Raw genomic sequence first — 113204 nt, forward strand, 5'->3', positions numbered from 1 at the left:
TGCTGGTGGCCTGCGGCTCCGACCCGCGGGGCGTGCGGAAGTGATGCGGGGGGGGGGGGGGGGAGGGCCGTGACACGTGGACCTCCGACGGAAGGAGAACGGGGATGTGGGCGGCGCGGGGACCGCGGTCCTGAAACCTTGGGTGAGACACGGGTCTGGTGAGGGAGACCGCGCAGGGGTCCCCCGGTGTCCTCCGCGGCGGCAGAGACGCGAAGCAGGTGCTCCCGGGGCTGAGCTACACGGGGCCACGGTAATGGGCTGTGTGTGGCCGCGGCTGTGTCCCGCGGTAGCCGCGGTCGTGACTCCACACGGTTACCTGAGGGCCACGCGAGCAAGTCAACTTGGTAACAGTAGAGTCCTCGACCTGCCGAAAGCCCTCGGCGCCTTTGACCAGAGACCCGCTCCCGATGAGCCGTTCAGTCAGGCCCGGCTTCCTGGATCCCGACTGTTCTGTGTCCTCAGCACCCCGGGCGGCCCAGGAAGGCAGTTTTACCCTCGCGGTCCTTGATGGGACAAAGTAGTTTCAGGCTGGAGTGACTGCTCAAGGGGTTCCCTGTAATCAGCACTGGTGTTTTTTTTATTTTTAAGGGGACGTTAGGTCTGATAGGATTTATTTATTTTTAATGTTTGGGAGAGACAGAGCAGAAGCAGGAGAGAGGCAGAGAGAGGGAGACACAGAACCCGAAGCAGGCTCCAGGCTCCGAGCTGTCGGCACAGAGCCCACGGTGGGGCTCGAACCCACAGACATTGAGATCATGCCCTGAGCCGAAGTCAGACGTTAACCCACGGAGCCCCCCAGGCGCCCCGGTCATAACTGACGTCTTCAAAAGATTTGTGTTTCAGAATTCACGTTTTTTTCTGTAAGGGAACCTGCTATGTTTTCCGGTATTTATAGTTCGGGTGTCTTTCCCCCCTTAGAAAACCGGTCCCAACCCAGGGTGGAGCTAAGTGCATCCTGGTGGTTAAGCCTTTCACAGAAACCCAAGCGAACAGTTGCGGTGCCGGGCCCGGGGGTGGGCTGCCCTCTGCCTGCAGCGGAGAGCCGTGCACACGAGCTCGGCTCACCGGCCCGACCACGCCGGTCCACCCGGTGGCGTGTGCACGCGCGCTCTGGCCTTCGAGGCCTGTCCCTGCAGGATGCCGGCCGGTGGATTCGAGGTGGCGGTTCTGCCTTGCTGCACTTGGGGTGTCGCCCCGCCGACGTCCCAGAGCCCAAGGACCGTCCCCTGAGGGAGAGGACACCCTCCCGCCAAGTCTGCTAGCCCTCACGCTGCAGCCCGCCCCCACCGCCTCCTCCCCACATCGAGTGTCGCCGTTGAGGCTTTTGTCTCGGGAGTGGCTTCTCTTGCACCTGCCAGGTTCGTCCCGTTAACACTCCGGCATCACCCACGTTCCTGAGGGGCTTCTGTTCCCAAGGCCCCTTCCCTTAAATTCTGTGTCAATTCCCAAAAGGTTAGAGTTTGCACATTTTCTTAAGGAATGGTATTTCCACCATTTGCAGGCAAGACCTTCAAATGGCAGGTTTAGGGAGGTCTGCCGATTAACCGCACCCCACGGTTTGCCCTTTTTCCTGGCTGAGGACCAGTCTCTAAAGTGGGTAATCTGGGGGCATCTGGGTGGCTCCGTCGGTAAAGCGTCTGACTCTTGGTTTCGGCTCAGGTCATGATCTCACGGTTCCTGGGATCGAGCCCCACGTGGGGCTCTGTGCTGACGGTGCAGAGCCTGCTTGGGATTCTCTCCCTCTCTGCCCTTCCCCTGCCCATGCTGTCTCTCTCCCTCTCTGTCCCCCACCCCCCCACACACACACACTCTCAAATAAATAAACTTTAAAAAAAAAGTGATGGGGCGCCTGGGTAGCTCAGCTGCTTAAGTGTCTGACTTCGGCTGAGGTCATGATCTCCCAGTTCGTGGGTTCGAGCTCCGCGTCGGGCTCTGTGCGGACAGCTCGGAGCCCGGAGCCTGCTTCGGGTTCTGTGTCTCCCTCTCTGTGCCCCTCCCCCACTCATGCTCTGTCTCTCTCAAAACTAAACATGAAAAAAAATTAATAATAATAAAAACGGACTCCTGTCCGTTGGTATCTATAAATGTTTAGGTAGGTCTGTCTGTAACCCCGGATTCCTCACCTCCTAGCTCAATGCATTTTCAACTCAGGACCTTTGGAGAACCAGTGACAGGTTCCATGTGGGGAAACGGAGGCAGGACTCCAGGTGTACTCCTGGGGGTCCCCTGAGCCATGGCCCCGGTCTGGCCCTTTAACCAAGTCTTTCTCCCTCATTGACCAAAAAGATGACTCGAGCCATTCAGAATCCCTGAACTCTTTTGGTACCTACATCTTCGAGTTGTTTGTTCAAGATTTTATTAAAAAAAAAAAAAAAAAGATTTTAAGTTGCCTCTACACCCAACGTGAGGCTCGAACTCCCAACCCTGAGGTCAAAAGTCTGACGCTCCACCGACACAGCCAGCCGGGCGCCTCCTTTGAGTTGTTTTGAGAATGGGTGTGCTGATCCCTGCGAAAGATTCGGTGTGGTTCCTGACCCCGATGCGCCCTCGGTGCGTCTCCGCCGTTACCGTGAAATCCCAGCCCAGGTCTGGCCGCGGCGTGAGTCCACTCGAGAAGCTCCGGAGGGAAGAGGGGAAGCCGGGGACCAGGACAAAGACACCAGCCCTTGTGCTTCGTAGGGGGGACTTGGACAGTCTCGGGAGGAAGAGCCCAAGGCTGTGAAGGGGCCACGGGCGCCCCTTCCATCCGTCACGAAGCCTCGCCGTGACCCCGGCCTTCCCGCTCCGCGTGGCCGCGACCCCGGCCTTCCCGCTCCGCGTGGCGTCGTCCCCGGCTGCCTCCCCGCATCCACCTTGACTGACGGGACCGGTCCCCGCCACTGGCCTCACCAGGCCGGCCCCGCTTCCAGGAGGCAGGCCCTGCCAGGGCTCAGAATAGCCCAGCCGCGGCCTCAGCAGATGGCCGGGCTAATTTTAGCCGTGTGGTGCTCACCCAGGGACCCGGCCGGGCTTTGGAGATTTGAATAAGCCGGTGCGCCGCTTTGCTCTGCAGCCGGCAGCAAAGCTTTGAGTTGTTGTGACCCGCGTGTCCGCCCAGCACTTTCCCGGCATCCCAGAAAGACGCTCTTTACGGGATTCTGTCTGCTCTGAGCCAACAAGAGCCCGAACTACAGAGCCAGCGGGCAGGGAGGCCCGTGGGGCGCTGGGGACGAGCCTGGAGCCCGAGCGCCGGTGGGGGCGCGGGGGTGGGAAGCAGGGTCCTGCCTCGCTGTGCCCGCTAACAGGCAGGCGGCGGGGTCCTCGGTGTCCTGGGCGCGCGGGCTCTCTCGGCAAAAGGAAAGAAGAAAGCCGATTCTCTAGACCCCCCACCCCCTACCCCCGGTTCCTTCTCTGGGCCACATCTGGCCGATGGGCTGCGTTTTCCGGCCACGGAAGGACCGACCAGGAAGAAATCGGCCACAGGTGGCAGCAAGGACCCGGTGACAACCTAGTGCGGAGTCGGCAGCTGTGGAAACCGAGGCTCAAGGAAGTAGCAGACTCTGCCCGCGGTCCCCACGCAGGTCAGAACGGAGCTGTTTTGGGGCGCCTGCGGGGGCTCAGTCGGTTAAGCGTCCGGCTCTTGATTTCGGCTCAGGTCACGATCCCACGGTTCGTGGGTTCGAGGCCCGCGTTAGCACGGAGGCTGAGATCGTCTCTCTCCCTCTCCACCCCTCCCCCTGCCCAAAATAAGTAAATGTAAAAAAAAAGAATTGAGCTGGATTTTCCAGCGTGATGTTCCTCATGAGTCCCCTTCGGACCGCCCCCCGCCCCCCTCCCCCCCCACCTCCCAGAGGGTGAAGAGCCAGCCCCGTGTGGCCCGGAGGCCTGCGTCGCAGCTGCCTCGGCCCCTCTCTCTGCCGATGACTAGCCCCTGGAGGACGGTGAGGACAGAGCCAATGGCAGGAGAGTGAGGAGCCCGGGATCCGGTCCGCGGCCTCCTCTGCTGGGTCCATAACTCCTAGAAGGTGGGGTTCTAATTCGGCTCTGTTCTCTGGGCTTTCCCTTCACGCTGGCCACGCGGCCGACAGCAGGGAAGGAGACAGTCGCCCCCTCGTCGTTCTCTTTCTCCCGGAAAAAAAGGGAAAAAAGAGACTTTTCTCTGTTGGTCCCCGGGGACTGATAGGCCAGGTCGGGCCACACGCCAGAGCCCCAGCCGCAAGGGAGGTGGATGTGGGGTGTCGGGCATCAGCAGCCTGTTTGGGCCGAGGCGGGCCCCTCCAGCAAGGACCGAGGCGGCGCACGGGGGCAGAGTGGGCGCAGAGGCGTGGGTTCGGACACACGTCCTCTGGGACGTTCGAAACCACGGCTGCAGAGCATCTCGAAGACATTCTGTGATTTTTTGCGAAGATGGAAACCACGGAGACAGAGCCCGCGCCCGGAACGGTTCAAGTGGCGGTACTCGGGCTAATCTCGCAGCCACCGTCCGGCTTCGGTGACGCTGCCCAGGTCGCTCCTGGGACAACTGAGCTCTTATTTTCCTCTTGATGTTTTGCCGTGAACTCGCCCCGAGGATGGCCCGTCCTCCCCTGCGTGTCTGGAGTGGGAAACCTTTGCCTGAGCAGTTCCCGGGTCCCGGCTGTCATACTGGTGGTGATTCGGTGCCACCGCGGTGCCCAGGACACCAGGGACAGTGTGACGGGCCGTGACAGGCGGTGAAGACCCCGGGGTGGGGCCGGCGGCCCTCTGCGGGCAGGGCGGGTGGTCCCGGCAGGGACTGGGCTCCGGGCAGCTGGCTTGTGGCCATGACTGAGGGAACGCATGCGACACCCGCCAAGCTAACACTTCACCCAGCACATCTTATCTTCATCCTGTCCAACAAGCACAGCACGTGATCAACACCATTTCGTTTTCTCCCGCTGCCCTTTGAAAGTTGTTCGGTGGGTGGGGGCGCCTGGCTGGTCGGTCGGTGGGGCGTGCGTCTCTTCGTCTCGGGGGTGTCAGTTCAAGCCCCGTGTTGGGTGTAGAGATTACTTAAAAATAAAACATTTTCTTTAAAGCTTATTTATTTTGAGAGAGAGAAACAGAGAGAGAGAGAGAGAATGGGTGAGGGGCAGAGAGAGAGGGAGACACAGAATCCGAAGCAGGTTCCAGGCTCCAAGCTGTCAGCCCAGAGCCCGACGTGGGGCTCGAACCCATGAACCGCGAGATCATGACCTGAGCCGAAGTGGGACACTTAACTGACTGAGCCACCCAGGCGCCCCAAAACATTTAAAAAAAATAGGGGCGCCTGGGTTAAGCATCCCACTTTGGCTCAAGTCATGACATCACAGTTCGTGAGTTTGAGCCCCGTGTTGGGCTCTGTGCTGACAGCTAGGAGCCTGGAACCTGCTTCGCATTCTGTGTCTCCCTCTCTCTGCCCCTCCCCTGCTCATGTTCTGTCTCTGTCTCTCCCAAAAATAAACATTAAAAAAAATTGGGGGCAGGGAGCGCCAGGGTGGCTCAGTCAGTTGAGCATCCGACTTCAGCTCAGGTCACGATCTCATGGTCTGTGAGTTCGAGCCCTGTGTCGGGCTCTGGGCTGAGAGCTAAGAGCCTGGAACCTGCTTCTGATTCTGTGTCTCCCTCTCTGTCCGCCCCTCCCCTGCTCATGCCCTGTCTCTCCCTCTGTCAAAAATAAACATTAAAAAAAAATTTTTTTTAAATAAATAAATATGGGGTGTCTGGTTGGCTCAGTCAGTAGAGCATGTAACTTGACCTCAGGGTTGTGAGTTCAAGCCCCATTTGGGGCATGGAACCTACTTATAAAATAGAATAAGATAACATAAAAAATTAAAATAGTTCAGCAAGGGAACCTTTCTCCTGCCCCCGGAAGAAAAGTCTGGGTCTCTTTCCTTCCATAAAAGACAAATGGCCTTTCACACCCCACGATGACCCTGAGATTCAAACACAGTTTCGGCTTCTCCCCAGGCACTGACCCCTGACCTGGCGGGAGGTTCTCAGAGGCCTGGGACTCTTCTCAGACTGTTTCCCCTGCACACGTGCTGTGTTTTGAGGTCTCCCTCCTAACTTCAATCTTAACACCCCATTGCACACCATTTCATTCCACCCTCGCTCCAACCCTGTGACGTAGACATTACTGTCCACGGTCTCCAGGTGGGAAACTGAGACACAGCTGAGTCACTTGCCAAAGGCCGCACAGTCACGTACACGACGGGGCTAAGTTCCGGACATGCCTTTCATTGCCCGAACCCTACAGACCGTGCTGGACGGGCGGACCAAGCGACAACCCCCGTCACCTACCCCGGCAGCCGATGAAAGTTGGGTTCAGTCTTTTGTACAAAGGAAGGATTATCGCACCTCCGAGCAATCTTCTGGGGGTTGGGGGGTGGAAATGCTCTGTATCTTGGTTGTGGTATCAGAGTCACTGAGTTGCTCATTTTAAGTAGATGCTTTTGGGGGTGCCTGTGTGGCTCAGTCGGTTGAGCGTCCGACTTCGGCAAGAGGTCATGCCTCTGAATGGAGCGAGCTCCGGGTTTGCCCTCTTCTGACCTCCTCGTAGCCTGAAGGGTGGGGGGCCCGACCCGGTGACCCCCAGGGGTGAGACTGTGGTCCCCGCCACACTGCCTGGACCTGGCTGGTCCAGCCGGGAGCCCGGACAGCATGCCAACCCCCGTGTCCCCCTTCTTCTTCATCTGTAAAGTGGGGTTCAAGGCACCTGTTCATGGAGCTCTTCCAAGGACTGGTGGGTGTTTTTCCTCTCCAGTTTTCGCGAGTTAGTAGGTGCGAAGGACTTAGATCGGTGCCCGGTACGCAGTTACTGGCGTGGGGCCACGGCAGCCAGACCCACGTGGCTTCGGAAAGTCTCCCCGACACCCGGTCATCACGGAGCCCTTCCGGCCCCCCACGTACCCCTCTCGGCGGCCTCCGTCCGTGTCAAACGTTTCAACCATTACACATGCTCATCAGACCGTCTGCATGTATTAACTTTATTACAATTGGAATTAGATGTAGAATTAGTTCAATACTGCGTCTTAGGTTTCCAAAAATCTGTGTGGTACAGCGCGATGCAATTCTGTGGGAAAAACATTTAACTGTACGTGCCTAGAAGAGAAAAAAAAAAAAAAGATCAAGAAGAAAACCCCCCCAAAATGTAAAAACGTCCCTCTCCGGCTGGTGGACTGACGGGGGATTTTTAATCTTTGGGGTTTTTCAGGGTTTTTCACAACAAGGCTTTCGATTCAGGTCATAGAAACAAATGAATGTTTTGATTTTTTTTTTTTTAAGCTTATTCATTTGTGAGAGACAGTGAGTGAACGGGGGAGGGGCAGAGAGAGAGAGGGAGACCCAGAATCCGAAGCGGGCTCCAGGCTCCGAGCTGTCAGCGCGGAGCCCGACGCGGGGCTCGAACTCCCAGACCGCGAGATCACGACCTGAGCCGAAGTCGGACGCTCCACCGACTGAGCCCCCCAGGCGCCCCAACAATGAATGTTTTTAACATGGTTGGGGAGTCTCTGTGTTCCGGCCACGCTCTCCTCGCCCCTGCACTCGGTCCCCGGTATCCCAGTCTCTCCTGAGTTTTCCCCAAGGCAGGCCTGAGACAGAAGACACTGGCGGGGGCAGAGGGCACCACGGTGGCTCCCTGCTGGGGCCTCCTTCACCTGCCGCCCCCCCCCCCCACCGGGGCCCATTAGCACCTGCGGGGCTTCATCCCCAAGAGGCTCCTGGCCCTTAGTCCCAGAACGCTGCCTGACAGAGGGCTGTGGCCTCGGTGCCCGAGACAACTCCTTCCAGGCCTTGCGCCCGGGCACCGCCCGCTGGAGAGACGTTTTTCTGCACTTCCAAAGCACCGTCGTCTTTTCCGACTGGGAGGTTGGGTTTTACAGAGGGAAAGGCCCACCTGGTCGAGGGTGGACCCCGAGGCGGGGGAATCAGTGAGCTCTCTGGCTGATGGAGAATAAGGGACAGCGCAAGAGGGGCGAGTCCCCACTGTGAGACCTGGACAAGCTCCAGGAGCTGAGGCAACGTCCCCCAGATGGGCCCTGAGTGCTGACGCTTACCGGCTCGCATGACGAAAATGCTCGAAATGAAAAAGCGTCGATTTGTTTGTCCTTAATAGGGGCGAGAAGGAGCGAAGCAGGGGTGTCCGGGCCCCCTCCTCCGCTCCCCGAGGGGTGGAGGTGTGGAGGCCCCCGGGGAGGGGCGGAGCCTGCGCCCAGCCTGGCCAAGGGTGTGCTGGGCCTGGGCAGTGGGAAGTCCAGAACGGAGTCCCCAGCAGGGTCCCCTTCACCTTAGAAGTCCCCGTCCTGAGTGACCCCCGAAAAGGTGGATTGAAACCCAGGACGTCGCCCGTGAGGGTGCAGTGAACCCACCGGCCCCTGGGTGCCCCCGCAGGGTGACGCATGGGGCACAGAGGGAGCAGTGGCTGAGCCTGAACGTTCTCTCCACACCCCCTGCCGGTGCCCAACGGGACTGAGGGGCGGCACGGGGTCAACCCGGCACCTCTTCCGGGCCAGGACAGACGCCCGGACCCAGTTTGGTTGGGTTTGATTTTGAATGTTTATTTACTTATTTTGACAGAATCCCAAGCAGGCTCTGTGCTGACTGACGCGGGGCTCGAACTCAGGAACCGTGAGATCATGACCTGAGCCGAAATGGAGAGCCGGATGCTTCGACTGAGCCGCTCGGGCCCCGGGCCCCAGTTTTTAAACACCTTGGCTCCGTTGATATTCTGCCCCAGGTGCTCAGCTGAGGCATTTCAAGGGCAAGGAACCACCTGTCTTAAGAGTTTTCCCCCCTCGATCTATGGAGCCACCGTACTGAGAAAGCCATTTTACATCCTGAAGCCTGTAAGCACTTCCTTCTCCGTTTCGAAGAGAAAATCATTTCGAGAAATGATTTCAGGGGTGCCTGGCTGGCTCCGTCGGTGGAGCATGGGACTCTTGATCTTGGGGTTGCGAGTTCAAGCCCCACATTGGGTGTGGAGATGACTTAAAGATAAAATCTTAAAAAAAAGAAAAAGAAGAGGAAGAAGAAGAAAGAAAAGAAAAATGATTTTATAGAAAATCTTTAAAAAGACCTAAGTCAAATGTTTAAATATATATAGCCCGTTCTTTGTTATTCCAAGAAACCCTCTCGGAACCACCATCTTGGAAAGAGCTCGTATTTAATGGAAAGCAAATAAATTAAGGGACTGAAATGAAATAAGGCTTCTCAACCTTGACACTATGAACATTTGGGGCTGGATAATTTTTGTAACGGAGCGGGGGCCGTTAACAGCATTCCTGGCCTCCACTCACTGACGCCAAGGGCATACGTACACTGCCTTTGGTGACGGTCACAAATGTCCCCTGGGGGGACAAAGCCACTGCATCAGATGACTGCAGCCGCGGTCAAAGCCTCAACTTCCCTGTGAATCAAATCATGAGCCACAATCACCCAGTTAAGCTGCTTCAGAATCCCTGACCCACAGAAACGGTGAACTCATAGACTCTACACAACACGTAAAATATATAATACACACTTGATACAATGTATAACGTGCATAAAGTTCTTGGGGGTGTTTATTGTGCTGCCATAAATAATCAACTCAGCGGGCACATGAGCTGTTCAGAGGAAAAGAAGTGTCCTCACGTTTCTTCAGGAGGCACCTGACCCCAAACCGTTTAAGAACCCCGATCTGGGCCAGCCTCCCTGCCAGTGTAAAAATCCTTTGCACAACACGCCTGAGCACTGGTCAGCCTCGCCGTGCTTGAATAGTCCACTGCCTCGTAAGGTCACTCCGTTCACCGTTAAAAAAAAAGCGGCTGTACTGAACCGAGCCAAAGTCTGCTGCCTGAGCTCCCGGCCCCGAGGCTGACCAGTTTTTTTCAGGTTTCCTTACCAGTTCCTGGAGCCCTATCAAAACTTAGCTTCTCTGTGCCCTCCTCCCCCTCTCTCTCTTCTCCCTCCCCCCCACCCCAATCCCTACTCACCTGTCGATCTGCCCTTCCTGGACTGTTTCCTTCAAGGCCCCTTTAGTGTCCGTTGAAATCCAACAGGATACTTCCCTTGGCTCCTTTGAAACAGGTCCGGCCCCACTACTTCCAAAGCCGGCCACCGTGGCTCAGAAACAAAACAGACGCAGAAGGACAAACCACAGGGCAACGAACCTCTTCCCAGAACGCGCGCGACCAGGTGGACGCGGGATTTTCATTGCCCGAGAGCTCGTGCAGTAGGAGGTGCCTGCTGGCGCTCATTGGCTCAGGTGGCACGGCCCGGCCCACTCTCATTGGCTCACCGCACGGCCCGCTCTCATTGGCTCAGGTGGCACCGCTCAGCCCGCTCTCATTGGCTCACCTCACGGCCCGCTCTCATTGGCTCAGGTGGCACCGCTCAGCCCGCTCTCATTGGCTCACCGTGCCCGCCTGGTGGGCACTCTCAGAGCAGGGGAAGGAAGGTTAGGACAAAAATACTGTGCAAGTTTGGGGGATGGGGCTGTGATTTAAAAGAAAAACGTTTCTTTTTTTTTTTTTTTTAACATTTATTTATTATTGAGAGACAGAGACACAGAGCGCGAGCAGGGGAGGGGTAGAGACAGGGGGAGACACAGAATCTGAAGTAGGATCTAGGTTCTGAGCTGTCAGCACAGAGCCGGACGCGGGACTGGAACTCACGAACTGCAAGATCATGACCTGAGCCGAAGTCGGTCACTTAACCAACTGAGCCACCCAGGCGCCCCAAGAAAAATGTTTGTAAAGACAAGTGACTTTACAATGAGTTAGTGCTATGCGGGACGGCATCATCTAAGAGTGTGCACATACACTCTCCTACTTAGAAACTGACCAAATTAAAAGCATTTGTCTCTCCCAAAAAGCCATAACAAGGTATTCTTTTTTTAAGTGTTTGTTTTGTATTTATTTGTTTATTTTTGAGAGAGAGAGAGAGAGAGAGAGAGAGAATCTGAAGCAGGCTCCAGGCTCCGAGCTGTCAGCACAGAGCCCGACATGGGTTTGGAACTCGGGAACCATGAGATCATGACCTGAGCTGAAGTGGGACGCTTAACCGACTGAGCCACCCAGGCGCCCCGATGTTTATTTTTGAGAAAGAGAGAGGCTGAGAGCAGGAGGGGGGGGGGGGGGCAGAGGATCCGGAGCAGGGTCTGCAGTGACAGCAGTGAGCTCGATGTGGGGCTCTAACTCATGAATCATGAGATCGTGACCTGAGCCAAAGTCAGATGCTCAACCTGCTGAGCCATGCAGGTGCCCCCATAACAATTACTTGCAGATGCCTCGTGCTCTTTGGCCACCTCTGATAAACTTGATAAACCATCAAAAACAGTGGGTATGCCTGCCTGTGTGTTTCTCCATTGCAGACTGAGATCCCAGCAGTCAGGACCCATGTTCTGTTTATCTTTATTCTTCGGGCCTCCATGTACGGTTAATGAGTTTGTACACCGCACAAGGGGGATGCCCAGCCAGGGGGATGAATGAGGGCTGAAATCCAGCCTGCTCTTTCCTAATCAAGCTCCACGACTTGGGGTTGTGTCTACCCAGAGGAGTGTACTTCTTCTATTTTATCTGACCTATAAGTTCTCCTCATTCCCCAATAGTGCTCTGTGACTCCTCATCTCCTGAACATCGTGGGATCCCAATAAATGTTTGCTGAAACAGGGAATAAATCAAGGAAAGAATCAATGGACGGGGCATCTGGGTGGCTCTGTCGGTTAAGCGTCTGACTTCGGCTCAGGTCGCTATCTCGAAGTTCATGAGCGCATTGGGCTCGCTTCTGTCAGCATAGAGACCGCTTCAGATCCTCTGTCCCCCCCCCATCTCTCCCCCTTCCCCACTTGCCCTCTGTTTCTAAAAAATAAACATTAAAGAAGAAGAAGAAGAAGAAGAAGAAGAAGAAGAAGAAGAAGAAGAAGAAGAAGAAGAAGGAGAAAATACAACATGAGAACAGAGGAGGAGAGGGGAATAAAAAGCCAGAGTTAGTGGCAGCCCGGGTGGCTCAGCTGGTGGAGCATGAGACTCCTGATCTCGGGGTCATGTGTTCAAGCCCCACGTTGTGCATAGAGCTTACTTTAAAGAAATTAAATTTTTTTTAATTTAAAAAATAGCCAGGGTGCCTGGCTGGCAGTGGAGCATGCAACTTTTTTTTTTTTCTTAATCTTTATTTATTTTGAGAGAGAGACAGAGTGTGAGCAGGGGAGAAACTGAGGGGAGGAAGACACAGAATCAGAAGCAGGCTCCAGGCCCCGAGCTGTCAGCAGAGAGCCCGACGAGGGGTTCGAACTCCTGAACTGTGAGTTCATGACCTGAGCCAAAGTCGGACGCTTAACCCACTGAGCCACCCAGGCGCCCTGAGCATTCGACTCTTGATCGCATTCAGGGTTGTGAGTTCGAGCCCCGTGTTGGGTGTAGAGATCACTTACAAATAAAATCTTTAAAAAAAAAAAAAAAAAAAGCCAAGAACTAAATATAGACAAAAATCCATACGCCTCGTTGGGGGAAGAAATTATGCTTTAGAAGAGGAATTCGAATAATGCAGGAAGAAATGAATAACTTTGAGAGGACAAAAATGCTGGTGGTCAACGGAGATGCAACGTGGTTCCTGGACACAGAGGCCCAGGGGAAGGATTAGAGCCAAAAGGCTAAGGTCATAGGAGGAAGACAAGTTCCAGGGCCGGGGGTGGGAGCCAGGGAATGCACAAATAGTTATTAAATACCCATGTGTTTGCTCATGCGTGTGACACCATAAAGCCAAGAACGCTTGCAACCAAAGAACCAGGTAGGTCTCCTCTCTGGAAGTGCTCTGGAGAGCACTCTGTCCTGCACATAAGATCCATGCAATAAATATGGGTGGGATCAAGCAGGGCCAATACATGATCAAGGAGCCAACACAGCATGAGTGGGGCCAGGGCAGAGAGGGGGACAGAATCCGAAGCAGCTCCAGGCTCCGAGCCATCAGCACAGAGCCCAGTGCGCGGCTCGAACCCACGAACCAAGAGATCGTGATCTGAGCTGAAGTCGGGTGCTCAATCGACTGAGCCACCCAGGAGCCCCTTAGTATTATTTTTTTAAATGTTTATTTATTTTTTAGAGAGAGAGAGAGAGACATAGCAGGAGCGGGGGAGGGGCAGAGGGAGAGGGAGACCCAGAATCTGAAGCAGGCTCCAGGCTCCGAGCTGTCAGCACACAGCCCAACGTGGGGCTCGAACTCATGGGCTGCGAGATCATGACCTGAGCCGAAATTGGATGCTCAACCGACTGAGCCACTCAGGTGCCCCTATATTTTCAAATTAATCAACAAGCACCATGAAGAAGCTTTACTAGAAGAGAGACTTTGCAAAGCTTGTGCTCGTTCTGTTGACAGACTGGAGCCACTCCAGCCACTCTGGGACGAGGAACACAAGTTTACTGGCTGTGCGATCCTAGAAAGTTTCATAAACTCTTGGTACATTAGTAAAATGAGGGATAATAACAGCGCTGCTCTCGATGGGTTATACGAATTAAGCGAGAAAAGTGTAGGTAGCGTTAGCTAGTGACTAATGCGTAGCGGGTAATCTATAAATGGTAACGGCTGGTGATTATATAAATGCAAAATAACCATTTCCACAGGCGTGCAGATAGTCTAAGGCTTAAAATCAAATGGGCCAGAAAAGAAGGAAACAAAATAACCAACCACCACCAAATAACAACGAAATAACCAAAGCGAGCTACTAGTAACATTTTGGTACATTTCTTTCTGGTCTGCTTTTTTTTTTTTTTTTTTTAATGTTTATTTTTTTATTTTGAGAGAGACCGAAAGAGCGCACGCATGCACGAGTAGGGGAGGAGCAGACAGAGGGACAGAGGATCTGAAGCGGGCTCCGTGCTGACAGCACAGAGCCCGACGTGAGGCTCGAACTCATGAACCGTGAGATCATGGTCTGAGCCAAAGTTGGCTGCTCAACCAACTGAGCCACCCAGGCGCTCCAGTTAGCAGTTTTTATGTTTCTTTTTAATTTTTTTTAATGTTTATTTATTTTTGAGAGAGACAGACAGACAGACTGCAAGAGGGGAGGGGCAGAGAGAGAGGGAGACCCAGAATCCGAAGCAGGCTCCAGGCTCCGAGCTGTCAGCACGGAGCCCGACGCGGGGCTCGAACCCATGGACCGTGAGATCACGACCTGAGCCGAAGTCGGGCGCTTACGCGGGCGCCCCTCTGGAAGGAATTCCTTAAAATCCACCCTTGATTCATTCGACAATATATTTGGAGGTCTGTCCACGTACAGTCTCTCAGCTCTCTCTGTCGTCTAGCCCTTCAGTCCTGCGGAAACGCCCGTGTTGTTGGGGACTGAAGTGACCGTCTGCTCGGGCACTGTTCCTCTCCACCCTGTTCTGTGATCTGCAGGCCCGTGGGCACCGTCTGATTCACCTTTGCTCTCTCGGCTCCAAGCAAGTACCTGGCGTCGGGGCGGGACCCAGGACGTGCTGGCCGAATGCGTGACCGAGCGGGGATGCGGGTCTCAAAGACCAAGGAGATCATTTTTAACACCATTCGGCCAGCCTTGTTCTGAAGTGGACAGCTTCTCTCTTCTATTTTTGCTTGCGCACACACAGCAAAACTGACTCATGCCCAGATGATGCCATTCATCTCTACATGACCTTGGCTCATTTCCCCCAGAGGGACGTTCTGGGCGCTAGACAGGTGCACACTAGGGATCAGATGGCCTGGTTAGGCATCCTAGGCCAGCACTTACGGCCCATGCCCTTTCATACCTCTTTGCCTTATACCGGAGTCCACATCCCACCTGCAGGGCCTAGAGAAGCCCCCTTTTCAGTTTCGACTCCAGCATCACCCCCTCCGAAGCCTTTCCCGACCCTAACTACGCCCCCGACCCCACGCGGTGGGCATTGCGTCCTGTGTTTGCACATTCCGTTTGCTCCTGTCCCGCTCACTGGATGGGAAGCTTCCAGCAGACACGGCCTTTTCTGTCCTCCGTGCCTTGTACTTAGGACGTGCGTCATAAATGTGCCTTGAATGAAAACGGATGTGATCTGGGGCAAGTTACTCTCCTTTTCTGGGCCTCAGCTCATCCAGCTACAAAGTGGTGATGATGACACGTGGGATGTGAGTGTCCTCCCTGAAAATGTATATTCGCTCATACAACATGAGGGCTTCTTTATGTCGTGCCCGCATCATCCAGATCCAAAAATCACTGTCTTCCCTTCAGCCGTATTTCCTGAGGGGATAAGCGTATCAGGCAATCACCCAGAACCGATGAGGCCACCCAGGAGTCCCGCACGTTGGGTGATACCATCAGCCGGTCACTTAGAGCACGTGAGACGCTCTAAGTATCTTACGTTTCTATTTTCCATTTCAATCCAACCAAGTAGGTTGAATTATAACCATCATTTAATACAAGGAAATGAGGCCTAGAGAGGCAAAGTCACCTGTCCGAGGTGTGGGAGTCGGTTACACTGAGGGCCCTCAATGAACCGTGCGTCCCAGGATGTACTCCCCTCGTCCGGCATCTGAGCTGACCCGTGGCTCGCCTTAACGAAGAGGATGTGGGCAGAAGTGACGCTGGGCCAGTCCCAGCCTCCCGGTAGCTTCTGCTGTTGTGTTCTTGGAAGCACTGAGGCACCAGTAAGAAACCTGGCACTTCTGGGGAGCCTGGCGAGGGGGCTCCGTTGGTTAAGCGTCAGACTTCGGCTCAGGTCATCCTCTCACGGTTCGCGAGTTCGAGCCCCGCGTCGGGTTCTGTGCTGACAGCTCGGAGCCTGGAGCCTGCCTCGGATTCTGTGTCCGCCTCTCTCTCTGCCCCTCCCCGGCTCCCACTCTGTCTCCCTCTTGTTCTCTCTCTCAAAAACAAACATTAAAAAAAGAATCTTTTTTTTCAAAGAAATCTGCCGCCTGCTGGAGAGGCCAGTGTGGAGACTACCAGGAGGGGGAGAGGCCCTGAGCCTGAGCCTGCCTGGAAAGAGGGTGGGGGGTCTCATAATTCGATAATCGAATGTACTGCAACATGATTTTACTTAACTCTACTAGAAACATCGGCCAGAGAGCCTCAGCTCTGAATTACAAGAAAACCCAGACGTAGGATCCTCATTCTACTACATCAGTGAGCTGAGGACCACCCAGCGCCCCTGCTGATGTGACAGCAGGTGTATCTACCTGGGGGGCAGCGAATAACGGATACGGTCAGTGTTTACTCAGGAAGAACAGAATTATCCAAAAGCCAAGTGGAGACCTGACACATTCCGGGAAAGGTGATCTCAACAGAAACAAAGTCATGTTTACTAGAGTTGTCTTTTTTTGTTTTGCTCACTGATCGAGGGTGTCCTTGCACGCCGGGGACACACACGTGGCCTGAAGGGATAGTCCTTCTGGGTTAGAATCCAAAAGCCACTGGGTTGAGCCGTCCAGTCCTTCCGGTTTGGAAGCTGTGGTGACAAGAAACCCCTCCTTGGGTCGCTGTGGTCTCGTGGGCCCCCCTCGTGGATGTCCCCCGATTCCTGTAGAAAATTCTGGACAAAGACAGTGTGTTCGTGTGTGTGGAGGGAGTAGGTCTCTCCACTTTCCCTCCCTGTGGGATAACCTATCATAACGTCTTCATGGTCTGTTACACGAGGTACCTGGTGGAAGAGATTGCGTTATTCCACGTTATTCCTTCCAGGAAGTGTTTTTCCTTAGTCCGGGCTCCATGTCACAGACTGAGAAACAGAGACCTTCATAAGTCCCCTGGGGTCCACTGAGCATAGTCGTTAGAAGTCGTGTCTCAGAAACACGGCAAACACCATGTGGTTCCTTCTGGGTACGATTTGGGGGAAGGGGACACAGGAGAGGGGGCAGGGGGCTGGTCTGCGTGCTGGGATGTGGGCCCGCTGTCTTACCTGTGTGGCCTCACGCAGAGCTCACTTCAGCCCTGGGAAATGGCTTTAATGATCCCTTCTCTGTTTTGTTTCATTTTGTTTGAACCAAACAACACTCGGGGTGCCTGAGGGGCTCTGTCGGTTGAGGGTCCGACTCTTGATTTCGGCTCAGGTCACGATCTTGCGGTTTGTGAGTTCGAGCCCCCTATCGGGCTCTCTGCTGTCAGCACAGAACCCGCTTTGGATCCTCTGTCCCTCTCTCTCTCCGGCCCCCTCCCCCACTCATTCTCAATCAAAAATAAATAAATAAATTTAATATAAATATATGGAGTCGTGTAATATGTGGTCTTTTGTGACTGCCTTCTTTCACTTAGCATGTTTTTAAGGTTCAGCTATGTTGTAGTATGTACTAGTACTGAATTTCTGAATAATATTCATTATATGGACATAGCTTTTAAAAATAGCTTTTATTATAAAATAAGAATTTCACTGTAGAAAAGTGATACAGATATAAAGAAAATAAAATCACCCATAATTCCACCATCCAGGGATAACCACCAGTGGATACCTGTTGTTCTAGATTTTAGTTTATGCATATATATTTGTAAATGGAATCACACTGCATGCACTGTTTCTGCAACACGGTTTTTTTTTTTATTATTGTAAAGTGTGCATAATCTACACTTTACCATTGTAACCTTTTTTTAATTTGTTTTTTAAAAATGCTTATTTATTTACTTTTGAGAGACAGAGCATAAGCAAGGGGGACGGGGCAGAGAGAGAGAGAGAGAGAGAGAGAGAGGGAGAGAGGCACAGAATCTGAAACAGGCTCCAGGCTCTGAGCTGTGAGCACAGAGTCCGACATGGGGCTCAAACCCACAAACTGTGAGATCGTGACCGGAGCCAAAGTTGGACACTTAACCGACTAAGCCACCCGACTAAGCCAGCCCCAAGATTTAATTTTTTTAATGTTTATGTATTTATTTGTGAGAGGGGGGGAGGGGCGGGGGGGGGGGGGGGAGAGAATCCCAAGCAGGCTCTGTGCCATCAGCACAGAGCCCGACATGGGGCTCGAACTCACGAACTGTGAGATCAAGACCTGAACCGAAACCAAGAGCCGGACGCTTAATCGACTGAGCCACCCGGGCGCCCATAAAAGATTTTGAGTAATCTCTATGCCGAACGTGGGGTTCGAACTCACAACCCCCGAGACCAAGAGTCGCACACTCCACGGACAGAGCCCCCTCTTGAACCACTTTTAGGTGCACGGCTCAGTGGCGTTCTGCACATTCACACTGCCCTGCGACCGTCACCACCGCCATCCACCTCCAGAACTTTCTCATCATTCCAAACTGACACTCAGTACCCGCTGCACGCCAACCCCGATTCCTCCCTCCCCCTGGCAACCACTGTTCTCCCTCCTGTCTCTGTGAACGTGTCGACTCTAGGTACTTCGTAGAAGGAAATCCTCCAATATTTGTCTTTTTCGCAACCGGCTGATTTTACGCAGCAGGATGCCTTCAAAGTTCATCCCCGTGGTAGCACGCGTGAGAACTTCTCTGCTTGTGGAGATCGATATTCCATTTTGTGTCCACACCACGTTGTTTATCCACTCGCCATCGACGGACCGTTGGCTCGCTTCTGCCTCTGGACTACTGTCTTGACTACTGTGAACAGAGCCGCTACGAACACGGCGTACAAGTACCTCCGGTCTTTTGGGGGTACGCCCAGACGTGGAACTGCAGGATCATACGGAAATTGTGTGCGTAATCTTTTAAGGAACGACCACAGAGGCCGCCCCATTGTACATTCCCCTCCGCCGCGGACAGGAGTTCGAATTTCTCCACGACTTTGCCAGCACTTTTTATCTTTTTGGTCCTAGTCACCTGGTGGGTGTGGAGGGGTATCTCATTGTGATTTTGACTCGCATTTCCCCAATGACTATGAAGTTGAGCATCTTTTCATGTGCTTATTGGCCTGTTATATCTCTTTTTGGATCCTTTGCCAGTTGGGAATTGGGTTGTCATTTTATTATCAAGCTGTAAGGCTTCTTTATACATAGTTTGGATGTACGATTTGCAATTATTATCTGCCACTCTGAGGATTGTCTTTTTGTATTCTTGATCCTGCCTTTTTTTAAGTTTTTATTTATTTATTGGGGGGGAGAGAGGGGCAGAGAGAGAAGGCGAGAGACAGAATCCCAAGCAGGTTCTGCACTGTCAGAGCAGAGCCCAATGTGGGGCTCGACCCCAGGAATCACGAGACCATGACCTGAGCCGCAATCAAGAGTCGGACGCTCGGGGCGCCTGGGTGGCGCAGTCGGTTAAGCGTCCGACTTCAGCCAGGTCACGATCTCGCGGTCCGTGAGTTCGAGCCCCGCGTCAGGCTCCGGGCTGATGGCTCGGAGCCTGGAGCCTGTTTCCGATTCTGTGTCTCCCTCTCTCTCTCTGCCCCTCCCCCGTTCATGCTCTGTCTCTCTCTGTCCCAAAAATAAATAAAAAACGTTGAAAAAAAAAAAAATTAAAAAAAAAAAAAAAAAAAGAGTCGGACGCTCAACTCACTGAGCCCCTCCGGTGCCCCGCGATAGTGCCCTCTGAAGCATACAAGTTTACACAGCAATCACTCGGTGTTTGATAAATGGGTGATGGGACTGGAAAGAACCAAACCCGGTATGTCTAAAATGTAGCTCTATTGATTTTTCTTGTCTTGTATTTTTACCCAGAGTTTTTGATGAGTTTAGTGTCCTTGTCCGAATGTTAGCTTTTCTGTTTCTAATGGAGGCAATGACAGCCTTGTGATGGGTGTGTTACCGTCACACCCCAGAGGGAGAAACCGAGGCAGGGAGAGAGTGGACCAGACTCCTGATTCCCTCACCTGGATGTTGTCCTTGAGCAACTTTCCAGCTTGTTGGGAAAACTGAGCAAGCCGATGACTACAAACTCTCTTTCATAAATATCCAATACAGAAGCTCACTGAAAATAATAGTTTAGTGCCTTGCTTGTGGTCACGCAGCTCATACGGGTAGATCTGGGACTGGGATACAGCTTCAGGCTTCAGAGTATGAGGAGACTCATTTATGGCTTTTGTTTAAAATGCAGATTATGGGGCGCCTGGGTGGCTCAGTTGGTTGAGCTTCCGACTTCGGCTCAGGTCATGATCCCACGGTCTATGAGTTCGAGCCCTGCGTCGGGCTCTGTGCTGACGGCTCGGAGCCTGGAGCCTGCTTCGGATTCTGGGTCTCCCTCTCTCTCTGAACCTCCCCCGTTCGTGCTGTCTCTCTCTGTCTCAAAAATAAATAAACATTAAAAAAAAATTTAAAAAAATGCAGATTATCAGCTCTATATAGAAAACCTGAAAGACTCCACCAAAAAACTTCTGGAACTGATAAATGAATTGAGTAAAATCGCAGGATACAAAATCAATGTGCAGAAATCGGTTGCATTTCTATACACCGATAATGAAGCAGCAGGAAGAGAAAATAAGGAAACAATCCCACTTACAACTGCACCAAAAAGAATAAGATACCTAGGAATAAACCTAACCAAAGAGGGGAAAGACCTGTACTCTGAAAACTAAAATACGGATATGTCTCGGGGCGCCTGGGGGGCTCAGTCGGTTGAGCGTCCGACTTCCGCTCAGGTCCTGATCTCACGGCTCGTGAGTTCGAGCCCCATGTTGGGGGGGGCTCTGCCCCTAACCCACTCGCATTCTGTCTCTGTCTCTCTCAAAAGTAAATACACATTAAAAAAATTTTTTTAAATAAATAAAATACGGATATGTCTTTATTGAAAACACAAAGAAATAGACTCTCCATGCTCATGGAAGAACAAATATTGTTTTTAAAATTTTTTTTCAACGTTTTTTATTTATTTTTGGGACAGAGAGAGACAGAGCATGAATGGGGGAGGGGCAGAGAGAGAGGGAGACACAGAATTGGAAACAGGCTCCAGGCGCCGAGCCATCAGCCCAGAGCCTGACGCGGGGCTCGAACTCACGGACCGCGAGATCGTGACCTGGCTGAAGTCGGACGCTTAACCGACTGCGCCACCCAGGTGCCCCAAATATTGTTAAAATGTCTATATGTCCCAAAGCAATCTACACATTTCATGCTATCACCAAAATACCAGCAGCATTTTTCACAGAGCTAGAACTAACAATCCTGAACCTTGTATGGAACCACAAAGGCCAAAGTAATGTAGGAAAAGAAGAGCAAAGCTGGAGGCATCACGATTTCGGACTTCGAGCTGTGTTACAAAGCTGTAGTCATCGAAACTGTATGGTACCGATACAAAAACAGACACATGGAACAGGACAGAAAACCCAGAAGTAGACCCACAACTATATGGTCAACTAATCTTCGACAGAGCAGAAAAGAATATTCAGTGGGAAAAAGACCGACTCTTCAGAAAATGGTTCTGGGAAAACTGGACAGCGACACACAGAAGAATGGATCTGGGCCAGTTTCTTACCCCACATACAAAAATAAATTCACAATGGACTGAAGACCTAAATGTGAGACCCGAAACCATAACATCCTATCAGAGAACACAGGCAGTAATGTCTGTAGCAACGTTTTTCTAGATGTTTCCTGAAGCAACAGAAATAAAAGCAAAAATAAGCTATGGGACTACGTCAAAATAAAGAGCTTCTGCACAGCGAAGGAAACAACAAAACTGAAAGGCAGCCTAGGGAATGGGAGAGGATATTTGCAAATGACATTCGAGATAAAGTATATTCACATACACACACCATGGAATATTATTCAGCCATAAATAAAGAATGAAGACTTACCATTTGCGATAACGTGGATGGAGCTAGAGTGTATTATGCTGAACAAGTCAGAGAAAAAAAAATACCATATGCTTTCACTCATTTGTGCAATTTAAGAAACAAAACAAACAGGAAGAGACAAACCAAGAAATAGACTCTTAACTACGGAGAACATACTACTGGTCACCAGAGGGGAGGTGGTGGGGGATGGGGGAGATAGGACATGGGGATTAAGGAGGGCACTTGTTGTGATGAGCACTGGGTGATGCGGTACGTCTGAAACTATGTAACACTGTATGTTCGCTATACTGGAATTTTAAAAAATGATAGTAAATAAAGTTTGAAAAACAAGAACTGGGGCGCCTGGGTGGCTCAGTCGGTTAAGCGTCGGACTTTGGCTCAGGTCCCGATCTCCAGGCTCGCGAGTTCGAGCCCCCTGTCGGGTTCTGTCCTGACAACCTAGAGCCTGCTTCGGATTCTGTGTCTCTGTCTCTCTCTGCCCCTTCCCCACTCTCGCGCTCCCTCTCAAAAATAAATTTAAAAATAAACATTAAAAAAATTAAAAAACAAAAACCAAACTGCAGATTATCAGAGGCAGGGCCTCAAATTACTTAAACAGCAGCCTTGCTTTGGTCCAATGATACTTTGACCACAGGTTTACTTTCCCAAAGGTGGTTTCCCTCACTCCTCTACCTGCCTGCTCTTCCCTTCCCAGATCTGACCTCTTAAACTCCTCTCCACACTGACATGACTTTGACAATAGGGATGCACGCCTTTCGACTTCTTAGAGGGCCCATCAGAACGTGTCTAAGAAGGCACAGGAGGGGTTAAATCAGTGACCTAAGGATTATTTTCTAAAACTGAGTTTTTCACCCTGTCTGCTCACACTCTGCCCCCTTCCTCCCCCCCTGCAAGCCGGCAACACCCGGTTTCCAAGGCACAGGCTGGTGGTGATACTCAAGCAAAGTGGCAGCGACAGCTAACATTGGAGTCAAAATGTGTCACCAACTACGAGAATGCCTTTATCTACCAGCTCATTTAACCCGCAAAGCAACCTTGTTATTATCTGCACTTGTCAGGGGCGAGTGTGACTGCACAGAGATTTAAGGTAAGAAACAAACCAGCCGGGGATTATACAACTAGCAGCCGGAACCCCAAGCAGGTTTTCAGGGCTCCGGAGCCCATCCTCTGAACCTCTAGCGGGACTCGTGCAGGCAGGCATCTCTCCCCTCTTTGGCCGGCCTGCCCCACGGAGCGTTTCACCACCACCACCGCCCCCCCTCCCCCCCCCCCCCCCCCCCCCGCCCCAACGAGACTGGACTGGTTTCCAAGACTGTCACCTTGTCACAGGGCCATCCATCGCCCCCATTTTTGTTCTTCAACACAAATGCAAGCATGTCACCCCTATCTTTGCCAAGCCGACTCCCCCATTGCCCCAGTGCAAGTCCGAGGGCTTCCTCGGCCCGGCCTCCGAGCGCTGATCCGGCCTCACCTGTCTACCACGCCTCCGCTTCTAGTTCCTGGAAGTCACCCGTGTCGTCTTTCCATTACCCCTTCTGCCCACCCCTCCCCCACCCCCACGACCCCCGGAGGGAAAGGATCGGGGCTCGTTAACATCTGTTAAATGCGCTGTGCACCGGCCACGGTGGCGTATCGCTGGACCGTGAAACGTGTCCCCCAGCGGGACGGGCTCTCCTCATCGGTGTCCCGGGCACACTCCCGGGCAGGGGCCCCGCCACCCTGCCGCGTCGCCGCCGCCGCCGCCGCCGCCGCCGCCTCGGGTCGCCGGGCCGGCGATGCCCTCCGCGCTCGCCGCGCGGTGTCGCGGCGAGCAGAGCAGCCGCCCTGCGGCGGCGGCGGCGGCGGCGGCGGCGGCCCGAGCGCCCAACGTGGCCACCCGGCCGGGGCTGTCCCGCGGGTCCCCGCCGCCACCCCGCGGGCCCCTCGGGCCCGCCTGCCCCGCCGCGCCCCCCTCCGTCCGCAGCAGCGCCCGCGGCGGGGGCCCCGGGAGGGCCGGGCGGGACGCGGCCGCTTCCCCGCGCGCCCCGGCGCCGGGCCGGGCCGCGGCCGCCTCCCCCGCCTCCCGCCCCCCCCCTCCTCCCCAGGCCCGCGCCCGCTCGGCCGCACCCCTCCCCGGCCCGCCTCAGCCGGCCGCGCCGCGGGCAGCGAGCGCCGCATTCGAACCTCCCTCGCAAAGACAGTCTCCGCCCCACAATGCACCGCGGCGGGCAGCCTTTGAAAAAGCGGCGCGGCTCGTTCAAGATGGCGGAGCTCGACCAGTTGCCTGACGAGAGTGAGTAGCGCCTCCGAGCGCGCCCCTGCCTCCCGCCGGCCGCCCGCCCCCCCCGCCCCGGGCCGCGCCGGCCGGGGCGGGCGGCCGTGCCCTCCGCCGGGCAGGCGGGGCCGGCTGCCGGCCCCGGCGCGCTCCCCCAGGGCTCCCGCCGCCGTGTTGCCGCCGCGTCGCCGCCTTTGTTATGGTGCCTGTGTGTGTGGGTTTCTGGGGTGGTGTGAGCGCCGGGGCCGGAAACCGAAAGCCCGCGGGCGGCGGCGCGCGCCGGCCGGGGCGGGGGGTGGGGGCGGGGGCCGCCGCCCCCGGGCCGCACGCGGGCCCCGGGCCGGGTGGGGGAGGAGCGGCCCCGGGCCGCGGGGGGCCGTCCTCGCCGCCCGCCCCGCTCGCCCGGCGGGGTTATGTAACTCGCCCGGCCGCGGCCGCGAGGGCCCGGGGCCGGGGAGGGGGCCGCCCCGGCCGGGCCGGGCGTCCTGTCGCGGCTCCTGCCTCTGCGGGCGCCGGGGATCCCCCCCCCCACCCCCCAGCTGTCCGCTCCCCCCCCCTCCCCCCGCCTCCTCCTCCGGCGTGTCCACCCCTGGAAGTGTTTCCGTGTCACAGCGCTGGCCCCTTCCCCCGGGACCACAGGTGGCCGTGGACCTTCCCGGGGGCGGGGGGGGCGGGGAGGACCCGGGCCGCCCCCACCCCGCACACTTCCCCGTGCGCGCGCGTGCCCTCCTCCACGGCCGAGAGCATCGCGGCGCGCACCGCCCGTGCCCTTCCTGGCTCGCCTCCCTCCGCCCCCGTGACCCGGGTGGTGCTCGCCCGCGGCCAGCGCCGGAGGGCGCCAGGCCCCTGCTCGGGGCCCCGTGGGACGCGAGGTGGGAATCCGCAGCGCCGTCGTCCGAAGTCGGGGCGGGGGGGGGGGAGGCGGACGCCGGAGTTGGTCGCAGAAGGGCCCCCGCTCCCCGTCCGGTGCGTGCGTGCCCGCCCGTCGGTCGCGAGGGTCCCGGCGGAACGGAAGCGGGTCCCCGTCGCCGTGCGCTCCCGCCGGGCGCGCGGGACACGTGGACGCTTGTCCCAGGAGGCCGGCGCGCAGCCTCCTCCGTGCCCTTCGTGGGGGTCGCGGCCTCCGACCGCGTCGCGGAGTTAGGAAAGTTCGAGTTGCCCAACTGGCGGAAAGTTGTGTGGGCAGAGTCGGAGTCGTGGGTTTGTTGTGGGCCCAGAACCGAGTGCCCCGCGGGATCGTCGGGGTGCTGGCCCCCGCCACGGGGGGCCGGGGAGCCCTCACGTGGGGCTGGAGTGACTGGGGAGCGGGGTTTTCAGTGTTAACGTTTGCTAGTTGCAGCAGGTGGTCAGGTGTGGCTGCCCCCCCCCCCCCCCCCCCCCCGCATTGGACGTGGCGCAAGGGTAGACCTACCCTGAGCGTTGTTTCCGGTTTGGAGAGGACAGGGATTGTGGCGACGGACGTCCCCAGGTGAGGGTGGGCCTGCACGCCACGTGCCGGCCACCCGGGAGTCCTTGCTCTCTTGGGGACGGCGGTGGTCAGCGCGTGTCAGGAGTCACCACCACCGGACCTGTGATTTTGAAGGCCGGTCCTTCGGTTGACATGAGATGAGGGGTGTTTGAAGCCGCTTTCTTGTAACTGTCATTTGGAATATTTGCTCGTCACCGTTAAGTATTTATTGAGGACCTACTAGGATTCTCGGTAGAGACTTGGGGGCCGTAGGTACCAGGATTCAAACGCCAGCGACGCTCTCAGACTGCGTCACCATCGTTGGTGTCACGTTGTGACCTCTCCGGGTCGCAGGGGTGCACACGGGCCGTGCACCTGTGTGCGTGCAGGGACGTCTTGTTTAGCGAGACCACAGCTTGCTGCAAGCAGGGACTGCTGCCCTCAGTCACACGCGGTGCCACGTGTCAGGTGGATGTGAACACTTGATTTATGTTGAATTGACGCGCTACTAACGAACCTGGAGAAGATTCGTGGGAAGTGATTTTCAGTCTGATGCTGGAAGTAGCAGGTTTCTTTGCCAATTTGAGTCGAAGGGACTGGCCAATGCATTAGCCAGGAGCCAGTGTAACGTTACCAATAATGAAAGCTGCCATACGAGTACTTGCTGTGACCCAGATGCTCCTTAAGTGCTTTTTGGTTGACGGAAGTCCTCTCGCCAGTTCCTGTGTACGAGGAAACCCAGGCCTCTCCTTGCAGCCGCTGCATATCTCACATCTGCTGTCGGATGTGAAATCCTCAACTTCAGGGGTTCAGGACCGACCTCATAGTCCCCCCCCCCCCCCCCCAGGACGAAGTCCTCCCAGTAGTTCCTGCCTTTAATGAACAGCTCCCCCCAGCGCTCATGAAAACTTGGGCACTTGTGTCTTCCACCTCCCGTGACAAGGACCTGACCACGTCTTGTAACTTTCACCTTCTCCCCATCACCCGACACGCCCGTGCACCAATCCCTTCGGCCTCCCATTAACCCACTGCCCGCCCCTACCCTGCAACCTCCAAGGGGTCAGAGCAGTCCTTCTAGAGGGCATGTGTCATCCTGCTGCTGCTGGGGACACTATCACAGCCAAGGGGGCCTTTGGACTCTGGCCACGCCCACCTCTCCAGCTTTGTTTGGTACCACTCTTCTTCTCCTACTGTCCCTTTTTTTTTTAAAGTTTATTTATTTTGAGAAAGAGAACGGATGGGAGAGGGGCAGAGAGAGAGAATCCCAAGCAGGCTCTGAACTGCCAGCTCGGAGCCCGGCTCAGGGCTTGAACCCGCGAACTGTGAGATCATGATCTGAGCCAAAATCAGGAGTCGGATGTTTAACCGACTGAGTCACCCAGGAGCCCCTCATCCTGTCCCTTTGAGCTAAATTTGACCTTTTTCAGTCCCTGTACTCACCAGGCTTTCTTTTTTTTGCAAGGCCTTTGCACACGCTCTTCTCACCATCTGGAATGTTCTTCCTTTCCCTCGCTTGCAGTTGATGTCTGTTTATCCTTTACATCCTTTACCCCCAAGCTTCTTTAGAAAGTTATTTTCCATCCTCCCGGACAAGGTGACACCTTCTTATGAAACCTTTTTATCCGGTCTTGTAACTTCTTGCTGGCAGTGGTCACAGCTGTGGCTTTGCGTCTGTCCGTGAGATTGGTTGGAAGCCCCCTGGAGAAGGCACCGGCTCTGGTTTTCTTCCTGCTTGCCTTTCCTGTTCATGCTTGACACCTGCCTTACTTCTCTGACCCTTTCCCATGACCTGCTCCCTGAGCACAATGGCCTTTGCCCTGCTGCTCCTTGAATGCTCTAAACGCTCTATCTCAGGGTTTTTGTACCTGGTATTTCTTCTGCCCAGACCCAGTGCTTTGACCTCCTGCTCCCTCAAGACTAGTCCTTTTTAGATATTAGCTCCTCAGAGAAGACTTCCCTCAGCACCCTATGTGAAGTACCCCCCCCACACACACACACACACAAGGTGAGATCACTTCGTTTGGTTCCTTTATGACAACTGCACGTATCATTATCATTTCCTGTACTTGTTTATTGTGTGTCTCTTCCCACTAGACTGTAAGCGTGCTGAGAGCAGAGGCTCTGTCTCTTCCGGCAGCTGATCCCAGCCCCTGGAATGGTGCTGCAGGAGGCATTCGGTGAATACTTTGTTGAATGAACGAACGAACGAACATATTCAGCACATATACACACGTACAGCCCGTGTCCTAACTTCTGTGCACCAGCCTGTGAAATCCATGTGCTTAGCCTAGAAGTTTTTTTTTTTTCTAATTGATCAAAGTAATACTAATGATAAGCACGATATAAAAATTAGCCATGTGCTATGGGCACTGTTCTCTGAGCACTTTCACATACGGTAACTCGTTTAATCCCTGTTTCACAAATGAAGAATCAGCAGCACAGAGAAATTAAGTAAATTGCTTAAGGTAACACAGCAAAAAAGTGGCAGAACCAAGATTCAAATATAGCTAGTCTCGATGTGTGCCCTTAACCATTATGCTATGTGGCCCCTCGAAAAAGAAAAAAAAGGCTAAAAGGGGTAGGTCAGAATCCCTAGGACAGAGTCTTACCTTCACGGAGCAGGAATGGATACCCTTGAGGCTCGCACCTCTTCCTTCAGATCTCTGCTCAGATATCACCTAACAGAGCAGCTAACTGATCACGAGCACCTCATGGAAACAGTCTTCCCGCTCCCACCCCCTGCCCACGTTCCTGATATCCTGCCCCCCCCCCCCCCCCGTCCCCACCCAGTGCTTATCACCACTCGATGTATCTGTTCATCTCCCCTCCTTAGATGTGAAGTGCATGACAGTGGGGCCTTTGGCTCTTCTGCGTTGCTGTTGAAGCCCCAGTGCCTGGAGCAGGGACCGGGGGTGCAGTCAGCACTCTGCGTATTCGCCGGGGGAGTGAATGCTCACTGCTCTTTCCAAAACCAACCAGATTCTCTTGGCAGCCAGGTGGATACGTGCCCTGTCCGCCAGCTGCTTCCCCGTCATGTTGTGCTGCGTGAGGCTTTTTAGCTAGACTTTATGGCCTTGCTCCCTCACTTCTCCCCCATGCTTCTACTTCCGCCGTCATTAAACCCGGCTGCTGCTTGGAGGCTGTTAAGGTGTCCTGTTACCCACCCGTTCTCCACATCGAGGCAAGAGAGTCGAGTGAGAGCAAGAGTGGCTTTGGTGTTGATGGCTCGTCTGTTTCTACAAGCCTCTCTCATCCTGCCTGCGGACGAAAAGTCAGCTGAAGTTCGGGATCTGAGCTGCGTGAGAACGTTTCGTAGCCAGAACTGCCGTACCTTATCCGTGGCTTTTCATTTCAAGTCTGTTGTCCATTCGTACGAGTTGTGAATCATGGCTGCTTCTTTCTGTTAAACAACAAGGAGAATGACTCTGCCTTCTCTGATTTTTTACCTAGTTCATAGTCCTCTTTCTTACTTTATCCCCCGAGATCATCCTGTATTTGTTTTTGTGTTTTAGGAAATGCCCTAACGGATTGGCTCCTTAAAGATGTTTATACACATTTTGAACATGCCATTTAAAATTTTGTCTTTTCTCAGTGCAGGTAAATGACCAAACTTTTGAATAACTTAACTGCTGCCTGATTGTAGATTATATTCCATCAAACATAAATGGATGTCACAGTAACTGAGATGAGAAGTAGCTGGTTCTAAAATAAAACAGACTTACGGGCGCCTGGGTGGCTCAGTTGGTTAAGCATCCGACTTCAGCTCAGGTCACGATCTCACGGTCTGTGAGTTCGAGCCCCGTGTCTGCCTCTGTGCTGACAGCTCAGAGCCTGGAGCCTGCTTTGGATTCTGTGGCTCCCTCTCTCTCTGTCCCTCCCCCACTCATGCTCTGTCTCTCTCTCTCTCTCAAAAATAAATAACCATTAAAAATTTTTTTTTTAATGAAACAGACTTAAAAATGAGGAATGATGTGTAATAATTTGACTATGACTATAGTAACAGAAAAAAAGGTGTTCTCAACAGTTTTGTTTTTGTTTTTAAAGTTAAAAGAGGGAGTTTTTGGTCATCCGGAATTCTGTGAACAGTTTCTCTTCTGGAGCAGAGAAAGGGTTTTCCTGTTGATTTTTCAACATTGAGATAAAATTGATACTTAACATTGTGTTAGTTTCAGGAGTGCAACATCATGACTTGATACATGTGAAGTGATCATCTCACAGTGGGTTAGTCAACATCCATCACCACCCGTGGTTACGCTTTTTTCTCCTACCACCAGCACTTTTCAGATCTGCTTTCTTAGCAGCGTTCATGTTGCTGTGCTGTGCATCACATCTCCAGCGTTTATTTCCCTTATAGCCGGAAGTTAGTGCCTTTTTGATACTTCTGCCCATTTTGCCCACACCCCCAGCCCTCGCTTTTGGCAGCCACCAAACCGTTCTCTGTGTCTGTGAGTTCGGGTGTGACTTTTTGTTTGTTTTTAATTTTTTTAATGTTTGTTTATTTTTGAGAGGGGGGAGGGGCAGAGAGAGAGGGAGACACAGAATCCGAAGCAGGCTCCAGGCTCCGAGCTGTCGGCACAGAGCCTGATGGGGGCTCGAAATCACGAACCCAGAGATCGTGATCTGAACCGAAGTCAGACACTCAACTGAGCCACCCAGGTGCCCCTATTATTTTGCAAGTGACCTGGACTTCTTTGCAGTATACGTATCCAGTTCTGATACCTTTCAATGTAGCACGCTCCCTGCCTCATCAACATGTACTTCCCTGTGGTTTCTCTGCTTCCGCTCGCCCCCAGCGCCCGCAGGACAGCGACCAGAGCCTGGAGGCCGGCTGTTTAGAGGGGGGCTGAGGGTTCCCGGCGACAGAGCCCCTCGGACCTTTATTAACAACAGATTCTGGGTGTGTGAGGAGCCTCCGGGTTATTCAAATACACACGAAGGCGTGTTTTCGTCAGAGAGCCCTCCAGCTGTGTGCCAGCCCCTCTGGGCTGCTCTGACTCCAGCTGGGGAGTCCTGAAGGGTGCACACACCTGCATTCTAGACTCCCAGGGGACCCCCTGCCTGATTGACAGTCCCGCTGGATCCTTTTCACCTTCTCTTTTCTCCACTCCGCTGCCACTGCTGATCTTTGCTTCAGTAAATGGCCGTGTTCCTTTCTCTTTTCCTTCTCCAGCACCAGGACACTTCTGGGTGAGGATCCCAAATCCCTCTGTGCCGACGCTTCCCTGCCTTCCCTCCCCCAACTCTCACAACTTCCACAGGACTCCCGATAGCTCTCTCTAGCTTGTCCTTACTTTGCCTGAATTCTGGCCTGCAGCTGGGATGGCCCGCTGGTTCTTTCTTTCTATTTTTTTAATGTGTGTTTATTTTCGAGAGAGAGGAGTGCAAACGGAGGAGGGACAGAGAGGGAGGGAGGGGGGAAGAGAGAGAATCCCAAGCAGGCTCTGAGCTGTCAGCGCAAAGCCCGCTGCGGGGCTCCATCCCAGGAACCGTGAGATCACGACCTGAGCTGAAATTGAGTCAGACGCTTACCCGACTGAGCCCCCCAGGTGCCCCAGCTCTGGTTACCTCTGATTGCACACCCCCCTGCGACTTCAGTCTCTACACCCCTAAAACCAGATGGGCCACTGTCACCCTGTAGCCAAGTTCTGTTTCTCTCATGTCGATTCTGAAATGACACTGATTTGTTTTCCTTGCAGGCTCTTCAGCAAAAGCCCTTGTCAGTTTAAAAGGTAAGATCATAGCGCGATCCTTCAGGTATGGCGTTAAGGTGGAAATTTAATTCGTTAAATTAATGGGGATACGATGTTTCTCTTTTCTTTCTAAATTAGGCTTCATTCTAACTTTTAAGTATTGGTTTTCACTGATGAAATTTTAAATTCATAGACTGTTATAGGAGAATTGGTCCTTGGTTGTTGGAAATTACTAAGAAATTTTTTCCCCTGGGGTGCCCGGCTGGCTCAGTCGGTAGAGCATGCGACTCTTGATCTCAGGGTTGTGAGTTTGAGCCCCACAGTGGGTGTAGAGATTACTTATGAATAATAAAATCTTAAAAAGACATAGAAAAATTTTCTCTAGAATTATTGATTAAATAACTTTTTTTATAATTTGCAGGTAATCGCTACCCCCAATGTGGGGCCCAAACTTATGACCCCCCAGATCAGGAATCACACACTCTACCGACTGAGCCAGCCAGGTGCCCCAAACCCCAAGAACTTTTTAACTAACCATTGCAGACATCATAGTAGAGTGAAAGCATTTTTTAATTAAGGCTTTTAAAAAATGCTTATTTATTTTTGAGAGAGAGAGAGAGCACAAGTGGGGTAGGGTCAGGGAGAGGGAGAGAGAGAATCCAAAGCAGGCTCTGAGCTGTCAGCACAAAGCCTGACACGGGGCTCGAACCCACGAACTGTGAGATCATGACCCCAGCCAAAGTCGGATGCTCAACGCATTGAGCCACCCAGGCACCCCTAGAGTGAAAGCATTTTATTGAACAACTGTGCTCAGCTGTATTTTTGCATGAGTTCATTTTTTAGGAATCTTGCCTTAAAAGTAATAACGTAAGTCTCTTGAAATAAAAGAATGATAGTACTTTTCTCGGAAGAAAAGTTGTACATGTTCCTTGGTCTTGCTCTTTCTTTCTGCACGTACACTGGCCACCCCTCTTACTGTAGTTTGTTTTGAGATTTTGCTTGAGCAGGATTCTGCTGGGTAAGTAAATCCTGAACCGGGCTACGCTCAGAGTACTTGTAGTACTTGTTCAGTACTTTTAGTTTTTAGAGCTACTGTGTTGTGTGTTGTGTCGGTGATTTTCCACATTAAGTCCCGGCTTGAGAACGCTTGTGTCTATGACTACCCTGATGTGTTTGCCTGACAGGGTCAGCCCCACTCTGCCTTTTTTGTGCTTCTTAAAATGTACACCTGAAAAAAGTATTCCGTTATTCTTTTCCTCCCAATATTAAAACCATTTCGCTTTCAAAAAGCACATGTACAAGTGATATATTTCTTACAGAAAACGGTTAGAAAATGCTGATGAGCACCTAGAAGGAAATAAAAATAACTGTCTTGTGTGTATTCATCCTAGTTTTCTGTGTCTTTATATAAACATATCCTTTTTATAAAAATTGAACTCGCTCTCTTTATTTTCATAATATCTCTAATCAGTTACCTGATCGGATTGTTTCCGGTTGCAGATAGCTCTGAAGACATTTCTTTGAATCAAGGAAAACAGAAACACCCACACGTTTTATTTTTGTATATCCAGGGTTTCACATATCGAAGCAGGAAACGTTTAGAAATATACTCTAAATTCAAAGTCAGAAGCTTTTTCCATTTTTCCACTGCCTGTTTTCAATCAGATTGTGCTTCTTATTCTTAGCAAATTAGAATGAAGGAATTACTAAAACACAAAGAAAGAAACCACACATATTTTAATAGGAGAATTTAATACTTTCAAGATTCAGTGCCTTGTCCAATTATGTAGCGCTTGACAAAAAAAAATACGGAAGAGATTTTTCATTTGTAATAAACCAAAATTACTATGCTCAGTATATTTTTTCCATATTGGTAAATATTTCAGATATATTGCTGTTAATAAAAAGGCAATGTTTGTAGTATAAAATCCTTTGAACTTAAATCTTATTAGTAATAATTACTTATTACAGAGGGAAGCTTATCTAACACACGGAATGAAAAGTACAGCTCTTTACAAAAAACACCTGTTTGGAAAGGCAGGAACACGGGGTCTACTGTGGAAATGGTAAGGAATTAGTGTTTCTTACTCTTTAGAATATGATAGCTAAATTGTCTGTATTATTGTCATGTGCAGATTCTTACAGGACAGCAAGAGTTTCCCAAGGTTTTCCCCATCTCCAGGCATTTGAGTCTTTAAGTGTCATTGAGTAGTATACGATCATACTCCATCAGTAGCCTTTGATAATCTGGTCATCAGGCATTTGTTAAGCAATTGCAGTTTCTTTAGTAGGCAAGACGAAAAACAAACAAACAAAAAACCACACACACCAACCTCTGATCACTCCAAATCATACTTTATTTAGAATACAGAAAATTTCACATGCTCCCTGCAAAAAGATATAGAAGTAAGTGGTAAGATCTCAAAATCTCACGTAGGTCAAGGGTAAGTACAGGTATGATAGAAGGGACTTCCTGCCAGGGCTATGGAGTGTTAAGACTCTCGGTGGGTTTAATTTCAAGGCCCGGCACCTCTAGCCTTGACTCTGTTGGATGCTGGCCATATGCTGTGAACCCTCTGTGCCTGCCTCCCTTCCAGCTGGGCGGGAGACCGTGTCCAGTGCTGGGACAAGGATTTGAAACAGGATGTGGGTACGATTGGGATATTACTTCTGTTGTCCTTCTCTGTTGCTGAGGCCTCCGAACCCAGGGTGGACTGTAAAATTGTTCGTATTACTGACCCTTAAGCGTATGATGTCTTTTGGGCACTTAAGCCAGTTAGTTCTGGTTCTGTGGTCTAGTTCGGTTCTCCGGGCACTTATCAGATACCCGAGATAGGAATCTTGTGCTTTTGTTCACAAATGGAAATTCGGGTAACAGTTCTCGACAGAGTGTCTAGTATGTTATTACACGTTTCAGTTGAGTCTCTCGCGTGATCTAGTAACTTTGTCCAGCCCAGCCCTGTGCGGCGGACGCCGTATGAAACACCCCCTGCTGTCAATCTGAGCACCGACACGACGAGGTCTGGAATTGTCAGAGCTTACTTTCCTCTTGCACGTTCAAGGCTTCTAAGGCCACTTGGGTTCCAATTTTACTCATCAGCTAGGTGTTTGAATTGTAAACAGATTGCATCAGTATGCACGTCACTGCTTTGTAAATCTAAGATCAGTCACGTCTGACTTTGAGCGCTTGGTATCACCGACACTCCATCCTTCCAGCCTCAGCTGGATCACCCAGGTACAGGATTAGATTTTGGAAGAAAAATGAGAAGTGTTCGGTCTTTTTATTAAAGAAACAAATTTCTATCCTAGCCTTTCAGAAACTCAAAGCGAAGTCGACTCTTTTCTGACGAAGACGACAGACAAATAAATACCAGGTCCCCTAAAAGAAACCAGAGAGTGGCGATGGTCCCGCAGGTACGTGTGTCACAAGCATTTTGTTCACGGGAAGGGAGGCGAGCAAGTGCTCACGTGATCAGGTTTATTTTTATTATTCTGTTACGTCTCAAGTAACAAGTTCTTCTTCTTAAGTCAGCGCTCTAACTCGGCTCCTGTATTAGTGACCTAGAAAGGCCATTATTTTATTGGTGGACTTTTTCCCAGCGTAGAAAGCCAGACCTGTCTCACAAATGCACACTTGCAAGCATGGAGAGGAGAGTGGACTGAAAACAAGTAGGATTTGGTAATAGGGTGTCAGTTCGGAGTTTTGTAAGGAAATGAGGGGAGAAAACATTTTACTTAATGACTGGAAAGTGTGTTTTGTGTGTGTGTGTGTTTAAACATTTATTTTTGAGAGAGAGAGCACTCACAGGCAAAGGGCAGAGAGAGAGAATCCCAAGCAGGCTCCGCGCTGTCAGCCCAGAGCCTGATGTGGGGCTCAATCTCACGAACCATGAGCTCATGACCTGAGCTGAAACCAAGAGTCAGGTGATGAACCGACTGAGCCACCCAGGCACCCCAAAAAGTTCAGTTTTTGAAGTATGATGTGCTATCCCGAATTGGATTCTGGGACAGGAAAAGGACATTAGTGGAAAAGTCTGTAGTTTAGTTAATACTGTTGTGCCACTACTAATGTCTTAGTTTTGACAAACCATGGTTATGGAAGGTGTTAACATTAGGGAGAGCTGGGTGAGGGGCATATCTTTGCAACTTTTCTGTAAATTTACAATTTTTCCAATCGTTAATTTTTACCTCTACCCGTTCCCTAGGTCTGCTTCCCTCAGTAACTAGTGACTGCTGTAATGAGTTTGATTATCCTTTTAGGTCTTTATAGGGCTTTTCTAAAACTTTAAATAGGTGTTCACAGAAAATATGTGGTATTCTTTAATGTTTCTGGTTTTAAAATTCTATTTGTAGTATTATTTTCATGATAATATACGCATCATTCTGTAATTTAGTTTTTCATTTAAAAGTCTGTTTTGGGGGTGCGTAGGTGATTCAGTCAGTAAAGCATCTGACATTGGCTCAGTTCATGCTCTCGTGGTTCGCGAGTTCAAGCCCCTGCATCGGCTTGCTGATGTCAGCACAGAGCCTGCTTTGGATCCTCTGACCCCCTCTCTCTTTGCCCCTCGCCGACTTGCGTGTGCTCCCTCTCTCTCTCTTTCTCTCTGAAAAATAAACAAACGTTTAAAAAAAAAATCGGGGCACCTGGGTGGCTCAGTTGGTTAAGCATCTGACTTTGGCTCAGGTCGTGATCTCACCATCCCTGAGTTCAAGCCCCACATGGGGCTCTGTGCTGACAGCTCGGAGCCTGGAGCCTGCTTCAGATTCTGTGTCTCCCTCGCTCTGCCCCTCCCTTGCTCACGCTCTGTCTCTCTCTCTCTCTCTCTCTCTCTCTCTCAAAAATAAATAAAGATTAAAACAAAATTTTTTTTTAACTAAGTCTGTTTTTAAGATTTGGCCATGCTGATTGATTGAGGTAGATGATAGGTAGACTTCAGTGTTTTGTTTCTTTTTACCGTTATATGTTATTCAGCCTTATGATACCATAGTTTATACGTTCTCTGGCTTACGGGCGTTTAATTGGTTTCTAAGTTTTTACTAGTACAGATAATGGTGTCGTGAACACCCCAGGCATGCCTGTATAAACTTGCAGGTGTTTTTCTAGGACAGATGCCTGACATGTGAAACTGCCAGATCACAGGATGTGCACATTTAAACGTTTTGTTTTGTTTTATTTGCTTTTAATTTATCTCCAAGTTACTTAGCATCTAGTGCAATAATGATTTCAGGAGTAGATTCCAGTGATTCACCCCCCACGTATAACACCCCGTGCTCATGCCAGCAAGTGCCCTCCCTGATGCCCCTTCCCCGTTTAGCCCACCCCCCGGCCACAGCCCCTCCAGCAGCCCTCAGTTTGTTCTCCGTATTTAAGAGTCTCTTCTGTTTTGTCCCCCTCCATTTTTATATTCCTTTTGCTTCCCTTCCCTTATGTTCATCCGTTTTGTCTCTTAAAGGCCTCATATGAGTGAAGTCATACGGTATCTGTCTTTCTCTGACTAATTTCACTTAGCATAACACCCTCCAGCCCCATCCCCGTGGTTGCAGCAGTTAAACATTGCACAGCAGTCCCACCTCGTTCTCAGAGGCCCCGTGCTGGCTGGTGTGCTCTCCCCACAGCCCGTCCCGGTGCCTGTGTCCCCAGCGCTTGCCGCTCCGCACGGAACCGAGCGTCTGATTTTTGCCGATCTGATAATAGCATCTTCCTGGTTTTCGTTGGCATTTCAGCTGTGAGTGACCTCGAGTACTTTTCACATAGGTTGAAAAATGATTTCTTGGGGCCTCCTGGGTGGCTTGGTTGGTTAAGCATCCGACTCTTGATCTCAGCTCAGGTCTTGATCCCAGGGTCACGAGTTCAAGCCCCGTGCAGAGCTTGGTGCTGGATGTGAAGCCTACTTTTAAAGATAAATAAATGAATAATCAAAGAAGAGAAGAGAAAAACGATTTCTTTCCCGTAAACTGTTTATGTCTTTTTTCCTATTTTCTGTTAGACTGTTGATCATTTTCTTATTCGTTCATAAGAATTTTTTATATGTTAAGAATATTAGCCGTTTGGCCTGTTTATATTGATTGTAATTTTTCTGTTTGTAGCTTGCTTTTTGACTCTGTTTCTGCATTTTTTACCATGCAGGACTGAAAAAAATTGAAGGGTCAAATGCAACTCTTTCCTTTTAGCACTCCCTGGGTTTATACTTACTCGGAAAGATCTTCCTTCGTCTGACATTTATAGTTTTTGAGTTCACGTGTATTTAATTCATTTTTTTTTTAATGCTTCAATTTTCACTTCATCTGGGATTTATTTTGGAGTAAGGGATTAGGTGAGACTGCAACCTTGATTTTTCCCAGAGGACTACTTAGTGGTCCTGGTCTCGTTGACTGAGTGGTCCATCACGATTTAAAATGCTGCCTGCATCCGGCTCTTGACCGGCTCAGGTCATGATCTCGAGGTCGCGTGATCCAGCCCCCTGTCGGGCTCCTCGCCGGGTGTGTTGGGATTCTCTTTTCTTCCTCTGCCCCTTCCCTGCTCGCGCTCACTCTCAAAATAAATAAATATACGTTAAAAAATTAAAAAAAAATTAAGATGCTGCCTGCATCACAAGCTACGTTCCTCTGTATATTTGGGATTATTTCTAGACTTTGCATCTCTTTCTGTCTAGTATGTCCCTGTATGTGCCAGTGTCAAATTGTTTAATATGCTTTTACATAGTGTTTTCGTATCTGGTAAGATATTATTACATATCTTTTTCTTAGGTTCTCAAAAGTATCCTTGCACGTTTTTTTTTTTAAGTTTGCTTATTTTGCGAGAGAGAGAGAGAGAGGGAGAGCACGAGTGGGGGAGGGGCAGAGAGAGAGGGAGAGAGAATCCCAAGCAGGCACTGCACTGTCAGCGTGGAGCCCGATGTGGGGCTCGAACTCACGAACCGGGAGACCATGACCGGAGCTGAAATCAAGAGTCAGATGCTTAACCAATCGAGCCACCCAGGTCCCCCTTCTTGCACAATTATTTTTCCATAGGAACTTTAGAATCACCCCGACTAGGAGAAAAATTTTGTTGGGATTTTTATTGGTTTCACACTAATATGAATTACTTTATGTCCTATGACGTGTTTGTAACACCAAGACCGTCCATCCGAGAACTGCCGGTTGGTTCCACTTATTCGGGCCGTGGTGTTCCTCTGTAGACTTTACAGACTTTTCCATGTTGATCTTGTACATTTCTTCATGGTACTCCTAAGTATTTAATACTGTTGTGCTGGTCATTTTTGCTTTCATAAACAGGATATTTCCCCTGTTTTATTATCTAACTGATTCTCACTTATGCAGAGAAAAGTACTGATTTTTTTTTTTTTAAGATACTGATTTTTCAGAAATGTTTATTCAGAGAGAGAGAGCGAGTGAGCGCAAGCATGAGTGGGGGAGGGGCAGAGAGAGGAAGAGCGAGAATCCCAAGCAGGCTCCGCACTGTCAGCGCAGAGCCCGACACAGGGCTTGAATCCACGAACTGTGACATCATGACCTGAGCCAAGAGCGAGAGCCGGTTTTTTAACCTACTGAGTCACCCAGGCACCTCTTGTTTTGTTTTTCTGTTTATCTATTTTGAGAGAGAGCTGCAAGCGGGGGAGGGAGAGAGAGAGAGAATCCCAAACAGGCCCCGTGTTACCAGTGCCAAGCCCAGCGTAGGGCTCGATCCCACAAACTGTGAGATCATGACCTGAGCCAAAGTTGAGAGTTGGACGCTCAACCGACTGAGCCAGCCCCCCAGGCGCCCCTAGGATACTGATTTTTGCACGTCAACTTTGATTTCGCCCGCTTCGTTAGATTCTCTTACTGTTGTCAGTGACTACAGTTGGTTTTCTTGAGTTTGGTAGGACAGCCATATCACCTACAGATAATGATTTTTGTCTTCTCCTTTACAGTTTTTATTCCTCTTACTGGGTAATTCCATCAAAACAACGTTAAAAAATAGTGATAGTCAATACCTTGGTCTTATCTCCCATGTTAGTGACTGTGTTTTTAGTACTTTGACGTTGACTATGATGATGACTTTTGGGTTGGAATGAGGAGAAATAAGTTTTACAGGTTCAGAAGGTGTCCATCTATGTTTATTTTCTTGGTCAGTAGAGCTAAAGGTTTGTCCATTTTGTTGATCTGTTCAAAGAACTTTTGGTTTCATCATTTTGTCTCTTATTTTTCTATTTCATTTATTTCTGCTCTAATCTTTTTTTTCCTTGTTTTTTTTTAACTTGTTTTATTGTTTATTTTTTTAAATTTACATCCAAATTAGTTCGCATATCGTGCAACAATGGTATCAGGAGTAGATTCCTTAGTGCCCCTCCCCCATTTAGCCCACCTCCCCTCCCACAAAACCCTTCCCATAACCCTCGGTTTGTTCTCCATATTTAAGAATCGCTTCTGTTTTGTCCCCCTCCCTGTTTTTATATGATTTTTGTTTCCCTTCCCTATGTTCATCTGTTTTGCCTCTTAAATTCCTCATATGAGTGAAGTCATAGAATTTTTGTCTTTCTCTAATTTCACTTAGCATAATACCCTCCAGTTCCACCCACGTAGTTGCAAATGGGAAGATTTCATTCTTTTTGATTGCCGAGCAATACTCCATTGTATATATACACCACATCTTCTTTATCCATTCATCCATCGATGGACATTCGGGCTCTTTCCATACTTTGGCTCTTGTCGATAGCGCTGCTGTAAACATGGGGGTGCATGTGTCCCTTCGAAACAGCACCCCTGTATCCCTTGGATAAATGCCTAGTGGTGCAATTGCTGGGTCGTAGGGTAGTTCTCTTTTTAGTTTTTTGAGGAACCTCCATACTGTTTTCCAGAGTGGCTGCACCAGCTTGCGTTCCCATAATCTTTTTTTTTAATCTTTTTTTCATGTTTATTTATTTTTGAGAGAGAGAGACAGAGTGTGAGCAGGGGAGGGGCATAGAAAGAGGGAGACACAGAATCTGAAGCAGGCTTCAGGCTGCGAGCTGTCTAGCACAGAGCCCGACGGGCTTGAACCCACAAACCGTGACATCATGACCTGAGCTAAAGTCAGACGTTTAACCGACCGAGGCACCCAGGCGCCCCTCTGTTCTAATCTTTATTATTTTTTTCTTTCTGCTTGCTTTGGGTTTTCTTTGCTCTTCTTTTTCTAACCTAAGGTGGAAGAATAGGTTATTATTATTATTTTTTTAGACCTTTCTTCTCTTCTAATATAGGCATTTATTCTATAAATTAACCCCGCAACCACTGCTTTAGCTGTATCACTTATTTAACTATTGGTACGTTGTGTATTTTCATTCTGTCTACTTCTACTGAGATTTTTTTTAGCGGATGTTGAATTTTATCAAATATCTTTAGCACCAATAGGTGATCATATGATTTTTATTGTTTTAATTCATTAATGATGGCAGACTGTGTTCATAGTTTTCTTATACTGGACCGTCCCCACATTCCACTTGATTGTGTTGTTCCATTCTTTTGATACCGTGATGTCGTATCTGGCAACTTTTTCTTTTTTTTACACTTTGAGAAAATTGAGATGTCATTGATGTATAACGTTATATAAGTTTCAGGCACACAACATAATGATTTGATATTTGTGTACATGGCAAAACGATTACCACAATAAGAATAGTTAACACATCTGTCGCTGTAGTTCCAAATTTTGTTTCTTGTGATGAGAACTTTTGTTTAAGTTTTATTTATTATTTTGAGAGGAGGAGAGTGCTTGTGTATGTGTGTGCATGGGAAGGGCAGGGGCGGAGAGAGAATCCCAAGCAGGCTCCGTGTTGTCAGCACAGAGTCTGATGTGAGGCTCGACCTCACGAACCAGGAGATCACGACCTGAGCCGAAATCAAGAGTCAGACGCTTAACCGACCGAGCCACCCGGGCGCCCCTCTTGTGATGAGAACTTTTAAAATCTCTTCTGTTAGAACCTTTCAATACTCAGGACACTATTTACTACAGTCACCACACTGTACGTACGTGCCCACGAGCACTGACTTCATAACTGGAAGTTTGTGTCTTTTGACCCCTCTCCCCGATTTCAGTCCCCCCCCCCGCCCCTCCCAGCAACCACCAGTCTTTCTGTATTTATGAGTTTGGTTTTTGGTTTTTTGTGGTTTTTTGGTCTGTTTTGTTTTTCAGGGAGTTTTTTTTAGATTTCACAGATGCGTGAGATCATACGGTGTTTGTCTTTCTCTGACTTACTTCACTGAGCATAATTCCCTCAAGGCCCGTACGTGTTATTGCAGGTGGCAAAGCTTCATTCTGTTTTTTATGCCCGAGTAATATTCCTCTGTGTGTGTGTGTGCACACGTGCATGTGAATGTGCATACCCACCACATCTTCATTACCCTTCATCCATTGGTGGACACTTAGGTAGCTTCCATGTTTTGGCTGTTATAAATAATACCACAGTGAGCATCGGTGCAAATATCTTTTCAAGGTAGCGTTTTCGTTTTCTTCAGATAAATACCCAGAAGTGGAATTACTGAATGAGGTTCTATTTTTTTTTAATTTTTTTAATGTTTATTTATTTTTGAGAGAGAGAGAGAGAGAGAGAGAGACAGAACACAACTGGATGAGGGGCAGAGAGAGAGAGGGAGACACAGAATCTGAAGCAGGCTCCAGGCTCTGAGCTGTCAGCACAAAGCCCGACGCGGGGCTCGAACGCACGAACCGTGAGATGATGACCTGAGCCGAAGTTGGACACTCAACCGACTGAGCCCCCCAGGCACCCCAAGGTTGTTCTACTTTCAAATTTTTTGAGGAACCTCCGTGTTTCCCATAGTGGCCGTACCAGTTCGCATTCCCACCCACAGTGCAAGAGCGTTCCTTTCTCTTCACATCCTCGCCAACACCTGTTGTTTCTTGTCTTTTTTATAATATTGGCCACTTTGATAGATGGGAGGTGATGCCCCTTTGTGGATTTGCCTTTCCCTGACAATGACTCCTGTTGACCTTTTTGTGTACCTGTTGGCCATCTGTATGTCTCTGGGAAAATGTCTCTTCATATCGTCTGCTCATTTTTTAATTGGATTGGTTTTTTTGCCGTTGAGTTGCATGAACTTTTTATATATTTTGGATATTGACCCTTGATCAGATACACAATTTGCAAATATTTGCACCCATTCTGCAGGCTGCCTTTTAAACGTTTTGTTGATGGTTTCCTTTGCTGTAAGGAAGCTTTTTAGTCTGATGTGGTCCCACTTGTTAATTTTTGCTTTTGCTGCCTTTGCTTTTGGTATTAAATTAAAAAAAAAAAAAAACCTCACCAAGACCAAGCTCTAGGAGCTTACTGCTTACGTGTTTTCCTAGGAATTTTATGGTTTCAAATCTTACATTCAAGTCTTTAATCTGTTTTGAGTTTATTTTTGTGTGGGGTGTAAGAAAGACAGTGATCCAGATTCATTCTTTGACATGTGGCTGTCTCGTTTTCCCAACACCGTTTGTTGAAGAGACTGTCCTTTCCGCATTGTACATTCTTGCCTCCTTTGTTGTAAATTAATTGGCCATATGTGCACGCATTTATTTCTGGGCTCTCTATTCTGTTTTATTGATCTACGTGTTTTTATGCCAGTATGATACTGTTTTGATTACTGTAGCTCATAGTATAGTGTGAAATTAGGGAATGTGATGTCTCCAGCTTTGTTTTTGTTCTTCCTTCTCAAGATTGCTTTGGCTACTCTGGATCTTTTGTGATTCCATAACATTTTCAGATTGTTATACTTCTGGGGAAAATGCCATTGGAGTTTTCATAGGGATCGCATTGAATTTTAGATTGCTTTAGATACAATGGACATCTTTTTTAAGTTTATTTATCTTGGAGAGAGAACGAGTCAGGGAGGGGTGGAGAGCGAGAATCCCAAGCAGGCTCCTCACTGACAGCATGGCGCCCGATGCAGGGCTTGATCCCATGAACCGTGAGGTCATGACCTGAGCCGAACCAAGAGTCGACACATAAATTGACTGAGCCACCCAGGTGCCCCCATAGTATGGACGTTTCAACAAATATGAATTCTTCCAGTCCATGAGCACGGAAGGTCTTTCCAAGCATTTTTAACATTCTTGCAAATGAGTGATATGTTTTGAGATTTCCTTTTATTATACTTTGGCAGATTTTATTGTTACGCTGTCTACATAAAAATAGTTGGGAAGCTCTTTCTTCCTTGAGTTGAAGCATTTCGATAGCACTGGTGCTGTGGTTTGATCGAGATTCACCGGTGAACCTTCCGGGCCTAGTGCTGTGTGCTTGCATTTTCTCTCTGTGTCACACTTCTCTTCTTCCTGTATGTAGTGCAGTGCTAACATGATGGGGACGATCACGTCAGCTTCCTTATCAGAATAGGTTAGGAAACTGGAGGTTTTACCTTTGTAAGAAATAATCAGAGTGCTTATTTTATTAAGTAATAACAGAAAATGTTGTTGTTGAACCTTTTCGAGTACTTAACCATAATCTGCCTTCTTACACGTGTCTTTGATGTTACAGATGTTCATTTTTATTTGATGGACCTGTAATTAATCTCTTTTTATTGTGTAGAAATTTACAGCAACAATGTCAACACCAGATAAGAAAGCCTCACAGAAGATTGGTTTTCGATTACGTAACCTACTCAAGCTTCCCAAAGCACATAAATGGTGCATATATGAATGGTTCTACTCAAATATAGATAAGTATGTATCTGGCTTACATCGTGAATATCACTTGAACCAGAAATTGAACTTTTTCAAATGTTATAAGCCATCCTCTTTCCTATAGGTCTGTTTTGATTCTATTTTTTCTGATTTCCTTTTTCTATTCTCCATTCTAGTTTTCCCCTCCCCCCTTTTGCAGAAGTTGTTACACATTTTTATGAAAAGTCAAATGAAAGTAAAATTTCTATATCATAATTTACAAAGACTGTGGAGTGGATACCCTAAAACAGAGCTCCCTTATTTGTAATGAACCAGATGTGGTTTATAAATCTTGAGATTTTTTCTTTTTTTAGAGAGTGAGAGAGAGAGAAAGAGCGGGAGAGGGGCAGAGAGAGAGAGAGAGAGAGAGAGAGAGAGAGAGAATCCCAAGCAGGCTCTGTGCCCAGCTCAGAGCCCAGTGCGGGGCTCATCCCACGACTGTGGGATCATGACCTGAGCTGAAATCAAGAGTTGACACTTAACTGACTGTGCCACTCAGGCGCCCCAGATCTTGAGATTTTTAAATGCTAGTATATTGGGGCACTCCCGCCTGACTCAGTCAGGAGAGCATCCGACTCTTGATCTCAGGGTTGTGAGTTCAAGCCCCATTGGGCGTGCTACTTAAAAAACATGCTAGTATATTGGTACAGAAGCAGTTACTAATGGTAGAAATGATTCAGTGAGATTTTTAAGATAAGCTTTTTATTTGGGACATAGTATTTATATACTTTAATTATACATAAATGTTTAAATAGAACATAGAGATCCGGGCGAAATCCAATTATTCAACACTAGTAACAATAGAAACAATTCTGAATTCTTATCCATCCTAATCGAATCGGACCTGTGCTAATCACTGATGCTTGCTCTGCTGGCTGCTTCTCTTGACTTCCCCTTCCTGGTTTCTAAACCAGTTGCCTACGCTGCAGTGACTCTCGTGGATGGTCCTATCTGACCCTGAAACTCACGTGTGATTTGATTTCTAAGTCTGGTTCCTGGTTTCCCAAACTCATGAATGATTGTTTTATTTTTGTCCACAGCTTTTTCCATAGGCTTATGACACTCCCAGGGTGTCCTGGTGTGATCTGAGTTCTTCTGGAATCTCCAGGAACTGGTCTAACCCTCTCGAGTCCTCCAGTTTTCTAAAAATGATTTAATCTCCAAGAGGACTCCTTGGTGTTGGCCTTGCCTTTGGGGCGGAGATACTTTGTAGCTGACGTTCATCCTCCCAAGATATAATGACAAATGCTAGGCTGCTTCCCAAAGGATACACTCTCATGTGAGATCTCACAAAAAGCAGTGTCTCCTAGAACCTCAGGCACAGACCTGTTTCACGAGTAGCTTGTAGCACTCGTGGTTTCCCAGACTTTCACAAACACCACTTTTGGTTTTAACGCTTTGAATCTGTGCCCATTTTACACGTGTCCTGGGTAGAAGCGTAAGATGGCATTTGGTGATTAGTATAATGTTGAAAATTGGAAAGCGTATTTTGAAATTTATGCGTCTGAGGCAGCTTGTTGTATATTAACCTTTAAAATACCATTTCTGTTTTACAGACCACTTTTTGAAGGCGATAATGACTTCTGTGTATGTCTGAAGGAATCTTTTCCCAATCTAAAAACAAGAAAGTTAACAAGAGTAGAATGGGGAAAAATCAGGCGGCTTATGGGAAAACCACGGAGGTAAAAATAACATTTTTGTTTAAAATAAAATCAATAAATTACTCGATAGTATCATTACACATTGGTTTTTTTTTCATCTTCACAAGGACTGATACTGGGAACCTAACTTTTCAGAATAATCGTATGTTAAATATATCCTATTAACCAGCCTTTGTTCAGATGACAGGCTTTGAACATACTTTTTTTTTTTTTTTGATTTGATTATTTTCTTAACTATTTGGCAGGGGGGCTGTTATTTGGGGAGCGAGCTCTAGTGGGGGAGGGGCAAAGAGAGAGGGACACAGAGGATCCAAAGCAGGCTCTGTGCTGACAGCAGAGAACCCGATGTGGGGCTTGAATGCCGAAGCCATGAGATCATGACCTGAGCTAAAGTCTGATGCTTAACCAACTGAGCCACCCAGGTGCCCCTAATTGTTTTGCTTTTTAAAAAACATTTATTTTGAGAGAACACAAGGGCGGGAGAGGGGCAGAAAGAGAGGGAGAGAGAGAGAGAATCCCAAGTAGGCTCTGGGTGCCCGACTCGGAGCTCGATCTCAGGAACACTGAGATCATGACCTGAGCTGAAATCAAGAGCTGGATGCTTAACCAACTAAGCCACCCAGGTGCCCCCATCTGACTCTTGATCTCTGCCCAGATTGTGATCTCAGGGCCATGAGTTCAAGCCCCATGATGTTGGGCTGCCCACAGTAGGAAAAAAAAAAATTGCTGACACATCTTAAGAGTTCTCTTCAACAAGAAAAAATTTTAACTGTATATGGTGACAGATGTTGACTAGGTTTATTGTGGTGATATTTTTTGCAATATATACAAATATCGAACCATTCTGAGAGCACCCCTGAGCAGGGGAGGGGCAGAGAGAGAGAGAGAGAGAGAGAGAGAGAGAGAGAGAATCCCAAGCAGGTTCTGTGCTGTCAGGGCAGAGCCTGATGTGGGGCTCGATCTCATGAACTGTGAGATCATGACTTGACATCAAGTGTCAGACATTTAACCACCTGAGCCACGCAGGTGCCCCAAATTCCCGCTCTCTGTACAAAATTTGAAATAATGTGGTTCTCCCAATTTTTCCCTTGTACACCTAAAAGTTATATAAGGTGTTATATGTCTGTTATACCTCAATAAAATAAATGAAAGCACATTCTATCTCAAAAAACAAAACCCCAGAAAGAAAAATCAAGTGAATCTATCTGTTATTTTCTGAAAATTGCTTAAAAAACATTTTTTTTTAGGGGCGCCTGGGTGGCTCAGTCGGTTAAGCATCCAACTTCAGCTCAGGTCATGATCTCACGGTCTGTGAGTTCCAGCCCCATGTTGGGCTCTGAGCTGGCAGCACAGAGCCCTACATGGGGCTTGGACTCAAGAACTGAGAGATCATGACCTGAGCCAAAGTTGGACACTTAACTGACTGAGCCATCCCATCACCCTAAAACTTACTTTTCATGTGACATTACTTCTCCTTTTCCAGTTTTATCTTTCTTTCTAACACATTGGAAAACCTTGTATTGCTTTTTTTTTTTAAGTCTATTTATTTTTGAGAGGGGGAGAGAGCACGAGCCGTGGAGGGGCAGAGAGAGAGGGAGACACAGAATCCGAAGCAACTCCAGGCTCCGAGCTGTTAGCACAGAGCCCGACACGGGGCTGGAACTCACGAACTGTGAGATCACGACCTGAGCCAAAGTCAGATGCTCAACCGACTGAGCCACCCAGGTGCCCCGGAAAACCTTATGTTACTTTTGAGTGAAATTTTGAAATTTGGGGCACCTGGCTGGCTTAGAGGAGCACGGGCTCTTGATCTTGAGGTGGTGAGTTCGAGCCCCCGATGCAGTATAGAGATTACTTAAATAAATGAAACTTTAAAATTTTTTTCAAATGTTAGGTCATGAGTTCTGATATTCTCTGCCTATTAGAGGCACGTACAAGATTTTTTTCACTTTATTTTTTAAGTTTATTTATTTTGAGATAGGGCGAGAGGACATGTGTGCATACGCAGGGGAGGGGCAGAGAGAGGGAGAAAGAGAGAATCCCAAGCAGGCTCCTCACTGGCAGTGTGGAGCCCACCGCGGGGCTCGAACCCACTAACTGCGAGATCATGACCTAAACTGAAGTCAGACACTTAACCAACTGAGCCACCCAGGCTCCCCAAGACTTTTTCACCTTAAATGGTGGGAAAGTTCAGGGAAGGCATGGAAATATAAAGTGACTTGGGCAAGTAGAAACAGAATTTAGTTTCAATGATTTTTTAAAAAAAAATTTTCATGTTTATTTTTGAGAGAGAGAGAGAGAGACACAGTGCAAGCAGGGGAAGAACAGAGAGAGAGGGGAACACAGAATCCAAAGCAGGCTCCAAGCTCTGAGCTGTCAGCACAGAGCCCGACGTGGGGCTCAAATTCATGAACTGTGAGATCATAACCTGAGCCAAAGCTGGGCACTTAACCGACTGAGCCACCCAGGTGCCCCAGTTTTAATGATTTCTATAGTTAGCGATGAAACACAAGGAGAACTTTTAATGGAACCGGTAGTATTTTATCTATGTATTGAAAGATCACATTGCTGATATGTCTTTAATATTTCCCTCCTTTGTAAGAACAGAATTAAAATGAGATGGACCTATGTGTTTCATCCTGGTAGTTTTTGGTCTTTGGTAATTAATTCCTTTAGGCCATTTTGGTACAAAACTGTGACTTTACATGTTTGCGTAAATTGAGGTTCTTGTTTCTAATTATTGTCCATCAGGATCATATGTTAGTCACTTTTTTATTGTTTTCTTATAATTCTGTAGCTTAAGAGTGTCGTTGAAATATTTCTCATCAACTTATTCCGTTACCTTTCTATAACATTGCTTAATGGTTTAGTTCTTTACTTCATCAGAGTTAATTTACAGTTGAAATGAAGTCTTTATTTTCAACAAAAGTTTGTAGTTTTTCTTTTCTCTGAGGAAGTCAAGGTACAATACATATTATTGCTACAATATACTTCTTAAAATACCCTGAAAGAATGATAAAATGCCAGGAAGAAAATGTGCAATATACAGATGGTGAAATGGGAAGATGTATTTGAGGTTTGATAAGAAGACTTAAGGTTCTAAGTTAATCTGTAAATTCAAATCAGTCTCAATAAAAATATCAGTAGAACTGGGGCACCCAGGTGGCTCAGTCGGTCGAGTGTCCGACTTCGGCTCCGGTCATGATCTCATAGGTCGTGAGTTCGAGCCCCACGTCGGGCCCTGTGCTGGCAGCTCAGAGCCTGGAGCCCGCTTCGGATTCTGTGTCTCCCTCTCTCCCTGCCCCTAACCCACTCGCATTCTGTCTCTGTCTCTCTCAAAAATAAATAAACAGTAAAACAAACAAAATCATTGGGACTTTTTTTTTTTTAACTAGATGAACTAATTCTCAAATTCAGATTTAAGACAGGTGAAATCAAGCAAAAAGATCTAGGAAAAATCTGAAGCAGCAAAGTAACTATGCTTACCAGATACTGAAGTTGATTACCAAGTGATCTTCATTAACAAAGTATAGTAATGGCACGTAAATAGATGGATTAAGGAAAGAGAATCTAGATAGTGTCACAGATGTCTCTGGGGATTTAATGCATAATAGCAGTGGTTGCCTCTCAAATACGTGGAGGGAGGAAGAGGCTAAATTAGTTACTTCATGGATATTGAGACCACTCTAGCAACCTAGAGAGAAGAGCCGGTTTCGTCATTTTTATTTTATTTTATTTTTTGAGAGAGACAGAGCATGAGCAGGGGCGGGGCAGAGAGAGAGGGAGACACAGAATCCGAAGCAGGCTCAGGGCCCTGAGGTGTCGGCACAGAGCTGGACGCGGAGCTCGAACCCATGAAGCGCGGGATCATCCCCGGGGCTGAGGTCAGATGCTCAACCGACTGAGCCACCCAGGCGCCCCTAGATGATTTAAATATTTTTAAAATGAGGGGCGCCTGGCTGGCTCAGTCAGTAGAGCATGCGACTCTGGATCTTGGAGTTGTAAGTTCAAGCCCCAGCTTGGGTGTAAACATGACTAAAAAATTAAAAAATCCTAAAAAATGAAACAGTAAAACTGGTAGAGAAATTTATGGGAGAGTTTTGCTTAATCTTGAGTGGGAAAGGTCTAAGAGTCCACAAAGCTAGGCATCATAAAGGAAAATATCAACAAATTTAGCTGCAGAAAAATAACATTTCAGGGCCACCTTGGTGGCTCAGTCGGTTAGGCGTCTGACTTCAGCTCAGGTCACGATTTCACGTTTCCGTGAGTTCGAGTCCCACGTCAGGCTCTGTGCCGACAGCTCAGAGCCTGGAGCCTGCTTCGGATTCTGTGTCTCCCTCTCTCTCTGCCCCTCTCCCACTCATGCATGCACACACTCTGTCTCTCTCTCTCTCCCTCTCTCAAAAATAAACATTAAAAATAATAATAACATTTTGCATTACCCTCTCCAAAAAAAACATGAAATCAAAAGACAATGACAAGTATTTATAATTCTTATCACAAAGCCCAATTTCCTAATATGTAAATAACTCCTGTGAGTCCATAAGAAAAAGTCAAAAAATCCACGATAAAAATGATTATAAACAGTACATAGGAAAGAAGAAAAAGTGGATCTTGTAAACACATGAAAAGAGGTCAGTCTTACTCATAGTAAGAAATGGAAAAATCAGAGTATGCTAGGATACTGGTTTTTAGTCCGTAAAGCTTTAATATGTTATGTTGGCAGGGGTATGGTGAGTAGTCATGCTTGCTGGTGACAGTAAATTTAGATAACCTCTGTGGAGGGCAATTTGATAATATCTCTCAGGTTTACAAATTTTCATACCCTTTCACCTAGTAATTCTACAACGTTAGGTTACAGAAAAGTCTGTACCTGGGTGTTACTAATTACAGTATTACTTCCAGTAGCAAGAGATTGGCAAAACGTGAATGTCCAATAATAGGGGAATGATTCATTCAAATGTGGTATCTCGATATAGTAAACAACTTGGAAACCACTTAATGTAAACCAAAATAAAATCAGAGATCATTCCTTGTGTGCTGACTTGGAACAGACTGCTAAGATACATTAAGAAAAGAAGGCAGAGGGGCGCCTGGGTGGCTCAATCGGTTGAGTGCCCGACTTCGGCTCAGGTCATGATCTCACGGTTTGTGGGTTCGAGCCCCGCGTGGGGCTCGGTGCTGACAGCTCGGAGCCGGGAGCCTGCTTCGGATTCTGGGTCTCCCTCTCTCTCTGCCCCTCCCCCGCTCATGTTCTGTCTCTCTCTGTCAAAAATAAATAAACATTAAAAAAAATTTTTTTTAAACTTATGAGATTAAGCTTACCAAGTGTTGGTGAGGCTCTGGGGAAACTTGGAATCCTCTGTGCTGTTGATGGGAACATAAAATGGTGCGACCACTTTGGAAAACCGTCTGATGGTTTGAAGACCTCTTCAGAGAATTTTAGGTTCACAACCGAATCAAGAGGAAGGTATAGAGATTTTCCCATATACCCCCGGCCCCCACAGAGATGCAGCCTCCCCCGTCCTCAGTATCTCCCACCAGAGCGGGTTGATGGGTTCACTCCCGGTTTTGTACAGTCTACGGGTTTTGAAAAACGTACACTGACATATCTACCATCAGGATGTCGTAGAGTATTTGCTCTGCTCTAAAAATCTCTCGCACTTCAGTTAGTCATTCCTCCCCCCGCAGTCCCAGCTACTGGCGACTGACCTTTTTATTGTCTCCAGAGGTCTCCGTTTTCCAGAGTGTCATATATTGGAATCACACGGCATGTAGCCTTTTCGGATTGGCTGCTCTCACTTAGTGGTATGCATCTCAGGTCCCCCTGTATCTTTTCCTGGCCTGACAGTTCATCCTTTTTGTTGGTTTAGTTTTTAATTTATTTTTAAATCAAAAAAATTTTTTGAGAGTGTGCGGGTGGGGGAGGGGCAAAGGGAGAGGGAGGGAAAGAATCTCAAGCAGGCTCCAGGGTCAGCGCGGAGCCCGATGTGGGCCTCGATCTCCCGACTGAGATCGTGACCCGAGCCGAAATCCAGAGTCTGACGCTTCACCGGCTGAGCCACCCAGGTGCCCCAGTCGTTCATCCTTGTGAGCGCTGAATCGTATGTCCGAATATCCCACTCGCCTCACCGAAGGACGTCTCGGTGGCTTCAAGTTCTGGCAGTTGTGAGTAAAGCTGCCATGAGCGTCTGTGTTGGAGTTTTGGTGCGGACGGAAGTTTCCACCTCATCCGGGTAGATACGAAGGAGTGTGGTTACTCGAGGGTATGGTAAGAGGGTGCGTCGTTTCGCGAGAAACCATCTAACCGTCTTCCAAAGCGGCCGTGCCGTTTTGCGTCCCCACCTGAAGGAAGGAGGGTTTCTGTTCCCCGTCCTTGCCGGCATTGGGTGTTGTCTGCGTTCCAGGTCTCGGTCGTTGTAATAGGTGTGTACTAGTGTCTCATTTAATTTGCATTTCCCCGATGACACACGATGTGGAGCATCAAATAGGCTTATTTGTCATCTGTAGGTCTTCTTGGGCGATAGTTGGCTTCTTTTGTTTTTCGTTTCTTGAAAGGTTAAGCAGACACTGACCATCTGACCCAGCCATTCCACTCCTAGGTATTTAGTGAAGAGAAATTAAAGCAAAAATGTATACAAAAACCTATCCACAGATGTTCGTGTCACCTAAGTTGTAATCGCCCCAAAGTGGAAACAGCCCGACTTTCCACCACTAGGTGAACAGATAAACGGGTTATGACACACTCGTGGAGCAGGATACTGTTCTCCAGTAAAAAGAATGAACCGTCGACGCCTGCAACAACACGGATTACTCTTGGGGTAATTTGGCTGAGTGAAGGAAGCCTGACAAAAAGAGTTGGTACCAGATGATTTCATTTGTATGAGATTTTAGAAGATAGAAACTACAATGACAGAAAGCAACTTGGTGATTGCTTGAGAAGTGCGGTGTAGAAGGAGGGATAGTAAAGTACCACGAGGAGACTTTGGGGAGTGATTGACGTCTTGAAGTGTTCATGATCTCGTCTGTGGTGATGGTTTCGTGGATCTATATTTTGTGGCATGAAAGCTGTGCTGAAGTCACTTTGGTTCATCCCAGTATTTGAGAATAGAAGTATGACAGGCCTGGGCGGCTCTGTTGGTTGAGCATCCGACCCTTGATTTCGGCTCAGGTCGTGTTCTCTCGGTCATGGGACTGAGCCCCGTGTTGAACTCTGCGCTGACAGCAGGGAGCCTGCTTGGAATTCTGTCTCCCTCTCTCTCTGCCCCTCCCCTGCTCGTGCATGCGTGTGATCTCTCTCTCTCTCTCTCAAAATAAATAAACATTAAAAAAAAAAAAAAAGAAAAGGAAGTAAGGCCCTAAAGATAAGAGTAATTAAATTCAGTGTTTATGCTTCAAGGCAGGAAGTATGATTAAACATTTACACAGTGGTAAGCCTCATCTTTAATTCTGTATTGGTTCGCTCACTGGGTCACAAGGAAGATATCTTGTTCTTCTGAATAGAATATTGTAATTGGATTTGGTCCCAGGAGGAGACCTGGGATCCAGATGCCGTGGTGTCAAAGGATGGTGACCAAATCCTCCTCCTTTGTAGGAAAGGACCATCTAGATAATTTACTTTGAAGAGAAACAATGACTATTTCTAAGAGCCTGTTTTTGAACAAATTCCTCAAGAGAGGAAAAGAGGGCACGGTGAGGTGGATGGTCTGATGTCAAGTTTCCGTATAGGATGGTTATCAGTTTATATGGTTTTTGTAATTTATTCTAGATGTTCTTCTGCATTTTTTGAGGAAGAGAGATCAGCATTAAAACAGAAACGGCAGAAAATAAGACTCTTACAACAAAGGAAAGTTGCGGACGTTTCCCAGTTCAAAGACCTCCCAGACGAAATCCCTTTGCCCCTGGTTATCGGAACCAAAGTTACAGGTGAGTGAGCACAAGTTCATTACTGGTTTGATTTGTAAGGTTTCACCATGCCGACTGCTAGCCACTAGACACGTGGCTTTTAAACTGAGAAGCTTACGCTGTAGCTCTGTAGTAACATGCGGTCCAAGGTACTGTTGGTTCGTCTATGACATCCCGTTTGAAACTACTTAGGGAAAAGCGTACCGGGTCGAAGCAACGTCTACTACGACGTAAGCCGGAGCAAACTGACACAAAGACGAAATCGACAGTTCACTGGGGTCCCTGCAGCTGTACATTGTTTACATTTTGAATTTTTAAATGATTCCGTCTTTGGCTTTCACATCATTTACTTGCCTGTCTAACCGCTCTTCAGTGGTTAGCCCACAAACACGTTGTTCTTGCGCTCTTTGGCTTTGGGGATAGTCCATTTCTAAGGACTGAATAAATGAAATTATTCAGTAGGTAGTTGGTTCAAAGTTTTATTTAAGGATATAAATTCTGTCGGTTGGTGGATATGATTCTGTGTATTCTTTTTGGTTACAACGTGGAAGGACAGTAGCACCAAAGCCTCAAGTTTAAGGTAATTCTTCATAATGTGGTAAACTAAAATCATAACTTATGTAATATAAAAAATAACAAGGTGTTGAGTGGGTAGACAGATTAGTAACTGTACTGAAAGGGTTTTAAAAATGGTTGGATTTATCAAGGAACGTTTTCTGGAGGAAAGGTAACCTCGAGTTACGTTAATATCACTTTTTCTAGTCGTAGAAGTGGTACGTATTTCCATGACGCTGTAGAGAGGAGTAATTCCGAGGAAAGGTGGATAATAGAGAAGAGCCTATGTGGTGCATATGAGATGCATACAAGGAGGTGAACGGATTTGGTCACGACTTGCCACGACAACTTACCACATACAAAACTTACCAATGACCTCTCTCCCGACAAAATTGGCCTGGGGGTGAGGCTGGCAATGAAGTGAGGGATCTCGAAAAGTCTCGAAAAGATACATTAGTTCTAGGGGCTCTTGGGTGGCTCAGGCAATTGAGCGTCCGACTTTGGCTCAGGTCGCGATCTCGTGGTCCGTGAGTTCGAGCCCCGCGTCTGGCTCTGTGCTGACAGTTCGGAGCCTGGGGCCGGCTCCGGATTCTGTGTCTCCCTCTCTCTCTGACCCTCCCCGTTCATGCTCTGTCTCTCTCTGTCTTAAAAATAAATAAACATTAAAAAGCTGCTTCAATAAAAAAAAAAAAAAAAGATACATTGGTTCTAAAAACCCCATATAAAAAAGCACAGATACAAAGTCTACAGGGTAACTACAAATCAGAGAAGCGTTGAGAAGAATAGAGTAACACAGAAACACAGGACTTTTTTTTTTTTTTTCAGTGTATTTATTTCTTTAGAGAGAGAGTGTGCACACACGTGTGCAAGCAGGGGAGGAGCAGAGGGAAAAAGGGAGGGAGAGAATCCTGAGCGGGCTGTGTGCTGAGAGCAAAGAGCCCATTGTGGGACTTGATCTCACACATAAACCAGGAGAACATGACCTGAGCTGAAACCAAGAGTCAGATGGACACTCACCCCAGCCACCCAGGTGCCCCCCAGTTAGGAAATTTGTAAAAGTCAGTTGCTTCAAAATTTTAAGGACTGGCGGTATTATTTGAAGAGACTGAGAATTTTATAGAGGGTCTATGAGTAGGCGTTCTCATGACAGTGGAGAATAGGTTGGACTGGCTGTATGAAGATATGAGAAAAGTGTGTAGGAATCCATTGCTGGGGCTCTTTTTTTTAATGTTTACTTTTTATTTGAGAGAGAGAGAGAGAGACATGTACACAGGTGGGGGAGGAGCAGAGAGACGGGGGGGAGAGAGAGGATCCGAGGCAGGCTCTGCACAGATCCTCTCTCTCCCCGCCTCTCTCCCACTTGAGCGCACACTCATTCTCTCTCTCTCTGCCCCTCCCCTGTGTGCTCTCTTTCTCCCTTTCTCTCAAAATAAATAAATAAACTAAAAAAAAATAAAAACTGCTAAAAGGCATACCTGAAAAACCAATAAAGAAGTCAGTTTGGGGAGTGTCTGGGTGGCTCATTTGGTTAAGCGTCTGACTTCGGCTCAGGTCGTGATCTCGCGGTTCGTGGGTTCGAGCCCCGCGTCAGGCTCTGTGCTGACAGCTCGGAGCCTGGAGCCTGCTTCGGATTCTGGGTCTCCCTCTCTCTGCCCCTCCCCTGCTCATGCTCTGTCTCTCTCTGTCTCAAAAATAAATAAACATTAAAAAAAATTTTTTTAAAGTTAATTTTGAAATTGTAACAAGTAATTGAATGAGAAGATGACGGGAAAGAAAGGACAGGGAAAGAAAAAACACGGGATAACTAGAAAATAAAGAGCAAGATGGTGGGCTCAAGTCTCGTCCTATTTTCATTATTTTAAATGTCAATGAACTGAGCCCTATACTTAAAAAGTAGAGACTATCAAACTGGGTTTAAAAAAAAAAAAATGCCCGGGGCGCCTGGGTGGCTCGGTCAGTTAAGCGTCTGACTTCACCTCAGGTCATGATCTCACAGTTCATGGGTTTGAGCCCCGGACTTGAGCCTGCTTGGGATTCTCTCTCTCCTTCTCTGCCCCTCCCCTGCTCACTCTCTATCTCTGTCTCGTTCTCTCTCTCTCTCAAAATAACTAAACAAACATTAAGAGAAAGAAAGAAAACAAGAAAGAGACTCAGCGGTCACCGTGACCAAGGGTTTACATAGGTGCCCGCTACCTAGCATGTTCTGGAACTGGACCCCCTGAACGAAAGGAGGTATGCCACCTCAGCCACGTTGTTGGCGCACACGGTGTAGGTCCAGTAAACCACCTTTGTCAGTGTGGGAACAGTGGGAACGCTGGACATTCAAGTTCCCGGATGCTAACCTTGCAGACGGGCCTTTCTAAGGAGAGCAGTCTTGGGCCTGGTGGATTAATCTTTCCTGAACAGCATCGTTGTCTTTTTTTTTTTTAGTTAAACGGCTCCAAGTGTTTCACTTGTGTATAATAACCAAAGTTCTTCTGTTGACTTTTTTTTTTTTTTTTTTAATTTGGGGTTCAAGGCAAGACTTAAAAATATTTCCCCCTGGTAGGGGCACCTGGCTGGCTCAGTCGGTAGAGCATGTGACTCTTGGTCTTGGGGTCGTGAGTTTGAGCCCCACGTGAGGGGTAGAGATTATATACATACGTACATACATACATACATAAATTTTCCCCTGGTAGATCTAGGATTTCGTTCATGTATCAAATTAGTGATCATCATTATAGGTGTTCTTTAAAATTTTTTTGTTTCTCTCAACCTAAAATGCATGCTTTGTGTGATACTATAATAGACAATAATACTATACTTCCTACGTTAAAACAAATTTTTTTTAAGTGTATTTATTTTCTTTTTTTTTTTTTTTTTAATTTTTTTTTTCAACGTTTTTTATTTGTTTTTGGGACAGAGAGAGACAGAGCATGAACGGGGGAGGGGCAGAGAGAGAGGGAGACACAGAATCGGAAACAGGCTCCAGGCTCCGAGCCATCAGCCCAGAGCCTGATGCGGGGCTCGAACTCACGGACCGCAAGATCGTGACCTGGCTGAAGTCGGACGCTTAACCGACTGCGCCACCCAGGCACCCCAAGTGTATTTATTTTCGAGAGCGAGAGAGACAGAGCATAAGCTGGGGAGGGGCAGAGAGAGAGGGAAACACAGAATCTGAAGCAGCTCCAGGCTCCGAGCTGTCAGCATAGCGCCCGACACACGGCTCGAACCCACGAACCACGAGATCATACCTGAGCCGAAGTTGGACGCTTTACCGACTGAGTCCCCCAGGCACCCCCCTGTACGCTTCCTACGTTTTAAATCACATGTTTAGAGCAGTTTTATATTTGACAGTTTGTTGTATCCTTCCAAACAGCGTGATGCCTTTTCGTCTCTTTTCCCAGCACGATTACGTGGTGTTCATGATGGTCTCTTCACCGGACAAATAGATGCCGTGGATACTTTTAATGCCACTTATCGAGTCACTTTTGATAGGGCAGGGCTCGGGACCCACACCGTCCCTGACTACGAAGTCCTGGTGAGTATTTTGTAATACACGCACGTTTATGCCTTTAAGGACGCTCTGTAGAATCTTCTTACAGGCCGTTTTGTGAGGGACTCCAGATTCCAGGTTACAGAGGAAGAGATCCCGGGGGGTTTGGCCCCTGGAGCGGAACGATATCAAAGTCTTTGACGTTCCCGGAGCTAACGTCCTTCCCCACGCAGCACTCGAGTGTGACAGCACTAATCACTCCTCACTGAACAGTCCTGGCCACAGAGCACTCTTGGTCCGGCTGCTTCACTAAAGTCTACTCCTCTTGCAAGAAGATTTGAAAAACATGAAGTAACATCTTGCACTTTAACATTCGTTCTCCTATTTTAGCCTCAGAATTGTGCGCTTTTTGCATGGTGAACTTAAGACGGAAGTACGTGAAGTAACTTATTCGAGACCCTAGAGTGGGCCCTGCCAGGCTGAGACCAGGATCCAGGCCTTTTGAATTCGTGATACAGTCCTTTTTACTACTACACCATTACTTCCTGATCGTGCTTGATTTAGCAATGCCTTGAGAGTTCTACACCTTTCTGATCAGTCAACATAATTTTAAGAACTAAGACAACTCTGCAATCCGATAAAGTTTTTATAAAGTGAATAATTAACTGTTCATAACAGTTGGTTTCCTCTGAGCCTCATGGGAATTAAATTATTCACTCTTAACCTCCCTTTTTTTCATTTCTATTATAAACGTGATTTTTAGGGATTATGAACTTAAATTTCAGAGCACCTGAGTGGCTCAGTCACGTGAGCGTCTGACTGTTGATTTTGGCCCAGGTCAGGATCTCACAGTCATGGACTGAGCCCCATGTTGCTTCTGTGCTGAGCTTGGAGCCTGTTTGGGATTCTCTCTCTCTTTCTCTTTCTCTCTCTCTCTCTCTCTCTCTCTCTCTCTCTCTCTCTCTCTCTCTCTTTCCCCCTCCCTCTCTCCCCCTCCCTCTCTCCCCCTCCCTCTCTCCCCCTCCCCCTTCCCATCTGCCCCCTCCTCTGTTTGTGCACTCTACCTCTCTTTCTCTAAAATTAAAAAAAAAAAAAAAAAAAAAAAATCAAAATTTCTTTGTCTCCTTAGTGCAAAGAGAGAAGAATCTTCCTTTTCTGATTTTTCCTTTTTTCAAAAATTATGACTGTTTATCCTGAGGACTTCCTTATCAAACATACTTTTTAGAAAGGAGAAATACGAGAGAGAGAAAGTTTAGACTATCCATAGAGCGACGTGCCCCAGCCTTCAGGTTTTTGTTTTTGTTTTTGTTTTTTTCTTTAAAGGATGCAGTCTTTCAACCTGTCCTTTCAAAAAAGGAAAATTGCCTGTCTGGTTCATTAATGTAATTTGTAATGTGCTTTATGAGATCACCCACACATTTCTCCCTGGCCAGATAAGAGGGGACTGGACTGGCAGTGGGTGGCAGGGAGACCGCCTGTGGCACTCAGCAAGCACAGGTGGCCACAGGACACTTTCATGTTAATCTGGGATTTTCTGTTTTGATCCTTTGGTCTTTTCCTTAATTGTTTTTTCCATTCAGCCTTTTGATAGCAAAGTAGTTTTGGTTTTTTTTTTAAATGTTTTTATTTTTTGAGGCAGAGACAGAGCACAACTGGGGGAGGAGCAGAGGGGGGAGGAGGGAGGGAGAGAGAGGGAGGGAGGGGGAGAGAGAGAGAGAGAGAGAGAGAGAGAGAGAGAGAGAGAGAGAATGAGAATCCCAAGCAGGCTCCTTGCTGTCAGTACAGAGCCCAACGCGGGGCTTGAACTTACAAAGTGTGAGATCATGACCTGAGCTGATCCGAGCCACCCAGGTGCCCCAGCAACGTAGTATTTTCATACTATGACTTAAGGTTTAGCCCCCTGACCTCCGTAGGATAAAATATTCTGTGATGAATCCTGGCATATGGGCTAGTGCGTCTCTCCAGCTGAAACGTAATGTTTATAAAGCCGAAACAATTGGTAAAGTTATTTGAGTCTTGTGTACTTCTCTCTTTTCTCAAAGAGTAATGAGCCCCACGAGACGATGCCAATTGCTGCCTTTGGACAAAAACAGCGGCCTTCTCGGTTTTTTATGACGCCACCACGGTTACATTATACTCCTCCTCTCCAGTCACCGATTACGGTAAATATTTCTTAAATGGCATCTGTAAGTGATGCCATCATAAATGATTCTTATGCATGTGAGTTGCATTTGTATGAAATACACATCTGTGACGGCACCTTCAGGAGGTGGCTACGTTATCTTAAGTCGTCAGTTAAATGAGTACATAGTTGCTTCAACTCTGTACTTCAACTCTGTATTTTCCTTTTTGTAAGATTTGTAACGTAATATCCATTAAAATAGGAATTACTGTTATCTAAAAATAAAATGCTTTCTTTTGAACCGTCAGTGGTTAAATGATTCCCTTTTGTTCCCATAGGATAATGACCCTTTACTAGGACAGTCACCGTGGAGAAGTAAAATTTCTGGCTCTGACACTGAGACGTTAGGCGGTTTCCCCGTGGAGTTCCTGATCCAAGTGGTAAGAATTGCTCAGAGTAGCTTGGCGTGCTTCTGAAAAAAATTCAGTGTCTTCTGTGTTGTTAAAGCTGAAAATTTGTCAAAGACCAAATATTTTTACTTTTTTTTTTTTTTCAAATCATCGTGTTGTTTTTAAGAACTCTTGTTATTTCCAACAAAGCTTGAAAGTAAAAGTCACAACAGGCAGAAAAAGACTTAGAAGTCTTCTTTGTTGAGCTTTTCTTAGGTTTGGTTCTTACTATTTTGCTGTGTTAGGGCCTCTAACATTACAGCATATGCTCTGTCACATTCTGAATGGTTAACTTAATAACTTGTTAAGTATGAGGGGTTTTTTTGTTGTTGTTTATTTATTTTGAGAGAGAAAGAGTGCAAACGGGGTAGGGGCGGAGAGAGAGGGAGAGGGAGGGAGAGAATCCCAAGCAGCCTCCGTGCTGTCAGCACACAGCCCGACACGGGGCTCGATCCCATGAACCATGAGATTCGTGATCTGAGCCGAAATCAAGAGTTGGACACTTAACTGCCTGAGCCACCCAGGCATCCCAGAAGAAGAGGGGTGCCTGACTCTTGATTTCAGGGTTGTGAGTTACAAGCCCCATGTGGGGCATAGAGATTACTGAAAAATAAAATCTTAAAAAATAATAATAAAAGAAGCGGTTAGGAAACCAAGAGTCCGACGCTTAACCACTGAGCCATCCAGGTGCTCCTGAAGGCTTGTATTTAGTGACCTCAGCGCATCCCGCCGCCGTCAGCTGAGCTGTCCTGACGCATCAGGTTGCTAAGCAGCGATCAGACCCTGAGACACGCAAGCCCCACCTGAAGCGAGTGTAGAATCTTCTGTAGAACAAGATTCCCGAAGAGCCTGGTTCAGAAGAATGCAATGAGCTGTTTTCTTTGAATATGCCATTAAATAAAGGATTTACTTTTAATCATAGTCTAATAACGTTTGATTTGTTTCTTTTCCTTTTTTGAAAAGAAAAACCACTTTGGCTGGGTGGGGGTAGAGTAAAAAAAAAAAAAAATGTCCGTAACATAATTTGTTAAAATATTCAGTGTTCCCACTTGCAAAATTGATGTCATTTTAAGGGAAAATTGTGTCATTTATGTGGGCATGTATAACATTTAGTATCCTTTGATCATACGTTCACAAATAGGACATGTCATTTTTTAAAGAACTTCTTTCTTTTAAATAGTGGAAGTAAAAACAAAGCTGATATGTCCTATTTGGACAAGTGTGTGTGTGTGTGTGTGTGTGTGTGAGAGAGAGAGAGAGAGAGAGAGAGAGAGAGAGAGAGAGAAAGAGAGAGAGAGAGAGAGAGAGAGAGAGAGAGAGAGACTGACCAGCAGAGGGAGCCAGAAGCTAAGTACTACTGCACTACTTGTAAAGCATTGATATTTTTAGTAACGCTTCGATGTTTGGTTTCAGTGCTTAATTTTAAAATTCAAAAACTAGGTGTAAACCTCCATTAAGACACTAATTTCATTATTATTTTAAGCTATCTAAAAGGTAAAAGTTCTTTTATGTACTAGTCTTTTGTATTATGTAAGGTTCAATGAAACGCAGGTTGCTCTTGTTAATATTAAGCTTTGAAATATATACATATTTAAGTAATCTCTCTGCCCAAAGTGGGGCTTGAACTCATGACCTTGAGATTAAGAGTTGCACCCTCTACTGACTGAGCCAGCCAGACGCCTCTGAAGTAGATATATTTTTATCTTCTTCTGAATATTTTTTCTTATGACAAAATAAATACTAAAAAATTTTGCAAGTTTTCATAATTCATAGTTTACAATGAATTTTCTTTTCGAGGGAACTTTTTTTAATGTTTTTTTTTAACGTTTATTTTTGAGAGACAGAGCATGAGTGGGGGAGGGGGAGAGAGAGGGAGACAGAATCCAAAGCGGGTTCCAGGCTCCGAGCCATCAGCACAGAGCCCGAAGTGAGGCTCAAACCCACAGTGAGATCATGACCTGAGCTGAAGTCGGACACTTAACCGACTGAGCCCCCCAGGCGTCCCTCGAGGAAACTTTTTATTTCCTGGGATTAGGGATTTTGAGGAATCTAAAGAGACTGGTCTGCTTTTTCAGAGAAGACTCAGTTTTGAAAAGAATTCAAAGGAAACGTCATGATTTTCTATCAAAAGCAAACACCACAAAACTGAAATAGAAACAAAAAAGGGACCCTTGCCGTCTTTTACTGCTTCCAACTCTAAAGAATCACACATAGTTCCATGAAAATCCAGCACCTTGGAGGAGAAGGGAGGCCTGTCCAGAGATCTAAATACAGTCACTAAATACGGTCTGTCCCGTGACGGTCCTGGGGCATGTCTTACCAGCCCCTCTGCCCGGATCAACTTAGAGGCCAATTTCTTAGGGCGTCTTTATTGTTGAAAATGTACAGACTTAAAAGCAGTAGCTTCGTTTACTACGTCTCCGTGTGCCCGTCCACCAGCTGGCTGGTCCGATAGCATTGCTGCTCCCACCCTGGTCTCCCTTTTGCATTATTGAGAAGCACACACTAAACATCATATCCTTTATATGTAAATGTATTAGTTTGTATCTCTAAGGGCTCTTTTTTTTATAAAAATTTTTTTTTAACATTTATTTGTTGAGAGACGGACCATGAGCAGGGGAAGGGCAGAGAGAGAGAGGGAGACACAGAATCCGAAGCAGGCTCCAGCTTCTGAGCGGTCGGCACAGAGCCCGACTCGGGGCTGGAACTCACAAGCCACGAGATCATGTCGGACGCTCACCCAACTGAGCCACCCAGGTGCCCCGTTGTTTTCTTTTTTTTAAAGAAACACAACTAAGTTGTGTGAGCTCAGTTGGGTGACCGACCGACTTCGGCTCAAGTCGTGATCTAATGGTTTGTGAGTTCGAGCCCCGTGTCAGGCTCACTGCTGTCAGAGCAGAGTCCACTTTGGATCCCCTGTCCCTCTCTCTCTCTGCCCCCTCCCCCCTCTCGCACGCACGCACATGCTCTCTCTCTTTCAAAAATAAACATTAAAAAAATAATAACAATTAAAAGACAGAAAAAGAGGGGCGCCTGGGCTGCTCGGTCAGTGAAGTGTCCGACATCGGCTCAGGCCGTGATCTCACGGTTTGTGGGTTTGAGCCCCGCATCAGACCCTGTGCTGACAGCCCGGAGCCTGCTTGAGATTCTCTCTGCGCTTTGTCCTTGCGTGCGCGTGTGTTCTCTCTCTCTCAAAATAAATACACTTTAAGGCCGTCGAATGTTCTTTTTCCCATACGACTTACTTGTTGAAGAAACTACTTTTGTGGGAATTTTTTGTTCTGACAGGAGACCCGCACATTTTCTACGTTCCTTTAAGTGACGTGGCTGCGGTGACGATCAGTGCCTCGATGTAACCATTCATTAGCATCGCAGTGTGGCACTGCTCTCGTTCTGTCAGTCCTTCTTTGTTTATTAACTGAAATAGCTTTATAAAGAAAAACTTCCCCTAACCTGTTATCCGGTTACCCGATGATCTGGTTTATATGGTTTGTATAGGAAGACGGGGTAAACACAGGATTCTTTCTCTTTGTCTTCCAGCTTATAAAATAATGAGTTTGGTCACTAGCATTCTCCAGTAATGATTAATGGTTTTACGGCATCGGTTTGAACTCCTAAGTTTCAACATATTTGTGCTTCCATCCATTGAAGGGGTTATTCTTATTGGTCCCTGAATTGTCCCATGTTGGGCCAGTGAAAGCTTGTTTAGGCTGACTGCTTAGTCCTTTTGACATGTCCTGGTTACAGTGGATTTTTTTTTTTTAATATTTTGCTGCCAGCCAGTCAGATTTATAAAATAAAAACGCCTGTGCTACATTTATTTATTTTGAAACGCTAAAATCTGCTAAAATACCATAGTCGAGAAATTGGTAATTTGATGTCTCTTTTACTTAAAGGCCGCTATTTATTCCGAAACATTTCTTTGTCTTTGTCCGTAGACCAAATTATCAAAAATCCTCATGATTAAAAAGGAACATATCAAAAAATTAAGGGAAATGAACACCGAAGCAGAAAAATTGGTAAGGATATTTCTCTTTTTTGTTTGCTTGTCTAATTTTCAAATGGTGGGGACTTCTGTTATCTGAGGATGGACAAATTTTTTACAGACGAAAACCTTGAGATAAATGTTATTGTTAAATCCTCATTTGCTATCTTTATCTCTCGTTGTACTGAACACAGCCGAGCAAATTGTCAGTGCAATGCGGTTCGTTACCCCAGACCTCATTATGCCACCGAGTGTCCAGTTGAATGGGATTAATGGGTTTGCTGGGTTCGTTGACAGTTTGCGTGAAGGTAGGCCCCCTAGCGTTGGCACCTCTGACTAAGGAAGTCGTGTTAACAGTGGTTATGAAAAGTGATCCGGAATGAATAAAATCCAGAAATACATAAATTGGCATATTCAGATTATCTTGACAGTATTTATATCCTATTCTGTTCATCTAATCGGTCCAAAAACGTGAGAGGCCCCATTTTATTCATAGGAGAGAATTATCAGAGTTTCTTTAAAAATGTAAAAACTTCGCTAGGAAAGTGTTTGAGGTATACTGGAAGTCATAACTTGCTTATGGATTTATAGGGTGGCAAATAGATTTCATCCCAAGTGCTGTCTCCACGTGATTGCACATGGTCTTGTGGGAATTTGGACGTAACGGCGGGCTCGTGACCGGCCTGGGCGAGCACTGTAGCTAGTTACCCGCCTCTGCAGGAGAGGGAGTCAGCGTTCCCCATCCGTCTCTAGTGTGTGCGGGCAAACGCATGGACAAGCGATACCCGAGTGAGAGGGGAACAGTCTTCTTTTAGGATGATGGGATTTTTTTATCTGAACTTGACTTCGAATTTTCTAAGTTGAACCTCCGTTTTGTGGAATTGGAAACTGAAGACCGAGGACGTCAAGGGATTTCAGTCTAAGATCATCTGCTGCTTGATAGTACAAATACCCAAACGGGCTTCTGGGTCCCAGCTTAACTCACTTAGGTGCAATATGACATTAGTATCGACAGAGACAGGGCTTATCAAAGAGAGCAGAAAATTAACCGTGACATTTTGCCGTGACACGTCCTAAACGTAAAAATATGTGCACCTGCTTCTTTCCTGCTGGACTCTTAATTCTTAGTCTTGGTTTCCAGCAGCTCGACCCCTGCCCTTTTCGCTACGCTCCCCCACTGCACCTCCTCAGATCACTTCGTCATCTCTTCCGTCTTTATGCACAGTCAAGTCACTTCACTTCCGTGTCACCAACTAGGACTTTCCCTGCGTCTGCGCTCCACACCTTGAACTAACTACTGGGCTCGCCTTAGCCTGCTTAGCGCTCCCTACTTCGAATGGAGGCCCGATTGGATGTTGGCTTGCTTCTTGGCATGAGAGAACTTTTTAGAAGTCTAGATGGCTTGATATGTTTTATCGTTAGTTTTGTTTGATTTATGATTAAAAACAGTTCCCATTATAAAAATCCAATTATTGTAAGACTGATGACAAAAACCGTGGTTCTTTTATTAAAAAAATTTTTTTAATGTTTATTTTTGAGATACAAAGAAACAGAGCATGAGAAGGGACAGGGCAGAGAGAGAGGGAGACACAGAATCCGAAGCAGGCTCCAGGCTCGGAGCTGTCAGCACAGAGCCCAACTTGGGGCTCGAACTCACAAACTGTGAGATCATATCCTGAGCCGAAGTTGGACACTTAACCAACTGAGCCACCCAAGTGCTCCAAGATTTTATTGTTTTACTCCCCCCCCCTAAGATTTTATTGTTTTAAATGATCTCTCCACCCAATGTGGGGTTTGAACATACAACCCCAAGATCAAGAGTTGAATACTCTACCGATGGAGCCAGCCAGGTGCCCCAAATCAGTAGTTATATTTAACATTAATAAAGTTCAAGCCCTGCATCAGGCTCACTGCTGTCAGCGTGGAGCCCACTTCGGGCTCTTTTGAATAAAAGGCAAAGATTGCCAAATTGGATGAAAAATAAAACCCCAACTCTATGATGAACGCAAGAGACACATTTAATATTAAAGGATCCTGAAAATATAAAGTTTTAAATGTATGAAAAGATATACAGGGCAAAGTTTTAAAATAACAGAAGGTCTGATGGCTATATTAATATCTGACAGTAAAATTCAGGGCAACAGATATTGGATATAAAGAAGTTTGCTTCTTAATGATGAAAAGTTATAATTTCAAGATAATAATTTGAAATTTATATGTACCTGATGATGACTTCCAAATACATAAAGCAAAAATTGACAAAATTCAAAGGAAAAGATAATCCCACTCTATAGAAGGACAGTTTCCATAGCCCTCTTAGTAACTAATAAAACAAGTAGTCAAAAAATCTATTCAGGAGGGGTTCCTGGCTGACTCGGTTGATAGACAACGTGATTCTTGATCTTGGGTTGTGAGTTCAGGCCCCACGTTGGGCATAGAGCTTACCCTGCATCGGGCTCTGTGCTGTCAGCTTTAAAATATATCTAATAAGGATATAGATTTTAACAACACAGTTAACAAACTCGATCATGCTGGCATGTATAGAATATTATACATACCAGCTATAGGGTACCTATTATTTTCAAGTTCACATAGAATATTTACAAAATTTCGGGACTTCTGGGTGGCTCAGTCGGTTAAGCATCCACCTTCGGCTCAGGTCACAGTTCTTTGTGTTCAAGCCCCACGTCGGGCTCTTTGCTGACAGCTCAGAGCCTGGAACCTGCTTCTGAATCTGTGTCTCCCTCTCTCTCTCTCTCTGCCCTTCCTCTCCTTGTGCTCTGTCTGTCTCTCTCAAAAATAAACATTAAAAAACTTTTAAAAAATCATTAAAACTAAATTCTGTTTCTACTTGCCCAAGTCACTTTATATTTCCATGCCTTCCCTGAACTTTCCCACCATTTAAAGTGAAAAAGTCTTGGGACACCTGGGTGGCTCAGTCAGTCTGACCTCGGTTCAGGTTATGATCTCATAGTTAGTGGGTTCGAGCCCCGCGTCGAGCTTCACTCTGCCAGTGAGGAGCCTGCTTGGGATTCTGTCTCTCACCTTTTCTCTTTGCCCCTCTCCCACTCTCGCTCACTCTCCTGCTCTCAAAATAAATAAATAAACTTTTTTTTAATTTTATTTATTTATTTTAAAGTTTATTTATTTTTGACAGAGAGAGAGGCAGAGAATGAGCAGGAGAGAGGCAGAGAGAGATGGAGACACAGACTCAGAAGCAGGCTCCAGGCTCTGAATTGTCAGCACAGAGCCTGACGTGGGGCTCGAACTCACAAACTGCGAGATCATGACCTGAGCTGAAGTCAGATGCTCAACCAACTGAGCCACCCAGGCGCCCCAATAAACTTTTTTTAAAAAGTTATTGAAAAAAAGCCCAGAAGCTCGAATTGTTACCAAGAGGGAGATGGGAAAGGAAAGAGGCCTCGGTTCTTTTCTCTGCCACAATGAAGAATTGGAGGACAGCAGAGCGCAGGTAGAGCAGACAAGGTTTTATGAAAGTCCGTTCGTGGGGAGGAGCGCGCCAGTCCGCAGAGCCCACAGCCTGACAGGCCCTGATAATGTGATAATCAGCCGACTCCTCCTGTCCTTTCCCGGGATGTACTCGAGGGGCACCTGGGTGGCTCAGGTTAAGCATCCGACTTCAGCTCAAGTCGTGATCTCACGGTTCGGGAGTCCGAGCCCCTCATGGGGCCTACTGCTGTGAGCGTGGAGCCCACTTCGGATCCTCTGTCCCGCTCTTTCTGCCCATCGCCTGCTTGCGCTCTCTCAAAAATAAATTCAAAAAACAAAACCAAACCCAAGATGTAGGGGAAATGCCTGCATGGAGTAGGAAACCGCATCATTTCTATTCTAGAGGCGCAGGTCAGGTAAGGACAAGCGCTGCTCTCTGCACAAGGGCAAGAAGCTTAACAGACAGCTCTTCCTCTGCTGGGATGTTGTAACCGCACACCGACTCCTAGGTGGCTGCGCTGGGGTGCTCCCTGGGCGGCCCTCGGCTGGGGCTCCCTGTCAGGGACGTCTAAGGCCCGCCCTCCCGTCGCCCGTGCCTAGCTTCCTGCCTCACAGAATGAACTACGTATCCAGAGGCTCCTCCATTACGTTTCCAAGAAAATTTAATATGGATACGATATTAACGACATACCAGAATTGACAAAATGGCAAAACTCCTTAAACGTTAAAACATTCCTTGAAGGGGTATCTGGGTGGCCCAGTTGGTTTAGTGTCCGACTTCAGCTCAGGTCATGATCTCACAGTCTGTGGGTTCACGCCCCATGTCTGGGCTCTCTACTGTCAGTACGGAGCCTGCTTCGGATCCTCTGTCACCCTCTCTCTGCCCCTCCCCTGTTCTCGTCCTTGCTCGCTCGCTCTCTCAAAAAAAAAAATTAAAAAAAGAAATAAAAAAAAAGAACATTACTCAAACACCTAGGAAGTCTGATGATGTCCAAAGAAAATATGGCACTTCCATGGGCATAAAAAGATGAAGCAGACAGTGACTGATTTTAGGGGATCTCCAAGTGGTAACAGATCGACAGTCTACTCACGTGAATATCTTGATTGAGTCTCACAATGCAAAACTCTCAAAACATTTAGTAAAATCATTCCAACTGGTAAACATAACCTGGGCATTGGTAATAATATGTTTCAAACACACTCACTCGGGATTCCCGGCTGGCCCAGTCTGTGGAGCGTTCGGCTCTTGATCTCAGAGTCGTGAGTTTGAGCCCCACGTTGGGCATAGAGATTACTTAAAATTAAAATCTTCAAAAATAAATAAAACGTATTCACTCATTATGTTAATGTTACAAAAGCACTAGCATTTAAACATAAACCTGGCATTCAGGTTCATGGGATAAGATCAAGGCACGACGTATCAGATTACTGTAGAATGATACGTTTCCCAAGGAAGGAAAAGCCTAAATCATGTGTTTACTTAGAGAATCGAACCGGGGCGCTTGGGTGGCTCTGTCAGTTAAGCATCCGACTTCGGCTCAGGTCATGATCTTGCAATTCATGGGTTCGAGACCCATGTTGGGCTCTGTGCTGACAGCTCAGAGCCTGGAGCCTGTTTTGGATTCTGTGTCTCCGTCTCTCTCTGCTCCTCCCCCGCTCGTGCTCTATCTCTCAAAAATAAACATTTTAAAAAAAATTTTTTATAAAGAAAAACTTAAATGAATGCTATTGCAAATTGTGTTGATTTTTGGAGAGATGCAAACTATAAATAGTATCAGAAGTATGTTCGGGAGTGTTTTTGATACCCGTCTTTGTCACAGACAGATGGATTTATGCGCAAAGTACCTCCTTTGTGGGGTGCCTGGGTGGCTCAGTCAGTTAAGCTTCCAGCTTTGGCTCAGGTCATGATCTCATGGGTCTTGAGTTCAAGCCCTGCATTGGGCTCGCTGTCATCAGCACAGAGACCGCTTCAGATCCTCTGTCCCCCCCCACCCTCGCCACTCCCCCACGTGCATGCTCTTTCTCTGTGAATCTCAAAAAGCAGTAAATAAAACAGAAGAGCTGTTCTTTAAACGAAAGGGAATGTAGCAATTTTTCCAGAATTATGAATTACAGATTTTCTGAGTATACGTTCCATTTATGCCATGTAACTTTTTTCTTTATTTTTCTCTAAAGCTTCAAGTTAACAACGTTAAACTAACTGAACATTTGCTAACCCCTCCTGTTTTTAGCACCAGCGACGGGTAATTTTATCTTCCCTATCCCCACCCATCCTCCACCTGAACAAATAGTTAATTTCATTAATTTAATTTGGAAGTTGAAAGCTAACTTAAGTTTTATTTTTACCAAAATATCCCGAGTAGCTTGCTGTTTCTCACCTCAAAGGACTGGACGTACTATTTTGTTCAAAGTATATTTTCTTGTGGAATTTACAAGGAAAATAGAATATTGGTCTGACAAAGTCTCCTTTGATGGTGGAAAGCTTAATCTTTTATCTCAGACTTTACTCAGCAAAAATATGAACTCAGAAGTTCAAACTTTCTATTTGTAAAGTGATTGAGATTATTATTTTTTATTACTTTATTTATTTTAGATTATAATAAAATATTTAGTCCCTTTTATTTTTTAATGTTTTATTATTTATTGTTGAGAGGGAGGAGAGATAGAGATGGACAGAGAGAGGATCCCAAGCAGGCTCCATGCTGTTAGCACAGAGCCTAATGTGGGGTTTGAACTCACAAACAGTGAGATCGTGGCTTGAGGTGAAATCAAGAATCCAACACTTAACTGACTGAGCCACCCAGGCGCCCCAAAATATTTAGTCACTTTCATAATCCAACAAGGACAAATTTCTCAATCCTATACCTTGCTCAAATTATGTAGTATATTAACTCGGGGAAAATTTGAGGTTGTTCATTTCAATATGCCTTTTCTCTTTTGGGTTCTTTGAATATCTTAAAAATATACAGAGCATTCACAAGCTAATAGTGCACATGGAATTTATTAAAATAGGTTTGAATTGCTTCAGCATATATAAAAGTGGATGTTGAACCGACAGTCCCACTTTGAAAAGATGCCTTACCCTACATGAGTAAAGATGCGTAATAATCCAAGGAGGTCCAGGAAAAGGCGTCTGTCCCCGAGAATTCTGTCGGAACCGTAGTTAAAACCTTGTGTCAGTGGTTCGCCGAGTGATACGCCCTCCATGCTACTTCCCGCTCTCTTTTCCACCAACTTTGGAAGGTGGTTTTCCTGCCCAGAATATGTTGTCGGAACTGTCTTGCCATGCTTTAGTCCTCTTCATTTGGGGGGCTGGGGACCTCTGCAGAAATCTGCTTCCCAGTTAACCAGCCTTCAAAGTATAATCCATTTTGCACGTCACACCCAACCTGCGTGTGGCAGCCTGACTGATTGACTCTGGGAGCCGTTGGTAGAAAACCATGTCTGATTACAGTAAATATTTTAAAGGTCAGGTTTTTTGTTTGTTTGTTTGTTTGTTTTATTTTATTTATTTTTTTTTTAAATTTTTTTTTTTTTCAACGTTTTTTATTTTATTTTTGGGACAGAGAGAGACAGAGCATGAACGGGGGAGGGGCAGAGAGAGAGGGAGACACAGAATCGGAAACAGGCTCCAGGCTCCGAGCCATCAGCCCAGAGCCTGACGCGGGGCTCGAACTCACGGACCGTGAGATCGTGACCTGGCTGAAGTCGGACGCTTAACCGACTGCGCCACCCAGGCGCCCCTGTTTGTTTGTTTTAATGCAGCTTTACTGATACCTTGCACACACCCATTTACAGGAAGTGGACAACTGGTTTTCAGTTCATAGTTCAGTTCGTGGCTTGTGCAGACATTCTCACAGTCCGTTTCAGAATATCTTCATCACTCCCGAAAGAAACCCCACTTATTTTTTAGCAGTAACTCCTCATTTCCCCTCAAAAGCCGCACCCCCCGTACCTCGGCAACCGCTAATCTGATTTCCGTCCACCCGTTCTGGACGTTGACCGTGAACGAATCATGCGACGTGTGGTCTTTGGGGACGGGATTCTTTGCTGTGGCCCCATGTTGTGAAGGCCCATCCGCCTGGTTTGTGCGTTACCGGTACTTCTTTTGTTGACAAATAACATTCCGTTGTGTGGACTCAGCCCGTCTTCCTTATCTGTTCCTCGGTCGCTGCCACTCTCGGGCTGTTACGAGTAAGGCTGCCTGAAAGCTTGTGTATAAGGTTTCACATAGACGTGTGTTGTCGTTTCCGTTGGGTCTTTGCCTAGAAGTGGAGTCACTGAGCCACGCGGTAGCTCATTTAAGCTTTTGAGGAAGTGCCAGGCTACTTTTCAAAAAGAAGACCGATTGCGACGCAGTTTTCCTTTTATCTGTCCGGAAAGCGGACAAGGTTGTAAGAGTGTATGTTATCAACCTTTAAATTACAGAGTCGCCTTAGATGTTTGTTAAAAGACTAGCAGGTCCGACTCTTGAAGATGATCATTTATTCAGAAAAAAATTTTAGTGTAATTCACCACATTAAGAGAGAAAAGAGAATCCCTAAGAGCATCTCGATAGATGCAGAAAAGCTGTCTTACAAAATTAAACATCCCTCCCTGGGAGAAAAATAAATACTGTTATCAAACTGGGAATAGAAAGGATATCCCCAAATCTAACGGAGTATTTACCAAAACAACTTAAAGCAGATACTTACTTCACTTACTAGTGAAGTGTTAAAAACTTTCTCTTTGGGGAGAAAAAAAGACTTTGGTGTCTGGCTGGCTCAGTCTGTAGAGCACGTGACTCTTGATCTTGAGGTTATGAGTTCAAGCTCCACATGGGGCATAGAGACTACTTAAAAAAATAAACAAACAAAAAACCTTTCTCTTTAAAACTGGTAAGGGGGTAGGTGGGGGGTGCCTGGGTGGCTCAGTTGGTTAAGCTTCCGACTTTGGCTCAGGTCATGATCTTGTGGTCTGTGGGTTCGAGCCCTGCATCAGGCTCTGTGCTGACAGCTCAGAGCCTGGAGCCTGCTTCGGATTCTGTGTCTCCCTCTCTCTCTCTCTGCCCCTCCCCTGCTCTCTCGCTCGCTCTCTCTCTCTCTCTCTCTCTCTCTCTCTCAAAAATAAATAAACATTAAAAAAAAAAAAGATACAACTACAGGAAAATAAAAGGCAAGCCACAGAATGGAAAGAAATACTTACAGCACATATAATTGACCAAAAGCTTGCATCCAGAATATATGAAGAACTATAAGTCAATAAAAAAAAAAGACAGAAATAGAAAACAGGAAAGAGAATTGAATAGAGAATATTCAAACGTACAAAAGGTATTTGAAAAGGTAATAGAGAAAATGCAGATTAATACCACAAAGACGACTCACAACCTCTAAAGTGGCTAATATTCAAACACTTAAAATACCAAAGATCGGAAAATACGTGAAGCAACTAGAACTTTCTTATTCCATCACTTTGGGAAACTCTTCGGCTCTGTTTACTAAAACCAAACCTAGCAGCACTATTATCAGCCAAGAACTAGAAGCATCCCTTTTGCCCAGCACCAGATGGAATGAGTCGAACGGCTGAATGCCTCCTATTTCTACAAAGGAATACTGTGCCGCGGCGAACGAACTAACTAGGGAGATACACAACCCGTGGATAAATCCCACAGTGTTGATGGAAAGAAGCTGGGAACAAAAGTATGTACTGTGTAACTGTGTTTTCTATAAAGTTCAAAAGTCAAACTGTGATGTTTGCTGTCAAGGTTAGGTTGCTTTGGAGAGAAAAGAGAAGGGATTGTAAGGTGACGTGGGTCGGGGGCTTCTGGGGTGTTAGTGGTTTCTGTGGCTGATCTGGGTGGGTTTTTCCCATTACTTCCCCAACTTTGTTGAGGTATAATTAGCATACGGTGAGCTGTACCTGTTTAAAAAATGTGTGTTTGATCACATATATGTGTGTGTGTGCATATATACACATACCCATGAAACCATCGCCACAGAGGGGATTACAACTCCCCTCCCAACAGATTTCCCCAAGTCCTTTGTGATCTATCCCTCCCGCTACCCCAGGCTCCAGGCAACCACCGGTCTGCCTTCTGTTACACAGATAAGGTTGCATTTTCTAGAATTGTACGTAAACGGAATCATTCAGTATATGTGCTTTTCTTTCTTTTTTTTTTTTTTTTTTGCCTGGCATCTTTCATTGGGTGTAATGATCTTGATTCATCCACCTGGTTGTGTGTTCCATAGTTTGTGCAACATTCCGTAATTCTTTTTATTGCTAAGTAGGATCTCACTGTGTAGATACAGCACAATTGTTTCTCCATTTGCCTGTTGAGGGGTGTTTGGATAGTTTACATTTTTTAGCTATTACAAATTAAATTGAACCTTCTCGCGAACTGTGAGATCGAGCCCCCCAGCTATCAGCACAGAGCCTGCTTGGGAGTCTCCCTCTCTGCCCCTCCCCCACTCTCATATATTCATTCCCTCTCTCTCTGTCTTTCTCTTTCTCTCTCTCAAAGTAAAATAAACTTGAAAAGAAATGCTGAGTTTTATATAGCATGAAGTTGTAACTGAAAGGTCTCATTCTGGCAGTCAGGGAGCCCTCAGCCTGACGTACAATCTAACAGTTGATACATCCCGTTACATACACAGACTTGCAAATGTATTTTCTGTTCCAAAAAGAATTTTAAATATTTTCAATAGACCGTTAAGAAGAAAAAGTTGAACTCTCCCACAGTGTGCGATTGAAAAATAGAGGTGCAGGGGCGCCTGGCTGGCTCAGTCGGTGGATCACATGACTCTTGACTCTTGAGTTCAGGCCCCATGTTAGGCGTAGAGATTATGTAGAAATGAAATAAATATTTAAAAAAGAAAAACAGAGATGGAAAACACGAGTGAAAAATTAAGAGATGGCCAACCAGAAGGCCTGTGGAACATCAGAAGAGCACAGAGAACATGGCGGGTAGTGAGCTATCCACACAGGGACAGAAGACTTCCCACCGTGGGAGAGGAAGACAGCCAACTCATTAAGAGTTTTGGTTTTTTTTAAGTTTATTTACTTTGAGAGAGACTGAGAGTGTACAAGCAGTGGAGGAACAGAGAGAGAGGGAGAGAATGAATCCCACGCTGTCAGCGTAGAGCCCGACACGGGGCTCAATCCGACGAAACCAGGAGATCATGACCCGAGCTGAAAACAAGAGTCAGATGCCCACTCGACTGAGCCCGCCGGGCGCCCCTCGTCGTGAGTTCTTCACGTTGACTCTGTGGCTTTCCTCCCATAGCCGCAGTCGTTGGCTCAAAGATTCCGCATCTTCTGTGTGGTAACTGTTTCGATATTTGGAGGCAGCTTACACCTCTTCTGTCTTCCCGGTCCTTTGCAGACTGAAGAGTCTCCCGTCAGATTTGTAAACACTTCACGTAAACGTTGGCAAATGTGTGCAGAAGTAGGCGGACCGCTCTACACCGTAGGTGGGGGCGTAAGTTCCAGTTCTGGGGCGTCATCGCGGAGGACAGTCAGGTGCACAGAGATGCGCATACAAGAGTGTTCTCCGAAGGATGGCTCGTAAGAGCAACAAAAGAAGAAAATGTAAATGCCCGTCTGAAGCCATCTGTCAGATGAATCCTGACACGGTTTCCCTACCCGGGCACTGTGTAATTCCTAAAAGGAGCGAGTTAGATCTGCCTATATCCACATGGAAAGCTCTCCAAGACGCATTACATTGGACAGACTGTAGGACAATATTCCATTTTTATCGGATTCCATTTTTGTAAAAAAGCTGTGCGTATGTGTGTACGAAACGCCTCGAAAAAGTGACTGGAGAGCCACACGCCAAATTTGACGGGGTCCACCACGGAGGGCAGCGTGGGGTGGGCGGGCACAGATAAGTAACAGGGTCTTTCTTGTTACGTTCTATTTTTGTATTGTTCTGTTCTGTCCCAATGAGATGTATTGATGAGCTACTTGTGTAATAAATATTTGCCAGTTTATTTTAAAAGATCCTTTTCCCGGGGCACCTGGGTGGCTCAGTCAGTTAAGCGTCTGACTTTGGCTCAGGCCACCATCTCCTGGTTCGCGAGTTTGAACCCTGCGTCAGGCTCTCCACTGTCAGGGCAGAGCCCACTTTAGACCCTCTGTCCCACTCTCTCTCGCCCCCCCCCCCACCCCGCTTGCACACGCTCTCTCAAAAATAAGTAAAATGAAAAGATAATAAATAAATAAAAGATCCCTTTCCCTTGAGCCTTTTTTTATACAATATGATTTTGGATCCTTTCACAATTCTGCTTCCTCTCCTCTGGATATTCCCGTTTGCCTTATGATGTGGGGCCCAGATAGGCTATAATATTCTAGATTAAGTCACACTGGTACCATATGCTTGCTGTGCAGGTTGACAGTAGCCTTATCACAGGAGCGGCTTATGTAAATTTATGGCCAAAACTCCCACACCCTTACACACGAACTGCTCTGTCTGCTATCTTATCCCCTAAAACATTCTGCGTCTCTAGACGGTTGCCTTGGGCCTCAGCTCATAAGCCACACAAGAAAATCATTCATTACTTTGTTACCAGACCTTGTTTTTGACCAAAAGTTGCATTAGGTATTACTTTATATAGTTCAACTTAATATCTGACTCTATGCCTCACTTTATTCATGTAGACCTAACTCAATGTCAAATTTGTGCTTAAAAAAATTTGCATTGTAGGAGGCACCTGGGTGGCTCAGTTGGTTAGACGTCCAACTTGGGCTCAGGTCATGATCTCTCAGTTCGTGGGTTCGAGCCCCGCATCCGGCTCTGTGCTGACAGTTTGGAGCCTGGAGCCTGCTTGGGATTCTGTGTCTCCCTCTCTTTCTGCCCCTCCCCAGCTTGCACTCTCTCTCTCTCTCTCTCTCTCTCAAAACTCAATAAACATTTAAAAAAAATTTTTTTAATTTGAATTGTATGTGTAAAAGCTGAGTAAATGTATTCTATTTAAAAAATTACCACTCTTCTTGAATTTGATGTTTTTTCTTCTTTTTGTTTTTGTACATCTAAGCACATAGAGTGTATATATTATTGAGCATTTGGGGGTGGGTATATTTTAAAATAACTGTTATACTGCATCGTATTCCGCTCTCACTCCATAATACCAGGGAACGTGGGCTGTCCTCTCCAATGCCAGCTATTGTAGGATTCTGACATCGATTCTTACATCGTTTAGTCTTTGTGGCTGAAACACAAATAGCTCATTGACTTCAGCTCAGGTCACGACCTAGCGGTTTGTGAATTTGAGCCCCGCGTCGGGCTCTGGGCTGGCAGCTCATGGCCTGGAGCCTGCTCGGGGCCTGGAGCCTGCTTTGGATTCTGTGTCTCCCTCTCTCTCGGCCCCTCCCCTGCTCATGCTCTGTCTCTGTCTCAAAAATAAATAAAACATTAAAAAAAATTTTTTTTTTTAAATTTTTTAAAGTAGGCTCCTGTCCAACGTGGAGCTTGAACTCATGACCCTGAGACAAGAGTCACATGCTCTGTGGGCTGAGCCAGCCAGCCACTCCTGTGTACATTTTGGTGTATGTATGTGAAGTCCTCGTATGTCTGTATTTAAATGGCTCGTGAAAACACTGAACACCGAAGTTGAGGATCAAGGCCTTTGACATCCTGCAGTGAATTCTGTGCAAGAAGATACAGAGCCTTTAATAATTCTGATATAGATTAACTAGCTCTGAGTCTGCCAGAATACACTCTTCCGCTCAAGAAGAGACCGGGTCAGGTGCTTGGCGAAACCCCACACCGTGTCCTCGGTCACCCCCAGTCCGCCCCGGCAAGGAGATGCAGTTAAATTTACTGCGGCCCGTTGACCCTTGTATTCTGTTAAGTGCGGGCTCTGGGGGTCGTCCGCTGCGCCTAACTGCACAAAACCTGAAGCCGAGGAAGGCGACGCGGCTCAGGAGGCACCAGGGGTAAACTGAGTCGGAGGTCCTGCCGAGGCCTCGAAGCTCGCCTCCACAGTGCTCCCTTCCCTGCTCTCCCTGCAACATTCTCCCCCCGCCGCACAGGTCCTCCCTGGGGGGGGCGGGGGGGTTCACCCCCACCCCCGCAGTCGCCTTCGGGTCCCGCATGCTTGCCGCTTACTGGCTGTGCACACGGGGGGGCGCAGATCCCTCCATCTGCGGGATGCGGCTAAGCACGGTGCCCTGCTCGGGGGGCGGGGGGCGGGGGAGGGGGGGGGGTTGTTGTGAGGATCCAGGGAGACCCCGTTGGACACCTAGGGTAGCGTCCGGCGCGTCGTCATGGTCACTACGCACACGTCACCCGCACGTTACTCGCGTGGGCCTCCTTCCGCCTCGGGGCTCTCATCGGTAACGTGGCGGGGTCGTGCGGCTGGCCTCTGCGGTTTCTGTCTCCCAGACCATTGTCGTTCTGCGATCTGGGCCTCGTGGGCAGTCTGGGCCTGCTTCCCGCCTTCCCTGTGCTTCCGGGACGGGACGCGAGGTCCGCCCTCCGGGAAGTCCTGGAGGAGACGCGGCTGCCTCGGCCTGGCCGGAGGGGCCCGTCGAAGCACCTGCGGCCGGTCCAGCGGGCGGGGGGGGGGACAGAGCAAAGCCCACGGCGGCTCACGCTTCCGGGTGGGGGGCAAACACGGACGAGGGCACGGCGATTGCACCTGCCGCTCCGAGCGTTTTCTGTGTGCGAGGCGGTGCGCGGGCACGCGCTTTCCCGTCATCGCCGCGTCCTCCCGTTAGGTAAGTATTCGTATGGTCCCCGTTTGGCACTCGAGGAAAACAGCACAGAGAGGTTAAGGAGCATGCCTGAGGCCGCACAGCGAGCAGGTGACAGTTGCGATTTGAACCTCTGTGGTGTGATTCCGGCTCCCGTGCTCTTAACCGGTGTGCTACATTCAGTTGATTCCAGATGGAGAAGAATGGAGTCCCCGTAACCAGAATACTTCAAATGAGTATATGTGGGTTTTGTTTTGTTTTGTTTTTACCAACTTTTTTATTTTGAAAAGTGGCAAACTTAGGAGAAAATTGGAAGACTAATGAAATGAACAGGTATACAGATTCAACAATTCTGCTTCATATAACTTATTCTCTGTCTTGGGGCACCTGGGTGGCTCAGAAGGCTCAGCATCCAACTCTTGATTTCGGCTCAGGGCACGATCTCTCAGTTTGTGAGTTCGAGCCCTGCACCAGGCTCTGTGGTGATAAAATAAACTTAAAACAACAACAACAACAACAACAACAACAAAAACCCTGTCTCTGTCTGTAAGATCTCCTTTAAAAAAAAAAGAAAAGGTAAAATCTTGTCATTTGCAACAATGTGGATGCAACTGGAATGTATTATGCTAAGCAAAATAAGTCAGGCAGAGAAAGACCTACAGTTTTACTCATATGTGGAATTTAAGAAACATAACAGATGAACGTAGGGGAAGGGAAGGAAAAATTAGATAAAAACAGAGAAGGAGGCAAACCATAAGAGACTCTTAAATACAGAGAACAAACTGAGGGTTGCGGGCAGGGTTTGGGGCGGGGAGGGCTAGGCTAAATGGGTGCCGGGCAGGAGGGAGGACACTTGTTGGGATGAGCACTGGGCGTTGTATGCAAACTGATCAATCACTGGTTTCCACTCCTGAAATCAACACTACACTGGGTATTAACTAACTTGAATTTAAATAAGTAAAATTTTTTTAAAAGTAAATGGCAGGGGAACCTGGATGGCTCAGTTGGTTAAGTGTCTGAGTCTTGGTTTCTGCTCAGGTCATAATCTCACAGTCGTGGGATCGGGTCGCGAGTCCATGCAGAGCCTGCTTGAGATTCTCTCTCTCTCCCTCTCTCTCTCTCTCTCTCTGGCCCCTCCTGCGCATGGTCTCTCATTCTCTCTCTCAAAACAAACTTAAAAAAAGTAAATGGCAGATTTACTCGTAAGAGGAGTCTCCTAAATAACGATAATGCCGCCGTCACACACGAGAGGTACGAGGTCAAGGAAAGAAAATGTTAATAAACCTTAGTTTGGGATCAGTCAGATCTCCTACTACATCAGTGAAACTGCGCTGCTCAAGGGCGCCTGGGCGGCTCCAGTCGGCCAAGTGTCCGACTCTTGATTTCAGCTCAGGGCCCAGCATCGGACTCCACACTGAGCAAGGAGCCAGCTTAAGATTCTCTCTCCCTCTCCCTCTCCCTCTGCCCCTACCCAGATCTCTCATTCTTTCTCGTGCCCCGCCCCCCCCCCCCCCCCCCCCCCCCCCGCTCAGAAAGGAAAGGAAAGGAAGAAATTGCACTGCTCAAAAAAATCCTTACCAGAACCTGATTTTCGTTTCTTGCAGAAGTCCTACTCCATGCCCATCGGCATCGAGTTTCAGCGGCGGTACGCGACCATCGTCCTGGAGCTCGAGCAGCTGAACAAGGACCTCAACAAAGTCTTGCACAAAGTCCAGCAGTACTGCTATGAGGTGGGGACTTTGTAGGAAATCGCTGAGGGGCCCCCCTGCGCTCTTTCACTTGAAGCTTAATGCGGGTCACCTTCACATTTTCGAAAATTCAGACTAAGCCATTACCTTTACGAGGCCTGTTAGCAAAACCACGTTTACATACGTTTTTACTTGTTCCGGAGTCGGTTTGAAGAGTGCTCTACGCACGGGGAGCTATCAGTTCTGTTGGTTTTTGTTTGAGTCACAAATGTTAGAGCTCTTGAAAAAAAATTCAGGAAAATCAAGAAAAATGATTACTGAATTCTGCTATCCCAATACTATATTTTGGTTTATTTCCCCTTCGTCTTGTGTATATGCCTCTGCCTCTACTCACAAGGTTATGGTCCTGCTGTGTATACAATTTCATTTCCTCCTTTCAGCTTTGCATTAGAACTGTGGATTCTCAAACTTCCAGTATAGAGAGCATAGGGTTATTTGTGAATTGTTACCACGTATGTAAATTCATGCATATGAAGGCAGTTCAACAGCATCACCTAAAATTTGATTTTCTTTTAAAAACTTTTTTTAGAGTTTATTTATTTATTTTGAGAGAGCACACGAGCAGGAGGGGTTGAGAGAGGGAGAGAGAGAGAACCCCAAACAGACACCGAGCTGACAGCACGGAGCCGGATGCAGGGCTCAAACTCAGGAACCATGAGATCGTGACCTGAGCCGAAACCGAGAGTCGCTTAACGCACTGAGCACCCCACACGGGTGCTTACCATACGGTAGGAATTAAACGAGATGAGTTTGGAATGCTCCCGCACTTGCATTTTTATGTTTCCAGTGAGCCTCCTCCACTTGTGATGTGAGATTCTGCACCACTTAGCCCTCTATCGTGCCGGCCTCCAGCGAAGTCCCACAGACCCACCTCGGGCCATGTTACCAATCCCCCTGCACTGACCGTAGGGACATGCTCAGTGGTTGCCTATAACCGACCTCAGTACATTATGCTCGTTCCTCTAGCCCTCCATTACCATTTATTTTTATTTTCCTGCTAGTTGTCACCTATGTGACACCGCTCTTTAGTTTCGTGATGTGTGCCAGGCCTCTTGTGATAGGCTCGTTTTTCCAGGGAAGCACACTGATTTAATTTTCACAAAGCTCTTGAGGACATACAGTATTGATTTTAAAATAAGAACAGAGAGCACTATGATTAAGCAATTCTGTTCCCAGTATATACCAAACAGATTTGTGAACTTGTATTTACCCGAAAGATCTGCGCTGGAACGTTCAGAGCATCTAAAAACGTTAGAATTTTTTTATTAGAGACAAGGTTACTCGTTGCGGCACTCCTGGTAATTGCCAAATATTAGGAGAAAACGTAAATGCCCGCACACAGGGAATTGGCTGAAGGACTTAGGGCACGTCTGCACCGTGGAGTGCCTACCATAAGAACAGACCAGGAAGCTTCCTGTTCACCCACATGGATGATTTCCAGGCTACACTACGTGAAAAAAGGAAAGTACGTGAAAGTTACTAAGTGTTACCCTTGGAATCAGAAACGCGCAGGAGTAGAATCTACGAGTAACGGCGTAGTTTTTCAAGAATAAATGCAGGAAGGACAGACCGGAAACTGATTTGGGGACGGGGTGGGGGTTGGGGAGGGAGGAGCGGTGACATTTCTTTGCGTATCCGTTTCCTCAGCAAACACAGACGAGCTCTAAAATGGACTAGAAAAAGAAATCAACGAACCTAACTATATTCCAGAGGAGAAACAGAAACACTGACGGGGGCCAAAACGAATCCACATAACCTGAACATAGTATTTTGACTATATATACGCTTAGTCTGAAGGTAAACCGAACTTTAAATAAATACTGAACTCCAGTTAGTAAGGTTTTTTCTCGTGGCGGTATGGGTTCGCAGTTCTCAAACTCTGCATTCCAGTGGAGCAGATGAGGAACGAGGTGTGTTGTGGGTGACAGAAGCCCGCTGTCCCACCTCCAGAGAAGGCGGCCAAGAAGGAAAGGCTACAGCGAACCCTGTGGCGTTAAATTAGAAGAGGAAGAATCGGTCTGACTCCGTGGTTCCTTTTATTTATGACATGGATGTAAGTGTGCGTGTGTGTGCGCACACGCACTGAGGGAGCCCGGAGGCAGACACCCTGACAGCAGCGAGCACCCCCAGCACCCGATCTTGGGTTCCAAACGCTACTGTCCACAAATAGCGCTCCGTGAAAAAGAGCCCGCTTCCAGAGCGTGGGCAGAGAAGGTAGACGAGCCCGGACCATCTTAGCGGGCAAGGAAGTAAAATGCGCCCCCTGGGGTAAGGGAACATGTCCAGCGGACCCAGCCGGACAGGGTCCCCACTGGCCAAATCTGGGACAGTTTGGGCTTCGGCATAAGCAATTATACTAAGAGATTATAACCTTTTGAAGAAAGTAAGAATCTGTGAGTCCAAACTCATATTAACTAATTAACCAATTAACTTTTAAGGCAAAGTTCTTATAGGCAAATGCCACCCGATAAATGTAGAAGGAACAGTGAGAGGAGAAGGGTATCGCTCGGCAGCCGTCCTGGTAATAACCGGTAAAGGCGAGAATCGTCCATAGACGCGAAAACTGGAGGGTGAAAGTTTGCCGAGGAACAGGCTCTTTACGTAGCCTCAGAATCCCTCTTCACAAGTACTTACTGATCACACAGGGGAAATCCTGTGCCGAGGGGAAGTCTGGCAGACCCCTAACTACCTTAGCCAAGTGTTCGGAGGTAACACCACCAGCAGTTGGACACACCCCACGTCCAACCGTGACGCCTCCGAACCGTGACGCCCTGCGTGGGAACTCGGTGCCACTTTCGTGGTTCTCCTCCCCAAAGTGCGTAACTTCTATCCAATCACGAGGAAACGGACAAACCCACGGTGAGGAACCGTGTACAAAACAATTGGCCGCTACTCTTCAAAAATGTCAAGGTCATGAGAGAGAAACTGGTCCAGAATAAAGGAACCTGCAGAGACATGACGACCACATGTCTTCAGGGGGGGAACAGCCACATGTAGGACACTTGAGACAGTTGAAATTTCAATGCGCTCTGTTAGGAGTATGGCCTCACATCAACATTGAATTTCCTGATTGTGGGGTGCCTGGGGGGCTCAGTCGGCTTAGCGTCTGACTCTTGATTTCAGCTCAGGTCGGGTTCTCACGGTTCGTGAGTTCGAGCCCTGTGTCGGGCTCTGCGCTGACAGCTCAGAGCCTCCTTGGGATACTCTCTCTGCCGTTCACCTGCTGCTGCTCTCTCTCAAAATAAATAAATAAACATTAAAAAAATTCCTGATAGTGATAGTTGCACTTATGGGTATGTAATAGAATATCCTTTACTTACAAAATACAAACTGGGAGTGCTTTGGGGCAAAGAGGCACAGTGTTTGCAGGTTATTCTCAAATAGTTACAGGGAAAAAATTACACATTACACGGAGAGAGACCAGATAAATGTCAAACAGAATAAACCGCAAACAGCGTCTCTGGGTAAAAGGTTCTCAAGGCTTTTCTATTCTATTCCTTCTTAGAAGTTTGAAATCATATCAATTAACAGTTACCAAGAATATAAAAGAAATTGGGGGGGAAAAACTGTTAGAGAAGAAAAATTTCTAAGGTAGGAGGAGTAAGGACCATTTTCGTTATAAATGCTAGTTTTACAAAAACCCGAATCAGAGGGCGCCTGGGGGGCTCAGCTGCTTAAGCATCCGACTCTTGATTTCGGCTCAGGTCGTGATCTCACGGTTCGTGGGATTGAGCCCCACGTTGGGCTCCGCGCTGACGGCGTGAAGCCTGCTTGGGATCCTCTCTCTCCCTCCCACTGCCCTTCTCCCACTCGTGCGCACGCCCTCTCTCTCAAGGTAGATAAATAAACTTTATAAAAAAACCACCCAACTCTGAAAACGGCACAAACACAGATTATGGCCTTATGAACGTCTTCTGCTTGAACCCTCGGTTCTCAGCTCGCTCCGGACCAGGGCCTCCAGCCCGCAGATCAGCCAACAGACATGCGGCGAAGGTGCGAGGAGGAAGCCCAGGAGATCGTGCGGCACGCCAACTCCGCCACCGGACAGCCCTGTGTCGAAAACGAAAACCTGACGGACTTGATCTCCAGGCTGACGGCTATCTTATTACAAATTAAGGTAACTTTGGGAGAAGACAGGTCCTAAATTTTGACAGCTACACAAACAACTCTGCTGATCTGTTGCTGAAAAATTATAATCTACAGATTTTATCCGATGCCTATTTGTCTGTCTTTGAACCGTGATTCAATTAAATTTTGAAATATCTTTCCTTTTAGTGTCTAGCAGAAGGAGGAGACCTGAACTCCTTTGAATTCAAATCACTCACAGATTCACTAAATGACATTAAGAGGACAATAGATGCTTCTAATATCAGGTAATTCGTTAGACGGACCCGAATCCCTCTTGTAAGTCCACGGTGCCTTCCGGCGCAGGTTTTAAGAATTAGGCGTGTGAGTTTTGGCCTTTAAATAAATTATAAAAGAGCTCGTCAGTTCTGTGCCATCTATGGACGGAACAGAAATGGCACGTGCGTGTTGCGGAGGAAGGAATCCGAAGACGTGCACCGTGTGGACCTGGGCGGGGTGGAGGCGCCTCTGAGGCGATGGTCCCCAGAGAGAGCGCCTTCGCCCCCCCCCCCCCACCTTTTCACTTCGTCGTGCAGTGGGGGTGGGGCCGCTGGGGTCGTAGCCGGCCTCACGCGGAGATTCAGTCCTTCCTCGGGGTCATTTCCACAGCCCGCTCTTCAACTCCAGTTCAGCCCTTCCTTCTCTCAAAGTCTTTTCCCGACGTAGTGAGATGGCGCAGCTCACCGCGTTTCTTCCTTCCTCAGCTGCTTCCAGAACAACGTGGAGATCCACGTCGCGCACATCCAGAGCGGCCTCAGCCAGATGGGGAACCTGCACGCCTTCGCCGCCAATGACACCAACAGGGACTGAGCGGAAGACGTCGCGGCTCCGGCCGCGGGGGTCCCGCTTCGGAGTGTTCCCGCGCCGCCCCCCCCCCCCCCCCCCCCGGGCTCCCAACCCCGAGTTACGGGTCCCGGAACGCGGGGGAGGCCGAAGCTCCGAACGAGGCACTTGAGGACACTGGGCCGCCTGGCCCCGCGCCGCTGACCGGCTTCGTGCTTGTTTTCCTCTTACCGTCCGGCTGCGGCAGCATCGCTTACGGCACCTGCTCGGGGGCGGGTATCTTTCGGCTGAAAACGTCCGAACGCTTTTTTTAACGCGCATGAACTCAGCCCGACGCACGCAGGCGGCGCCCGCAGCGGAGAGCGCGAGACACGGCCTTGGGGCGGGTGGCCCGGGGCCGTGTGGCGGCGCCAGCCAGCGGGGAAGCGACAGCCCGGGCTCCCCCAGCCGCGTACCCGTCGGTCGGTCGTTGCCGGAGCGCGCCCTCGAGGCGCGGAGGCCCGGTCTGCGGGAAGCCGCCGGAGCACGGGTGGGAGACGCGGGCCCGACCAGCAGACGTGGTGGACGGAGCGCGACCTGGGCCTGCCTGCACGTCATTTTCTAGTAATAGATGTTTTAATTTATCATAATTTATAAAAGAAACCTCTGTTGTTCGTCGAAAGAAAATGAAGGAGCAGGAAACGAAAGTACTCGCAAAATGGCTACATTTCGGCAAGTGGGTTTGGTAGGCCTCGTCCCGTCACGTCAGGGCAAAAAGTGCCGTGGTGAAATGTATTTAGGAAGACCGACGACACACTATTTTCGTATGTTGTTTATTTGCACAACTCGAACCAGATTACTGGTTAAAATCCAACCGTACACAATTTATAAAGTCAGAAGATTTTATAAGGAAAACGAATATAATAACCAGTGCAACGAAATGCAGAAAAAAAAAAAAAGGTTTGTATGCGGTCGTGGGGTTTTTTTGGTTGTTTTTTGTTGTTTTTAAAGGAAAACCCTGCCCACGATGTTAATCTTGTACAAAGTGTGTATTTGGAATTTTCTTTGTTTTAATATAGAATATTATAAAGTCAAAATATAATAAAATTGTTTTCAGATTTGGAGTTTCGGGTATAGCTGTAGAGGTGACTTTGATTCTTTTAGCTGGCCCATAAAATGGGACTTTTTATATGTTGATGTATAATAAAACTAAAACAAGATTATTTTCCATTTGAAAGTTTTGTATAGTTTAAAAATGCTTCCCTATTCTTTGTTGGTCTTGTGCCACTGCAAACCTTTAGCGCAGAGTTTATATTTAGCTAAACAGTTATGTTAATTAAGAAATGCATAAATCCTTTATTCTTAATATTTGTAATTCTAAATAAATTGATCTATGAAAAGGAGTATTGGCTACCATTTTCACTTAACTGATACAAGTTGATAAGTATTCCTTCTATTTAAAAAGTTTTGGGGCACCTGGGTGGCTGTCAGTTAAACAGCTGACTCTTGATTTCAGCTCATGATCTCCCGAGTCATGACATCGAGCCCTGCATCGGGCTCTGTGATGACAGCTGGGAGCCCTGTTTGGGATTCTCCGTCTCCCTCTCTTTCTCTCTCTTCCCCTCCCCCACTCTTTCTCCCTCTCTCTCTCTCTCTCTCTCTCTCTCTCTCTCTCAAAAATAAACATTTAATTTTTTTTAATGTTTATTTATTTTTGACAGAGAGAGAGACAGCATAAGCGGGGAGGGGCAGGGAGAGAGAAACACACAGAGTCCGAAGCAGGCTCCAGGCTCCAAGCTGTCAGCACAGAGCCCGATGCGGGGCTCGAACTCACAGACGGCGAGATCGTGACCTGAGCCCAAGTCGGACGCTCAACCGACTGAGCCCTGCCAGGCGCCCCTCAAAAATAAACATTTAAAAAAATTTTAATAAAAATAAATTTTAAAGAATTGTAATTCCCATGAAGTTATATTTTAGGGGAATCAGTGCAGATTAATTACCAAGTCCTTTTGAATCGCGATTCTGTCCAATAAGACTTCAAGGGAGGGGTTTTTCCATCTCTGCAAATCTTTGAAAAACATTAAGCAAGCAAGTTCTTGGCTTACTGTAGGCCTAGTGAATGTTTGGTTTTAACCTATCCTGCCTAGAATTATGTAAAACACTTTTTACTTGTTTCCCCCGTGCTACCTAAGACTGGTCACACGTAAATCGCACCTGGTCGTAAACGCACGTATCTAGGGGCGCCTGGGTGGCTCAGTGGGTTAAGCATCCGCCTTTCCTTTGGCTCAGATCATGATCTAGCGGTTCATGAGTTCGAGCCCTGCCTCCGGCTCTGTGCTGACAGCTCGGAGCCTGGAACCTGCTTTGGATTCTGTGTCTCCCTTTCTCTCTGCTCCTCCCCCACTTGTTCTCTCTCTCGCTCTCTCTCTCGCTCTCTCGCTCTCTCTCAAAAATAAATAAATAAACATTAAAAAGACCGCACGTAACTAATTAAGCAGTGCCCAAGTGCTGGCGGCAGGAACTGTGCCTGGGATCGTATTTGAATTTGATTTCTGTTTCGGGAAGAAGAAACCTCAATCATTCAGAGTAGTCATTTGGGGTCCGTTGTACGTGAATTTGCGCGACGCCGCTGCCGCTGAGCACGAGCTCCAAAGGGAGCCGTGGAAGCCGGAGGGAGCCCACAAGCCGGCACACCGCACGCTTGCGGGCTCGGTTCTGAGCTCCCCTCGGTTGAGTTCCGGAAACCACATTCCCTTGCTACCGTTGAGAATCTATCAAAAGATGCGCCCACTGAATCCTTTCTCTCGAGGGGCACCTGGGTGGCTCAGTCGCTTGAACGTCCAACTCTTGATCTCAGCCCGGGTCTCGATCTCGGGGTCAAGAGTTCAAGCCCTGCACTGGGCTCCACGTGTAACACGGGGGGGGGGGGGGGGGGGGGGGGGGCTCAGAGGGTTGAGCATCCGACTTCGGCTCAGGTCACGATCTCACGGTGCGTGGGTTCGAGCCCCACGTTGGGCTCTGTGCGGACAGCTCGGAGCCGGGGCCTGCTTCGGATTCTGCGTCTCCCTGTCTCTCTGCCCCTCCCCTGCTCATGCTGTCTCTCTCTCAAAAATAAACATTAAAAATTGCTTTAAGTCATTTGAAAAAATAAAATTAAAGTAAAATATAGTCCCTACCTTGCATGATAGTTGGAAGTCAGTCTCATAACGCCCGTAACACAGCAGCTAGGGTCTCATAAGAGTTTGAGAGATACAGACTAATGTTCTTAGAGGTCCTAGGCTAAGCATCCGACTTCGGCTCGGGTCACGTTCTCCCGGTCCGTGACCGAGCCTCACATCGGGCTCTGCACCGATAGCATGGAGCCTGCTTCCGGTTCTCTGTCCCTCTCTGCCCCTCCCCTGCGCTCGCTCGCTCTTAAAAAAAAAAAAAAAATGAACATTAAAAAAAAAAAAACTCAAGTCTGCCACCAGAGCCTGAACTGTCTCCTGATTGCTTCTCGGAGGGGATGTGCTGCTCGGAAAAGCGCAAGTCATTTGAATAACACCTCTGAAAATTAGGGCAACTGGCGTAGAGACGCTGAACACAGCTCAGACTATTCTAGTAACGTCGAGACTGCACAGCCTACACACAGACCTCACCCCCGGCCACCGCCTATACGGTCTCCATCGGCCCTCAGGAGGGTGCAAAGCCTCCACGTACCAAGACGAGCTTTTCATTTATCTCAGGCTAACTTGCAAACGGTAATTTGCACGCATTTCTTTTAATATTTACTTATCTTTGAGAGAAAGAGAGACACAGCGTGGGGGCAGGAAGAGGTACAGAATCAAGATCAGGGGAAGGTTCAGACTTGGTGGGGCGGTGGGAGGGGGCCTCGAGCGTTTAAGAGAGAGAGGGGGGCTCATTTGGTCCCCCACGGACAGGAGCGGCCCCGAGAAGGTCGCGCACTGTCCGGGGGGGTGACCTTCCGACCCGCACAACCGCCCTGCTGGCCAGAGACGTCGCCTGCTAGTCTGGGAAGGTCAGCGGAAGGTCTTTCCCATCTGGTGGCCCCTGGAGGCTTCTCCAGGCTTCTAGGGAGAGTGAGGTGTGTCCCCTTTGCCTCCAGCCTCCAGCCCCTGTGGGCTCGGCCCGAGTCCGCCTGTGCTCAAGAGTTTCCAAAGGCAGAAAAGATGTGTTCCTCCCAGGAGTCCAGCTTCGAACCGGGGCCTTCAGAGAGGGGGCAAGAGGTTTCAAAACGCTGACCCTGGCAGTGAGGGGCAGAGATGCCCTCTCCCAGCCTGTGGGGATCGGGCGGGCAGGTCCCATCGGTTTCAAGAGGCAGCTGGGGCTTTAGGCATTTCGCTTCGCTCCCCTGAGCAGAGCGGAGGAGGAACAGCTCCGGCCTGGCCGAGGGGTGACAGGGCTTCCCGCTCTGACGCCGCGACTTGGCCCGTCTGTTCTGGAACCACACCTGGAAGCGGGGAGACAAGAGGGGCTTTGGGCTGGAGTCCTTGTGCCACGATGGCCTCCACCGTCCCCACGTTCCGGGGCGGCGGGCCCTAGCTCCCTGCTCCGGGACCCCCTGGGTTTCAGAAAGCACTGGGGCCAGCCGATGGGTCGGCGTTCAGAGCCCCCCGCTTTCCCTGACTCACCACTGCCGGGTGCCTGGCCACCATACGGGGATATTTGCAATGAGAAATAGGGTCACGGAAACAGAAGGGCTCAGAATTTGAGGATAAAATGCTTCTAGGCTTAAAGAGGAGAGGAATTGGGGGCCCCTGGGAGGCTCAGTCGGTTAAGCCTCCAGCTCTTTGATTTCATCTGCATCACGATCCCAGGGTCGCGGGATCGAGCCTCACCTGGGACTCCGTGCTGAGCGTGGGGCCCGCTTAAGATTCTCTCTCTCTCTCGCTCTCTCTCTGCCCCCCTCCCCCCTTCATGCTCTGTCTCCCTCTCTCTCCCTCTCAAAATTAAAAAAAATTAAAAGATAGGCATTAAAATAACTTAGCAAATCATTCCTGAAAAGTACAGCCCCTCATCAAATCAATCAAGAAGGCACTTTGCTCTGCGGACTCCACCGCTGTGGACAAATTTGCTGCTCACGGTGTCCCAACCAATCCTGAGGGTGTCCTGCGTAGGAAGCCTCGGGGCGAACTGCTGAGACCCACAGATCATTCCCCCCACCCCACCCCCCACCCCCCGGGGATGCGCAAAAGCAAATCCGCTCCTCCCAGCGCTGAGATGAGGGCTCCCGCTTAGACCTGCGTTTGGACACAGGCCGAAGGGCAGGGGCCTCATCACCCCCGAGCCCCCCGGGTTCTGATCTAAATGTGCAATAAACGCAGCCGGCTCCAGGGAGCCGCCCGGGCTTCAGGCTTTACCCCGAGATTCCAGACCCAGTACCGGCCCAGAGCGTGGCCTCGGGACTCCTGGGGGTGACTCGGAGAGTCGCCTGGCTCTGTCCCAAGGGGCCTTCTCCCAGCGGGGGGAACCCCAGCCGGGCCTCATCGGTCTCTTCTCGTTGAACCGGAGAAAGAAAAAGTATCCAAGGGCTCCCTCTCCCCCTCCCGCTGAGGACTCGGCTTTGACCGTTTCGAGGGGCCCCGAGCGTACCCGACGCCCGAGGCAGGCGCTCCGCCGCACGCCCGCCCGGGCTCCCCGTCCCCAGCCCCCCCCCCCCCTCACCTGGATCCGGGACTCGGGGAGCAGCGTGAGCGCGGCCAGGCGCTCGCGCAGGTGGATGTCGGGGTACATGGTCCGGCGGAACACGAGCTCCAGCAGCTGCAGCTGCTCGGCGCTGAACGACGTGCGCTTGCGGCGCTGCGACGGGGCGGGCGGCGCGGGGTCCCCGCCCGGGAAGCCCGCGAAGGGGCCGGGGCGCGGGGGCGGCGGGGCGGCGGGGCCGGGCGGGGGCGCGGGGAACGCGGCGCCCGCCCCGAAGCCGAGCTCCCGGGACCCCGCCGCGGCCATCGCTGCGCCAGCCTGTGCGCCGCCGGGGGGCGCGGGCCGCGGATATAGGGCGGGGGCCGGGGGAGGGGCGGCGGCGGCCTCAAAGGGCCGGGCGCGCGGAGGCCCGTGTCCCCCCGGGGGGGCGGCCCCCGCCAGACGCCGTGGGAACCGCCGCTTCCGCCGCCGCGCGCGCGGGGGGAGGGGAGGCGCGAACTCGGGCCGGGACCCCCGGAGACCCCCGCCCGCCCTCGGGCCCGCCGCCCCTACCCCTGCGATCCCCGCCCGCTGGCCCCCCTCCACCCTGGCGACCCCCCCGCAAGCCCTCTGGCCCGCCCCCCGCTCCGGCGACTCCCACCCGCACCCCGGCGACCCCCGCCCCCCCAACCCTGCGACCCACCCCGCCGGCGACCCCCGCTCTCCCCGCCGGTCGCCGCAATCCACATCCCCCGGGGCGGGCCTCCCACTCGGCGGCGGGCCCTGGGGTCGGCCTCCGTCCCGCCCCGCGAGTCCCGGGCAGCGACCCTTGGCCGCCGTCTGGCCGGCGGCCTGGGACGTATTTATTTACCACCCCCGCCAACCCCCGCCCCCCGCCCGCGATGTGCGAGACCCTGTGCCAGGTGGGCCAAGCAGCCCAGCCCCTCGCTCCCCGACGCGCCCTGCATCCGCCGGGGGCGCGGATTAGGGGGCCGCACGCCCACCCCTTGGGCGGCGGGGGAACCAGGGACGCTGGTGGACGCGGGACCCCGCCTTCCCGGACGTGCCCGCGGGGCCCTCGCGGGAGGCGGGAGGCGGGCCGGCCCGGTGGGCCCCGTTAGAAGAGGCCGTTTCACCGGGACTTGCGCTGTGGTCGTGGGTGGGTGCCTCCCCCGCAGGGTGAGGGGCGCAGGGCCCCCGCGCCGTGCCAGGCGCTCCGCGAACTCAGGTCGCCCCTGAGGGACGACGGGGAAGAGACGGGCGTGGGCCCCGGGCCTCCTGCCCCCGCCGTCCAGCCCTGATCTCACCAGGACCGCTCTCTGTGGGCAGGGTCCTTCAGGGCCCCGTGAGGCCACCCCCGGAAGACCTTGGATGTCCCGGACGGGCTTTCCAGGTGTCCGGGCAGAAAGACAGACTGCGGGGAGGGACGGGAGCCCTGGGCCCGATTCGCTCCTGGTGGGTGGATGGGGCGGCAGGGACTGTGTGTCCAACCCTTGGGCTCTCCCGGGCAGCCCGCTTCCCCACCTACCCGCCCCACCCCTCCTCTCTCGGTCTCCCTCCCCCGCCCTTCCTCTCCCTTCCTTTCCTGGATCTTGGAGTCTTCAGGCAGAGGGCAAGTGGGACGGGAGGTCAGACCCTCTGTCTGACTGTGCTCGGTCCTTCTTTCCTGAATCGTGGGAGGCTGTGCTATACTGAGTTCCTATGCCGGGTTTACAGATCAGGAGATAGTTCCAGAATCCAGAGAGGCCCCGAGGACTCGAAAGCCGGCCTCCACAAGACACTCCGGTGCTCACTGGTCAGTTTCCCTGCACCCTCCCACGGGAGGCCGACACCGCCGTCCCCTCCAGTCTTGGGGGTCGTCTTTCAGGCCCCTTGGGCCCATTAGGTTCCCGGTCTCAGGCAGTGATGATGGAGCCAGACCCCCGCAGCCCCAAAGTGCCCTGGGTGTAGCCCCCCTGGGACCAGGAGGCCAGCCTCCGAGGAAGGCCGAGCTTTGCTGGCTGTGTGGCTGCCAAGGTGAGGTTTTACAGTCTGGGGTGGCCCAGCCAGAAACTCTGCCCGGGGTCAGGAGTCACAACGATCCCGGGCTGTGTGGACACCCCCACAGTCCGGTGTCGCAGCCCCGTCCGTCTGAGTCACCTGTTCCCTGTGCCTGGGAGGACAGACCCGCCCAGAGGGACGAGGTGCTGCCCGTGGGCGGTCTTTTCTGCTTTTTGAACTGGCGGTAAGAAATGCCAGCATTCGGGCCGCCTGGGGGGGACTCAGTTGGCTGAGCGTCCGAGACTTGGTCATGACCTCACAGCTGGTGGGTTCGAGCCCCTCCGTCCATCTGGGAGCCTGGAGGCTGCTCCGGATTCTGTGTCTGCCCCTCCCCTGCTTATATGCCTTCAAGCGCGCTCTCTCTCTCTCTCTCTCTCTCTCTCTCTCTGTCTCTTTTTCTCTCTCTCTCTCAAAAATAAATAAACATTAAAAAAAAAAAAAAAAGAAAAGAAATGCCAGCATTCAGTTTGCAGCCTGGTCATCCCGCACACTGACTAAACAATCATTTTCCTTCATGACTTTTCTGGAAGGCTCGCGGTATATCCCCCGTGTTGAAACAAGACGGCAGCCTTTCCCTCTCTCCTCCCTCTGCTCTCGATGAGGTTTTAATTGCGTGTGCTGGTATTTACCTGAGAGATAACCTCGGCGGGGACACGGTGGAAACCCGGGATCGCGATCGGGAATGAGGGGTTGCAGAGGGAGACTATGTTACACCTGTTGGTGCTGCTGTATTTTTGTTTTTGAACTGTGCATATGTTGGCGTTATACGTATATTTTGAAAACCTAGGTTTTTTGAAGGTATTTTATTATTTTTTCAAATGTGTCACTTATTTTTGAAAGAGCACAAGCCGGGGCGGGGGGGGGGGGGGAGGTGGGGGGACAGAGGATCCAAAGGGGACTCTGCACTGACAGCAGTAAGCCTGATGTGGGGCTCGAACTAACGAATGGAGAGATCAAGACCTGAACGGAAGTCAGACACTCCACCAACGGAGCCACCCAGGGGCCCCAAAATTAAGTTTTTGATGAGTAAGTGGCAATGTGGTATTCCGGGTTGGATCTGGGTTTTTTTGTCTTTTGGGTTTTTTTTAATCAAGTCTACACCTGGGGCGTCTGGGTGGCTCAGTTAAGCGTCCGACTTTGGCTCAGGTCACAATCTCGCAGTCCGTGGGTTCAAGCCCCGCGTCGGGCTCTGCGGGCTCTGCGCCGACAGCTCGGAGCCAGGAGCCTCCTTTGGAATCTGTGTCTCCCTCTCTCTCTGCCCCCCTCCCCGGCTCACACTCTGTCTCTCTCTCTCTCTCTCAAAAATAAATACACGTTAAAAAACTTTTTTGAAAAACAAAATCATTCCGGCAAGTTATTTGCTCGAGGCTCCGTAAGGCACTTTCCTCTACCAAAGCCAGTTTACCAGTTCCGGAATGGCTACCCTGAGGTTCAGGGTTAGCCCAAGGCGAGGGCCACGGAGATCCATCCCGGGTCGCGGTCCCCCCTCATCCACACCTGGGCTCCGCCCACTCACCAGCTGGCCTGCTCAGGGCTTGGGCCCTTATTTGCATTTGGTGTGTCGGTCACCCTTGTCAAACCAGAAGGGGCGGGCAAGGGGAAATAGACGACGCACATCCAGGAAAGAGAAGTGAAGAAGAAAGAGAAAAGCAATGAGCTAAAACAAAACAAAAAAGGATGGCGATCTGCAGCAGCCCCAGCGGGCAGGCGGGAGCCACTCGGGGTCACTGTCCTTCCTTTGCATCCTTAACCTTTCCCCCCACGGCTCCTGTCCTTGACGCCCCCAACATCACAGACGCCTGCCTTTCCTCTCCAAGTGCTAAGTACCCTCTTCCCGGCTTTGTTGTTCAAGTCAGGCCCTCCACGCGGCCCTGAGAGCCGCCCCCGCCCTGCTCCGGGGCTGGTGTTTATTGATCAGAGACCCAGGAAAAGGAGGGTCGATGGCTTCTGCTTCCACCCTGAGTCCCTTTGATCCTGGCCTCGCTTTGATTTCCCCTCCTCTCGCTGCCCTGCCCGGCCTCTTCAGTTCCTGAAGTGTATTCTGGAAGCAGAGGTTACAAGAGATTGAGAGACGACACCCCCCCCACCCCCCCACCCCCCCCCCCCCGCAAAAGGTATTAATGCGCCAGGAAAGCGATAAAAGGTTAAGGGGCCTCTTTTGTTGTTTGGTTAGAGCCAAACGCATTCCAATCACAACGTCCAAATCGCTTTTGAACTCGACACACACGTTGAGTTGTTTTTTGTTTTTTGTTTTTCTCCTTTCTTTCAGTTATTCCTACCCACATCCTCTGGGTAGCGTCTTTCTCCACCCAGACTCACAGAAGCAAGTGAAGTTGAAAAGAACCCCTCCACGCCGGAGACAGAGAACCATGGGTTTTCCAGGTTTCTGTCCACACGCTTGATAACAAAGAACAGAAACGACCGGCAGCAGATCTGGCCCTCGCACCCGACATTTGTCTACACCTGTCCCTGCAACATGCCTGTTGAGCGCTTTGAATGGGGCCTGGTGCCCCTGAGCTGGTATCTTGCTTAATTTCAAGGTAACTGATTTCAATAGAAGCGGCCTCTCTTGGCTACGGCAGCGGACAGGACGGCTCTAAATCATCACCCAGCAAATTCCTCTTCCCTGAGAACTGTTTACAAAGACGTATGTAGGTGGCTCAGAATCGCCCACTGGATTTGAATTCTAGACTCTCCTTTTACGTGGCTGGAACAGAACTCTGGATCGTCAGAATGACTACCTCGGTTTCGTCGCGGACAGTCTCATACAGATTTGGCTGAACGGTGTGTTGAATATCGCTGTAGCATCCGTGCACGGTCTTCTTTTTATTATTGTTGTTTTTTATTTGTTTTTTGAGACAGAGACAGAGAGCCAGTGGGGGAGGGGCAGAGAGAGAGGGAGACACGGACTCCGAAGCAGGTTCCGGGCTCCGAGCCATCAGCACAGAGCCCGACGCGGGGCTTGAGCTCCCCAGAGTAACCGAGGACCCACTCTGGCCTTGGTGTCCCGGCCGGCAAGAGTACTGGGTGTGTGTTTCCAAAATGCTTCCTTTTGCTGCATATTTTTGCCTCTAACAGAGGAGAGACATCGTGCGGGTAAAATACAAAGCCAAGTTGGTCCAGTCAGACGCAGGCTCCCGGTGGGTGTGGGAGATGAGCCGCTTTCCAGTAGGTACTTTTCCATTTTTGTTGGTCCCTGGAGGGACCTCTCGGCCTGTGGGCGTGTAGCTGTCACGGGCACATGAACTTCCAGCACTCTCTCAGGGAGGAGCCAGCGACACAGGCCCCTTCTTTCCGATTGCGCTCAGCAAGCCCCGAGCGCCAACCCTGAGCCGGGCACTGCGCTCCAGGAGGGAGAGGAAGCTCTCCTCGCCGCTGGGCCTTCCTGGTTAGCAGCCGGGCTGCCTGGCCAGCGGGCCAAGTTAATCCTGCATTAATAAAGCCCACCCAAGCGCCACTGACCCAGAGCAAACTGACCCTGGGGAGCGGGCGGTAGAGACTCAGCCCGCCCCCTCATAATGCCCAAAATGTGCTTTCGCTTCGGGCGTATCACCTGAACAAAAACCCTGCCAGAGAGGGCCCTGCTTTGAACTTGGTTGACTATTCCGGGATTGTTTAAACTCATCCACGGGCAGACTGTGGTCTCCCCGCGCCATTTCCCGTGCAAAGGAAAAGAAAGAAAAAAATGCTCTGTGGAGAAATGGCCCATTCTAGGCCAGTATTCCAGAGTCTGGAATATTTAGTCATATCTGCAGAGGACAAAAGTATTCAACACTACTGAGGCATTCTCTCGAGGAAGAAGTCGAAGAGGCCCCCGCCGGTCAAACAGGACAAGTGGAATGCCAACAAGAATAACAAAAGCAATAGGTTGCAACACATCGAACATGTTAAAGTCCATTCTTTCGTGATGGTCATAAAAAACGAAACTGATCATGTTCGGCCGGTTCCAGGGAACAATCCCTTTATCTAAGAGCTGGCAGGCAGGGGCGCCTGGGTGGCTCGTCGGTCGAGCGCCCGGCTTCGGCTCAGGTCATGATCTCGCAGTTTGTGGGTCCGAGCTCGGTGGGTTCTGTGCTGATGGCTCAAAGCCCGGAGCCTGCTTCGGAGTCCGTGTCTCCCTCTCTCTTGTCCCTCCTCCGCTCCCACTCTGTCTCTCAAGAATAAATAAAACGTGTAAAAAAGGTTAACAACAACAAAAACAACAACCTGGTACGCAAAGTATTTATCCTGCCTTTTCTGTACGACTGTAACTCAAGGTACACAGTGGATAAAGAGAAGGCCCTCGGGACGCAAGCGCTCTGCCGATACCCAGACTACCCAGACGTGGAAGTGCTCTGATCAGCGGAGAAGGAGTGACAGAGGTACACAATCCTCATTTTGCAACCTTTAATGAAGGCGTGAGCCTGACAGCGATCCTCATGGCTGCTAGCTGTCCTTCCTTGTAGAACACCACCACCACCTCGGAGTGAGTCATTCGCCCCAAAATAGAGATCCGGAACGTAAGCCAGCGATTGGAGCTCGCCACCGGGTCAACAGAAGAACGGGGAGCAGTAGCAGGTCACGAAGCGCCACAGGGACACCGTCAACAAAGCCCAGACTGTGGGAAATTCAGGACAAACGTCAGCCTCTTCATCAAGTACATTGGAGAGAGAGAAAAAGAGAGAGAGGGGGAGAACCATCTACAGACCAAAAGGGACCAAAGAGCCCTGTCGACTCGATGCAATGCTGGGATCCTGACGTGAACAAACCCCCTGTAAAAATTCACTTCTGGGGCGCCCGGCCGGCTCAGTCGGTGGAGCGTTGGGACTCTGGGTCTCCGGGGTGGTGAGTTTGAGCCCCACGTTGGGCACAGAGATGACTTTAAAGAAAGTTCATTTCTTCGACCAATGAGGCATTTCAACATGAGCTATGAGAAGATATTAGGAAATTGGGGTTAACTTTTTTTGTGTTACGATAGCGATTCTGTGTCATATTTTTACCGCCTTTTAGAGACAGGTAGAAATAGTGGCAGATGAAGTCAACAAAACGTTCAGGATTTGCTCCAAAATAATCCAGTTTGGGGGGAGGGGGAAGGGTGGGGAGCTACAGAAAAAAGCAAGGTTGGATACGAACTGGTAACAGTTGAGGCGGGGGCATGATCATGGACTATACCATTCTACTTTTGTGTATGTTTAAGATTTTTCCAGAATGAAAAGTTAAAAAAAAAAAAAAAAAAAAGCAATAGTCCGTGTCCTTGAAGGACGTGGGAGACACTGAACAGGAGGACAAGAGCCCCGCTCTGGGGGGGTAGGGTCTCCCCAGGGAGCTGGGAGCCCAGGCGGAGGAGGAGGGGAGCGGCCCCCTCACTGGGTTCGGGGCGGGGGGTGGGGGTGGGGGCCGGAGGAGGGCACCTGTCAGCGTTGAGTGCGCCCGTGGCAGAGGTGGCCGGGCTGGCCAGCTCTGGGGCACTCGCCGCGCGAGAGACCCGTAAATAAATCGACCTGGGGGCAGCCACCCTCAACCCTTTCGTGTAAAACCTCTTCCGTGCTTGTGTGCAACGTACACATACACGTAACTATGCAGGAAAACTATACACGCGTGGTTTTTATACAGACAAATCTGGTTTAGCTGACCCGAAAATAATTTTTTTCATGTCTATTTAGTTTTGAGAGAGAGAGAGACAGAGCGCAAGCGAGGGAGGAGCAGAGAGAGAGGGAGACAGAGGCCGAAGCAGGCCCCAGGCTCTGAGCTGTCAGCACAGAGCCGGACGCGGGGTTTGAACCCACAAACCGCCACATCGTGACCTGAGCCGAAGGCGATGCTGAACCGACTGAGACCCCCCCCAGGCGCCCCGTACCCCAGTTACCCTGAAACTCTTGTAATCTCCCATGGGTTCTAGGCTTGGGAGGACTCAGGATAGGCCCAGGATGCCCCAGGGCATTTCCCCAGCCGCTCCCCTTCTGGGAAAACCCTGCTCTGAGAGCACCTGAGGGGAGGCTGGGTAGGGGGCTTGCCAGGATGAGGAGTTAGTCTCTCTTACTTGGGGTCCGTGAAGCACCTTGGACCTGAGGGCTGGGGTCTCAATCTCAGACTCTAAAAGGCCTCTGTTTCGGCCCCATGGCTGCTCCTGGCACTGAGCCCAGCCCGGTGTCCTCCCCGCGCACATGGCCTCGTCCACGCAGCCACCCCAGCTCCGGGCCTGGGGAGGACGGCTCGGGGCTCTGTCCCCATGAAGTGTGGGTGTCAACCCCCAGAAGGAGCCCTGGCCCTCAGACCGGCTGGGGGGTGGGGTGGGGAGGGCTTCTGCGGGGTCCTCCCAGCCCTCCTGCCCACCGCACCTGACCCGGATCCGAGCACCTGCCTGCCCTCCCTGGGAACCCTCAGAGGCTGGGTCTGGCTTGTCCCCCCTCCCTGCCCCCAACGCAGTATCTGGAACCCGCAGAGGCTCTGGGCGCGGTTCATCATGAATAACAGGCGGGGGTCCGCAGCATCCCTCGTGAGTGAGCTCGGGCAGGTCCTGCCGTCTCGGGGTCAAGGAACTCCGACAGGAAGCACAGATTCTCAGACTTGTCTTCAGCCAGTCCCTTATCACTTGTCCGATCCGGGGCAGGCCCCACCCCTCAAAGCTTTGCTTTTCTCGGGCTGCAGTGTCTGGGGGAGCAGAGGGGCTTACCCACCAGGGGGGGCTTCCTTGGCCGGAAGTGCCGGCCAAGGGCAAGAGAGGGCTCTCCAAGCCGGAAGTCCGGGCCAACACGCGCGGTAATGAACACGCACCAGAACACGGCCCTGGGGGTCCCGATGACCCCGACGGCGGTGCTGGAGGGACCCTGTGCCCTCTCTCCGGCTCTGCCCACCCCCCCCCCCCGCCCCCGCCTGTCACGTCTCACCAGCTGCCCTGCAGTGTGTCCTCAGCTGTGTTCACCTGGGCACCCACCTGGCCTGCGAGCTCCCCGCGGGGCAGGACCCCAGGTGTGCGGGGTGGGGGGCGAGGGGTGCTCTGGGGCCAGCTCAAAGGGTGCACGAGGGCCGTGAGCCCCCGAGGGTGCCGCGGTGAGGATCGCTGAGACAGAGGACACGGGGAGGGGGGGTATGCGTGCAAGAGCAACCGTGGGGTTCACCGTCTCTTTCTGGAAGGCTCCATGGGGTCTCTGTCAGCCCCTGTACGTCTATCTCGCTAGGAACTGACCAGGGTGGGGGGGGGGACGCTCAGCTGGGGTGACTGACAGCCGCCCCCCCCCAGAGCCTCAGTGTTGCCAGCAGGGAAATGGGCGCGGCGGTACCCGCCTGCCACCTTCTTCCTGGAGGTTCTCTGAGGCTGGAAGCTTCTCAGGGCATTTTCAAAGGCTCCGATGAAAGGCGCTGGTGGGATGAAACGTTCTCGGGGCCATAGGAAGTTTCTCGCAGTTTTGAAGCCTTGGAGGCTGCAGGAAGTGGTCAGTGACGGGTACTTGTGAAGCCCCGGAGGGTGATGAGGGTGGAGAATTAGCAAGCAGATCGGATGGGCCACACCTGGGGCGTGAGGGGCCCTTATCTGGGAGGAAAATCTGTCATTTCCCTGGGGGGTGGGGGGGCTTGGGGTAAGTGCTGAGCACGGGGTGGAGGCCAGAAAGGCAGGGCCTTGGACAAGGTCTGCCCCTCCTCGGGGCCTCAGTTTCCCCATGTGTGAAAGGAGAATGACTTTAAAACCCTGACTGCAGGCTGCGCCCCAGCTCTGCTGCCCTCCCTGGCTTGGAGACCCCAAGTCAACACACTATCCCCGCCTGGGGTATGCTTGCAAGGGTGCTGGTTTGAGTCTCACCGGGTCCCACGAGGGGCTCTGGACCTGCCCCGGGACCTTGCCGGACAACAAGGATTCTTTGCTGGGTCACACTTTAGTCTGGCCCCTGAACCTTCTCCCAGACCCATCTGGAAACTTCCAGGTAAAAACCCAGTGTTAGAAAGGACGCTGCTGGGTCAGTTTGGCGGGAACACGCCCTCCCTCCCCCCCTTGTGCCCCAGTGTTCTCCACTGCCCCCAGGTGATCTCTGGCCCCCTTGGCCTGCCTCCGACAAGGATCCTGTTGGGTCATTTCAGCCAGAACCCCCCCGCACCCCGCCCCCTGCTGTAATTTAATGTAATTTTAGTAATGACCTTTCAGTAATCTTTCCTGCACTGCCCCACCTGCTCGTTGGCTGTACCCCCACTTGCCCGTGCAGTGTTCCCTGATGAGACCGATCTCTGTCCCTCCCCTGCTCTATTGTATCAAGATCGTCCCGGGGAGTCTGAGTGGCTCAGTCAGTTAAGTGTCCGACTCCGGCTCAGGTCATGATCTCGCAGTTCATGAGTTTGAGCCCCGCGTCGGGCTCTGTGCTGACAGCTCGGAGGCTGGAGCCTGCTGTAGATTCTATGGCTCCCTCTCTGTCTGCCCCTCTCCCATGCATGCTCTCTCTCAAAAATAAATAAAGACATTGCAAAAAAAAAAAAAAAAAAAAAGATTGTCCCGAATAAAGTCTGCCTTTCCACTTTTCACAAGTGTCCTGCTAAATTTTTTCTTTACCGCAGAGTCTGGCCACTTGGAACACACCGTGCGGGGGCCTCCTGACCCAGAACAGCCCTCAGGCCGTCTGTCCCCACAGCTACAGGAAATGGGAGAAGAGTGAGTGATGTGTTGGGAGTTGCAGGGACAGAAGGGACAGACAGAGGTGGCCAGACACCCAGGGGGTTTTTCTTTTGCACCAAGTCCTTTGGCCCCGGCCCCTTCTTCCTGTTGCTAGGATCACTGCCCGCCCCTCCTCGTTTTCCAAAATCTTCCCTCCCTTCCCCCCCGCCCCGCCTCCACGTCTGAGGCTCTGTGGCCAGCCCTGAGCGATGCCCCAGGCCTGTGTCACTTCATACAACAAGGCTGCAGTGTGCAGTGGACAGAAGGCGGCCCTCGACTGCCCAGACAGCCACCTCTTAGCTACCTGTGTTGCAGGTGCATTTTCATCCGAGGCCTCAAAACCCTTAGGACTCAATACGTTGAGCTTTTACTCCAAAATCTTTACTTATTAGTTTAGTTTTATTTTTAAACAATTTGTTAACATTTATGTATTTTTGAGAGAGACAGAGACAGACAGAGCGTGAGCAGAGGAGGGGCAGAGAGAGAGAGAAGGAGACACAGAATCTGCAGCAGGCTCCAGGCTCTGAGCTGTCAGCACAGAGCCCGACGCGGGGCTCGAACCTACGAACCAGGTCATGGCCTGAGCCGAAGTTGGACGCTCAACCAACCGAGTCACCCGGGTGACCCTACCTCTCTCTGTATAGAGCAGCACTCAAGCCTGTAGCCTAAGCCCAGTGCTGCCAGCTGGTTAAAGTCCTCGTAAGAATACAGGCGGATCATGGGGCGCCTGGGTGGCTCGGTCGGTTGAGCATCCGACTCTCGATTCCGGCTCAGGTCATGATCTCACGGTGTCCCCCGTGTGCCTACCTTGAGCCTGGCGCTGGGAGGACCGTGGTGAACACGGTGCTCGTGTTCTGATGGAGAGGAAAGAGAAGAAACAAAATAAGCGATTGATGATACAACAATTTAGCACGGCATACCCACATCGCTTATTAGAGGTGCTACAAAGAAACAGTGGGAAGGAGGAGGGGGTGTGCGGAGCCGATGCTCTTGACTGCAGGGCAGGGCCCCCCCCCCCCCCCCGGGGAGAAGGCCACACTGGATAACGACTCCCGGTGGTGGCCGTGGCCACCTGGGCAGGGACAGCCTGCAGCAGGCGGTGGTGGCCGTGGCCACCTGGGCAGGGACAGCCTGCAGCAGGCCCCAGGGACAGCAGGTCCAGAGTATGAGGTAGGAGGCAGCGGAGAGACAGGTGCGGGGAGGGGGAGGTGACAGCGGGTGGGTGGGGGCTCCAGGATCGCCCTGGGCGGTGATCTGTGACAGCAGCCACTGATTACGTCCCCTTGTGCTGAGCTCTGTACTCACTGCGGTCCCTACTGGAACATTCTCTACTCAAAGCCCGGAAGCAGCCCCTGGGTGGTAACTACATTCATCGGCCCTGCTTTCATGGAGGTGATATTCACGCAGCATGAAATTAACCACTTCTGAGCGTCGGAAACAGTGATGTTTTGTACACGTGCAGCCGTCGGCCGTCACCTGCGTCTGGACACGTGGTGTCCTTGGCCCCGAGGGAGACGCCCCCCCCCCCTCCCCGCCCACTCCCCAGTCCTGCTCTTTCCCTCCCGCAGCCTCTAACAACCACCAGCCGGTCTGTTGTCTTTCTCTGCCGACTGGCCTCTTCTGGGTATTTCATATCACGTGTGACCTTTCGTGACCGGCTTCTTCCACTTGGTGCAACATTTCCAAGGCTCACCTAACGTGTCCCCTACTCCGTTCCCTTTTATGGCTGGGTAATATCCAGTTGTACGGACATCACTTAATTTTACAGGTAAAGAAATTGGGGCTTTGGGGATGGGATTGAATAACTGACTCAGGCCTCGCTCACCCAAGCAGCTTACCGGCCGAGGCTGGACTTGATTCTGTGTCTCCCGCTCTCTCTGCCCCTCCCCTGCTCATGCTCTCTCTCTCTCTCTCTCTCTGTCAAAAATAAATTAAAAAAACATTAAAAGAGAAAAAAGAAATTGTGTTGTGAAATGGCATTTATCGCCATGAGCGAACAATATATTGCTGAGTGGGAAAAGCAATGTTCGTGACAACACAATACGGGAAATACACCATTTTCTACAAACAAAGAAAATACGCACACGTATATTCGCAGAAAAGCTTCGGGAGGGGGCATCTCCCAAAATATTAACTCTGCTTATTTTTAGATAAGGAAGGTTATAGGTTGCACTCACTTATTAAATCTGGGGTTGGGGGGGGGATCCACCAACAAATGCTGCTTTAAAAATCCATCAGTCAGTTGGAGGACTCCCCAGAGAAGTCCCCAGAGAAGTCCCCAGAGGCCCCAGAGGCCGCTTGCTGCCCTCTCCTGCATTTCTCCTCCACGGACAAGGAGAAACCGTTGCGAAGCTTCTCCCAGAGCCGGGAGGATCCTTCTCTGCAGGAAATCCAGGAAGGTGGGGCGCGAGGTGGGGACAGTGGGTGCGTCAGCAGAGCTGTGGGGACTTTGGATCCAGTATGGCTCCTCCGGGTGGCTCAGTTGGCTGAGCGTCCGACTTCATCTCCGGTCACGATCTCGCGGTTCATGAGTTCGAGCCCCGTGTCGGGCTCTGGGCTGACAGCTCGGATTCTGTGTCTCCCTCTTTCTCTGACCCTCCCCCGTTCGTGCTCTGAAAGCCAGTTGCCGAACAAGATGTGTACGAGAGGCACATTTGTGTGCAAATACACATATGCCCGTGTATTTGCAGATGCACAGAAAAGAATGCAGGGAAGGAAGGGTGCGTGAGAAACTCGAGTCTCTGGGAAGCAGGCTTTTCAGGTGGGGGAGGGGACTCCTACTCTCCACCTTCCACCCTTTGGTGCCGCGGGAATACATTTTCACCACCGATCCGTGTTATTTTGCGGTTACTTACAAAGTAAAGGCATTAAAGAGACGTTATAGGTATATATTCGTATTTTGTATTTGTTCAGATACAACGTATACTTGTGCTTAGTATTAGGAAAGACTCACAAATAAAACGGGCAGGGAATGAAAAGAATGAGCAAAGACTGCCCGTTCCCACCGGCTGGGAACGGCCACAGCCCTGCCTCCCAGACAGCCTAAAAAATTTCTTTTCAAATAAATAGATGACCCTGATATACGGCCCTGTGCCACGGGGACACTCTTGGTACTTATTTTAAGGTCCTTTATAACGGAGATTTTATTTGATTATCACCCTGATGTCTGCCGGAATCCTGCAGTCTGACACCTAGAAGACAGCCCCCAGGTCCCTGCTCTGGGGGCTCGCTCACCACATTTTCCTGGATATCAGGACATCCTGCTGTTTGAAGATATGCGGTGTGACCGGGGCTGTTCTCGGACTCTTCGGAGGTTCTGCCTCTGAAGCCTCACAGGCGTTTCTGTTTTTCTCGGCCTTGGGGGACAAGCAGCCTGGGCGGGTGGGGATCCGTGGGCGGGGCTGGGGACACTAGGATGTCTGTCCTGCCAGGCTCAGATCCTTCCCCCAGACTCTCACTTCCTGCGGCTGGACAGCCGTGGAGCCCACAGGCCAGTCCGCGATCATCCGAGCCCAGGACCTGAATTTGACCAATGAACACGGTGAGCGGTTTGCACACTTTGAACCCACGCTAAAATTTCCGGGGCGGTATCGACATCTGCACTAATTTCTCTCGAGTTGTTCGCAATTTCGAAAATCCTATCACCGACCGCAGCCCCCCGCGATCCGGCTGCTTTCGTGGCAGATGCTTTCCAGGCGTTTCCGCGCACGGACGAAACTGGCCCGCTTGGCTGTTACACTTAAACGTACAGAGTTCTGTTACCAGAAGCTCTGCCTGCCTTTCTGTTTCATATAACATTTAAGAGCTGGCGCAAAAATGATTGTGCAGATATGTTCTTTTATCTAGGGATTTTTTTTTTTTTCAGATAGTAAACGGGATACCAAAAACGATCCATTTTATAAGACGCTTTGGGTCTCGTAAGGTTGAGATCCACGGCCCTCGGACCTCCAGGCACATCAGAACAGGACCACGACTGTCTGTGCCCGAAATATATCGCCCACTAAATATTCGTTGAGTGAATATCTCAATTATGGCAATAATTTGGGGAAGTTGCCATCAGCCCCTTGCTCTGTCCTGTGCATGTAGCGACTGTTACTCTCCCTCCGCAGAGCAGGTCCTGGGGATGTGTCCTTGCAACCCCAAGATCAAGAGTTGCATGCTCCACTGACTGAGCCAGCCAGGTACTAAATTCCACTTAGTGGATGTATATATCCCCCTTGTCCCTTATGTTGTAGGGGCGCCCGGGTGGGTCAGTCAGTTAAGCGTCCAACTTCGGCTCAGGTCATGATCTCATAGTTCGTGGGTTCGAGCCCCTCCTCCGCTCATGCTCTCTCTCTCTCTCTCTCTCTCTCTCGGTCTCAAAAATAAATAAGCATTAAAAATAAATAAAATGCTGTTGTAATAAACATTCCTGGGCTTCTATCTTGGCACCCTCTGAAGGGACTCTCTGTACCCGTTGCCAAGAGACTGAAATCAAATGTCGTCCTCACCTGACCAGCCCCAGGCCAAGCCAGGTGAGTGGGGGCGGAAGGGACTTAGTCTCTCAAATAGCAATTTCTGCCTGGCTGGGCCGGGAGGGCACACAGTTAAGAAATGATGCCCATATGCTAACAGAACCCCGTGTCCACCGCAGCGATCTTGGGGGGCAGAATTCTGCATGATGGTTTTTCTTTAGGACTCTGGGAGGCTTCTGTAAAAGCCGTGATACTAAAGAGTGCCTGGGCGGGGGGGGCTCAGTCGGTTAAGCGTCTGGCTCTTGATTTCAGCTCAGGTCATGATCTCATGGTTCGTGAGTTCGAGGCCCGAATGGAGCTCTGTGCTGACAGCGTGGAGCCTGCTTGGGATTCTCTCTCTCTCTGTCTAAAAGTCAATAAAGAAACATTACAAAAAAGTGATATTAAAAGAACAGACATTTACGAAGAATTTATCGTCCCAGTGTGGTTGTGTGTGTTGACACACGTCTGGTAAGTTACGATTATTGTCACTTGGTGGCTGTGCCACTGAGGCCCAGAGTGGTTATTTAACATGCTCGAGATCACACAGCAAGAATGGTGGGAGAACGGGCTCCAGAATTGTACGGACCGGCTCTAGAGTCTAGAATACTTAGTACCATACTCTCCCGCCTTCGTCCTATTATTATAAATCTCCCTGACCCTCTGTTTCCTCTTCCGTGAAATGGGTTCATAATACCTACTTCACGAGACTTTGAGGACTAAATGAGGCAAAGCACGGGAAGTGCTTGGGGCACGGTATGTGTGAAATAAATTCACCGACCATCGTGAATATCCCGGGGGGGGGGCTGTTTATCCAGATGGGGGTTCCAGGGCCGGGGTGTCTGTGGACAACCAAGGTCTTGCAAGGACGCATCGCCTTGAGCAACACCCATGATCCGCTCTGCGCAGGGAGAGTGACGGCTGGTGGCGGCTTAGGCTCTGTGGCAGGGACGTTCGGAGCCCCGAGAAGCTGTTAGCAGTGTTAGTTAGCTGAATGCAGGGGCCCCACAGGCCGCTAAGACTCCGGGGGTACAGGCCGACCGGGGCTGGAGACACAGCCAGCCCTTCGGGCTGAGGAGTCGGACAGACCTGACCACACACGGAGACTTCTCCACCGGCTCTGTGACTCAGTTTCCTCGTTTTACTGATTGATTCAAAATTTTAATTTATTTAAGTAATCTCTACACCCAGCGTGGGGCTCAAACTCACGACCCCGAGATCACAAGTCACATGCTCTACCGGTTGAGCCCTCCAGGCATCCCCCAGTTTCCTCGTTTTAATATAGGGACAAGGGGACTTATTTCAAACAGCATTTTTTTTTTTTAAAGTTTATTTATGTATTTTGGGAAGGAGAGAATGAGAGAGAGGGAGAGAGAGCAGGGGAGGGGCAGAGAGAGGGAGAGAGAGGATCCCAAGCAGGTTCTGCACCCTCAGCGCAGAGCCCGACGCGGGCCTCGAACTCACGAACCGTGAGATCATGACCTGAGCCGAAACCAGGAGTCAGACGCTTAACCGAAGGAGCCACCCCTGAAGGGGAGTTCTTTAGCACAAAGAATAGAAAATGAGGTACAGAAACGAGTGTTTACTTGGAAATGACACCCCGATGACTCACAAATGTTAAAAAGAGCTGACCGGTAGGGCAAAATTCAAACGACACGGGAATCGCGGCTGTCATTCCTGTTGCTTGACTTCCTGAGACACCTCTGCGCTTATTTTTCTTCCGACTTTTCTTTTGGCTGCATGTCCCTTGTCTCCAGGCGATAACAATGTCCTATTGAGAGAAAGGAAAGATAATTCGGTCCTTCCTCCAGCAAGGCTGATGGGCTCTTGGTTTTCACATCCTTCATTCAGGGAAGTGTCACCGTGCTCGGTGTCTGGCCCCCGCCCCTGCCCCTCCGCGCAGAGCCCCGGCCTTTATTCTGGCTCTGAGGAGCCCAGGCGGAGCCACAGAGGCCGTCGCCACCGACGCCCCCAACCTCCTGCCCCACCTAGGAGGTGGCCACGGGGCCGCGGGGCTGGGGCCGCAGGGCTGAGTCCGCAGCCGGGAGAGGACGGGAGCGCAGGGAGTCCACCTGCCGCAGCGCTCCCGCCTCCGGCCAGCAGGTGGGGCTGCGGGGCCCTGAAGCTTCAGCATTAGTCTGAGCAGCTTCTTAACAGGTCCTTGAATCAAGGGCCTCCTCTCCTAAACAGCTTCTTCCTACTGTCAGTGGGGGGTACTACTTCGTAATAACTATTTATTACTATTATCATTATCATCATCATCATCATCATTATTATTATATGGATTTAGCATTTGCAAGACGGGAAGAATGAACCCCACATTGCTAACGCTGGTTAGATCTCAGTAATGGGGGGCTGCCTGGGTGGCTCAGACAGTTAAGCGTCCGACTTCAGCTCAGGTCATGATCTCCCGGTTCGTGAGGTCGAGCCCCGCGTCGGGCTCTGTGCCGACAGCTCGGAGCCCGGAGCCTGCTTCGGATTCCGGATCTCCCTCTCTCTCTGCCCCTCCCCGGCTCATGCTCTGTCTCTCAAAAATAAATAAATGTTAGAAAAAAAATTTTGAGCAAAGATCTCAGTAATGGGATTATGAGAGATTTGTTTTTAAAAACACATACTTTAAAAAAAATTTTTTTAACATTTATTTCTGAGAGACAGAGGGAGACGGAGCATGAGCAGGGGAGGGGCAGAGAGAGAGGGAGACACAGAATCCGAAGCAGGCTCCAGGCTCTGAACTGTCGGCACAGAGCCTGAAGCGGGGCTCGAACTCACAGGCCGTGAGATCATGACCTGAGGCGAAGTCGGACATTCAACCGACTGAGCCACACAGGTGATCCTAAAAGCATATACTTTAAAATATATATTTATTTTTATTTATTTTTAAAAGAGAGAGTAGGGGAGGAGCAGAGAGAGGCGGACAGAGGATCCGATGCAGGCTCCAGGCTGACAGCCCAGAACAATTTTGACTTTTTTCCAGGTAAAGAGACAGAGGTCCGGAAAGTGAGTCTAAGGTCACAGCATCTAAAAAGTGACAGATCGAGGGGCACCTGGGTGGCTCCGTCCATTAAGCGTCCGACTTCGGCTCAGGTCATGATCTCACGGTGCGTGAGTTCGAGCCCCGCATTGGGCTCTGTGCTGATGGCTCAGAGCCTGGAGCCTGCTTCGGATTCTGTGTCTCCCTCTCTCTCTCTGCCCCTCCGCCGCTCACACTGACTCTCTCTCAAAAATAAATAAACATTTAAAAAAAATTTTTTTTAAAGAATTATCAATGATCAATCAGAATTATCTCTTCAAACCCTCCAGGCAGGATGCCATTTTCTTTCTTCTGTATTGGGGAGTTACAAACACGAATACATGCCCATGGTGGCCACGCAGGTACCACTGTAAACAGATATTGGTGCAAAATGATCAATCGCAGCAAGGACGGTGTCCCTCACGACTGGCTGGGGCGACTGTTGCAAACTTAGAGCACATGTCCCTCCTCGAGGAGGCAGCCTCCGGTCACGGTCATCCAGCGCCAAGGGCAGGCGCAGATCTGAAGGCGGTAACAACCAATTCAAGCTAACAACCTTGCAAGCCTCATAAAACGCTTCTATCCTGTGACAGGGGCTGTGGGGCTCCAGAGGGATGACCTTGGCCCTCCCTGTGCTTGCAGGCAAGGAGTACAAAATAATTATCCCCACTAAAGCGTTCTGTGTGACTAAAGCGCAACATTTACGGAGTAGTGATTATCACAGAGAAAGCCGGAAATGCACGGAGTTGAACTCAGTCTCTGGGACTCTAATAACATTTCGCAGAGAAGGTGAATGCTGTGCGGAGGGAACAGAGGGAAACGTTGATCCGAGGGAGGAAACTTCTAAAAGAATTTCAGAAATGGTAAAACTGGGACGCCTGGGCGGCTCAGTTGGCTGGGTGTCTGACTCTTGATTTTGGCTCAGGTCATGATCTCATGGTTCGTGGGATCGAGCCCCGTGTTGGGCTCTGGGCTGACAGCTCGGAGCCTGGAGCCTGCTTCGGATTGTGTCTCCTTCTCTCTCTGTCCACCCTCCCCCCCCCCCCCGCCCCCGCTCACACTCTGTCTCTCCCTCTCAAAAATAAACATTAAAAATTTTTTTTGAAAGAAAAAAAAAAGCCTGCTTGGGATTCTATGCCTCCCTCTCTCTACCCCATGCTCCTCTCTCTCTCTCAAAATAAATAAACATAAAAAAAGATTATTCAATATGTTAAACTCCAAAACAGTAAAAAAAAAAAAAAAAAAAAAAAGTCAATGATTAGTTTATCAGATTTTACCTGTCCATCTTCCTAGGTATGTTCTATAGGTTTTAATACTTATACTCTTTTTTTTTTAAATCTTTTTTTTTATGTTCATTTTTGAGAGAAAGTGAGAGAGAGCGAGTGCCGGGGGAGGGGGGCAGAAAGAGAGATGGGAACAGAGAATCCAGAGCAGGCTCTGTGCGGACAGCACGGAGCCTGACGCGGGGCTCGATCTCACAAACCCGGAGATCCTGACCTGAGCCAAAGTCCGATGCCTAGCCGACTGAGCCACCCAGGCGCCCCTATTTATACTTGTTAAAAAAAAATTTTTTTTTTCAGGTTACGAAAGGAATGCTTATTGGAGAACACTCAGAAGACGGAATCTGTATTTCCAAGAAGAATTCTATTTACCCGTCGCGTGACAGGTACTGGGTACTGGGGCTGGAGCAGTGAGCCTAGCACATCAAGGAAATACAGTTAGGACTTCTTGGAGCTTTGGCCATGTAATCCGAATGCGAATAAATATGTAACATGTAATACGAATAAAGATCCAGGCTAAGTGGAAACAAGTCACTGGGGCTCAGAGTAGCAGAATGAGAGTCCCCTACGACTAGAGGCGGGTTCACCATCAATTAACGAAGCTCGTTCCCAAGCCCGCGCGCACACAGGCCCTTCCAAGGCCGCTGCGGTATTTTCGCCTGGTCCAAAGCTTCTGTCAAAGTTTCTGAAACAAGATACGTAAGACCACTGTCTCTTTGCGTCCTCACTTCCCTCTGTCACTCCTCCGCGTTAGAGGGTTCAGGAATGGGACTTTCTGGGGACCTGGGGACGATGATTAAGGGATACCTTTAACTGGAGCTCTGTTAAATCAGTGCTCACGGTAGGTGTAGGAACGGCTTTCTGAAATAACACCTACTGCCCGAAATGCCAACTCAGCCAGCACCGTGTCACAAACGTGCAGGGCCAGGGGGCAAAGGAGCTCTGTGACACCTGGCACAGAAAATACATGGGCAGTGGGGGGCCCGGGCGGGGGAGAGGGGGGACAAGATGTGAAAGGAAATGAGAAACTGGTCCACAGGAAATCCTTGCAACCGTCAAGAGGAAAAAATTATTGGTGGAAGAATGAAGTCTCTCAATGCCTAATCTCAAATGCCCAACCAGGGTGCCTGGGGGCTCAGTCAGTTAAGCGTGTGCAACTCTCGGTTTCAGCTCAGGTCGCGATCTCACGGTTCGTGGGTTTGAGCCCCGTGATGGGCTCTGTGCTGAAGGCTGAGCCTGCTTGGGATTCTCTTTCTCTTCTCTCTCTGCCCCTCCCCTGATTGCACTCAATCGCTCTCTCAAAATAAACATTAAAAAAATAATAATAAGGGGCACCTGGGTGGCTCAGTCGATCGAGCGTCCGATTTTGGCTCAGGTTATGATCTTGTGGTTCACGAGTTCCAGCCCCACACCGGGCTCTGTGCTGACAGCTCAGAGCCTGGAGCCTGCTTCAGATTCTGTGTCTGCCTCTCTCTCTGCTCCTCCCCAGCTCATTCTCTCTCTCTCTCAAAAATAAATAAAACATTAAAAAATTGAAAAAAAAAATAATGGAACATATTAGAATTCTTGGGTTTATGGGATACAAACTCGTACTCTTTCTTACTACAACGAATCTGTCTGTAGTTGAAGTCACATGTTTTGTTTATCTTAATGAATCAGAACCTGTCTTAACGGAGCAGACAAATCTTGTTCTGAAAAACACTGGGAATCCACCAAAAACCATACACAAAATGGCCATTCAAGCCGCCAAACATCCCTGAAATATTAGAGCTCAGATGTGAAAGAAACTCGATACAGGTTTTTCCAAATTTGACAATAATCTTTAAAACAATACACACTAATAACGGTAATGACGTGGGAAACTAAAACATAAACAATAATACACTTTTTTTTTTTTTTTGGCCTGTCAAAGTATCTACGACTTTATTTTTTCATTCTCAAGTTAGTTAACATACAGTATAGTCTTGGCTTCAGGAGTAGAACCCAGTGATTCATCGTAAATGACACCCAGGGTTCATCCCAACAAGGGCCCTCCTCAATGCCCATCACCCATTTTCCCCACCCCATCAACCCCCGGTTTGTTCTCTGTATTTAAAAGTTTCTTATGGTTTGCCTCACTCTCTGGTTTTATCTTATTTTTCCTTCCCTCCAAATAAAAAGTTTTTTTAAAAAAATATTTATTTTTGAGAGACAGTAGGGGAGGGTCAGAGAGAGAGAGAGGGAGACATAGAATCAGAAGCAGGTTCCAGGCTCTGTGCTGACAGGTTGGGGCTCGAACCCACCAGCCGTGAGTTCATGACCTGAGTCAAAGTCAGACACTTAACCAACTGAGCCATGAGCCACCCAGGGGTCCCCTAATAAAAAGTTTTTGATCACCATGCTGAGAATAAGACTGACCTTTCTATTTTCTTTATAGAAACTATTACAAAATGTCATAGGAAAAGGTGACTGAAAGTATGCGGCCTTGGGGCGCCTGGGTGGCTCAGTCGTTAAGCGTCCGACTTCAGCTCAGGTCACGATCTCGCGGTCCGTGAGTTTGAGCCCCGCGTCAGGCTCTGGGCTGATGGCTAAGAGAGCCTGCTTCCCATTCTGTGTCTCCCTCTCTCTCTGCCCCTCCCCCGTTCATGCTCTGTCTCTCTGTCCCAAAAATAAATAAGCGTTAAAAAAAAAAATTAAAAAAAAAAGAAAGTATGCGGCCTGAAAACGTGGGGAAAATTATCATAAATGGTGCCCATAAAGTCTAGACACACAGGTAAATATGCATAATGCTGCCAAGGGCATTTTCAATCTTTAAAAAAAATGAACTGTGTTTCTGGACTTTTGGACACCCTGTATAAGTGTGTCAGGAAGTTAACAAATATTTTATGGTCGTGTGTGATGCGTGTGGCGTTTTTCAACTTATCAAAGTGTCATTTGTGATTTCTCTTTCTAAACATATTTACCTACATAAATTTTTGGATTTTTTTTAAAGAAGGGTTTTTTCTTTCTTTCAGATTTTTTTAAAGAAGGGTTTTGTTTTTTGTTTTTTTTTTAAGTTTACTTATTTTGAGACAGAGAGAGAGAGAATTAATGAGCAGGGGAGAGACAGAGGGTGAGGGACAGAGAATCCCAAGCAGGCTCCTCACTGCCAGCCAGCGTGTAGGCGGAGTCTCGAACTCACTAACTAGATCATGATCTGAGCCAAAACCCAAGTCAGATGCTTAACCAGCCGAGTCCCCCCAGGAGCCCCTTGGGTATTTTTTTTAATAGGGGCCCCACAAATCGTATGAGCTCCCGGTCCTGCAAAACCAGCGTCTACCAATTTAATACAACCTCACAGGAGCCCAGGAACTTTCTGCAGCCTCAGTCACCCCTTAAAAAAAAAAGGCATTGGCCCAGCATTTCCTTCGGTTTGTGTGGAGACCAAGGCAGAGTGGGGGCCGTTCTGGGAAGCACACGACCCCGCGGACGGAAGGAGTCTCGGCCGGTAGGGCAGGACACGTGCCCGCAGTCACCCCAGCTCTCTGTCTGCGACCCCAGCTCCTCTGGGCCCGCCCCCAGTGGCCCCGCCCCTCCG

General features: G+C 49.3%; 2 protein-coding genes and 1 long non-coding RNA gene across 8 annotated transcripts; 1 reads left to right on the forward strand and 2 right to left on the reverse strand.

The window, feature by feature from the left end:
* Window positions 1–6947: 6947 nt before the first annotated feature.
* Window positions 6948–10135, reverse strand: LOC109250912 (uncharacterized). Its single transcript, XR_002073249.2, has 2 exons — window positions 9951–10135; window positions 6948–7080 (listed from the first exon to the last, which is right to left on the reverse strand). It is a non-coding gene; the product is annotated as an uncharacterized LOC109250912 (long non-coding RNA).
* Window positions 10136–23777: 13642 nt separating this feature from the next.
* On the forward strand, window positions 23778–85987 carry LIN9 (lin-9 DREAM MuvB core complex component). 5 transcript variants are annotated; one of them, XM_053909433.1, is made up of 15 exons: window positions 23779–23877; window positions 31003–31035; window positions 32968–33062; window positions 34306–34410; window positions 43545–43678; window positions 45235–45360; window positions 53108–53265; window positions 57186–57319; window positions 59317–59436; window positions 59735–59836; window positions 63784–63864; window positions 79556–79681; window positions 83637–83816; window positions 83975–84072; window positions 84529–85987. In XM_053909433.1, the coding sequence occupies exons 1-15, from the start codon at window positions 23799–23801 to the stop codon at window positions 84632–84634; spliced, it is 1677 nt and encodes a 558-aa protein (XP_053765408.1). In that variant the 5' UTR covers window positions 23779–23798; the 3' UTR covers window positions 84635–85987. The 5 variants fall into 5 exon arrangements, with proteins under 5 accessions (XP_053765412.1, XP_053765408.1, XP_053765410.1 ...); XM_053909434.1 differs by lacking the exon at window positions 23779–23877 and adding an exon at window positions 24533–24731; XM_053909435.1 differs by lacking the exon at window positions 32968–33062 and having other exon boundaries at window positions 23805–23877.
* Window positions 85988–88507: 2520 nt separating this feature from the next.
* Window positions 88508–90535, reverse strand: MIXL1 (Mix paired-like homeobox). 2 transcript variants are annotated; one of them, XM_019421195.2, is made up of 2 exons: window positions 90251–90535; window positions 88508–89036 (listed from the first exon to the last, which is right to left on the reverse strand). In XM_019421195.2, exons 1-2 carry the CDS (start codon window positions 90533–90535, stop codon window positions 88731–88733), a joined length of 591 nt encoding a protein of 196 aa, XP_019276740.2. In that variant the 3' UTR covers window positions 88508–88730. The 2 variants fall into 2 exon arrangements, with proteins under 2 accessions (XP_019276740.2, XP_053765486.1); XM_053909511.1 differs by having other exon boundaries at window positions 88508–89060.
* Between the last annotated feature and the right edge of the window lie 22669 nt (window positions 90536–113204).

Source organism: Panthera pardus, unplaced genomic scaffold (genome assembly GCF_024362965.1).
Source record: "Panthera pardus isolate Hobbes unplaced genomic scaffold, ASM2436296v1 HiC_scaffold_21, whole genome shotgun sequence".
NCBI lineage: Eukaryota > Metazoa > Chordata > Mammalia > Carnivora > Felidae > Panthera > Panthera pardus.

Bases quoted from the DNA above. Each gene is read 5' to 3' on its own strand.
- MIXL1 (XM_053909511.1), bottom strand. From the start codon at position 90,535: ATGGCCGCGGCGGGGTCCCGGGAGCTCGGCTTCGGGGCGGGCGCCGCG. The intron at 89,061-90,250 runs GTGAGGGGGGGG...TCCAGCCCAAAG, and splicing joins TCCCCGAGTCCCGGATCCAG to CCCCTCTTGTCTCCCCGCTT.
- LIN9 (XM_053909433.1), top strand. From the start codon at position 23,799: ATGCACCGCGGCGGGCAGCCTTTGAAAAAGCGGCGCGGCTCGTTCAAG. The intron at 33,063-34,305 runs GTAAGGAATTAG...TTTCTATCCTAG, and splicing joins CGGGGTCTACTGTGGAAATG to CCTTTCAGAAACTCAAAGCG. The intron at 59,437-59,734 runs GTAAATATTTCT...TTGTTCCCATAG, and splicing joins CTCTCCAGTCACCGATTACG to GATAATGACCCTTTACTAGG.